The 144179-nt window shown below is 40.0% G+C and overlaps 1 protein-coding gene, 1 non-coding gene and 1 pseudogene across 3 annotated transcripts; 2 read left to right on the top strand and 1 right to left on the bottom strand.

Moving 5' to 3' along the window:
- Positions 1-7348: 7348 nt before the first annotated feature.
- LOC129025416 (SNRPN upstream reading frame protein-like) lies at positions 7349-7562 on the bottom strand (annotated as a pseudogene).
- A 23908-nt stretch (positions 7563-31470) lies between these two features.
- Positions 31471-31577, top strand: LOC129025477 (U6 spliceosomal RNA). Its single transcript, XR_008497233.1, has one exon. It is a non-coding gene; the product is annotated as a U6 spliceosomal RNA (small nuclear RNA).
- A 41720-nt stretch (positions 31578-73297) lies between these two features.
- On the top strand, positions 73298-139109 carry ZNF280C (zinc finger protein 280C). Of its 2 annotated transcripts, XM_054472314.2 has the most exons (18): positions 73298-73472; positions 81736-81782; positions 94921-95067; positions 98092-98157; positions 98258-98394; positions 102251-102362; positions 105271-105441; positions 105586-105692; positions 111212-111429; positions 112805-112962; positions 114142-114242; positions 115019-115165; positions 121375-121506; positions 125764-126074; positions 126535-126675; positions 132147-132209; positions 136460-136578; positions 136877-139109. In XM_054472314.2, the coding sequence occupies exons 2-18, from the start codon at positions 81752-81754 to the stop codon at positions 136885-136887; spliced, it is 2172 nt and encodes a 723-aa protein (XP_054328289.1). In that variant the 5' UTR covers positions 73298-73472; positions 81736-81751; the 3' UTR covers positions 136888-139109. The 2 variants fall into 2 exon arrangements, with proteins under 2 accessions (XP_054328289.1, XP_054328288.1); XM_054472313.2 differs by having other exon boundaries at positions 136460-139109.
- The last annotated feature ends 5070 nt before the right edge of the window (positions 139110-144179 follow it).

Raw genomic sequence — 144179 nt, 5'->3', positions numbered from 1 at the left:
ACCAGCATGGCACATGTATACATATGTAACTAACCTGCACATTGTGCACATGTACCCTAAAACTTAAAGTATAATAATAATTAAAAAAAAAGATTAAAAAAAAAAGACAGGTACTATTATTTTCCCCCTTTGACAGTTGAGAACACTGAGGCCATAAAAGGTTAGGAGAGTAATTCAGAAAATGGCAGAGCTAGGATTGCTCTTAACCACTATGCTATGTTGCTCTCATCTATACTATAGTTGGGAAGCTGAGGTAGGAACATCGCTTGAGCCCAGGAGGTTGAGACCAGCCTGGGCAATATAAGGAAACACCCGCCTCTACCAAAAATTTAAAAATTAGCCACGACTGTAGTCCCAGTTACTCCGGAGGCTGAAGTGGGAGAATCACTTGAGACCAGGAGGTCAAGGCTGCAGTGAGCCGTGATCGCGCCACTGTGCTCCAGCCTCAAATTTTTTTTTTGGCTGGGCACAATGGTTCACGCCTGTAATCCCAGCACTTTGGGAGGCCGAGATGGGTGGATCACCTGAGGTCATGAGTTCGAGATCAGCCTGGCCAACATGGTGAAACCCCGTCTCTACTAAATACACAAAAATTAACCAGGCGTGGTGGTGCACGCCTGTGATCGCAGCTACTCGGAAAGCGGAGGCAGGAGAATCGCTTGAACCTGGGAGGCGGAGGTTGCACTGAGCCAAGATTGCGCCACTGCACTCCAGCCTGGGTGACAAGAGTGAGACTCCATCCCCCCCACCCCCCAGAAAAAAGAAGTCACCATTAAGAAGAGTGAAAATGCAAGCCCCACAATGGTAGATTTTTAATCCATGTATCCTACAAAATTTCATATCCAGTATATATAAAGAACTCCTAAAACAGTAATAAAATGATAGGCTACTCAAATTTTTAATGGGAAAAATGCTTGCAGGGCAGTTCATAAGAGAGTATATCCAATAACCAATAAGCATATTAAAAAGTGTTCAACATTATTATTCATCAGGAAAATTAAAATTAAAATCACAATACACACCCACCAGCTTGGCCAAAGTTAAAAGGACTGAGAATTGGCAAGGATGTAAAGTATCTCAAATTCTCACATACTGTTAGTAGGAGTGTGTGTTAATTTCTATTGCTGCATTAAAAATTTGCCACAAATTCAGCAGCTTAGAACAACACACATGTACTGTCTCACAGTTTCTGTAGATCAAGAGTCCAGGCATGACTTCACTGGGTCCTGTGCTCTGGGATCTCACAAGGCTGCAATCAAGGTGTCGGCCAGACTTGTATTTTTATCTTAAGAGTTGACTGAGTGAAAATCCACTTCCACGCTCACCCAGATTGTTGCAGAATTTATTTCCTTGCACCTGTAGCACTAAGGGCTTCAGTTTATTTCTGGCTGTTGGCCAGAGGCCACTCTCAGCTGCTGAGGCTGCCCCCATTTTCCTGCAACGTGCCCCTTTCCACAGATAGTTCACAATATGACCCCTGCTTCTTCCGGGCCAGTAGGAGAATGAGAACCTAAGATGTGATTTTATCAGTGCAGTGTACATTGGGGCTATTAATTTCTTTGGTGAAGACTATATATAGTTTTCAAAATTACAATAGCTTTACTATTTTTTCTGATTATAAAAAATACATAGTTATTATAAAACACTAAACTATACACAAAAGTGGAAGGAAGGTAGCAATTACCTGAAATCCAAACATCCACTGCTACTCTCGATAGTCAAAAGCCTCCTCCTAGTCCTCACCACGCATATACACATGCTTATCCTATAATTCCTATAATTCTTGAGATAGGTGTGTTCATGTCATGTACTTATGTCCTTGTGTGCTGGAGTCAGTGGGCTGGCTATCCCTAACTTATGGTCCTCCTACATCAGGAAGCAGATTTTCTGCTTTTGTTTTCATAATAAGTAATACTCCCCCGCCCAGCCTCAATTTTAAAGTGATGCATCTTCATGGAGGGGAAAGGAAAACACAAAAGAAAAATTTTAAACACACACAAATAAAGATAAAAGCACAAAAGAGGTTGGGCGCAGTGGCTCACACCTTTAATCCTAGCACTTTGGGAAGCCGAGGCGGGCCTGAGGTCAGGAGTTCCAGACCAGCCTGGCCAACATGGCGAAACCCCGTCTCTACTAAAAATACAAAAAATAGGCCGGGCGCGGTGGCTCACGCCTGTAATCCCAGCACTTTGGGAGGCCGAGGCAGGCGGATCACGAGTCAGGAGATCGAGACCATCCTGGCTAACACGGTGAAACCCCGTCTCTACTAAAAATACAAAAAATTAGCCAGGCGCGGTGGCGGGCGCCTGTAGTCCCAGCTACTCGGGAGGCTGAGGCAGGAGAATGGTGTGAACCCGGTAGGCGGAGCTTGCAGTGAGCTGAGATGGCACCATTGCACTCTAGCCTGGGTGACAGAGCGAGACCCCGTCTCAAAAAAAAAAAAAAAAAAAAAAATACAAAAAATAGCCGGGCATGGTGGCACATGCCTGTGATCCCAGCTACTCGGGAGGCTGAGGCAGGAAAACCTCTTGAACCCAGGAGACAGCAGTTGCAGTGAGCCAAGATCGAACCACTGCACTCCAGTCTGGGCAACAGAGTGAGACTCCGTCTCAAAAAAACAAACAATATAACACACACGCGCGCGCGCGCGCGCACACACACACACGAAAGTAAGAGTAAAATGTAAGCGTCATCCCCACTACCCAGATACCAGCATTAACATTTTTCCATCTTTTATATATTTATGTAAATATTGCATAAACCTAGTCTTACCTATGCCTCCTTGCAGACCTCACCCACTCCTCCTTGCTGCTCCTGGAGAGCCACCTTCCCTCTCCATTTATCTTTCCTATAAGCTTCATATTCTTCCCAGGTTACCACAAAAAGAAAATCCTCTAACCTTGTGTCACCCTCTAGATTCTGCTTGATCTCCTTCCATTAATAGCCATTTGAACATTGTTTTTTTTTTTGTTTTTTTTTTTTTTTTGAGACAGGGTCTATCTCTGTCACCCAGGCTGGAGAGCAGTGGCACTATCATGGCTCACTGCAGCATCAATCTCCTGGGTCCAAGTAAGTCTCTACCTCAGCTCCTGAGTGGCTGAGACCATAGCCATGCACCACCATACTCGACTAGGCTTTTATTTTTTATTTTGTAGAAACAGTGTCTCCCTATGTTGCCCAGGCTGGTCTCAAACTTCTGGGCTCAAGCGATTCCAATATTAATATTCTTTGGCTCATGCCTGTAATCCCAGAACTTTGGGAGGCCAAGGCAGGCAGATCACTTGAGTTAGTTGTTCAAGACTAGCCTGGCCAACATTGTGAAAACCCATCTCTACTAAAAATTAAAAAAAAAAATTAGCCAGGTGTTGGTGGTGGGTGCCTGTAATCCCAGCTACTCAGGAGGCTGAGGCAGGAGAATCGCTTGAACCCGGGAGGCAGAGGTTGCAGTGAGCCAAGATCATGCCACTGAACTCCAGCCCAGGCGACAGAGCAAGACTCCCCCTCAAAAATAATATATATATATATATTCTGAATATTGTGTTTAGCCCAATACATCCAAAAATATCATTTCAGCATGTAATCAATATAAAAATTACTAAGTAAATGTTTTAGTCTATTTCCATACTGCATTTTTGTGTATTTTACATTCACAGCACATCTCAATTTGGACTAGCCACATTTCAAATGCTCAATAACCATATGTGGTGAGTGGCTCCCGCAGTAGGCCGCAGAGATCTATCTCATTGCTCCATCTGATGAATTATCACATAGCTTCTCCAGCATCCCCCTAAGGAATCATCTAGCCTCCTGCTACTCAAGTGCGCTCAACTGGCAACATCGATAGCACCTGGAGCTTGCTAAAAATGTAGACTCTCAGGCCTCAGCCAGACTATTTAAATAAGAATCTCCATTTTAACACTATGTCCAGATGATTTGTTTGCATATGAAACTTTAAGAAGTCTGTTCTGCCCCCTGTTAAATGCTTCCAGTAGCAGGGAGCTCACTATTCCACCCCCAAAGAAGCTCATTCTATAGTTAAATGGTTCTACATTATTAGAAAAACATTTATCTTTCCTTTACTGAGTATTCCCTGTGATCCTGGCACTGTGCTAAGCACTTCATGCAAATTATCTCATTTAAGCCCAGCAGTCTATGAGATAGAGGCTAATTTTGACTCCTTTTGTTATCGTTGTTTTTTGTTTTTTGTTTAATTTTTCATTTTTTTGAGACAGAGTCTCACTCCACCGCCCAGGCTGGAGCCCAGTGGCGCTATCTCAGCTCACTGTAACTTCCGCCTCCTAGGTTCAAGCGATTCTCCTGCCTCAGCCTCCTGAGTAGCTGAGATTACAAGCATGTGCCACCATGCCAGGCTAATTTTTGTATTTTTAGTAGAGACAGGGTTTCACAATGTTGGCCAGGCTGGTCTCGAACTCCTGACCTCAGGTGATCCATCTGCCTTGGCCTCCTAAAGTGCTAGAATTACAGGCATGAGCCACCACGCCTGGCCCGTTGTTGTTTTACTGTAGAAAAATGTACATTACAGCCAGGAGCAGTGGCTCATACCTGTAATCCCAGCACTTTGGGAGGCCGAGGCAAGTGGATCACTTAAGGTCAGGAGTTCAAGACCAGCCTGACCAACATGGTGAAACCCCGTCTTTACTAAAAATACAAAATTAGCCAGGCGTGGTGGTGCACGTCTGTAGTTCCAGCTACTCGGAAGGCTGAGGCAGGAGAATCACTTGAACCTGGGAGGCGGAGGTTGCAGTGATCCGAGATCGTGCCACTGCACTCCAGTCTGGGCAACAGAGTGAGACCCTGTCTCAAAAAAAAAAAGGACATTACATAAAATTTACCATTTTAACCATTTTTAAGCATACAATTCTATGGCATTAAGTACATTCCCAATGTTGTGCAACCATCACCACTATCTATTTCCAGAAATGTTTCATTTTCCCAAACAGAAGCCTATTAATCACTTCCCCTCTCCCCTCTCCCAGCCCCTGGTCACTACTATTCTACTTTCTCTATGAATTTGCCTATTCTTGGTACCTCATATAAGTGAAATCATACAACATTTGTCCATTCGTGTCTGGCCTATTTCGATTAACATAATGTTTTCAAGGTTCATCTACGTTGTGCTCTGTATCAGAATTTCCTTATTAAGGCTGAATCATATTCCATTGTATGTACAGAGCACGTTTTGTTTATCTACTCTTTTATAGATAATATTTGGGTTGTTTCCACATTTTGGCTACTATACATGTTATGAACACTGGTGTACAAGAATCTGTTTGGGTCCTTGCTTTCAATTTTTAGGGGTATATACCTAGGACAGCAATTGCTGGATCATATGGTAATTCTAGGTTCAACTTTTTAAAGAACTGCCAAACTGTTTTCCAGAGTGGCAGCATTGTTTCATCACAGGCTTTTAAAAATACAGCAGTTATTGTGGCTACTTTTCTGATCAGAAAAAATGTTTAAACATTCTGTTTTATGAAAACTGAAATATAGACAATTTTTTTCCTTTATTGGAAATATTTATTTAACCAAAAAAAACAGAATACAAAGAATGGTCCTAACAAACTAATGGTCTATTAATTTTTAGTGGCAATCCATATTTCTAGTGATGCTTTTAGAAAACAATGTAACAAAACATTTAAAAGTCATGCTAATATTACTAATATTTACACCTTGCATCTCAATTGGGTAAGTATCCAATTTGATGCACATCCTAGTAAATTTTTAGGTACCAAACAAAAATTGAACTGATATTCATAACAAAATGGTTTATTTATCTATTTTTCCTGGCTATCATGTGCCTTATATTTTTATAATGAAAAAGGGTACCAATTGTTTAAATGTCTTTAAAAACTACCCATCTACCTATATAGCAAGTTTTAACATGATTCTTTGAGTCATCCCTTACCCAAGAAATTCATCTGATTCTCTACCCTGTAATATATACTTCATATAGACATCTATAATCCTTTATTCATCACCTTCTATAACGTTATCAGTAGCCTCACTTGCCTCACTTTGGTGTTTTCTTCTTTAAATCTGCTACTCTAAAACAAAGTTCAGCCATTTTTTTCTTTTAAATGGCAAGATATTAAATATTTTAGGCTGTACCTGTCATTCGATCAGTCACAACTACTCAAAGTTGCCACTGTAGCACCAATGCAACCACAGATCACATGTAATAAGTGAACATGGTTGTGTTCCAATAAAATTTCGGGCCAGATATGTTACCAACCCCTGCTCTAAAGAAATCCTAAACTAGTATTGTTTAGGTAGAACTAGCAGTTGAGACTAGAATAAAATAGGATATAATTAAATATCAGAAAATTAAATGGTCCTACTTGCAGACCATAATGTATGATTTAAATATTATACTTAGAAATTTACAAGAATGTGTGAACTGAACTGATAAGCTAAAAAATTTCTAGGTTAAAAAAAAATCAAATGTGCCCACCTATTCAATGAAAAATTGTCTTACTCTTGGGGAAGAGCTTGGGACAATGATCAGATTCCACCATCTGCTTGCAACCAAGCCCATGCAATTACTAGAAAATGTTGGATACTGGCCAGGTGCAGTGGATCACGCCTGTAATCCCAGCACTTTGGGAGGCCAAGGCAGGCAGATCATCTGAGGTCAGGAGTTCAATACCAGCCTCCGCAACATGACAAAACCCCATATCTACTAAAAGTACAAAAATTAGCTGGGCATGGTGGCATGCACCTGTAATCCCAGCTACTCGGGAGGCTGAGGCAGGAGAATCGCTTGAACCCAGGAGGCGGAGGCTGCGGTGAGTCGAGATCAAGCCACTGTACTCCAGCCTGGGTGACTGAGTGAGACCCTGTCTCAAAAAAAAAAAAAAAAAAAAAAAAAAACTGAAAATGTTGGGTATAAATGATTCAACAAAGGAGAATTTCTCAGAAATTTTCTGTTTGTCTCCTTGGATTTAAACTCAAAATGGTGGCATAAATAGGCCTAATTAATTCAAATTGAGGGGTAATATTGCAAAAAGACATAAAGAAAAGCTAGAAGAGAATTTATCAATAAACCCCCTTCCTCTCTGCTCTTATTTTATAAAAAGTAAATAATAAACCCTCAGAAATAAGAGCATTCTAATCTTAAAATCGAAAAAAAGAAAAATCCCAAAGGGAAAAAAAAAAGGTAATAAATCAAAATCAACCTTGTAATAGCCTTTTCCTAAAAAATGAAAGCAGCAAACATAAAAAGACAGACTAAATGAATCTACATCACATTGAAAAATTACAGATTATGTCTTTATTACATTGACTGGTTTTTCCTTGGAATCAGATTCCCTGCTGTTCCAATACGGCTTTAACCACTTCTTGGTGTCTCAGTTAAGAATGCTTGTCTCAGTTCAGCCTGGAAATTCACCACAGGTGCTTGCTGCTGCTGAGAAGGCCTCGGGTATAACTGACATTCTTGGTTCTCAGGAGGTGGTCCTTTTGCGTTTAACTTGGACTTCCAGCTCTGGCACGTGCTGTTCTGTAGTCCGTCTCAGGTGTTAGTGATCCCTCGCTCTCTCCATCGTGCCACTGACAGCTCCTCGGGTATCAGAGACCTCTAGCGGCCAGCCGCTCTGCTAACAACGTTTTAAACACACACAACATACACACACACACACACACACACACACACACACACACAATCCCATTGCCCAGTGAAACACACGTTAATGCAATCTTTCTGGGATTTCTTTTTATGACAATTGTTTCTTCAAATAAAATTTTGTTTGTTCCCATGGAATTCTAAACATGCTTTTAAAGGAATATTTTAGAAATGTACTTACCTTGAAATATACAATTTTCCAAATAATATGCGGCCTTCAAAAATTATGTTTATGGGAGCTATGTAATAATAATTAATAAAACCTACCATCTATAGACTGCCTACTATATTCCAGAGACTTTTTACATACAACAACTCTAATCCTTACAACAACCCTATGTAGCCTTTAGCATTTGATAGACCAGGTTTCGCTAGCTGTGTGGTCTTGCATAAGTACCCAACCACCCTGTCTTCAAGTTCCCTCACCTGTGAGAACAAGGATCTACAAGACCTATCTCTGGACTTACTGAACATTCAAATGAGCTGATTCACATAAGGCACCTGGAACAGAGCCTGACACATCGTAAGCACTCAATATATGTCTATTATCACCAAAAAGGGGCGTGCCTTAAAATTTAAACATGACAGAATAAAATCAAACCATGACAAGTACCAGAAGAAGATGTAGGTGAACAGTATTATTATAACCCTGGGGTGAGCAAGACCTTTCTAAGCACACTACAAAAGGTAGAGACAGTAAAAGCAAAGGATTAATAAAACTGACCACTCAATGAAAAATCACTTCTGAACAGCAGAAAACACTACCAAGTTAGAAGAAAAGCAATAAATTGGAGGGAAAAAAAAGGCAGGGCACAGTGGCTCACGCCTGTAATCCTAGCACTTTGGGAGGCTGAGGCAGGCAGATCAACTGAGGTCAGGAGTTCGAGACCAGTCTGGCCAAAGTGGCAAAACCCCATCTCTACTAAAACTACAAAAATTAGCTGGGCGTGGTGGCACACACCTGTAATCCCAGCTACTCGGAAGGAAGGGAAGGAGAATCACTTGAACCCGGGAGGCGGAGGTTCCAGTGAGCTGAGATCACACCACTGCACTTCAGCCTGGGCGACAGAGCAAGACTCTGTCTCAAAAAAAAAAAAAAAGATAACATATTTGATGGACAAAAGGCTATTGTCTTTAATATACAGTGAGCTTTACAAGTTAAAAGAAACTTGTAAATTTTTTTAAAAAGAAACTTGTAAAGCTCACAGTACATTAAAGGGGAGGGGAGGGCAGTGAGAGATGAGATCAGGGAGGTACCAGGGGTGGGGAGATCAGATGGGGCTCTATGTATCATGCTAAGGACTTTGGATTCTAAGTGTACAAACACTCAAAGGTATTTTCCTTTAAAAATAGGCAAAGAACATAAACAGCAGAGCAGGACCGTTTGATGTGGCCATTTTATCCACAGAGACATTTTGATAAGCCCTGCTGACACAACTATCCCCAACCTCCAGTCCAGTAGACTTTTCACTTTCTACTTTATTCCTTTCTGCATCATTTAAATTTTCTTCTATAGATGTGTGACTTGTCATCAGGGAAAAAGAAAGAAAGAAAAAACTTATTTGACAAGGTTAACCTCTAAGAGGAAACCAAATCTTTATAAAATAAATTTTGTGGTATTAAATATAACATTTGAAACTTAAGTCCTGAGAGAAAAGTTAAGAATTTAGTTGAGCATTTCCTCTACAGCCTAGAGCTGAAAATAAAATATCTTACTGTGTTCCAAATACCCTCCTTCTTCCCCTCCACCTACTGTCTATCTATATCTAATTCATTCATTCATTAGGCTCTTACTGAGCCCCAATTTTGTGCCAGGCATGGTGTTAGACCTCAGGACCTCCCAGCGAACCAGAAACAGTCCCTGTCTCCATGGTGCAGACAGTCTCATTGGGAGTTGGAGGAGGAGCAGGTAAAAAGTCATTAAATATTCAGGTTAACGATATATTGTCAGGTATGAGGAAAGGGTGCAGAGAATGGCAGGGGCAGCTGTTTTAGCTACAGTGGCCAGGAGGCCTCCAATGAGGTGACCTTTGAGCAGAGGCAGGCAGGAGATGAGGGGACAGTAATGAGGATTTCTAAGAACACTCCAGGCAAAGACCTGAAGCAGGCGGGGGCCTGGTGTGTGTTCGCCAGCATGGTTGGAGCAGAGCCATGAAGCAGGAGGGCAGTGGGAGATGAAGGCAGGGAGTTCCCGGGGGGTGGGGAGATCAGGTGGGGCTCTGTGTATCATGCTAAGGACTTTGGATTCTGTTCCAAGAGCTGGAAAGGTTGACGTGATCGGGGAAAAGCAAGCCCACACAAAGCAGAGGTGTCTAGTCTTTATATTTTTAAATGAAAAAAAGAGTAACTTCCATTAAAACAAGTGACTCCTGGTTTTGTGTAATAGTAGACCAAATGGTGCCCAATCCCTAACCATCCCTTACTCCCACATCTAACTTGTACCTCAGAGTGGCAGTGGTTAGCAATAGAGAATTCTTCTGTTTGGTTGTTGTGAAGAAGGAGTTAACACAGTATGTTTGGTGGCTTACTCCTTGCATGTCTCCAAGCCACCCCCTGGGAATGTAGCCTTCAGCATGTTCTTTAGGTCACTGATGGATTGACTATTTTGTTCTGTACACCTGGAGTAATGCACCATGCCATAGCACCTTGTTAGGGTTGCTTTGCCCAAACATCAAGATTGATGTATGTGAACCTGGTTTTGTTGTTGGGGTCCTGACCACAATCAGTGGCACAATCTCAGCTCACTGCAACCTCTGCCTCCTGGGCTCAAGTGATTCTCCTGCCTCAGCCTCCCGAGCATCTGGGATTACAGGGACATGCCAACACGCCTGGCTAATTTTTGTATTTTTAGCAGAGACAGGGTTTCACCATGTTGGCCGGGCTGGTCTCGAACCCCTGACTTCAAGTGATCTGCCAGCCTTGGCCTCCCAAAGTGCTGGGATTACAGGCATGAGCCACCGCACCCAGCCTCCTGAGTTTCAATTGCCATGGCCAGTTGGGCATATATGACTAAGCATTCCATCAGAGCCTCAGACCCTGAGACTTGAAACAGCCTTCACTGGGCACAGATATTCCACACATGTCCCTGAAGTTCACTGCTACAAGAAATTGAAAGGGGAACTATAAAGTATTGTAAACTAAAAGAAAAATGAAAACGCAACATAATTAAAGCTGTGGGATGCAGCTCAAGCAGTACTCAGAAGAGTATTCAAATCACTAAATCCCTATATTAGAAAAGCTGAAAGCCCTCAAATCAATGACCTCAGCTTTGCTCTTAAGAAACAAACACGTATGTTTATTGCGGCATTATTCACAATAGCAAAGAGTTGGAACCAACCCAAATGTCCAACAATGATAGACTGGATTAAGAAAATGTGGCACATATACACCATGGAATACTATGCAGCCATAAAAAATGATGAGTTCATGTCCTTTGTAGGGATATGGATGAAATTGGAAATCATCATTCTCAGTAAACTATCGCAAGAACAAAAAACCAAACACCGCATATTCTCACCCATAGGTGGGAATTGAACAATGAGAACACATGGACACAGGAAGGGGAACATCACACTTCGGGGACTGTTGTGGGGTGGGGGGAGGGGGGAGGGATAGCATTGGGAGATATACCTAATGCTAGATGACGAGTTAGTGGGTGCAGCGCACCAGCATGGCACATGTATACATATGTAATTTACCTGCACATTGCGCACATGTACCATAAAACCTAAAGTATAATAATAATAATAACTTTAAAAAATATATGAAATAGATACAAAAAAAGAAACAAATAAAAAATAAAAATAAAAAATAAAAAATTTAACTCAAAGTAAGCAGAAAAAGGAAATAATAATGGTAAGGGGAAAAAATCAATAAAATAGGAAATAGGAAAAAACAGAGATAAATCAATTAAATCAAAAGTTGGTTCTTTGAAAAGACCAATAAAATGTAAAAATCTGTATCCAGACTGATCAGGAGAAAGAAAGAAGATGCAAATTACCAATATCAGAAATAAGAAAGCAGATATCACCATAGATCCTCCAGACATCAAAAGGATAATAAGGGAATATTATAAACAATAAATAAAAAAGAAAAAATAGATAAACTTTATCAATTTTTTTAAATGGACCTCAAAGCACACTACCAAGAAAGTGAAAAAACAACTCACAGAATGGGAGGGAATATTTGCAAATTATATATTTGGTAATGGTTTAGTATCTTGAATACATAAAGAACTCTTAAAGGACCCACCTCTCGATACTGCCAAATTGGGGATTAAATTTCAACATCAGTTTTGGGGAGGACAAATATTCAAATCATAGAAACAACTGTATGTCAATAAAATTTGACGATATTGGTGAAACTGACAAATGTACATATTTCTTAAAATACAAAAAGTGCCAAAGTTCATTCAAGAATAAATCAATAATCACAATAGTCAAATATTAATTTGTAGTTTAAAAACCTTCTCACAAAGAAAACTTTGGTCCCAGACTTCACTGGCAAATTTTCCCAAACATTTAATGAAGAAATAATTACAATTCTATATGAAATCTTCCAGAAAATAGAAGAGAATAGAATACTTCCCAAATTGAGATGAGGAGCACCTCTGCCCGGCCGCCCCGTCTGGGAGGTGAGGAGCGCCTCTGCCCGGCCGCCACCCCGTCTGGGAGGAAGTGAGGAGCGCCTCTGCCCGGCCGCCCCGTCTGGGAAGTGAGGAGCGCCTCTGCCTGGCCTCCACCCCGTCTGGGAGGAAGTGAGGAGCGCCTCTGCCCGGTTGCCCCATCTGGGAAGTGAGGAGCGCCTCTGCCTGGCCGCCACCCCGTCTGGGAAGTGAGGAGCGCCTCTGCCCGGCTGCCACCCCATGTGGGAAGTGAGGAGCGCCTCTGCCCAGCCACCCCTTCTGGGAGGTGAGGAGCGCCTCTGCCCGGCCGCCCCGCCTGGGAGGTGAGGAGCGCCTCTGCCTGGCCACCACCCCGTCTGGGAGGAAGTGAGGAGCACCTCTGCCCAGCTGCCCCATCTGGGAAGTGAGGAGCCCCTCTGCCCGGCTGCCACCCCCTATGGGAAGTGATGAGCGCCTCTGCCCGGCCGCCCACTCTGGGAAGTGAGGAGCGCCTCTGCCCGGCCGCCCACTCTGGGAGGTGAGGAGTGCCTCTGCCCGGCCGCCCCGTCAGGGAGGTGAGGAGCGCCTCTGCCTGGCCGCCACCCCATCTGGGAGGAAGTGAGGAGCATCTCTGCCCAGCTGCCCCATCTGGGAAGTGAGGAGCGCCTCTGCCCGGCTGCCATCCCCTATGGGAAGTGAGGAGCGCCTCTGCCCGGCCGCCCACTCTGGGAGGTGAGGAGTGCCTCTGCCCGGCCGCCCCGTCTGGGAGGTGAGGAGCGCCTCTGCCTGGCCGCCACCCCGTCTGGGAGGAAGTGAGGAGCGCCTCTGCCCGGCCGCCCACTCTGGGAAGTGAGGAGCGCCTCTGCCCGGCCGCCCACTCTGGGAAGTGAGGAGCGCCTCTGCCCGGCCGCCCACTCTGGGAGGTGAGGAGCGCCTCTGCCTGGCCACTCCGTCTGGGAAGGGAGGAGCGCCTCTGCCTGGCCGCCCCGTCTGGGAGGTGAGGAGCACCTCTGCCCGGCCGCCACCCCGTCTGGGAGGAAGTGAGGAGCACCTCTGCCCGGCCGCCCCGTCTGGGAAGTGAGGAGCGCCTCTGCCTGGCCGCCACCCCGTCTGGGAGGAAGTGAGGAGCGCCTCTGCCCGGCTGCCCCATCTGGGAAGTGAGGAGCGCCTCTGCCCGGCCGCCACCCCATATGGGAAGTGAGGAGCGCCTCTGCCTGACCACTCCGTCTGGGAGGTGAGGAGCGCCTCTGCCCGGCCGCCCCGTCTGGGAGGTGAGGAGTGCCTCTGCCCGGCCGTCACCCCGTCTGGGAGGAAGTGTGGAGCACCTCTGCCCGGCTGCCCCGTCTGGGAGATGAGGAGCACCTCTGCCCGGCCGCCCCGTCTGGGAGATGAGGAGCACCTCTGCCCGGCCGCCCCGTCTGGGAGATGAGGAACACCTCTGCCCGGCTGCCCCGTCTGGGAGGTGAGGAGTGCCTCTGCCCGGCTGCCACCCCGTCTGGGAGGAAGTGAGGAGCACCTCTGCCCGGCCGCCCCCTCTGGGAAGTGAGGAGCGCCTCTGCCTGGCCGCCACCCCGTCTGGGAGGAAGTGGGGAGCGCCTCTGCCTGGCTGCCCCATCTGGGAAGGGAGGAGCGCCTCTGCCCAGCCGCCACACCGTCTGGGAAGTGAGGAGCGCCTCTGCCCGGCCGCCCCCTCTGGGAGGTGAGGAGCGCCTCTGCCCGGCCGCCCCGTCTGGGAGGTGAGGAGCACCTCTGCCCGGCTGCCACCCGGTCTGGGAGGAAGTGAGGAGCGCCTCTGCCCGGGCGGCCCCGTCTGGGAAGTGAGGAGCACCTCTGCCCGGGCAGCCCCGTCTGGGAAGCGAGGAGCGCCTCTGCCCGGGCGGCCCCTTCTGGGAAGCGAGGAGCGCCTCTGCCCGGCCGCCCCGTCTGGGATGTGAGGAGCGCCTCTACCCGGCTGCCCATCGTCTGGGATGTGAGGAGAGCCTCTGCCCGGCCGCCCCGTCTGGGAGGAGAGGAGCGCCTCTGCCCGGGCGGCCCCGTCTGGGAAGCGAGGAGCGCCTCTGCCCGGCCGCCCTGTCTGGGACGTGAGGAGCGCCTCTGCCTGGCTGCCCTGTCTGGGAGGTGTACCCAACAGCTCCAAAGAGACAGCGACCATCGGGAGCGGGCCATGAGGACGATGGCGGTTTTGTTGAAGAGAAGGGGAGGAAGTGTGGGGAAAGGAAGGAGAGATCAGATTGTTGCTGTGTCTGTGTAGAATGGGGTGGGCATAGGAGACTCCATTTTGTTCTGACTAGGAGAAATTCTTCTGCCTTGGGGTGCTGTTGATCTATGGCCTTTCCCCCAGCCCCATGCTCTCTGAAACATATGCTGTGTCAACTTAGGGTTAAATGGATTAAGGGCGGTGCAAGATGTGCTTTGTTAAACAGATGCTTGAAGGCAGCATGCCCTTTAAGAGTCATCACCACTCCCTAATCTCAAGTACCCAGGGGCACAAACACTGCAGAAGGCCGCAGGGACCTCTGCCTAGGAAAACCAGAGACCTTTGTTCATGTGTTTATCTCCTGACCTTCTCTCCACTATTATCCTATGACCCTCCCATATCCCCCTCTCCGAGAAACACCCAAGAACGATCAATAAATACTTCATAAATTAAAAAAAAAAAAAAAAAAAAAATAGAAAGAGATAATCACAATCTAGTACTAGCTAGGCCCAGTATAAGCTTCTATTCAATATTTGATACACTGCTATGCATATTTATTAATAAAAGCAATTATTAGATTAAAAAAAAAAAAAAAAAAAAAAGAATACTTCCCAAATCATTCTACAAGGTCAGAATACCCTGACACCAAAATCAGATAAAGACATTACAAGAAAGAAAACTAAAGACTAATACTGTTCAAAAAGCCTCAAAAATTCTTAAAATTTTAGCAAATTGAATCTAACACTATATAAAAAGGATGATTTATCATAACTACATGGGGGTTTATCTGAAGAATATAAAGTAGATTTAGCAATCAAAAATAAATCACTGTAATTCACTATATGAATAAAAGAATAAATAAAAAACATATAATCATTTTTATAAACACAGAGAAAATATTTCACAAAAATGCATCATTCATTCCTGATTAAATCGCTAAGCAAACTAAGAATAGAATACCCTAAAGAAAGGTAACTGCAGAAGACCTATAGCTAACATCACACTTTCTGATGAGAGACTGAATGCTTTTCTCCTAACATCAGTAATAAGGCAAGGCTATCCATTCATCCCGCTTCTATTCAGTATGATACTGAATAGAAGAAATTCTAGTCAGTGAAATAAGGCATTCAGATTGGAAAGGGAAAACAATAAACTCTCATTATTCATGGATAACATGTTGTCCAAACAGAAAATCTTCTAGAATGTTGTATAAATAATCTACAACTAATAAGTGGGCTTAGTAGGGTCACAGAATATAAAGTCAACACACAAGAATCAATTGTACTTTTATATATTAGCCGTGAATAACTGGACATTTTAAATTTTAAAAATATTTAAAACAGCATCAGACATATAGAATATTTAGGGATAAATGTGATGCAAAATGTGCAAGATCTGCACATTGAAAACTATAAAAGATTACTAAGAGAAATTAAAGAAAACTTAAATAGGAAGATATACTATACTCACGGTTTGGAAGACTAAGTAGTATGAAAATGTCAATTCTCCTCAAACTGATCAATAGATTCAACACAATACCAACCAAAATCCCAGGAAACTTCCCTATAAAACTCACAAGCGGATTCTAAAATTCTTAATTGATATGCAAAGGATCTGAAATACACAAAAAAATTTTGAAAAAGAATGACAAAGTTAAAAGAATTACACTACTTGATTCAAGATTTATTATAAAGGTAATCAAGACAGAGTAGCATTGACAGAAGGAGAAATACATAGATCAATGGAGTAGGATAAAGGGTCCAGAAACTGACCCACAAATATGGTCAACTTATTTTCAACTGAGATGACAAGGCAATTCAATGAGAGAAAAAACATTTTCAACAAATAATGCTGTCGAAATTCAGTAACCTTATCAGGCACGTTGACATACACCTGTAGTCCCAGCTACATGGGAGGCTGAGGTGGGAGGATTGCTCAGGAATTTGAGGCCAGCCTGGGTAACATAGAGGGACCCTTATCTCTAAAAAAATAAATAAATACAAAAAATTTTGAATAATCTCATGCAAAAAAAACACAACTTAGACCCGTATTTTATGCCATATAAAAAATAAAATCTCAGTGAATCATAGACCTAAAGGTTAAGAGTTTAAAAACTATTTCTTGAGACTGTTATGTAGCAAACTAAATTCCTAACTGATATAGAAGAATTCCATGGTGTAAAAAATATATGAAGAAGTATATTCCTTTTGTAAATGTTGATAATTTGCAATAACCTATTAAAACTCAGAAATCCAACAACAAATAAATTTAATTTTGTTTAACCCAGTAATACACAAGTATATTTGTCCACGAAGCTCTTTATTTGCACGTTAGTAATAGTCTATGAAACACAATTTGAAAACCATGATCTCGTTCAAGACTTTTGCTCTAAATATGAGAAATCTAATGCCTAGAGAGAGTAATTCACTTGAGAGAAATGGGAAATGTCTCCAACCATAGATCCTCTGCTTTTTGTATTACACAATAGATGATCATTTTCAGTGGCATGGAATATCCCTTGAAGGTTTCATAAGCAAGTGTTGCTTCTACTTCTGTGCCTCTACTATCTCTTGGGCCATCCCTATTATAGCACTAATCATCCTATAGTACAATAATCTGTCTTTTTCATGAGACTGAGTACTCCTTCTGCCCAGGGAATGATAATGGATCATTTTTCTTTTGCCCAGTTAGTGCCAGTGACTAGAATATAGTGGAATTTCAGTAAATGTTTCACAAATAAAATATAAAGGTGGAGAGGATTTCCATGCGAACAGCTGACATGGTTTGGCTGTGTCTCCACCCAAATTTCATCTTGAATTGTAGTTCCCATAATCCCCATGTGTCATGGGAGGGACCTGGTGGGAGGTAATTGAATCATGGGGGCAGTTACCCCCATGCTGCTGTTATCATGATAGTGAGTGAGTTCTCACAAGAGCTAATGGTTTTACAAGGGGCTTTCCCCGCTTTTGCTCAGCACTTCTCTTTGCTGCCGCCATGTGAAGAAGAACGTGTTTCCTTCCCCTTCTGTCATGGTTGTAAGTTTCCTGAGGCTTCCCCAGCCATGCTAAATTGTGAATAAATTAAACCTCTTTCCTTTATAATTTACCCAGTCTCAGGTATGTCTTTATTAGCAGCGTGAGACCGTTATTAGCAGCATGAGAGCGGACTAATACAACAGCCCAAGAACAAAAGTATAGACATCCAAAAGTTAGAGTACAAGACTCCAAGTTAGGAAGAGACGAAACATTATTAAGGGAGGAAGTCATGGTTGGTGGGAAATTAAAAATAACATATGCACGACAAGGAAACAGGAAAGTAAACACAATGAGATGTAGTATTATCATCAGTGCAGAAAGATTTTTGGTTCAAGACAACTGGTATATAATTCCATAATCACTAAATAATTGCCTATACTACACACCAAGAATATGCTGTGTTTCTTCAAAAAAAAAATCAGCACATTATTACATACTAACCACTTTAAAATCATTATTGCAGTTAGACAGCACTGGATATATATAGGTTTAAGTATCAGTTCAATATGTTGAGAGAAATAATTTCAAGCTTGCTATTCCCAAAATAAAAATGTTAGAATATATGAAAACAAAAGTACATTACAAAAGAAGCTAACTTTTTAAAATTTATTTATTTTTTCTATAGTAGGTTCAAGTTCAAGAAGAAGCTAACCATTATATATCACGCTAAACTCTTGACTTATTTAGGTCTCATAACTACCCTGTCAGGTAGATTTCTCCTCAACCTCCCACCTTTTAAACAGATTTCAGGAAATGAAACATCCTCTCTCTAACAATCTGCATTCAGTCACAAGAATCTAGGTTGCCCCAATTTTCCCCTAATAATTTCCAAATCTCAAGATTTTTTAATGCAGTGAACTTTTCCAATGACTCCAATTTTACAAATAGAGTTTAATTTTCCTGATGTACAGAACCTCTTGTTGAACATAAAAATGATAACACGGAGGCTAAGGCAATAACAGGAATTGCATGAGCCCAGGAGTTCAAGGCTACAATGAGCTATGATTGTGACACTGCACTCCAGCCTGGGCAACAGAGCAAGACCTCATCTATAAAAAATGACAACAGGTCCATCATCTTGTTCAGGAAAGACACACTCTAGAAATTCAAAACAGGTGCCCCTCCAAGGGAAAACCTAAGACTTGTAAGAGTTCCCAGCATGGTTTTGAATCAAAATTGATTTGTAACTTTTCACAGAACTGTAACCGAGTCCAAACTCATTTTGTTCACCACACAACAGCTCATACGCCAAGAGACAAGAAGTTAGAGCAAGAACAGTGACTTTATTTTGAAGACCCAGCAAACGGAGAAGATGGCAGACCAATGTTCTTGTTCTTGTTCTTTTCTTTTTTTTTTTTTTTTTTTTTGAGACAGAGTCTCACTCTGTTGCCCAGGCTGGAGTGCAGTGGCGTGATCTCGGCTCACCGCAACCTCCACCTCTCGGGCTCAAGCGATTATCCTGCCTCAGCCTCCCAAGTAGCTGGGATTACAGGGGTGGACCATCACACCCGACTAATTTTTGTATTTTTAGTAGAGATGGGGTTTCACCACGTTGGCCAGGCTGCTCTTGAACTCCTGACCTCAAGTGATTCACCAGCCCCAGCCTCCCAAAGTGCTAGGTTTACAGGTGTGAGCCACCGCACCCGGCCTGGACTACCATTCTTAATAACTTAGAACCATCTTAACTCAGTACAAATTTCAGGCTCTTTTTATGTTAAGGGCAGGGGAAAGAGGAAGGGGTTGGAATCAAGAAGCGAGCAATGGCTGCAGATATCTGGGCACCAGTGAGGGTCCGAGGAGGTTGGGAGCTGTTTTTTCCTTGGTCAGGTCACAATACTCCTATAAATCTTTAACAAAACATAGTTTGTTGTTTATATACTTCCCCTTTAATGCCAGAGTTAGTTTTAAAAACTATATGATTGCCATTTTTGCATTTTATCTCAGTGCTCTAGAATTATCCTAGCTACATGCAGGAATAGGTAAAGGCCCCTTAAACAGAAATGGAGTTAGTTATGTTAGTTCTTCTGCTATTTTACTGTTACATAACCAGAAGTAAAAAGAGAATGAACATGTATAGAGCATGTAATAAATTATACAGATATTATGCTAAACACTTTTTAAAGTGTCCTCCATTTAATTCTCGCATCTTCCTTATGAGATAAAATGGACCTTGCTTCTGGAATGTTTACTAAACATTATGAGTTTTTACATTTTCAACAAAGGTGCCAAGAACATACATTGGGGAAAGGACAATCTCTTCAATAAGTGATACTGGGGAAAACTGGATATTCATCTGCAAAACAATGAAACTAGACCCCTATCTCTCACCATATACAAAAATAACTCAAAAATAACTCAAAAGTAAAGACTTAACTGTAGACCTGAAACTGAAACTGCTTTAAGAGAACATTGGAGAAATGCTTCAGGACACCGGTCTGAGCAAAGATTTGGGGTAAGACTACAAAAGCACAAGCAATAAAAACAAAAATAAACAAATGGAATTACATCAAGCTAAAAAATTTCTGCACAGCAAAGGAAACAATCAACAGAGTGAAGAGACAACCTACAGAATGGGAGAAAATATTTGCAAACTATCCATCTGAGAAAGGATTAATAACCACAATACATAAAGAACTCAACAGCAAAAAAAAAAAAAAAAAACCACCCAAATAATCCCATTTTTAAATGGGCAAATGATTTGAGTAGATATTTTCAAAAGAAGACATACAAATGGCCAACAGGTATATAAAAACATGTTCAACATCATTAATCAGCAGAAAAATGCAAATCAAAGCCACAACGAGGTCATCTCACCCAGGTTAAAATGGCTATTATCAAAAAAATAAGAAATAACAGATGATGTTGAGGGTACAGAGGAGGAGGAACTCTCATACACTGTCAGTGGGAGTGAAAATTAGCACAGCCATTATGGAAAACAGAATGGAGGTTCCTCAAAAACTAAAAATAGAACAATCATATGATCCAGCAATTCCACTAGTGGGTATATCTCCAAAAGAAAGAAAATCAGTATATTGAAAAGATATCTGCACTCCCATGTTGATTGCAGCATTATTCTCAATAGATAAGATGTGTAACCAACCTAAGTGCCCATCAACAGATGAATAGATAATGAAAATGTGGTATATATTATATACACAATGGAATGTTATTCAGCCATTTAAAAAAAAAGAATGAAATCCTGTCATTTGAAGCAATATGAATGAATCTGGAACTGAATCTGGACCTTCACTCTAAGACTTGTAAGAGTTCCCAGCATGGTTTTGAATCAAAATTGATTTGTAACTTTTCACAGAACTGTAACCAAGTCCAAACTCATTTTGTTCACTGCACGACAGCTAATATGCCAACAGACAAGAAGTTAGAGCAAGAACAGTGATGACCCAGCAAACAGAGAAGATGGCAGACTAGTGTGAAATAAGCCAGGAACAGAAAGACAAATATTGCATGTTCTCATGCATATGTGGGAGTTAAATAAATTAATCTCATGGTGGTAGAAGGTAGAATGGTGATTATCAGAGTCTGAGAATGGGAGAAGGGAAGGGGGATGAAGAGAGGTTGGTTAATGGATACAAAAATGCAGTTAGAAGGAACAAGTCCAAATGTTCGATAGCACAGTAGAGTGACGACAGTTACCAATAATTTATTGTATATTTCAAAATGTCTAAAAAAGACTTGGAATAAATGTTCTCAACATAAGGAAATGATAAATATTTGAGGTGATGGATATATGTACAATAAATATGTGCAATTATTATGTATCAGTTTAAAAATTCTAGCAAGTACTCTAGGAAATAAAAGAAAAAATTGTGAGTTTTTAAAAGCTAGAAAAACAAAAGTACAAAAATAGGATAAATGTTTAACAATGGAGTAGATTAGTTATAAATAAACAGAAAGTGTATTAGTCCATTTTCATGCTGCTGATAAAGACATAACCCAAGACTGGGAAGAAAAAGAGGTTTAATGGACTTACAGTTCCACGTGGCTGAGGAGTCCTCACAATCATGGTGGAAAGGAGGAGCAAAGTCACATCTTACATGGATGGCAGTAGGCAAAAAGAGAACTTGTGCAGGGAAACTCCCCCTTATATAAACATGAGATCTCATGAGACTTATTCACTTTCACAAGAAGAGCATGGGAAAGACCTGCCCCATGATTCAATTACCTCTCACCAGGTCCCTCCTACAACACGTGGGAGTTCAAGATGAGATTTGGGTGGGGACACAGCCAAACCATATCATTCCACCCCTGGCCCCTCCAAATCTCAAATGTCCTCACATTTCAAAACCAATCATGCCTTCCTAACAGTCTCCCAAAGTCTTAACTCATTTCAGTATTAACTCAAAAGTCCACAGTCCAAAGTCTCACCTGAGACAAGGCAAATCCCTTCTACCTACGAGCCTGCAAAATAAAAAGCAAGTTAGTTACTTCATAGATATAATGGGGGTATAGGCATTGGGTAAATACAGCTATTCCAAATGGGAGAAATTAGCCAAAACAAAGGGGCTACAGGGCCCACGCAGGTCCAAAATTCAGCAGGGCAGTCAAATCTTAAAGCTCCAAAATGATCTCCTTTGACTCCATGTCTCACATCCAGGTCACGCTGATGCAAGAGGTAAGTTCCCATGGTCTTGGGCAGTTCTGCCCCTGTAGCTTTGCAGGGTACAGACTCCCTCCCAGCTGCTTTCATGGGCTGGCATTGAGTGTCTGTGGCTTTTCCAGGCATACAGTGCAAGCTGTCAGTGGATCTACCATTCTGGGGTCTGAAGGACGGTGGCCCTCTTCTCACAGCTCCACTAGGCAGTGCCACAGTAGCAACTCTGTGTGGGGCCTCCAACCCCACATTTCCCTTCTGCACTGCCCTAGCAGAGGTTCTCCATGAGGGCCCTACCCCTGCAGCAAACTTCTGCCTGGGCATCCAGATGTTTCCATACATCCTCTGAAATCTAGGCAGAGGTTCCCAAACTCCAGTTCTTGACTTCTGTGCACTTGCAGGCTCCACACCACATGGAAGCTGCCAAAGCTTGGGGCTTGCACCCTCTGAAGCCTCTCAAGTGCAATAGAGAAGACAAGACAATTAAATTTCGGTTCTGTTCAATTCGGGGATGGAAGTAAGGGTTTCTCCAGTGACAGCCAGTCAGTTTTGGGGTCACTGGATGCCGTAAACATCTATAAGGCTCAGGCAGAAGAGACACTGCTAAGAAAGAAGGCAAGGCACATCCAAAGTAATAAATTGAAGGAAGTAGCCACCATCTGAGGGCAATAGCATGTCAAGAAGAGCTATTGGAACTCAGAGTTGGATTCCATGGAAAATATGGAAATATTTTTTTACCAACAGAGTTGTCCAGCAGGGGAAGGCAATTGTATCTTGAGGGTGGGAGTTTCCATGATGTTGTCAATGGCTAAGCCAAGACCCTGTGGTAGCCACCCCAATATTCCCCTCTCTTTTCTTGGTGGCTGCCCCATGTCCTTTAGTGTCACATCCCTGCACTGGCTCGCCCCAGGAACTATAATTCTAAAATAAGCAAATTAGCATAATTCCTATTTAAATCAATCAGCATAGTCCCATTCCCTGCCATTGGTTGATTTTGTCAGGGCTTTGGGAATAGTTTTTCTTTCATATTTGGGAGGAATTTCAAAGGCAACCCTCTCTTCATGCGCTCAAAGAAACAAGGAGACTTGGAGCTGTGGGCAGCCATATCTCAGCCACAAGGACAGCCAAGTTAAAATAAAGCAGACATCAAGAAAACATAGGCAGAAAGATATCTAACTTTGGTGCCATTTTTGAGCCTCTGAAACAAATAGGTTCTAAACCCAGGTCTACTTTTATTGGTTAGGCCAGAGGGATTTGACTTTTCTCTTACTTGTAATTTAGTATTTCTAACTGATACAAGCCCATTGGTCATTTTTGGTAACAAAGACCCAAGTATGAAATGAACAGAAGGATCAAATAACTTGAGACAGAGTTTCAGAAAACTGGAGTTCACCCAGGCTGGAGTGAAGTGGTGCTATCTCAGCTAACTGCAACCTCTGCCCCCGCCAGGTTCAAGCAATTCTCCTGCCTTAGCCTCCTGAGTAGCTGGGACTGCAGGTACATGCCACCATGCTCAGCTAAATTTATTTTATTCTATTTTATTTTTGTATTTTTAGTAGAAACGGGGTTTCGCCATGTTGGCCAGGCTGGTCTCGAACCCCAGACCTCAGGCGGTCCACCCATCTCGGCCTCCCAAAGTGCTATGATTACAGGCATGAGCCACTGCGCCTGGCCAGGATTAGATAACTTTTAAGGCCTCATCCCAGTGATAAGATTCCACAGCTCAGTGGCAGAGCTATAGGGAAATCCTGAGAAAAGGAGGAGACATGTAATCTAATCTGATTCATGCCTATTTTTAAGAATAATGGAGAGCCAGCTTCTTACCCTTCCCAAACATACTGACTTAGAGGAAGAAATAGCCATCTGCCCAAATCCTCAGTCATGACAGCTCCTGTAGTGGGACTGACTGGTGAAAAAAAATTATTTTTTTTTGAGACAGGGACTCACTCTGTTCCCCAAGCTGCAGTGCAGTGGCACAGTCACAGCTCACTGCAGCCTCGACCTTGTGGGCTAAAGAGGTCCTCCCTACTCAGCTTCCTGAGTAGCTGGGACTGAAGGTGCATGCCACCATGCTCAGCTAAATTTTTATACCTTTTGTAGAGACAGGGTCTCCCTACGTTGCCAAGGCTGGTCTTGAACTCCTGGCCTCAAGCGATTCTCTTCCCTCAGCCTCCCAAAGTGCTGGGATTACATGCGTGAGCTACTGCGCCTAGCTGTGAAATTTTTCATGTCTATTATTGCCCAGAATATTTTATACTTCCTTCTTTCTCATTATACTGTGAATTCCTTGAAGATTGGGGCTGCCAGGCATCTTTCTACAGTATTCAGCTAATAAGTTAGACACTCAAAAAATGGGAGCTGGAATGAAATTTATCAATCATTTGACATTATAACAGGGTATTTTTTTTCATGCTCTAATGGGATCTTTGCATGAGCTCTTCTTCTTTTTTTTTTTTTTTTTTTAACAGAGTTTCACTCTTGTCACCCGGGCTGGAGTGCAATGGCGTGATCTCGGCTCACTGCAACCTCCACCTCCCAGGTTCAAGCAATCCTCCTGCCTCAGCCTCCCAAGTAGCTGGGATTACATGCGCCCGCCACCACGCCCAGCAAATTTTTGTATTTTTAGTAGAGAGAGAGTTTCATCATGTTCGCCAGCCTGGTCTCAAACTCCTGACCTCAGGTGATCCACCCGCCTTGGCCTCCCAAAGTTCTGAGATAACAGGCATGAGCCACCGCACCTGGCCACATATGCCCTTTTCAGTGAGAAAATATTATTCCTACCAGTGTATTTCCTACAATATCTCTGTCCACTTGGGACTAGAAGGAACAATATGATGGAAAAATTAGTTTAATAACAATCAAACCCTTCAGGTAATCACACACCAATCACAGTTGAACTCTCATTATTCTCCTCTAACAGCTTGAAAGAATTTCCCACTTCTGGTGTTTCCTGGCAGAAAATTTGTTTACATTTACTCTTTTAACATTGGTAGATACAAGGATTTCCCTAAACCTTGCTGGTATTCTTGTTTATTTTTATTAAGGTGAAATTCACCTAACATACAATTCACCATTTACAAGGGTTCAATTCAGCGGCATCTACTACTTTCACAATGCTGTGCAACCACCACCTCAAATCCTTTCATCATCAAAGAATAACACTATGTACCCAGTAAGTAATAAGAAAATGAGGAGACAACTCACAGAATGGGAGAAAATATTTGAAAATGATATATCTCATGTGGTTCTAGTATTCAGAATATAGAAATAATGTCCCCAACTCAACAACAAAAAGATAAAAAGCCTAGTTTAAAAATGGACAAAAGATTTGAACAGATACTACTGCAAAAAGCATATCAAATTTCCTGTAAACATATGAAAAGATGCTCAACATCATTCTAATGCAAATCAAAACCACATGAAATGCCACTTCACAGCTACTATTATGGCTATTCAGAAAAAAAGGAGAAAATAACAAGTGTTGGGGAGAATATAAAGAAATTGGAACCCTTGTGCATTACTGGTGGGGAAGTAAAATAGTGTAGCTGCTGTGGAAAACAGCTTGGCAGTTTCTCAAGTCAAATGTATAATTACCACGTGATCTACCAATTTCATTTCTGGATATTTACCCAAAAGTATTGGTAGCAGGGACTCAAACAGGTATTTTTATACCCATAGTTATAACAGTGGTTATTCACAATAACCAAAAGGTGGAAGCAACCTAAATACCCATTGATACATTAATGGATCAACAAAATGTGGCACAATGAAATACTACTTGGCTTTAAAAAGGAATGGAACAGGCCGGGTGTGGTGGCTCACGCCTGTAATCCCAGCAGTTTGGGAGGCTGAGGTGGGCAGATCACCTGAGGTCAGGATGTCGAGACCAGCCTGGCCAACATAGTGAAACCCCGTCTCTACTAAAAATAAAAAAAATTAGCCAGGCAGGGTAGTGGGCACCTGTAATCCCAGCTACTCGGGGAGTTGAGGCAGGAGAATCACTTGAATCCAGGAGAAGGAGGTTGCAGTGAGCCAAGATCGCGCCATTGCACTCCAGCCTGAGCGACAAGAGCAAAACTCCATCAAAAAAAAAAAAAAATGAAATACTGATACATACTATAGCATAGATGAACCTTGAAAACATTATGCTAAGTGAAATAAGCCAGACACAAAAAGGCAAATATTGTATGATTCCACTTATATGAGGTATCCTTTATAAACAAATGAATATATAGGGGAAGTATAATAGAGATTACTAGGTGCTGGAGGACAAGGGTGATGGGGAGCTCAATAGTTACACTTTCTGTTTGGGGAGATGAAAAAGTTATGAAATCGATAGTGGTGATGGTTATACTACAACGGGAATGCATTTAATGCCACTCAATTGTAACCTTAAAATTGTTAAGATGCAAAATTTGCAATTTTTATATTACACATATTTCGCCACAAGTTTTTTTTTTAAAATAATGTAATATACAAAAACCATTGCACTGTACTCTTTAAATGAATGATTTGTATTGTTTGTGAATTATAGTTCAATAAGGCTGTTTAAAAATCCATTACCACCCCAAAAAAAGTAGCATCAAAAAGGATAAAAATATTAGAGAACGTATTTAACCAAGAAAATGAAAGACTCATACACTGGAAAATACAAGCTATTCTTGAACAAAATTTTAGAAGACCTAAATAAGTGGAAAACCAATCTAGTTTCATGAACTAGAAAGCTAATATTTTTGAGATGGCAATTCTCCCCAAATTGATCTGCAATTTGAATGCATGACCTACCAAAATACCTTTTTGGCAGAAATAGACAAGTCTGCCTTTTTTGCAGAAATAGACAAGTCTATCCTAAAATTCACATGTAATTCCAAAAATCCTCGAATAGGTAAAACAATTTTGGAAAAGAACAATGGGAAAGAACCCACACTACTGAATTAAACAACTTACTACAAAGCTGCAGAAATCAAAACAGTGTAGATCTGTCATAAAAAAGAAATATACAGCAATGGAATAGAATAGGAGTCTAGAGATAAACCTATAAATTTAAGGTCAATTGATTTTCAGCAAAGGTGCTACACTGATTCAATGGGAAACAATAGTGTTTTCAACAAATAGTTCTGTGACAACTGGATATTCATGTGAAAAATAATGTATTTGGTCTCTATCCCATACCACAGACAAAAAAAAAAAAAAGAAAAAAAACACTCAAAATGGACCAAAGACCTAAATACAGCCTAAAGCTATGAAACTGTGGAAGAAAACACATACTAAATCTTTATGACCTTGAATTAGGCAATGGTTTCTTAATTATGATACCAAAAGTACAAGTATGAAAATAAAAAGTAGATGAATTGGGCTTCATTAAAATTAACAATGTTTGTACCTCGAAGGACACTATCAAGAAAGTTGACCAGACAATCCACAGAAAGGGAGAAAAGATTTGCAAATAATATAACTCATAAGAAGGTGGTATCCAGAATATATAAAGGATTCTCTCCCAACAGCCCACTTTAAAAATAGACAAAGAACTTGAACAAACATTTTTCCAAAGATACACAAAATAAATATGCAAATTAAAAGATAGGCAATTCATTAGTCATTATAGAAATGCTCATCAAAATCATAATGAGATATTACTTCACATCCACTGGAAAGCTACAGTTTTTTTAAAGTTAAAAAACAAGTATTAGGAAAAATGCAGACAAATGGAAACCATCATACATAGTGGATGGGAATCTAAAATGGATCAGTCCCTGGGGAAAACAGTTCTGCAGTTCCTCACAAAGCTAAACATGGAGTTACCATATGACCAAACAATCCACTTCTAGATGTATACCCAAAAGAATTGAAAACATGCTTACACAATACTTGTCCACAAATTTTCGTGAATGTTCAGCATTATTAATAATAGCCAAAAGTAGAAAAACCCAAATATCCATCAATTGATGAATTCTAAACAAAATGAGATATATCCATACAATAGAATACTGTATAGCCTAAAAAAGGAATGAAGAATTGACATATACTATCACATAGACAAACACTGGAAACATTATGCTAGGTAAAGAAGTCACACACGGCCGGGCACGGTGGCTCACGCCCGTAATCCCAGCACTTTGGGAGGCTGAGGCGGGCAGATCATTTGAGGTTGGGAGTTTGAGACCAGCCTGACCAACATGGAGAAACCTCATCTCTACTAAAAATACAAAATTAGCAGGGCATGGTGGCCGGGCGTGGTGGCGCATGCCTGTAATCCCAGCTACTCGGGAGGCTAAGGCAGGAGAATCGCTTGAATCCAGGAGGCAGAGGTTGTGGTAAGCCGAGATCGTGCCATTGCACTCTAGCCTGGGCAACAAGAGCGAAACTCTGTCTCAAAAAAAAAAAAAAAAAAAAAAAAGCAAAAGTCACACACAAAGACAACTTATTTTATGAGTCCATTTATATGCAGAAAATGCAAATTTAACAGAGAGCAAGTAGACTAGTGGGTGATTATGATTAAAGGTTATGTAGGATAGAAAAATGATGACTAAAGACTACAGGATTTCTGACTGAGGCAATGAAAATATGTCATAATCAACTGTGGTGATGGTGCACATATCTGTGAATATACTAAAAACCATTGAATTGCACAGTTTAAACGGGTGACTTTTCAAACAAAGCTATTTGAAAAACAGTTGTATTCCTATATACTAGCATAAAATAACCAAAAGCAAAACTAAGAAAAGAATTTCATTTCAAACAGAATCAAAGCTAATAAAACACTTAGGAATAAATTTCACCAAGGAATTGTGAAACTTGTACACTAAAAACTACAATATGTTGAAATAAATTAAAGAAGATATAAATAAATGGTGCGCCATCCCAATTTCATGGGCTAGAGAATGTAATGTTATTAAGATGGCAAACTCCCCAAATTGATTTACAGATAGAATACAAGACCTTTCAAATCTGCCTTTTCTCCCCAACATAGATGAACTGATCCTAAATTTCATATGAAACTGAAGAGTACCCTAAAGAGCAAAAACAGTGTTGAGAAAGAACAATGTAAAAGAACACAGCCTTCTTTCAAAATAAATTTCAAAATTTATTACAGGCTGGGCATGGTAGCTCACGCCTGTAATCCCAGCACTTTGGGAGGCCAAGGTGGGCGGATCACTTGAGGCCAGGAGTTCAAGACCAGCCTGGCCAATATGGCAAAACCACGCCTCTACTCAAAAAAAAAAAAAAAAAAAGACAAAAAAACAAACAAACAAAAATTAGCCAGACGTGGTGGCGCACGCCTGTGATTGCAGCTACTCAGGAAGCTGAGGCATGAGAATTGCTTGAACCCAGAAGGCGGAGGTTGCAGTGAGCTGAGATTGCATCACTATACTCCAGCCTGGGTGACAGAGCAAGACTCCATCTAAAAAAAAAAAAAAAACACTGGGCGCAGTGGCTCACACCTGTAATCCCAGCACTTTGGGAGGCCGAGACGGGTGGATCACGAGGACAGGCATTCAAGACCAGCCTGGCCAAGATGGCGAAACCCCGTCTCTTCTAAAACTACAAAAAATTAGCTAGGCGTGGTGGCAGGTGCCTGTAATCCCAGCTACTCAGGAGGCTAAGGCAGAAGAATCGCTTGAACTTGGACGGCGGAGGCTGCAGTGAGCTGAGATTGCACCACTGCACTCCAGCCTGGGCGACAGAGTGAGACTCCGTCTCGAAAAAAGGAAAAAAAACTTATTACAAAGCATAGGATAGAAACATAGAGAAGTGGAATACAATGAGAGTCCAGATATAAACCCACACATCTATGGTCAATTGATTTTTTTTTTTTGAGATGGAGTCTTGCTCTCTTGCCCAGGCTGGAGTGCAGTGGTGCAATTTCAGCTCACTGCAACCTCCACCTCCCTGGTTCATGCGATTCTCCTGCCTCAGCCCCCTGGGTAGCTGGGATTACAGGCATGTACCACCACGTCCAGCTAATTTCTGTATTTTCAGTAGAGACGGGTTTCACTGAGTTGCCCAGGCTGGTCTTGAATTCCTTACCTCAAGTGATTTGCCTACTTCAGCCTCCCAAAGTGCTGGGATTACAGGTGTGAGCCACCACACCCAGCCTATGGTCAATTGATTTTTGATGAGGGTGTCATAACCACTCAGTGAGGGAAAAAAGTCTTTTCAACAAATGGCTCTGGTATTCAAAAGCAAAAGAATTTTGTCCCCTACCTCATACCATAATCAAAAATTAACATAAAGAGGATTCAATATCTAACTATAAGACTTAAAACTCTAGAAATCTTAAAAGGAAATATAGACGTAAATCATCGTGACCTTGGATAAGGCAATGGTTTGGCGCGATCTTGGCTCACTGGAACCTCTGCTTCCTGCCTCAGCCTCCCGAGTAGCTGGGATTACAGGCATCTGCCATCATGCCCGGCTAATTTTTGTATTTTTAGTAGAGATGGGGTTTCACCATGTTGACCAGGCTGGTTTTGAACTCCTGGCCTCAAGTGATCCACCCGCCACCTTGGCCTCCCAAAGTGCTGGGATTACAGGCATGAGCTACCAAAATTTAACCAAGTGTGATGGCAAGTGCCTGTAGTCTCAGCTACTTAGGAGGCTGAGGTGGAAGGATGGCTTGAGCCCAGGAGGTGGAGGTTGCATTGAGCCAAGATTACTCCACTGCATTGCAGCCTGGACAGCAGAGCCAGACCCTGTCTCAAATAATAATAATAATTTAAAAATGGATAAAAATACTTCGGAATAAATTTAACCATGAAAGTGCAAGACTAGTACTTTGAAAACTAACAAATACTATCTAAAGCAATTAAAGGAGACCTATATAAGTGGAAAACCATACCAGTTTCATGAACAACAATACTTTACATTGTTAGGATAGCAATAGTCCTCATTGATCTACAGTTGAAATGCAAGGCGTATAAAAATACAAGATGCTGTTTTTGTCAGAAATGAACTAACTGATCCTAAAATTCATGTGGAATTGCAATGGACCCTGAATGTCCGGAAAAAAAAAAAAAAGTCTGGGAAAAGAATAAAGTAGAAGAACTCACAGTTTCTGATTTCAAAACTTACAACACAACACCTCTACAAAACTACAGTAATCACAACCTTATAGTCCTGCCATAAGCATAGAAATATACAGTGGTAGGACAGAACAAGGGTCCAGAAATCAGCCCATACATCAATGGAAATCTGATTTTTATGAGGATGCCACAATCATACAATAGGGAAAAAGTCTTTTCAACCAATGGTTCTGGAACAACTGAATATCCACATGTGAAGAATGCATTTGGCCCTTATCTCATACTACATAGAAAAATTAACTCAAAATGGATCAAAGAACTAAATGTGGGATCTACAACCAGAAAATTATTTAAAAGAGTGCTCACTTCGGGAGCACATATATTAAAATTGGAACGATACAGAGAAGATTAGCATGGTCCTTGAGCAAGGATGACACGATAATTTGTGAAGCATTCCATATTTTGCGGATTTTTGGAGCAGGGACAGGGAAAAAGAGCTTGCTCTGTTTTTACTACTATTATTATTTTTTAAATAATAAAAGTTTTAAACAGAAAATTCTTAAAAAGGAGCAAAAATGTAAATAATTATGATTGTGGATTAGGCAACAATTTCTCAAGTGTGATACCCAATGCTGAAGCAACAAAAGAAAAAACACATGAATTGGACTTAATTAAAAGTAAAAATATTTGTGCCTCAAAAAATATTATCAACAAAGTGAAAATACAACCCATATAGAGGGAGAAAATGTTTGCAAATTCTAAGTCTCATAAGAATCTACTATGAGAATATATAAAGAAATCTCTCAACTCAAACACAAAAAGAAAAACAGCCCTTTATAAAATGGGTGGAGGGGCCGGGCACAGTGTCTTATGCCTGTAATCCCAGCACTTTGGGAGGCCAAAGCGGGTGGATCACCTGAGTTCAGGAGTTCAAGACCAGCCTGACCAACATGGAGAAACCCTGTCTCTACTAAAAATACAAAGTTAGTCAGGTGTGGTGGCGCACACATGTAATCCCAGCTACTTGAGAGGCTGAGGCAGAAGAATAGCTTGAACCCAGGAGGCAGAGAGGTTGCAGTGAGCCAAGATCGTGCCATTGCACTCTGGCCTGGGCAACAAGAGTGAAACTCCATCTCAAAAAAAAAAAAAAAAAAAAGGGTGGAGGACCCAATTAGACACTATTCCAAAGAAGACATACAAATGGCAAATAGATACATGAAAATATAATCAACATCATTAGTCAATAGGGAAATGTGAATAGAAACTGCAGTGAGATGCCACTTCACACCCACTAGGATAGCTATAATTTAAAAGGGAATAAAACAAGTGTTAGCTAAGATGTGGAAAGTTTTGAGCCATCCTACAATCCTGTGAGGAATATAAAATGGTACAAGTGATGTGGAAAACGTGGCAATTCCTCACAAAGTTAAACATAGATTTACCATGTGACCCAGAAATTCCACTCTTAGGTATATACCCAAGAGAATTAAAAACACGTTTACACAATAACTTATATACTGATGTTCATAGAAGCATTATTTTTTTTTTTGAGACAGAGTTTTGCTCTGTTGCCTAGGCTGAAGTGCAGTGGTATTGTACAGTCACAGCTCTCTGCAGCCTCAAACTCCTAGGCTCAAGTGATACTCCCACCTCAGCCTCCGGAGTAGCTGGGACTACAGACACATGCCATTACAGCTGGCTAGCTTTTTTTCTTTCTGTCTTTCTTTCTTTTTTTTTCTGTTGTAGAGACAAGGTCTCACTATGTTGCCCAGGCTGGTCTCAAACTCCTAGACTCAAATGATCCTCCCACCTCGGCCTCTCAAACTGCTGAGATTAGAGGTGTGAGCCACCAGCATTATTCTCAATACAGAAAAAGTGGCAACAACCCAAATGTTCATCAATTGATGAATGAATGAACAAAATGAGATATACTCATATAATAGAATATTATACAGCTATAAAAAGGAATGAAGGACTGCTAATGCTACCAACAAGGGTAAACCCTGAAAACAATATGTTAAGTGAAGGAAGCCAAGTACAAAAACCTATGCATTTTATGATGTCATTTATAAGGAATGTCTGGAATAAACAAGTCTATAGAGACAAGAAATAGATTTGTGATTCATTAGAGCTGTGGAATGGAAGAAGAGGGCAATGATACCTAAAATATATGGGGTTTCTTTTGAAGCAATGGAATGGTGCCATAAAAAAACTGTGGTTATGGTAGTATATTTGGAACTAAACAAAAGCAATTAAATTTTACAGCTTAAATGTGTCAAATGTGTGTATTTGATTTATAAGCCAATAAAGCTGTCTTTAAGCCAGTAGCATTTCTATATACTGGCATTGAACAACCTGAAACAAAAATTAAGAAAATAATTTCATTTAACTAAAAATGGAATAGGTCCTGGGCATGGTGGCTCATGCCTGTAATCCCAGCACTTCAGGAGGCTGAGGTGGGCAGATCACCTGAGGTCAAGAGCTCGAGATCAGCCTGGTCAACATGGTGAAACCCCATCTCTACCAAATATACAAAAATTAGCCGGGTGTGGTGGCGGGTGTCTGTAATTCCAGCTACTCAGGAGGCTGAGGCAGGGAGAACTCCTTGAACTTGGGAAGCGGAGGTTGCAGTGAGCTGAGATTGCGTCACTGCACTGCAGCCTAGGTGACAGAGCAACACTCCATCTAAAAAAAAGTACCTAAATGGATACCATTAACCAAGGAAGTACAAGGCTTGTACATAGAGAGGTGCAAATTTTTTTTAAAGTAAAGAAGACCAAAGTCAGAAAACAACAGGTGCTGGAGAGGATGTGGAGAAATAGGAACACTTTTACACTGTTGGCGGGACTGTAAACTAGTTCAACCATTGTGGAAGTCAGTGTGGCGATTCCTCAGGGATCTAGAACTAGAAATACCATTTGACCCAGCCATCCCATTACTGGGTATATACCCAGAGGACTATAAATCATGCTGCTATAAAGACATATGCACACGTATGTTTATTGTGGCACTATTCACAATAGCAAAGACTTGGAACCAACCCAAATGTCCAACAATGATAGACTGGATTAAGAAAATGTGGCACATATACACCATGGAATACTATGCAGCCATAAAAAATGATGAGTTCATGTCCTTTGTAGGGACATGGATGAAATTGGAAATCATCATTCTCAGTAAACTATCGCAAGGACAAAAAACCAAACAATGCATGTTCTCACTCATAGATGGGAATTGAACAATGAGAACACATGGACACAGGAAGGGGAACATCACACTCTGGGGACTGTTGTGGGGTGGGAGGAGGGAGGAGGGATAGCATTAGGAGATATACCTAATGCTAAATGGTGAGTTAATGGGTGCAGCACACCAGCATGGCACATGTATACATATGTAACTAACCTGCACATTGTGCACATGTACCCTAAAACTTAAAGTATAATAATAATAATAAAAAAAAAGAAGACCCACATAAGGAGAAACACATTGTGGTTTCTTCTTGGGACTAGAAGAATTAATATTAAGATGGCAATATTCCAAAATATGTCTACATATTGAATGCAAGGTCTATAAAAATATCACCAGCCTTTTTGCAGAAATGGGTGAGCTGATCCTAAAATTTGCGTGGAGTTGTGAAGATCGCTGAACAGCCAAAAATCTCGAAAAAGAGAAACAATGTACAAGGATACACTTTCTAATTTTAAAGTGTACCTGAAAGCTGCAATAATCAAAACACTGTGGTCCTGACATAAGGATAAAAAATAAACAGACTGGTGGGATACAATGATTGTCCAAGAATAAACCCATACATACATAGTCAAATACTTTTTGATGGATGAGGTTTCCATGAAAATTTAATCTGGGCCGGGCACAGGAGCTCACGCCTGTAATCCCAGCACTTTGTGGGTCTGAGGTGGGTGGATCACCTGGGGTCAGGGGTTCGAGACCAGCCTGACCAACATGGTGAAACCCCGTCTCTACTACATACAAAAAATTAGCCGGGTGTGATGGCGCATGCCTGTAATCCCAGTTACTCAGGAGGCTGAGGCAGGAGAATCATTTGAACCCGGGAGGCAGAGGTTGCAGTGAGCCAAGTTTGCACCATTGTATTCCAGCCTGGGCAAAGAGTGAAACTCCATCTTAGAAAAGAGAAAAGAAAATTTAATCTGGAAAATATAGTCTCCTCAACAAATGGTGCTAAGACAACTGGATAAATACATGCAAAAGAATGACATGGTCCCTACCTCAGACTACGTACAGAAATTAACTCAAAATAGATCAAAGAGTTAAATGTAAGGCCTGAAAATATGGAAATCTTCGAAGGAAACATGGTGTAAATCTTCATGATCTTGGATTAGGCAACAGTTTCTTCAATATAACAAAATCACAAGGAACAAAAGAAAAACTAGATGATTAGCATTCTTCAAAAGAAAAAACTCTAGGCCTCAAAGACAATATCAAGGAAGGGAAATACCAAAAGTAGGAAAGGAGAAGGTGGAGAGGCAGCCTCCCTGGCCAGGATTGGCTGGGAGCCAGGAGTGACTACACAATGCAGGGAAGGGGTGAGTAAGAGTCTACCAGTGACCCACATCCCCAACATGGAACCATGCAATCCTGGCCACAGAAATCCTTGTTCCTCCCAAACTCTGAAACTAACATAGGAAGCTGCTGGGAGACTGTGGGTCAGAATTGTTCCAGGGAGGGAGATCACACTGGGTCCCATACCCTTGCTGAGACCTAAGCAGCTACAGTCAGGCACCGTTTTGAAAACTAGTCTCTGGCAACTGCATGTGGTTATGGTAGTATATCTGCAACTAGGCAAAAACAATTAAATTTTATAGTTTAAATCCGTCAAATGTGTGTATATTTGATTTAGATGCCAATACAACTGTGTTTTTTTTCTTTTTTTTTTAATTATACTTTAAGTTCTAGGGAACATGTGCACAACGTGCAGGTTTGTTACATAGGTATACATGTGCCATGTTGGTTTGCTGCACCCATTAACTCGTTATTTACATTAGGTATTTCTCCTAATGCTATCCCTCCCCCTGCCTTTGACAAAACTGACAAAAACAAGAAATGGGGAAAGGATTCCCTATTTAATAAATGGTGCTGGGAAAACTGGCTAGCCATATGTAGAAAGCTGAAACTGGATCCCTTCCTTACACCTTATATAAAAATTAATTCAAGATGGATTAAAGACTTAAATTTAGACCTAAAACCATAAAAACCCTAGGAGAAAACCTAGGCAATACCTTTTTTTTTTTTTTTGACAGAGTTTCGCTCTTGTTGTCCAGCCTGGAATGCAATGGCACAACCTCAGCTCACTGCAACCTCCACCTCCCGGGTTCAAGCGATTCTCCTGCCTCAGCCTCCTGAGGAGCTGGGATTACAGGCGCCCGCCACCATGCCTGGCCATTTTCTTGTATTTTTAGTAGAGACCATGTTGGCCGGACTGGTCTTGAACTCCTGGCCTCAGGTGATCCGCCCGCGTCAGCCCCACAAAGTTGCTGGGATTATAGGCATGAGCCACCGCACCCAGCCCAAAGCTGTTTTTTTTTAAGACAGTAGTATTTCTATATACTGGCATTGAACAACCTGAAACAAAAATTAAGAAAATAATAAGTCCTGGAAACACCGGGACTGAGGTGTTATGGAAACTTGGGCTATCACTGCTGAGATGTGGGAGTGAGCTGGAAACGCTACTGCAGCCAGGGTTAGGAAGTGACCAATACCTGGGCAGCAGCAGCTGGTGCTGGAATCTAAGACAGGGACATAAGCAGGACATGAGTTGCTGCTGGGACTTGATCACAAGCTGACAGTGGGCTCCTACAGCCAGGGATAGGGGAATAGCGGGGGTTAAGCCCCACAGGGACTCGGGTGTGAAGGAAATACACATTCCCTATTCCTCAGCCCAGGCTATGACCACTAAGGGAGGCCCCATCCTCTCCAGTAGCAGAGCCTCTGCATAGCTGCTACCACCCCTCACTCAAGCACTACAGATGGGGCCTGAGGAACTTCCTGCCCCTGCCCTCCATGGCTGATGCCTACTCTCACCACTGGGGGACCTGAGCACAACCTTCTTAGCCCAGGTTCTCCCTCAATCCCCACAAGACAGAGGACATAGCCTGGGGTCCCAGGAATTGCCAAACTCAATCCAATACCTTGGACACCTGAGCACTCCTCCTGGGTGCCTGACATTGGGTTTAAACTCCCAGCTGCTACCACCTCAGCTGGCACCTACCTGTAGGCACTACCACCTGCGGGCCTGGAGACTGTCCTACCAAGCCAATTGCAGCCACCACCAATATCAGTCTACACACTTTGTGACCCAGAGAATCATTTCACCGTTGCTATTCTTATTGCCTAAGCCGCACCAGCTGCCCAGAAACCTGAGAACTCGCCAAGCTGCCCAGTCCACTGCTTCCAGTACTGGCATCTGATCAAGCCATCCTAAGGCAAAAGAATAGACCTGCCAGTAACTGCCAACAAAGGTTCCAGTGCACTCTGCCCTGCAGCACAAAGATAAGTTCACTCAGCCCGCTACCGCCACCACTGGGCCCTGAAGACTGGCCCACCTGCCATCTCAGTCCCCAGCACAACTTCACCACAGCCTCCACTAATAATCACACTCTTACCCACCAAGAAAATCACAGGTACTACCAACACTGTTTACAGCCAAAGAAATCATACAAAGACTACACTACTGCATGTACCCAGAATCGAAGCTGAAGTACCCTACCGAAACAACATCATACATACATCTTCAGGAAAAAGTCCTCCCCTATGAAAGTAAACTTGAAAATAGGAAGAAGTGAGAATAGTTTCGAGGGTCCTCAGAAAAACTAAAAATAGAGGTATGATACAATCCCACAATCCCACTGCTGGGTATATACCAAAAGAAAGTAAATCAGTATATTAAAGAGATATCTGCACTCCCATGTTTATTGCAGCACTGTTGACAATAGCTAAGATTTGGAAGCAACCTAAGTGCCCATCAACAGATGAATAGATAAAGAAAATGTAGTACATACACACAATGGAGTACAATTCAGCCATAAAAAGGGTTGAGATCCAGTCATTTGCAACAACATGGATGGAACTGGAGGTCATTATTTTAAGTGAAATAAGCCAGGCACAGAAAGACAAACATCACATGTTCTCACTTATTTGTGGGCTCTAAAAATCAAAACCATTGAACTCCTGGAGATAGAGAAGGATGGTTACCAGAGGCTGGGAAGGGTAGTGGGAGTGGGTGGGAGGTAAGAATAGTTAATGGGTACAAAAACATAGTTAGAAAGAATGAGTAAGACCTAGTATTTGATAGCACAACAAAGGAACTATAGTCAATAATAATTTAATTGCACATTTTAGAGTAAGTAGAAGAGTGTAATTGGATTATTTGTAACACAAAGGATAAATGCTTGAGGTGATGACACCCAATTTTCCATGATATTATCACTATGTATTGCATGCCCGTACCAAAATATCTCATGTACCCCGTAAATATATACATCTACTGTGTACCCACAAAATTAAAAATAAATTTTTAAAAAATATATTTAAAAAGCATTAAAAATAAATTAGTTTCTAAAAAGGTACACTGCTTAGGAATCATTTTAACCAAGGGAGTACAAGACTTGTACACTGAAAACTACAAAATATTGTTGAAAGAAATTCAAGAAGGCATAATTAACTGAAAAGACATCTATTTTTATGGACTAGAAGGCTTACTATTGTTAAAATGCCAATATTTCCCAAATTTATTTACAGTTTGAATTCAAGGTTTATCAAAATATGATCTGGCTTTTATGCAGAAATAGATGACCTGATCTTAAAATGTGTATGTAATTGAAAAGCATCCTGAAGAATAAAAACAATCTTGAGAAAGAATAACACAGTAGAACTTATTGTTCTCAATTCCAAAATATTATCAACCTGCAGTAATCAAAACACTGTGGTCATGCCATAGGATTAAAAAGAAAAACAAAGCAGTGACATATAGTGAGAGTCCAGGAAAAAGCCCATGCATTTATGGTACATTGATTTTAAATTTTGTTACCATGACAATTCAATAAAGAAAATATAACCTTTTCAAAAAAATGATTCTGGGAAAATTGGATATCCATGTGCAAAAGAATGTATTTGGCCTCTACCTCATACTGTGTTCAAAAATTAACTCAAAATGGATCAAAGATCTCAAATGTAAGACCTAAACACTCTAAAATTCTTAGAAAGTAACACAGGTGTGAATCCCTGTGAACTTGTATTAGGCAATGATTTCTTTAATATAATATTGAAATCACAAACGACAAAAGAAAAAATAGATAATTGGATTTCATCAAATTGTAAAAGTTTTGTGCCTCTAGGAAACTATCAAGAAGGTAACAAGACAACTTAGTGGATGGACAAAATATATGCAAGACACATATCTCATAAAGTTGTAGTATCCAGAATGCATAAAAACACTTGTAGCTTAATAAAAAGATGGGCAACTTCAGAAAAAAATGGGCAAAGGACTTGAATAGACATTTTTTTTTTCAAGTTCAGATTCCTTTATTTATTTATTTATTTATTTATTTATTTATTTATTATTTTTTATTTTACTTTAAGTTCTGGGATACATGTGCAGAACATGCAGGTTTGTTACATAGGTGTATATGTGCCATGGTGGTTTGCCACACCTATCAACCTGTCATCTAGGTTTTAAGCCCCACATGCATTAGGTATTTGTCCTAATGCTCTCCCTCCCCTTGACCCCCACCCGCCGACAGGCCCCAGTGTGTGATGTTCCCCTCCCTGTGTCCATGTGTTCTCATTGTTCAAAAAAGATAAACCAATGGCCAATAAGCACATGAAGGGGTCCTCAACATCATTAGTCATTAGGGATATACACATCAAAACCATAATGAGATACCACTTCACATCCACTATGGTAGTTATTATTAAAATTTTTTAACAACACTAGTATTTGCAAGGATGTAGAGTATTGGAGCCCTAATACGAGGGTAGTGAGAACATTCTGTAGTACAGCTGATGTGGAAAACAATTTTTTACAGTTTTTTACAAAGTTTAGCATAGAGTTACTATGTGACTCATCAGTTCACCTCCTAGGTATACACCCAAGAGAATTAAAAAAATATTTTCAAACAATAATGCATCCACAAATGTTCATAACAGCATTATTCTTTTTTTTAGTTTTTATTTTAAGTTCATGGGTATATGTGCAGGATGTGCAGGTTTGTTGCATAGGTAAACATGTGTCATGGGAGTTTGCTGTACAGATTATTTCATCACCCAGATATTAAGCCTAATATCCATTAATTATTTTTCCTGATCCTCTCCCTCCTCCCATCTTCCATCCTCCAAAAGGCCCTGGTGTGTTTTGTTCCCCTCTATGTGTCCATGTGTTCTCATCATTTAGCTCCCACTTATAAGTGAGAACATGTAGTATTTGGTTTTCTGTTCCTGCATTAACTTGCTAAGGATAATTGCCTCCAGCTCTATCCATGTCCCTGCAAAAGACATGATCTCATTCTTTTTTATGGCTGCATAGTATTCCATGGTGAATATGTATCACATTTTTTTAAACCAGTTTATCATTGGCGGATATTTGAGTTGATTCCATGTCTTTGCTAAGCAGTATTACTCTTAATAGACAAAAAGTAAAAACAACCTAAATGATCATCTGATAAATGGATGAACAAAATTAGATATAGCCATAAAATGGAATATTATACAGCCATAAAAAGTAGTGAAGTATGGCTACATGCTAGAACATGAAAAAAAAAAACCTTGAAAACATTATGCTTAGTGAAAAAAGCCAGACACAAAACTTGCATATTCTTTAATTCCACTTATATGAAATGTACAGAATAAGCAAATCTAGGGAGACAGCAAGTTGATTAGTGGTAGATTACATTTTGGGATAATGGAGAGACACTGAATCACACATAAAGTGCACAGCTTCTATTTGAGGTGATGAAAATGTGCTATAATTGGCTGTGGTGATGTTTGCACGTATCTGTGACTATACAAAAAACATAGAATTATAGACTTTGTGTGGGTAAATTCTATGGTATGTGAATTATATCTTAATAAAATACATACATATCTAAAAATGGTTGCTGTTTTATATATTATCATTGAATAACCCAAAACCAAAGTTAAGGAAACAATTGCACTGAAACTTGTCTCATAAAGGATAAGGTACTTAGGAATAAATATAACCAAGGAAGTACAAGATTAATACGCTGAAAACTACAAAATCTTACAGAGAAGAATTAAAGAAGATTTAAGTACAAAGATATCTGGTTCCATGAATTAGAAGACTTAATATTGTTAAGATGGCAATACTCACAAGATTTATCAAAATGCCAATGCCCCCCCTTTTTTTGCAGAAAACCTTGAAAATATGATGGTGTGTAAAATAAGCCAATGACAAGAAACTACATATTGTACCACTCCATTTATATAAAATGTACAGAATAGGCAAATCTATAGAAATATCAAGAATGGAGGTTGCTTATAGCTGGGGAAGAAAAGGAGGTTAGTAATTTACTACTTAATGGGTATAGGTTTCCTCTTCAGGGTGGTTAAAATGTTCTGGCATTAGATTGATGACAGTTGCACAATATTTTGAATATACTAAAAACGACTGAACTGTATACTTTAAAATGATTACTTTTATGGTATGTGAATTTTATATATCAATTAAAAATGTTTTCCATAATGAGAAATATAGAAACCAATAAAAACTTATGTTTTACTTCTAATCCCACCAAACAGCCAGTAAGGACTTTTTGGTATATTTTCTTTTCCTTCTAATGTGTGTGTGTGTGTGTGTGTGTGTGTGTGTGTGTGTGTGTGTGTGTGTGTGTGTACACATATAGCATATATTTCGAAACTGAAAATGAGATCTTATTTTAAGTACGAGTTTATAACATAATTATATTATATGAAAAAATTTATACCCTTGTCATGTGGATACAGCAGTATAATTAACCTCCGTGTACCTACCATTTAGATCAACAAATATTCAACTCACAGCCAATTTTGCCTTCTCCTTACTTCTTGATTAATTTGAAGCAAATCCCAGATATCAATTCATATTGATGGTATCGGCTGCAGCAGGGAGGCGTGGCTGGGGCTGCCCCCTCCATGGAGCAGGCAGGAGCCCCACCCTCCTGGGTATGGCTGCAGCTGCCCAAACTGTAGCTGTATATCTGAACCTCCCTGTGCTCTTGGTGGGTGCCAGGAGCAGGCAGGATCTCTGCCTTCTCAAATACAGCTGCAGCTGCCTGACCTGTGGTTGTAGACCCGGGCGTCTCTCTCCACTCCACAGACAGTAGCTGGGGACAAGCGGAAGGCCCGCCCCTTCTGAATTGGCTGGACTGGAGCTCCCCGGATGCAGCTGCAGCCATGCTCCCAGGTGCAGGACCCTGGCAGCTCTGCAACCTGTACCCTCGGGGGTCTGGAAGGACCCTAGCCCCCTGTGTCCCCACAGGCTCGTGCGTGTTTTCTGCTGCTGCCTGGCTTCTCTCTGCTCCCAGTACTCCCTCTGATCTTGGAGCAGGGTTGGGGCTGAGCTCCTGCACTTTCCCGCCCTGAACTGGTGTGCACAGGTTAGGTGCAGTGTTGACACGCAGGCCCCCTGCCGTCTGGGACCCTCCAGACTTTAGGCACTAATGAGCACAAGAGGGAGGCCAAGATGGGGCTGGGGGCAGCTCAGCAGTGGCCTGCAGGTGCCCCTTGGCTCTAGCGGTCTGGGCGCCATAGGCAGCAGCAGGAAGCAGACAGGCTCCTGGGCAGAAAGTGATGGGTCCCGGGTAAGGCCCCACCTTCAGGCCAGGGAGAACCTGAAGGCTGGAGGGCAGCCTGCCAGACCTGCTGACCAGAGTGGGGTCTTGTGGTGCCTCTTCCAGGCTGCCCATGGCCACCCATGGACCAATCAGTATGAACTTCCTCCCCTCTGAGTTCCATAAAAGCCCCAGGCTCAGCCAGAGCAGGGCAGAGGACAGAGAGATGATAGAATGACCAGCGGCAGAGAGGAGCTACCCTCTCTGCTGAGAGCTTCAGAGACCCGCAGAGACCTCTGAATGAACTGCCAGCAGAGAGGAGCCAGCCTCTCCAGGGCCTCTTCTCTGTTGAGAGCTGAACACTCCACAGGAAGACCTGCCTACAGAGAGGAGCTACCCACTGCGGGTCTCCTCTGAGTTGTTCTAACACTAAATAAAGCTCCTCTTCATCTCATTCACCCTTCACTTGTCTGCATACCTCATTCTTCCTGGACACAGGTCAAGAATTTGGGCAAAGGTGCCACCAGTCACAGAGGTTTCTGGGAAGAAAATTAGTACCCTAAAGATCTGGTAACAATTTTATCCATAAATATTTCACATACATATCTGAAAGATAAGGACACCTCTAAAAAATAACAATAATACCATTAATATACCTATAATTTTTATAATTTTTAATAACATCAACAGTCAGTGTTCAGATTTCCCCCAACTGTATCATGAATAATTTTGTTACAGTTGATGTGTTCAAATTGAGATCCAAATAAGTACCACATGCTATGTTTGTTTGATATGTGTTAAGCATCTTTGAATCTAGAATGCCTCCCTCCTTCTCTTTCAATTTATGTGTTGAGGCAATACTAGAATGTCTGTCCTATAGAATTTTCCATAGTCTAGGTTTAAAAAAATTATCATCTAATGTGTTATTTATCCTCTGTATTTTCTGTAAATTATTATGTACATTTAAAGGCTTGATCAGAGTTTAGTTTGAATTTTTGCAAGAATACTTCATATGTGGTGTTGTATATGTGCCGTCAGGGCAATAATACCTGCTTGTCTGTTGTTGTGAAGTTAACCACCATTGCAGATTCTTTCCATCCACACTGTTTCATTGGGGATAATAATTTCTATTGTTTCTTCTTCCCGTATTATTTGGAATACTTCTGTGAAGAGAAATGTCCTTTTAATAACTATGATTAATCTGAGGTACATCATGCACATGAAAGGTGGAATAATTACTTGTTTCATTCTCTTTTATTTTGTAGTCTTCAAAATAATAAGTTGATTCCCTAGCATTGTTTTAGAATATCAATCTGAACAAATGCATTGAAATAGATTTGATATGTTCTAATTCATTATAGTTATTGTACTAATTAATATTCAAGTAGTTCTCTCTTTGAATCTTCAAGTTGGCCCTTGAGTCCTTTTTGACATGATTCAGTGGTCTTTGGTACTTAATTTCTGGTATGACAGGATGTTCCAGGAGTATCTTGTAATATCTTACCTCAATTCTATTTAATGTTTAACGAAAGCCTGGTCAATTGGCTCATTTATGGCCTGGCACATAAAATAAACTAGGGTATATCATTTGCCTATTAGAGACATCTGCCTCTAAAATGGGGCTTACAAACAATGAATTAAAAGGTGGTAACAGACATGAAATAAAACCTCTTTGTGGTGAGGGAGGATATGTATATATTTGATCCCTGATACTCATTAGCCCCTAAGGATATTCTGCTTCCTGAAACTATAATCCCTCTGACAACTCCTGGACATTTCATCATCAGTCAAGAGGATAAGACTTTATGGGAATATGATTACTGAAAGATTTTTGTTGGTAGGCTTCATTGAAGGTGGCTTATTTCTTGTTCACCTGTGCAAGAAGTTGCTATCTAGAAAATGACTCCCTTACTCTTAAGAATTGTAAACAGAAAGTCATTCTCTCCCAACCACTCAAAACTACCTATTTTGTTGCTTTGGTTAGCGATATTTGTATTAGCTAAAATATTAGGGTGAATTGAGCCACCTTATGAATAAAGGCAATTGGTAGATATTTTGGAGTACTGAAAGTTTTCTTTAATTTTTGCACGTAATACTTCTAATTCTAATTGATACATCATGCAATCTGCCTCTTTCCTAGATAGAATATTTGAAAGCTATTTTTCTAAGACTCCTGGACATGGATGACAACTCTTTTCTTTGGGAAAAACTGAAGCACTCTCCAGAGGGAAGCCAGCACATATTTTTTCATATTTTATTTACACATACTCTCTGTATTTATTTTAAGATTCAGTTTATTCCTGTTTTGAAGGAACGAAACTAAAGTCTGTGGGATAAAAGTACTTTTGGTCAAAATTCATTAAATAAAAGTAATTGCAATTAATAGGTATATTTTTAAAAAACAGAAACTACCTTAACCTATGGAAGAGTTAATAGAGGAAGTGACTCACCCTTCAAATTATAGGGACCTCAGGCATGGAATGCTTATGCAGAACTCAGTGTGCTTGAAACTGTGTAGAGTGTACATGTTCTGCTGACATGCTGTTTATAATCTCCTATGCCAAAATAGAAAACTGGTGTGCATGCATTCCTGTAGGCTGTTTTGTCCATTTCTGTTTCTTTTTGTTCGTTTTGTTAATCATGGGGGGAGGGGTATGTGGATAAGTAGGGTTGCCAGATAAAATACAGAACATACTTATACCAAAAAAATGATTTGCTGGTTATTTTGAAAATCAAATTTAACTGGGAGTCTTGTATTTTTATTTGGTAACTCTAGCAACCCTATGGATGAGTAGAGAGTAGTGGTGACTGATCTTTGAAAATTAAAAAGGACTACATATTGTATAAAGTAGAGCAGCACTTCTAAACTTTTGTGTACATGCAGATTATATGAGGTGCATGTTAAAAAGCATATTCTGATTCTGAAAATCTAGAGCGGGACCAGAGTTTCTGCATTTCTGACAAGTTTCCCGTTGATGCCAAACCTGCTGATCTGTGGACTACTACAGTTTGAGCAAGGTTGCAATGGAAACGTGTGTGTGTGTGTGTGTGTGTGTGTGTGTGTATTTACAGTCCAATATCGGAACTCACTCTCTGCATCTAGGGAATTAACCAATATATGAGTCTTGAGGAAAAGTTCAGCCTGGTTCACACTATGGAAGCTGATAGAAGGTATCAAATACTCACTTTACCAGCCTCCCACACAGCCTGGATTTAGTTGTGTGGCCTACACCCCACCAATCAAAAAACCTGCATAGGAATTTGAGTAAGGAGCTAGTCGCATAAAAGCTAGGATAGCAGTGAGTTCTCTCTCTTGCAACAGCCACAGTCGTGGGCAAATTGATCTCCCAGAGCAGTAGTGGTGGTAGAGGAAGGGGCAGAGTCCAGGACACTCAGTAGCATTAGTTAAAGCAGTCTTCTCACTGGAATGAATCTACAGCGTGGTTTTGGGCATCGTTCCTGGCTACAGAGCTTTGAGTTTGGTTCTCAACCTTCACAAGATTCTGTGAGCTGTCCAATTTCTTTCCCACCTCAATCACTCAGAATTGGTATTTGTTGCTTGAAACTAAGAACGCTGATCAAGCCAAAGCGTCTGCCAGAGGCTAACTGGCTTGTATAGCTAGCAGTATGTGTGTGGAATCACCACTCGGGGTAATCTCTGCGTCACTAGGTGAGGACCATTCTGAAAGAGGAATAACCTTCACTTGTAGGAAGGATATCTATTTCCTGGCATATACCTCTATGTCTCTTATTATTGCCTCAGCTGATGACTAATCTTGGCACAATAGGACTAGATTCATATGCTAACCCTATAATAACTAGTCCTCTGTTTCCTTGGCAGTTAGAGGGGGCTAAGACAACTATATCGTTTTACTGTTGCATTTATTTGTATTATATCCTTATTATTTGTTTTTCCAGCTTCATCGATGTACAAACTACACATCATAAAATTCACCCATTTCAAGTGTACAATTCAATCACTCTTAGTAAACTTACCAAAATGTGCAACCATCACCATAATCAAGTTTTAAAATATTTTCTTCTCTTTAATAAAATCCCTCAGGCTCCATTTACAGTTAATGCCCATATCCACCTCCAACTCCGGATAACCACCAATCTACTTTCTGTGTCTATAGATTTTCTTTTTCTGGCCATTTCAAGTAAATAAGATCATACAATTATAATTATTTGTTACACGAGTTTTTGCTGTTAGATGGTGAGTTCCCAAAAGACCTGTGTCTAAGAGCAGAAATAAATGAAATTTAAAACAGAAAAACAATAAAGAAAAATCAATAAAACAAAGAGCTAGATCTTTGAAAGGATCAATAAAATTGAGAAACCTCTAGCAAGTGTGACAAAGAAAAAAAGGTACAAATTACCAATGTGAAAAATGAAACAGGGAATATCACTGCAGATGCTGAAGACACCAGAAGGTTAGTAAGATAATAATACAAACAATTCTACACAAATATATTTTAGAATTTAGATGAAGTTGACCAATTGGTTGAAAATCACAAACTAGGCTGGGCACGGTGGCTCACTCCTGTAACCCCAGCACTTTGGGAGGCCAAGATGGGCGGATCACAAGGTCAGGAGATCAAGACCATCCTGGCTAACACGGTGAAACTCCATCTCTACTAAAAATACAAAAAATTAGCCAGACGTGGTGGCACACGACTGTAGTCCCAGCTACTCGGGAGGCTGAGGCAGGAGAATGGTTTGAACCTGGGAGGCGGAGGTTGCAGTCAGCTGAGGTCGCACCACTGCACTCCAGCCTGGGCGACAGAGCGAGACTCCGTCTCAAAAAAAAAAGAAAAAGAAAAAAAAGAAAAGAAAAGAAAAAGAAAATCACAAACTAACAAAATGCACCAAAGACAAATACTCCTATAACTATTAAAGAACGTGAATTCATAATTTAAAACCTCAAAAGAAATCTGCAGGCTCAGATGGTTTTATTTGTTTCTACCAAACACCTAACAGAAATAACACCAATTCTCACAATCTCCTCCAGAACACAGAATAGGAGATAATACTTCTCAACTTATTTTATGAGGTCATTATTACCCTGATGCCAAAACCAGACAGTCAGTACAAAAAAAAAAAAGAAAGAAAACTACAGATTATAGACTAGGATCTAATAGGAACTTAGATGCAAAATTCTCAACAAAATACTAACAAACTGAATCTAACAATGTATAAAAAAATTACATAGTATGACTAAGTGGGATTTATGTCACATATGAAAGGCTGGGTCAACATTTAAAGGTCATTCAACATTTCCAACCATGTCAACAGACTTAAAAAGAAAAATCCTATGGTTATATAAAAGCACTCAGTAAACTAGGAATAAAGGGGAACTTCCCCAACTTGATAAAGAATATCTACCAAAACCTGCAACTAACATTGTGCTTCACGATAAAAGAGTATCATACATAATGGTAGAATACTATTTTCCTAGGTGAGTGAAATACTCCTGTCTGGCCCCAAGAGAAGAGCTAGGGTCAAGTCCACTTGCATCTCTCTGCCCCCAGGCTCTAGGTGGCACCCACAGCCCCAGAGAAGGGACAGTGGTCCAGCACAGCATGAAGTCCAGGGCATCAGCACCTTTGTCTGCAAGGATGAGTGGCAGGACTTTAGCCTAGGGCTAGTTCACAATCGCCTCACCCAAATAGCCTCAACTCCCACGCGTGTTCCCTTTTCATCCTGCTTTCTCTCTTCCCCCGCGTTCTCCTTTGGACCTTCTCCAGGTTTGGGTCTTGTCTTCTGAACACCTTGCTATTGCTTTCTAAAGTTAAAATAAATTAGGAAAAATGCCAGTGTTGGTTAGAATTAGCAATTAGCTAATTCTTTAGCTAATTAGCATTTTTTGCAAATAGCAATTAGCATTTTTGTCAAAGTTTATACTACATCTTAGCATTTTTGCCAAAGTTTATACTAAATCTTCCACCATCTTCAGGCTTTCTTAAAAGACTGCGTGTAGAGTGATGCCCTAGAGGTGCCTCGATAAGGAGGAACAAAATGAATATCCATCTTGATTTTTTTTAGAGACTGGTGGAGAACTCTTTCCACATTCTTGAGTGTTCTCTATTAAGAGGATATCAAGCTGGTGGGTTTCTCACTTGATTTTCAGCTGTGGTCCATTCAGAGCACTTATATATTTTTCTTTTTATATCTGGAAGGGGAATAAAACCAGCACCACTCTCCTGCACAAGTTTTCAAACTTATAAGGCCACAATTAATATGCACATCAGAAGGAGGGAAATACTGTATTGTGCCTTATTTTCTCACTTGAATTACATCCTCCTGAGACCGTGGTTGACCCTTAGGCCCATGGTGTTCCTGAATATAATTGGCATGCATAATTAGCAGCCTAGTAAGAGGGAAAGAAGAAAGTGCTATCAAAACCACTACACATGGACATCAGAACAATGGCTCGAGAGATTTAGTGGGCCATCCCAGCTCTGCCACAGACACCCTCTGGTACTTATGCTAAGTCAGATCATCTCTTTGTCTTTCTTTCTTCCTAGTAAATTAAATAAACTATTCTCGACACTCCCTATGTCACAAGTATGTTGTAAAAAGAAACTTAAACAACTGAGGTGAAAATACTAAAGATTTTGTTTTGGGAGTTAAAGGGATAGAAGATGAAATGCACTCTCTGAATGGAAGATTCAGTAAAAGGAAGCCATTTGACCTTCATTCCAGAAACCAATCATTTCAACTAAACTCAGTATACATTTGTTGAGAACTAACTCTGTATATGCTGTGTTCTGTGCTGTGTGCTACGTGGCTTTTATGGGAGTTATAGTCTACTGGAGTCATGCACACTGCAGCATAATCTGACCTTCTCCCATGCCTTGTTGTGGGAAATCAGGGACCCCCGAACAGAGGGACTGGCTGAAGCCATGGCAGAAGAACATAAATTGTGAAGATTTCATGGACATTTATTAGTTCCCAAAATTAATACTTTTATAATTTCTTACACCTGTCTTTAGTGCAATCTCCGAACATAAATTGTGAAGATTTCATGGACATTTATCACTTCCGCGATCAATACTCTTATAACTTCCTATGCCTGTCTTTACTTTAATCTCTTAATCCCGTCATCTTTGTAAACTGAGGATGTATGTCGCCTCAGGACCCTGTGATGATTGTGTTAACTGTACAAATTGTTTGTAAAACATGTGTGTTTGAACAATATGAAATCTGATTGTAAAACATGGGTGTTTGAACAACATGAAATCAGGGCACCCTGAAAAAGAACAGAGTAACAGTGATTTTTAGGGAACAAGGAAAGATAACCATAAGGTCTGACTGCCTGCAGGGTTGGGCAGAATAGAGCCATATTTTTGTTCTTGCAGGGAGCCTATAAACGGATGTGTGAGTAGGAGAAATATCGCTGAATTCTTTTCCTACCAAGGAATATTAATAATTGATAACCCTGGGGAAGGAATGCATTCCCATGGGTAGGTCTATGAATGGCCGCTCTGGGAGTGTCTGTCTTATGCGGTTGACATAAGGGATGAAATACGCCCTGGTCTCCTGCAGTGCCCTCAGGCTTACCAGGATTGGGAAATTCCGGCCTGGTGAATTTTAGTCAGACTGGTTGTCTGCTCTCGAACCCTGTTTCCTGTTAAGATGTTTATCAAGACAATGCATGCCCAGTGGGACAGAGACCCTCATCAGTAATTCTAATTTCACCCTTGCCTTGTGATCTTTTATTGCCCTTTGAAGCATGTGATCTCTGTGACCCACTCCCTATTCGTACACCCCTCCCCTTTTTAAATCCCTGATAAAAACTTGCTGGTTTTGTGGCTCAGGGTCGCCGTCATCGTCCTACCAATATGTGATGGCACCCCTGGAGGCCAAGCTGTAAAATTTCTCTCTTTGTACTCTTTATCTTTATTTCTCAGACCAGCCGACACTTAGGGAAAATAGAAAAGAACCTACATTGAAATACTGGGGGCTGGTTTCCCTGATATCTGGTGCCCATTGAAATCAGGTCCCAATAATGCCTGAAGCAGTTTCCAATGCTGAGTCTGAGCCATTTTTATTATTTCTGTATTCATGCTCAAAGGCAGCAGAGTATTGCTAGATACAGGCACAAAATAGCACTGTAGTTGGGGTTTCCCACTTGATCCTAAGCTACAGCTTAGAGTTTAGACATGTCTGAGAGGCAATATCCCAGAAGTCTGTTTACTCCAGTGGTTGCAGAGCCTCCTGGGAGAGAATGTCTTCAAGGAAGAAGGAGCTAAACACAATGAGCTTGAACCAAAAACGAAGATTAGGTCATCAGAAGAGAGAGATTCTCTGAGTCCAGTCCTGTGTCTCCTGGCCCTCATCTGAGTCTTACGGGAGATGGGGTGGGGATGGGGTTGGGGAAGAAAGAGGAAGATGGGGCTATAGCTGAAAACTGATGCAAACTGAAATATCTGTTTCCAACTTTTCAAATCCCACACTTCATATTTATAATACATGCTCTTGCTTCCTACCTTACTAGAAAAGATGGAGGCATCAACACAAGTGCAAGATGCAACAGAAGACCTAACCAGAGATGACTTATTTTTTAAATAAGTATTCATTTTAAAAATAATTATTTATTATCTTATAAAATAAGTTTGGGGAAAGATGGTTCCGTGGTAGGTCAATCGAGTAAACCAAGGATGTCATCAAGGACCCAAGTGAATTTTCTTTCTGCTCTGCCACCTATAGTGTGTGGGTAATATTCCTCTTACCTCCTGTCAGCGCTGTAACATGGCTTCAGCATTGCTTGGTGTCAGATACAAATGGGAGCACCTAGCAAAGAAAAGGGATACTACCTTCTATACCTACAATTCATTCTCTCTCTCTCTCTCTCTGCCTCTCTTATCTATCTCTATTTCTATCTCTATCTCTATCTCTCAACAAAGGAAGGAAAGTCCTTTCCAGAGACCTCTAGCAGAATTTTCCATGAGTCCCATTAGGCAAAATTGTGTCACACATCTATCCTAAACTAATTCCTAGTAAGGAGAATGAAACTAATCAAATCCACACCTCATCACTTTCCCGGAGCATGTGGTAGGGTAGGCTCCAAACAACACCAAATTTTGCCAGAAATAAATAAGGAAAAATGGCTGTGGCTTAGAACCTAACAAATTTTTTCACCCTCTCTCTCCTCCTCTTAAACCATAATTGTACATACTCCCCCAGCTGCAAAATGTTTCTGTACCTACCCCTCTTTATCACCTTTAAATTGGTCTATCTTCACCCGGATTCTTTAGTATCCCAAGAGGAGTGGTAATCCCCCTTTCATTTCAAGACCTAGCGCTCTATCTCTCTGCCTCATAGATCCTTGACCCTGTTCTTGTCCTAACCCCTCACACTGGTCCCTGAACCACACCTGCATCCTGTTCTACTTGTCACTCCATTAGTGATAATCAGAGAAGATCTAATGCTCTTTCCTTTTTTCCAGGAGAATCCAGATTTAAAGATGCAAGAACACTTTCGAATCCTATTAGGTGAGGCAGGAGTAGGGGTGGGAAGGCAAGGACCAGAAGCTTTCTTTATTGTTTACTTCCAGGATTCTGTACACAAGGATTCTCTGTCCCACTCTAGGATGTAAAAGTATCATGTGGTATCCTCAGCCCCTTGTCTGGGGTCTGCTTCCATCCCCTCTCCCCTACTCCCTGACAGTCCCAATCCCCTGGAGATTGGATTCCACTCTAATTTTCTGTGCCCCATCCTGGAGGAACTCTAAAAATGACTTGGCTGGAATCTGAAACTTGTTCCATTTCTTTTGTATACTCCCATTCATTTATTTATTCATTCAACAAATATTAAACTCTATTCCAGCCACTATGTCTTTGGTAGATATTGGTAAATGAGCCATGGTTCCATGCCTTCATGGAACTTGCATTCTGTTGGGGTAACTTTGTCTCTCCCACAAGATGTGGCTTGAAATTTATGGCTCTCTCACAAGGACCAGAATGGAAACAAACTTAACAACAATGCTGGCGAGGCACAGTGGCTCACGCCTGTAATCCCAACACTTTGGGAGGCCGAGGTGGGTGGATCACCTGAGGTCAGGAGTTCGAGACGAGCCTGGCCAACATGGCAAAACCCCAATTCTACTACAAATACAAAAAATAGCTGGGCATGGTGGCGGACACCTGTAATCCCAGCTACTTGGGAGGCTGAAGCAGGAGAATCAATTGAACCCAGGAGGCAGAGACTGCAGTGAGCCAAAATGGCACCACTGCACTCCAGCCTGGGCAACAGAGTGAGACTCCATGTCAAAATAAACAAACAAAAAAACCCAACGCTGAGTTATTAACTCTATACAGCATCACTCATGTCTTAATCCTTCAAAAACAACTACTACTATAAGTTTAAATTATTTTAATCTTTATGCAACTAATAACATATCACATTTTTTCACTGAGGCCATTGTTTTAGACAATTACAGTTTCTACAAAGATAAGCAGAGCACAGAGCAATGTACTCGTAGTACAGTATGCTTTATTAATAATAGGGCTTGTCATCTGAACAGGTTATTGATGGATGATTACAACAAAAATTGGGCCTATATCTGATCTGAGTTTATGTATTATCAGAGTTGTTAACCTTTCTTTTCTCACAGTTAGTAATCTGTCAGATTCTTCAGCAGAATGGTTTATAGATACATTGTTAGGAGATAAAATATTTACTGTTACCTACCCCTCCTCCTTTGGCTATACTTGCTTGAGGATATATAGTAAAATAGATTTATAATTTCTTTTTTACATTTCAAAATTCACCCGTTTAATATTCCCATTTTTGCTCTTAGAAAAAAAAAGAAAGACTCTCAAAAAAAAGTGCTACACTATATGGAAATACAAAACTGCTTTTGTGCAGGCGTGGTGGCTCACGCCTGTAATCCCAGTTCTTTGGGAGGCTGAGGCAGGCAGATCACCTGAGGTCAGGAGTTGGAGACCAGCCTGGCCAACATGGTCAAACCCCATCTCTACTAAAATACAAAAATTAGCCGGGTGTGGCGGCACACACCTGTAGTCCCAGCTATTTGGGAGGCTGAGGCAGGAGAATCATTTGAACCCGGGAGGCAGAGGTTGCAGTGAACCAAGATCACGCAATTGCACTCCAGCCTGGGCGACAGAGCATGACTCCATCTCAAAAAAAATGAAACAAAACAAAAAACTGCTTTTCTATGTTCTACCAATTAAGATTCTTCTTCAGATATTATCATGGACCTTTGGTGTCTAATTTATCCTGAAAGAAACCAATTCATAATGCAGGTCCTGAAATATGAGTCCAAGAAGGTAGATGTAGCAGAAGTGAAATCAGAGCATTTAAATGAAATATGACTCAGTCCAGGCTGAGGCAGGAGGCCACTTGTAGCTTACTTTTATCGTAGTACTTATATGTTTGTTAACCTCTTTTCACCACTTGAATGTAAACAATTTGAAGGCAGAGACTGTGTCCCATTTATCTCAGTATTCCCAACACGTGACATGGTGCTCAATAAACATTTGCTGCATGGATGATTATGTACATGAATAAATGAATAAGTATTTAAACTCATTTCCCATAACACTTGTGTTACCAGTGGAAGGTCTTGACTGCAAGTTGTCCAGGTTCTTGTCATTTTGAACAGAGAATTGGACAAAACGCACAGCAAAGGAAGGAAAGAATGAAGCAATGAAAGAATGAAAGCAGAGATTTATTGAAAATTAAAGTATACTCCACAGTGTGGGAGCGGATCGAGCATCGGCTCAAGGGCCCCAGATACAGAATCTTCTCAGGTCCAAATACCCTCTAGAGGTTTCCCATTGGCTACTTGGTGCTCACCTCGTAAATGAAGTGGTGGCCCGCAATCAGAGGCTGAAGTGAAGTTACAAAGGTCGCACTCCTGTGCAAACATCTGATTGGTTCCAGAAAGTGCTTTCAATTTTCCATCTGCTGAGCAGAAAAGGTAGGGGTTTGCAAAGGGAGTAGCCTCTGGTCCTTTCGTTACTTAGGCATGGAAAGTTAGAGTTTTCCTTTCAATTTATTACTAGGAAGTCAGTGGGAAATGGCCTCAGGTTCCCTGCCTCCAGAACCTATTCTGCCTCATCTTCCCCCGAAAGATATGATCCCCATAAATCTCTAGAGGAGGTAGAGGGCCCGACGGTCTTTCTTCTGTAACTGCTTCCTGCTGACTTGGGGCATAGTCTCTACCTGTTGGAGATCACGGAAATTTGCCCTACTCTGTCTAGTGGAGACCGGGTGGCTTCTTGATGGCTGGGGGTGGTGTCTTCACCTGGAACTGTCTGGAAACCTTGTTGCACGAGCATCTGAAGCTTGATGGCCTCTATGTGAGAGGAAATGTATTCGGTTAAAAGATTTAATGGGAACTTTGGGGGTGGATACCTATGCTGTCAGGAATGTTTGTTACAGAATTGTATTAAAAACATTCTGCATAATTACTACAAAGGTAGTGATTCCATCCATTTGGAAGAAGGCAATTAAACTGCAATAATTAAAAATTAATGGCTACTATTATCCAGCCTACAGCAACTATGCAACAAAGACACCAAGGGAAGTTGGTAGGCATTTTGGCTGTCTTCTAAACAGGTACTTCAGATCTTCCACAGGTTCACAGGTGTAGTGGCTGATGGGAACTTCAGGTTCCTGGTCCGGGGCCTCTGGTTTTGCTGGTTTGGTCCTTGAAAGATATATCTAACTATCTAATCCTAGTACTTTGACCACAGAAGGCATGGCCAGTGTTACCGAAAATGGTCCCTTCCATTTGGGTGGTAATTGTTGAGCAGGTGATCCTTCCTTCCATGTTTTAACAAGTACCTTATCTCCTGGCCTGATTTGGGGTTACTGATTAGTTCCCAGTGTGGAAAGCTTTTGAATTCCAAGCTTTTGTAAAACCTGCTGAAATTGTCCTAGGTTGACTAGGTATTTTACTAAACTGGCTGTTTCTGGATCAGTAATTAAATCATTAGTTAAGAATGGCCTTCTGTATAACATTTCGTATGGGCTTATATTAATTTTTGCTCTAGGGGTATTATGGATCCTTAAGAGGGCTATGGGCAGTAAGCAGACCCAAGTTTCTGATGTTTCCTGACATAGCTTAGCTTACACTCATTTTAGAGTTTGGTTAGCCCTTTCTACTTTCTTGGAGGATTAAGGCCTCCATGCTGAATGTAAATAGTATTTGATTCCAAGAGCCTTAGCAACCCCTTGAGTTATTTGGGAGATAAAGGATGAGCCATTATCACTTTGGAGGCTCTGAGGTAACCCAAACCAGGGGATTATTTCTTTTAAGAGAAACTTTATGGCCTCATTAGCCTTCTCTGTTATGGTAGGATAAGCTTCAACCCAACCAGTAAAGGTATCCATTAGCACTAACAAAAACTTGTATCTTCTTCAAGCTGGCATATGGGTGAAGTCTAATTGCCAGTCTTCCCCTGGATAAGTTCCTGTCTTCTGGACTGGTTCTATTGGAGGAGGCATTTTGTTTCCTGGGTTGTTAAGTGCACACAGTGAGCAGGCTTGGCAGACCTGCTTAGCCACTGAAGCCAAGTTAGACCCAGTAAAGAGCTTATTTACCATGGCCAGAGTTGCATCTCTCCCCACATGGAAAGAGACACGCAGGGCTTTTATAACTTTCCACTGAGCTGTCTGAGGGAGATATATTTTTGACCCCAATACCACCAGGATCCTTGTTTTTGTCTCCCTTCTTCCTTTATTAACTGTTCTTCCTGTAGTGTGTTCTCCGGTTATATTGGGGAATCATAGAAAGGAAGTAGTGCTAGGATCTGTTGGGATTGCACCCTGAGGGCTGTAGCTTTGGCTTCTCTATCAGCCTTTCTGTTCCCTTGTGCTATAGGGGTTAAGTCCCTTTGATGTCCCCTATAATGGATTATAGCTATGGCCTTTGACAGGTGTATTGCTTCCAGGAGCTGAAGAATTTCAGGCCCATGCTTTATGGGGGAGTGTTTGCTAGTTAGTAATCCCCTTTCTTTCCAGATTGTAGCATAAGCATGAACCACAAAGAATGCATATTTAAAATCTGTATAGACGTTAAGCTTTTTCCCTTGTCCCAACATTAATGCTCGAGTAAGAGCAATGATTTCAGTCTTTTGTGCTGATGTGCCTGGGGGCAGTGGCTGGGCTTCAGTAATTGTGTTATGATTCACTACTGCATATCCAGCTCAGCACTCCCCATTTGACACAAAACTACTGCCATCTGTGAATCGGTCATCCTCAGAATCTGGGAGAGGCTGATCTTTCAAAGCAGGACAGCTAACATACGTGCAATGACCTGCTCATAGGAATGATCAGTTGTTGGGCCTATGGGCAGCAATGAAGCTAGATTCAGTGTTAAAGGTTTTAAGGATTACATCTGATTGTCTAGGAGCATAGCCTGGTTATTTGGTTATCCTTTCCCCTGTCATCCAGATGTGTCCCTTTATCTCTAAAACTAACTTTACCTGATGAGGGGCTAGAACTTCCAGTGGTTGGCCCAGGGGAATTTTAGTGGCTTCCTCCACTAACATAGCAGTGGCTGTTACTGCCTGCAGGCAACTTGGCCACTCCAAGGCCACTCTGTTCAACTTCTTTGAAAAGTTAGGTGGTTGGTCTGTGTTCTGATCCAAATTTCTGCACTAGCACTCCCACAGCTATGTCCCTCTTCTCTGCTACACACAAAAAGAAGGGCTTAGTTAGCTCTGGGATGCCAAGAGCGGGAGCCTGGGCGAGAGCCTGTTTTAACTTGGCAAAGGCCCCTCTCATTTCCGGGGTCCATTGCATTAGCTGATTTTCAGGCCCCCTTGTTGCTTCATACAGGGGCTTTGCTCTGAGTCCTAAATTTGGTACCCATGTTCTGCAAAACCTGGCCATTCCCCAAAAAGAACAAAGCTGTTGCCTGGTGTGGGGGACCCCCAAACCACATATGGCTTGCACTCATTCTGGGACTATTTGTCAGGCTCCAAGTGTTAAGACATACCCTAAATATTGGACCTATTAAAGGGTAATCTGTGCCTTCTTTTTGGACACTTTATATCTCCTGTCTGCCAGGAAAATCAAAGTTTTTATAGTATTTTGGTCAGAAACTCCTGAGTTGGGCTACATACAAGAAGTTCATTCACACACTGAAGTATACTCCCATTCTCTAATTGCAGATACCTCAGACCCCTCTCTAAAGCCCAGGCAAAGAAATGGGGGCTATTCCAAAAGCTCTGAGGGAGCACTGTCCAAGTGTATTGTTGTTTTTCCCTGGTATTAGGATTTTCCCGTTAGAAGGCAAAAAGATATTGGGAATTTGGGGCCAGGGGAATGGAGAAGAAAGCACCTTTTAGGTCTAGGACTGAGAACCATTTTGCATCCCCTGGCACCTAAGCCAGGAGAGTATATGGAAATAACAGCTTCATTAATTATTCTGAGGTCCTGTACCAATCAGTATTCCCTTGAAGGTTTTAGAATGGGTAAGGTGGGGGTATTGCAGGGAGAATTACAGGGTTTTTCATTTTTTTTTGGACAGAGTTTTGCTCTTGTTGCCCAGGCTGGAGTGCAATGGCGTGATCTCGGCTCACCACAACCTCTGCCTCCCAGGTTCAAGCAATTCTCCTGCCTCAGCCTCCTGAGTAGCTGGGATTACAGGCATGTGCCACCATGCCCAGCTAATTTTGTATTTTTAGTAGAGACAGGGTTTCTCCATGTTGGTCAGGCTGGTCTCAAACTCCTGACCTCAGGTGATCTGCCCACCTCGGCCTCCCAAAGTGCTGGGATTACAGGTGTGAGCCACCATGCCCAATGAATTACAGGGTCTTAAGAGCCCATGGGTAAGTAATACTTTAACTATTGGTGTTAGGCTTTTTCTTGTTTCCTGCTTAATTGGGTATTGTTTTCAATTGGAAAAAAATAGCTGGGATTTTTAGGCTGTATTTTGACTGCCACTGCCATTTTAGCCTTCTCTGGTTTTCCAGTATACCATACCAGTGGGTTAACCTGCTTATTAAGGTGGTCTGGGACATTGTCTGTAATTTTGACTATTAGCAATTTCACTGGGTGATGCTTAAATTATTATAGTGCCCTTGTTTTAACCACAATATCTCTTCCCAACAGGGGGATTGGGCAGCTTGGTACTACTAGGAATTCCTGCTGGAAGATTTGTCTCTCAAATTGAAAAATCAAAGGAGGAATAAAAAATCTTGTCTGTGGCTTCTCTTTCATTCCCATAACACGCATGGACTGGGAGAAAAGTTTTCCTGCATAAGCAGTAAGAACAGAGTAATTTGCCCCTGTATCAAAAAGAAACTGAATTTGGTTGTCTGTTATATCCAGAGTTACCTGAGGCTCCTCAATAGTAATTAAAATGTTCCTGGGCAGGGGCAGTGAGGAAGAATCCAGGCCCCTTCAGTCTTCACCTAATTCCTCCTTTCGCAAAACTAGAGTTTTGCCTAACTCAGCCCCTTGGTGGGAGAAGGGACAGTCAATTCTCCAGTGCCAGGGGCTACGACTGGTGACTTCGCATTGACAGTAGGGGCCCAGCAGGGGCTTACTACATTCCTTTGCCCAATGCCCATTCTTCTTGCATTTGAAGCAAGAGCCTTTGCTGGCATTATCCTTATTGCCCTTTGGATTTCCCTTAGACGCTCTTTGAGCATTCAAGGCATCGCCAATGATGGCTGCCACAATTCTGGCTTGCCGTTTTTCTTCATTCTGTTCCCTTTTTTCCTTCCTCCAGGTCACAATTGTTATACACCATAAAGGTGGTATCAGGAAGCTGATTTTGATTAGTTTGTGGCCCCATTTGTAGCTTTTGGAGCTTATGTCTAATGTCTGGGGCAGATTGGCTAATGAAATGCTGTGCCATTAATATTTTGCCTTTGGAAAAGGAAGGGTCCAGATTAGTGTACTTTTTAAAGGTTTCCTCCAGCCTGCCATAAAACATGGCTGGGTTTTCCTCCCTGCCTTACATAATCTCTCTTACTTTATCATAATTTACTGTCTTAGTTATTCCCTTTCTCATTCCTCAAAGGAAAGCCTCAAGAAATTTAACCCGGTTGTTCATTCCCACAGGGGTGTTATATTCCCAGTTAGGATCAGTAGTGGAAACTGTGTCTGGGCCTGAGCAATTGCCCTGAGGGTTTTGGGCAAATAATTCGTCTGCTTCCTGGTGGGTGGCCTCAATGACTCGATCCTTTTCTGAAGGAGTGCAACAGGTTGCTAGAATGAATTGAACATCTCTCCATGAGAGATCAAAGGCTAAGGTCAAAGTTTGGAACTCATCTGCAAATTTCCTAGGATTCTTGGAATAGCTTCCCAGCTTTTCCTTATATTATTGTATATCAATTATAGAGAAGGGGGCCTGCACTAGGACTGACCCCTTGGCTCCTGCTAATTCCCTAAAAGGTAGCAGGGTTGAGAGTTAAATACGGTGTTCCCCTCTGAGTGTGAGGGGGACTTAGTAGGGTCTCCGGTGTTTGCTCCTGGGTTTTAGCCTCAGGAGCACTTGGCAAGGGGCCATATGGGGGTGGTCGCTGTTCACCCTGACAGACAGGTAGCCCTTGTAAAAGGGGGTCATCTATAATATCTAGTTCTGCCTTAGAACTTTCTTTATGGGAGTGGGTTCTGGGAGTTTCACAGATGGTTAGGTTTGGAATAGGGTCATGAAAGCCTTTACATATGGGATTTCTGACCATTTGCCCTACCCCTTGCAAAACAGGTCTAATTGCAGGATGATGTCATAATTATGCTACCATTGACTGCCCATTGTTCCGGGCTGGGCTGCTCATAATGGGGCTAGACAGTATTGCAGAAAAAATTATACATTTTCTCTTTAGATTGTCAGAGTCAAATTGATTCTGATGGTGGATGATGTAACCAAGCAGGGAATCAGGTGGAATAGGTGGAGAGTTGCCCACAGTGGAATCAGGTGGAATAGACTGACAGTTGCCCTTAGTGGTCTGGAAAAGAGGACTTTGAAAAGTGGAGGGCTCACTAGGTGACCCAAATTTTGCCCAGGTGTCCCCTTGGAAAAATTCTGGGCCCAGGCTGGGTTCCCTGAGGGCGTCCCTCCTTAAAGGCCCTGACTTAGTCTGTCAGATATCTGACCTTAGATGTGTGGCAGCACCACTTTGGAATGTTTCCCTCTACCACTGAGGACCTACTGTGAACTTTCCTTAAGGTTTTTCTATCCCACTGAAAGCAACCCTTTAACTCTCAATTGAGGCAATAATAAATTCCCTTTCATGAATTCCCCTCCCCACCCCCCACAGACCACCTAGGACAATCCCAGACCCTCTGACTAGTATAACACTTTTTTTTTTTTTTTTTTTGGCATAGCTAGGTGGGTTTTCTGTCCTTAGCCAGTCGAGTGGCGGAAGGGAAGAATTTAGCATAAGAAAAGGAGGTTTAAGTCACCTGAAACATGTGTGAGTTCACCCTGGATGAACTGCCATTGCCAACTGCTTCACACATAGGGATCAGGGACTACCACTGAAAAGGATAGAAAAGAGTCTTTCCCCCTTCTGGGAAGGGCAGCCATCCCTGCTTTCTCCTTGGCCTTCAGACAACAGCGGAGAGTGGACCCAACCAGTTCCCCTCAATTACCAAGGAGCTACTAGGAAACGGCCACTGAAAGACTGAAAAATGAAAAAAGAAAACTCAGAAAAAGGAAAAAAGGAATAGGACTCAGAAAAGTGAAAACAAGGAAAAGGACTCAGGTCCCTTACCCAAACTGGGCAGTGGTGGTCAGGCACTTCCACATGGAAGCCTTTCAGTTTCACCAGAGAGTGGACCTGGCCAGAAAGTTGCAGTTGTCTGCATGCTTAGGTGCTGCCTACTGAGGGTCCTGAGTTAGAAAGGAAAAGAGAGAGACAGAAAGATTTCCCTGTATGTAAAAGGGGAAAGGAGAAAAATAAATCCCAAACTTTGGACCTGCTTTCTCCCGGCCAGCTTGCCAAAATATGTTACCAGTAGAGGGTCTTGACTGCAGGTTGTCCAGGGTTCTTGGCGTTTTGAACAAAGAATTAGACAAAATGCACAGCAAAGGAAGGAAAGAATGAAGCAACCACAGAACAAAAGCAGAGATTTATTGAAAATGAAAGTACACTCCACAGTGTGGGAGCGGGCCTGAGCAGTGGCTCCAGGGCCCCAGATACAGAATCTTCTCAGGTCCAAATACCCGCTAGAGGTTTCCCATTGGCCACTTCATACCTCATAAATGAGTGGTGGCCCACAATCAGGCTGAAGTGAAATTACAAAGATCACACTCCTGTGCAAACGTCTGATTGGTTACAGAAAGTGTCATGTGTGTCTGTGTGAAAAGACCACCAACAGGCTTTGTGCGGGCAATAAAGCTTTTTAATCACCTGGGTGCAGGCAGGCTGAGTCCAAAAAGACAGTCAGCAAAGGGAGTTAGGGGTGGCGCCGTTTTATAGGATTTGGGTAGGTAGTGGAAAATTACAGTCAAAGGGGGTTGTTCTCTGGCAGGCAGGGGTGGGGGTCATAAGGTGCTCAGTGGGGGTGCTTCTGCGCCAGGAGAAGGAATTTCACAAGGTAATGTCATCAGTTAAGGCAGGAACTGGCCATTTTCGCTTATTTTGTGATTCTTCAGTTACTTCAGGCCATCTGGATGTATATGTGCAGGCTTGGGCTCAGAGGCCTGACATTCCTGTCTTCTTATATTAATAAGAAAAATAAAAAGAAATAGTGGTAAAGTGTTGGGGCAGCGAAAATTTTTGGGGGTGGTATGGAGAGATAATGGGCAATGTTTCTCAGGGCTTCTTCAAGCAAGATTAGGGGCAGCGTGGGAACCTAGAGTGGAAGAGATTAAGCTGAAGGAAGATTTTGTGGTAAGGGGTGATATTGTGAGGTTGTTAGAAGAAACATTTGTCATATAGAATGATTGGTGATGGCCTGGATACAGTTTTGTATGAATTGAGAAACTAAACAGAAGACACAAGGTCCGAATAAGAGAAGGAGAAGGACAGGTATTAAAGGACTAAGAATTGGGAGGACCCAGGACATCCAATTAGAGAGTGCCAAAGGGGGTTCAGCGTAATTACTTGCTTGGTTGGTGAGTTGGACAGTCCGATTTCCAGTGGGGTCCCACACAGATGGGACATGGCTTAGGAGGAATCCTGGGCTGTGGGCATTCCTTGGCCCAGTGGCCAGATTTCTGGCACTTGAAGCAAGATCCTGATGGAGGAGGTCCTGGAGGAACGCCTGGTCACTGTTGCTTAGGCGTTCTGAAGTTCTTGTGTGCTGGAGATGTGGCTGGGTTTTGTCTCACAGCAGAGGCAAGTAATTGTAACTCTTTTCTATTATTGTACACCTTGAAGGCAAGGTTAATTAAGTCCTGTTTGTGGGGTTTGAGGGCCAGAATCTAATTTTTGGAGCTTTTTCTAATGTCGAGAGTGGATTGGGTAATAAAACGCATATTGAGAATAAGACGGCCTTCTGACCTTTCAGGGTCTAGGGCTGTAAAGCGTCTCAGGGTTGCTGCCAAACTAGCCATGAACTGGGCTGGGTTTTTATATTTGATGAAAAAGCCTAAATGCTAACTGATTTGGGAGAAGTCAGATAAAGAAAAAGGAGCATTAACCTTGACTATGCCTTTAGCTCCAGCCACCTCTTTAAGAGGAAATTGTTGGGCAGGTCGGGGAGGGCTAGTTGCAGAATGAAACTGTAAGCCAGACCAGGTGTGAGGAGGGGAGGTGATAGAGGATTATAGGATGGAGGAGCGGAGGCTGAGGAAGAATTGGGACCTGGCTCGGCCTGGTGAGGAGCAGCCTGGGGAGGAGGGGAGAGGTCAGATGGGTCAGTAGAAAAGGAAGATTGAAAAGACTCAGCGATGCTTGGGGTTGGGACTGAGGGAACAGGCGGGAGGGAAAGAAGAAAGATTTGGGATGAATTGCATTGGAAACAAAGACTAGGGAGGAGCTGATGTGTAAAAGAATGCCTGGACGTCAGGCACCTTAGACCATTTGCCCATTTTACGACAAGAATTACCTAGATCTTGTAGGATGGAGAAATCAAAAGTGCTGTTTTCTGTGTATTTGGAACCATTGTCGAGTTTGTATTGGGGTCAAGTGGCATTGCAGAAGACAATAAGGCATTTAGGTTTTAGGTCAGGTGTGAGTTGAAGAAGTTTTAAGTTCTTGAGAACACAGGCTAAGGGAGAAGAAGGAGGAATGGAGGGTGGAAGGTTGCCTATAGTGAAGGAGACGAGCCCAGAGAAAAGAGAAGGTAGAGACATGGAGAGAAGGGGTGGGGGGGTACTTGCCCCCTAGGAAAGTGGTACTTGCCACTAAGGTGAAGGATCAAGGCAGGTGTCCCCACGGTAATCAGACACCTCTGAAACATGGGTGAATAATCAGGCAGGCATCCCCGCAGTGATTAAACACCAAGGGAAGACTGTCTTCCCGAGTCTGTGGCTGGTGCCGGAGTTTTGGGTTCACAGATAAAATGCATCTCTTCTGTCTCTACCAGAAAAGGAAAGGAACTGAAATTAAGAGAAGGGAGAGATTGAAGGGTGGTGCCAAGATTGAAAGGAGAAAGAGGTAGAGGGATAGTAAGAGAGGTTGGAGAAGAGAGTAAAAAGAGGCCGCTTACCCAATTTAAAATTGGTGAGATGTTCTTTGGGCTGGTTGGTCTGAGGACCCAAGGTCGTAGGCAGATCTTTGTCATGGAGCAAAGAGCAGGAGGACAGGGGATTGATCTTCCAAGGGAGGTCCCCCAATCCAAGTCATGGCACCAAATGTCATGCGCATCCATGGGAAGAGACCACCAACAGGCTTTGTGTGAGCAATAAAGCTTTTTAATCACCTGGGTGCAGGCAGGCTGAGTCTGAAAAGAGAGTCAGTAAAAGGGAGTTAGGGGTGGGGCAGTTTTATAGGATTTGGATAGGTAGCGGAAAATTACAGTCAAAGGAGGTTGTTCTCTAGCAGGCAGGGGCGGGGGTCACAAGGTGCTCAGTGGGGGAGCTTCTGAGCCAGGAGAAGGAATTTCACAAGGTAATATCATCAGTTAAGGCAGGAACTGGCCATTTTCACTTCTTTTGTGATTCTTCAGTTACTTCAGGCCATCTGGATGTACACATGCAGGCTTGAGCTCAGAGGCCTGAGAAAAAGCAACCAATCAGAGGTGCTTTCAATGTTCCATCTGCTGCACAGAAAAGGTTTGCAAAGGGAGTATCCTCTGGTCCTCTTGTTACTTAGGTGTGGAAAGTTAGGGTTTTCCTTTCAATTTAGTTCTAGGAAGTCAGCAGGAAATGGCCTTAGGTTCCCTGCCTCCAGACCCTATTCTGCTGCCTTGCTCATACACAACATTTCCTCTAATCAGACTAATGAGACCATTATTGTCTCACAGAAGCATTCTTTTCAATTCTGTCTCCTTACCTTTTCTCCTGTCACTATTCTTACCCGAAATGCCTCTTCTTTGCCTTACTAAATTGTATTCAACCTTCAAGATCCTGCTTAGTCTAAACTCAAGCTTAAGAGCAAGCCTTCCATGTCTACTTCCATCTGCTGTAATTTTCCATTTCTCTGAATTTTTTCTGTACTTGACAGTCTGAACCACACAAAGTTAATAGTTGATTATACATGTTTTTGCATTGCTCACTCATCATTTCTGGGGTTTTGGGCCTACCCTGCCAACAGATGTTAATGCCATAAGAGAAGCGTCTATGTTGCATACTTACTTGTGCCTTTCCTCTGACATATAGCATAATGCAAAGTCCTGATTACATATATTTAAACCTTTCACTTTGAAAGGCTAAGCCAATCTATGTATACAGTTACCAGAGGAGTGTGAAAACTCTCTTTTCCTAGAAATTATATAAGTGGCCTGATCATCCTTGGGACTAGCTCAAGAGTCCCCTACCACTAAGTGGCTTAATCAGAAATGTGAGAGGCATAGAAAGGCATTAATTGAAATCTTAGAGACCCAGGTGATTAAGCATATCTCTTCCACCAAACCTTTGATAGGAGTGACTTTTTCTTCCTGGGAGATACATTCTACTGGCTACTTACTCTATTTCACTTATATTTGGTTCTACATGAAGACAGCATGGTGTGATATTCCCTCTGTTATTTAAAACATACCCCAAAACCTCCAATCTTGGTGTTTCATGCTATTTATATGCTTATTCATTCATTCACTATCTTTATTTATTGATCACCTAAAGAGACAGGATTGTATAATTATATATATATTTTTTCATCAGCTATATATTTATATTTATTTGATCACCTAAACAGACATATATTTATTGATCACCTAAAGAGACAAGATAGTATAATGGCTAAGATGCCAGATTCTAGAACCAGAATGCCTGGGTTAAAATCCTAGTTTTACCACTTTCCAGTTTTGTGACAACAATTTATTTGATATCTCTGTGCCATCTGTAAAGTGGGATGGTAATAAGAGTACTTTACTGATAGAGTTATTATATGAAATAATTCATATTTATAAAGTACTGAGAACAGTGCTTTGCACACAATAAGTGCTGTATAATTTTTATCCACAATTTTTGTCATTTGTGTATATCCAGTATCTCTACTCCTGCCTATTTTCTTTCCTTCCATTCACTAAAGTGAACACCTTACATTCACTAAAGTGTTCTGAGGGGGTATTTTCTCTAGAAGGCCCCACTCATAATAAACATACGTTCCTGGGAACATTTATTATTTTATTAGACAGACTACTTGACAAACCCATTTTTGATGGGATGAGAAACAGAACAGGAAACATTTTAATGCAGTATTATTAAGTACAAATGGGAAGAGCATTGGACTGGGATTAAGGAAACCTAGGTCCTAGTACTTGCCCTGCCTTTTTTCTCTTGTCCCTTGTGTGATGTTGGATAACTATTTTAACCTTTCTAGGTTTCCATGAACACATCTTCAAAATTGGTGGCTTGGCCTAGAACAATAGCTTTCAAATGTTTATCATTTATTTCATATCAGTGGAAACTTTTCTTCAAAAAAATATTAGGTAGAAGCTCAAAATGTAAACATGGAATTGCTGCTTTGGTTTAAAAGAATATGAGGAGCTTTCTGAGCACCTTTACTTAAGCATTAGGCCATAGAGACTGAAGCCATAGAATTCAACCAGGGGTTTATGCTGGTAATCCAGCTCTAATTAGTAGTGTTTGTTGATTTCCTGTGGTGTTAATACTTTCACCATGGCAAGTTGCAACCCACCAACGTGACATAACTGAACAAGTCAAGAAGAGATATCTATAGTCAGCTCTTCTAACGTGAGTAGGGGGCAACTCCAGCACTTTTAGACTTTTGGATTCCGACCAATGCGAGTTTAGGGGACTTGGAGTTTATGTGGATAGGCAGAATGTGGGGAAGCGATATGTGCTCTTGGATGCCAGATGGGAAGGGATATTTATTTATTTATTTATTTGAGATGGAGTCTCGCTCTGTCGCCCAGGCTGGAATGCAGTGGTGCCATCTCGGCTCACTGCAACCTCCACCTCCCAGTTCAAGCAATTCTCCTGCCTCAGCCTCCCAAGTAGCTGGGATTACAGGCACCTACCACCATGCCCAGCTAATTTTTGTATTTTTAATAGGGACAGGGTTTCACCATGTTGGCCAGGCTGGTCTCAAAACTCCTGACTTCAGGGTCCTCCCACCTTGCCCTCCCAAAGTGCTGGGATTACAGGCATGAGCCACCACGCCTGACCAAGACATTTAAAAGAAAGATAACAAGAGTTAGTTTTAACATTTTGCCAATGTCACGTTTGAGGGCATATGACTAGGGGTTCAGCACTTCGTGTATTTGCTTCCAAACTGTCTCCATATTCAGAAGGAGAATGAGCTGACCAAAAGCCACTGAGGATCCATACTCATACTGAGAAAAAAGAAAACAAAACAACAATCTTATGGACTTTTTAATAATAATATGTAGAGTAAATTGAAAATACAAATAATCTGTCAGCCCACTTCATGATGTTGCCTGGGAAGCCCAATAAATATTCCTATGTGACCTGCTTCAAACTTCTCTGTGCTTGGTAACATTACAGCTGCTAGATGTACACAAAACACCTGCCTTGGGCATCAGGCTCGGCCCAAATTCAGGCCAGGAAAGAAACTGGAAATGTAACTAGAGGAAGGGGTTCAACTTTTTCAGGTCATGGATAATTCTCCCTTCCTCTCCATCCTTTCTTATCTCTTCTCCTTCCTTCTATCCCTTCTCATCCTCATCCCCCATCCTCTCCTCCGTCCTCTCCACCCCCTCTCTTCCTTTACCTCCTCCAACTCCTCACCCATGCCATCTTGCTCTAGAAAGAGGCTGTTTATTGGGCTTCTGTGTACCATCCTAAAGCACAGTGATATCAAAATAAAAATGAGAATGCCTCAGGCTCAGGCAGATGGCAGATCTGAGGTTTAGTTTCCCTGACCTGTTCCCAGTTCCTGTGTAACACGGATGTTGAATGGAGAACAAGTGGGCCTACCACAGCAGATCAAAGGGTAAAACCCGGGACCAGTGGACTGACTGTAGGAAGTGGCAGAAATTCTGAGATCACAAGCCAGCAGAAACCATGGTGCTACTTTACACTCATTAGGATGGCTATAACCAAAACAAGAAAAACAAAAATGGAAAATAGCAAGTGTTGGTGAGTTTGTGGAGAAATTGGAATCATAATAAATCCTAGTGGGAATGAAAAATGGTGCAGCCATGGTGAAAAAGTTTAACAGTCCATCAAAAAGTTAATTATAGTTATCATATTGCTCAGCATTTACACTCCTAGTTATATAACAAAGAGAATTGAAAATATATTTTCACCCAAATATTTGCACAGGAATATTCATAATAGCCCAAAAGTGGAAACAACACAAATGTTCATCAACTGACAAATGAATAAACAAAATATACTATAGCCATGCAATGGAATATTATTCAGCCATAAAAAGGAAATAAGCACATGCTACAACATGAGTGAACCTTGAAAACATTATGCTAAAGGAAAGAAGCCAGTCACAAAAGACAGCATATTATATACTTCCATTTATATGAAATATAAAGAACATGGAAATCTGCACAGACAAAAGGTAGACTAGTAGTTGTGTAGGGCAGGAGGGTAGCTGAAAAGAGGGGTAGGGTGAGTAAGGATGTCGTGACGAATGTGCATAGAATTTCTTTTTTGTTTTGTTTTGTTTTGAGATGGAGTCTTGCTCTGTCGCCCAGGCTGGAGTGCCGTGGCGTGATCTCGGCTCACGGCAAGCTCCACCTCCCAGGTTCACACCATTCTCCTGCCTCAGCCTCCTGAGTAGTTGGGACTACAGGCGCCCACCACCAAACCTGGCTAATTTTTTGTATTTTTAGTAGAGACAGGGTTTCACCGTGTTAGCCAGGATGGTCTCGATCTCCTGACCTTGTGATCTGCCCACATCGGCCTCCCAAAGTGCTGGGATTACAGATGTGAGCCACCGCGCCTGGCCAGAATTTCTTTTTAGGGTGATGAAAGTGTTCTAAAATTGACTGTGGTGATGGTTGCATATACCTGTGAATATACTAAAAACCACTGAATTGCACACTTAAGTGCATAAATTGTACCTTATGTGAACTTTATCTTCATAAAGCTTTTTAAAAAATCTTGTACACCAGCTGGGCATGGTGGCTCATGCCTGTAATCCCTGCACTTTGGGAGGCCGAGGCAGGTGGATCACCTGAGGTCAGGAGTTCGAGACCAGCCTGGCCAACATGTTGAAAACCCGTCTCTACTAAAAATACAAAAAATTAGCCAAGCGTGGTGGTGGGTGCCTACAATCCCAGCTACTCAGGAGGCTGAGGCAGGAGAATCGCTTGAACCCAGGAGGCAGAGGTTGCAGTGAGCCAAGATCATGCCACTGCACTTCAGCCTAGGCAACAAGAGTGAAACTCCGTCTCAAAAAAAAAAAAAAATTCTTGTACACCAATTGATACGGTTAGACTTCATGTCCCCACCCAAATCTCATCTTGAATTGTAATCCCCAGGTTTTGAGGGAGAGACCTGGTGGGAGGTGATTAGCTCATAGGGGCAGTTTCTCCCATGCTGTTCTCATGATAATGAGTGAGTTCTCACAAGATCTGATGGTTTTATAAGTGTTTGACATTTCCTCCTACACACACTCTTTCTCTCTCCTGCCACCTTGTAAAGAGGGTGCCTACTTCCTCTTCCTTCATGGTATAAGTTTCATGAGGCTTTCCCAGCCATGCGGAACTGTGAGTCAATTAAACCTCCTTTGTGTATAAATCACCCAATCTCAGCTAATATCTTAAGAGCAGTGTGAGAACAGACTAATACACCAATATTCATGGCTACATTATTTATAACAGCCCAAAAGCGGAAACAACCCAAATGTCCATCAACTGAAGAATGGATAAACAGAAAGTGATATGTTTGTACAATGAAATATCATGCAATAATAGAAAGAAATAAAGTGGCCCGGGTGCAGTGGCTCACGCCTGTAATCCCAAAATTTTGGAAGGTTGAGGCGGGTGGATCACTTGAGATCAGGAGTTCAAGACCAGCCTGGCCAACATGGTGAAGCCCCATCTCTACTCAAAATACAAAAATTAGCTTGGCGTGGTTGCAGGACCCTGTAATCTCAGCAACTCAGGAGGCTGAGGCAGGAGAATTGCTTGAACCTGGGAGGCAGAGGTTGCCGTGAGTGGAAATCGCCCCACTGCACTCCAGCCTGAGAGCCAGAGCCAGAGGCCATCTGAAAAGGAAGGAAGGAAGGAAGGAAGGAAGGAAGGAAGGAAGGAAGGAAGGAAGGAAGGAAGGAAGGAAAGGAGGGAGGGAGGGAGAAAGAGAGAAAAGAATGAATTGATATGTGCTACAACATGGATGCACCTACTTCAGAAACATTATAGTGAATGAAAGAAGCTAGACATGAAAAACTACATACTGTATGATTGCATTTATATGTGATATCCAGAACAGGCAAATCCATAGATACAAAAAGTTAATTAATGATTGGTGAGAGGATACAAATAGGAGGAAATTAGGAGTGGCTACTAATAGGTTTGCAGGTTTTTTGGTGGGAGGTAATGAAAATGTTCTGGAATTAGATAGCAGTGATGGTTGCACAATACTGTAAATATATATAAGAAATCACTCTATTGTACATTTCAAAATGGTAGATTTTTTTCATGTAAATTTGTCTCAATTTTTAAAATTGTCAGAAAAACCTATACAGGAGTAAGCCCTCATTTACTGGAAGTGCTGAAAAATAAAAAAGAGCATATGGCCAGCTAGTCAAGAGAACCAATATAGAGTGGTTTTCTAGAAGCCTGGGGAAGAGTTTTAAGAACAGTTAAAAATCACCCAAACAATTTCCCATGTGTTAATTCCATTCTCACCAGACATCCTTTTAATTATTGTTATTATTTAGTTTCTCAAATTTTCATCTTGATAGAAAATTTGCTGACCGGAGTCTGCAAACAGTCAACTGACCAGAGCCCGCTGGTCTTCTTGGCTGTATTTTTCATGAAAAAAAGAATAAGTTAGATTGAAATTTGGGTGTATAAGTGCTTTGTGGGCATCCTGTTGAGGCAGTTTGACCATTCCTCCTCCTAATTTTAGGTTGGATGTGGACACTCGTGACACTAGATATGCCAAGAGAATTTGAGAGAAATTTTATTACCCTGGGGACTAGTGGGGGCAACTGAGGGAGGGGTGGGTGCTGCAAACAGGTCTGGGCTGGTTTGAAACAGGCAGAGGAAGTTGGATGGGCCTTTATAGCATCTAGGAAGTCGGGCTGGTGAAAATGCCACACAGGCTGTAGATTTGCAAGTTTTAAATTTCTCAACTGCACCAATTTTTGTTGCCAGTTTTAAATTTCCCACCAATGCCTCAAAGAAGCAGGCAGGCTGGAGAATTACAAGTTTTAAATTTCCCACTACAGCCAAAAACAGAGTCATGCGGGCTGTAGATTTGCTAGTTTTAAATTTCCTGCTGGCATCAAAGGAAAAGGTGCCCGGACTTTCTTATCACCCTGACCGGAAGCAGGGACCAACTATGCATGCTCCAAGATTTTGGGACTTTTCACTTTTTTGTTTATTTTGATTATTCTCTGTCTTTTCCTGTAAAGCTTATTTTCAGGGTCAGAAGCAAATAGCTGTATAGATAAGAAAGAAAAAACTAGCTCAAATAAAAAAAAATGGTAGGATTCAGTGACTGGATTTATGTGTGTGTTATGTGAGCCACACGGTATTTTCAGTCTGGGCAACTCTTGAGAGATGAATTGGGCCAGGCGTGGTGGCTCACGCTTGTAATCCCAGCACTTTGGGAGGCCAAGGCAGGCAGATCACCTGAGGTGGGGAGTTTGAGACCAGCCTGACCAACATGGAGAAACCCCGTCTCTACTAAAAATACAAAATTAGCTGGGTGTGGTGGCGCATGCCTGTAATCCCAGCTACTCGGGAGGCTGAGGCAGGAGAATCACTTGAACCCGGGAAGCGGAGGTTGCGGTGAGCTGAGATCGTGCCATTGGACTCCCGCCTGGGCAACAAGAGCGAAACTCCGTCTCAGAAAAGAAAAAGAGAGATGAACCAGTACTGCTATAAACCTTGCGGAGAAAGTTGGGAGAAGAAACTTTTACAGTTCAAAGCACAATGTCTAGAAAATGTTTCTGTAAGCAGTATTTTGGCAAGTGTTTTTCTTGTAAATGTATTTACAAGTTCCAGTGATTCTCCTGCCTCAGCCTCCCAAGTAGCTGGGATTACAGGCATGCGCCACCACACCCAGCTAATTTTGTATTTTTAGTAAAGATGGGGTTTCACTATGTTGGTCAGGCTGACTGGGCCTGACTGGAGTTCAGAGAAGGAGGAGGAGAAAGGCGAGGAGGAAAGAGAAGTGGTCTCAAACTCCTCACCCCAGGTGATCCACCCACCTCAACCTCCCAAAGTGCTGGAATTACAGGTGTGAGCCACCGTGGCCAGCCGTAAATGTACTTTTCCTTAGCATCTTTTGTTAACTACTATTGGCATCCATATGGCAATTAGAAGTAACAGAGAGACAAGCAAAACCATGTTTAAAACAAAAGGTAAAAATAACTAGTATTTTGAGACGTATTTCAAGTACAGTATTTCCAGAAAACTATATATATATATATATATATTTTTTTTTTTTTTTAACTCGTGTCTTTAGCCCTCACACACAAGGAAGACCCGGAATTCATGTTTCTCTGTAGTCAGGTACAATGTATTTTTTGGGATGACAACTCCAGGTTAAATCGAGCGTTTGCTTAGAAAAGCTGCTTGCACGCTAGTCAATTACACTTCCTCCGCTGCCTTCGACGGTAAGTAAAGTAGCTGCACATGTGCACATGTAAGTACCAGCCGTCCGTCAGTGGGCGGTTAAAAGGCCCCGGATGTTCAGGGGGTGGAGTCGGCGTCTACCCATGAGGCAGTGCGCGCAGTTATATACTCCTGCCCGAGGCTGAGGCGCCGGTTCCGCGCTGGAAGTCTCCGGGGGAGTCGCTGTTGCTGAGGCTGTTGCCCGAGGTTTTCGCGCTCCTCCCTTTCCTCCTCCTCTTTCTCCTCCTCCTTATCCGAACCCCAGTCAGACCGATCTGCTCTGCTCTCGGTAAGCGGCCCCCGCCCCCGCCTGTGCCGCGCGGAAGCAGGCAGCAGCTCTCCCGCGCGGCCGAGGCAGCCTTCCCCAGAGGGCGGTTCTGAGGGCGGCTGGCTGAGGGTCTCTATGCCGGTGCGGATCGACAGGGGTGCGGGGGAGGGGACAGGCTTGGCGGCGTGGTAGCTGGTGGGCCACCATCTTGCGCCGGGCCCTGAAGGGGGAGGGTTTTCTGGAGGTAGAGCCTGGCGGCCCGCGGCGGACAGTGGTTTCGCGGGCCGCGGCAGCTGCGGCAGCCTTCTCACCTCCTGAGTCCTGTCGGTCTGTTTCCAACCCGGTTTGGGCTTTTCATTCTGGAGGCAACTCCCTTTCGTCTTTTGTACGGTTGATACTGATGTTTGACGGAGACCCGCCCACCCTCAAGTCTCTTCAGTCAAACGAAAAGAGACTTGAGGGGATTCCGAACTTCCAGGCATCAGAGGATCCTGTGACCCCTTCTTTCTGCCCAGGTTCCCCCCACACAGGACCGGTCATTCCATGCCCACAACCTTGTTCTGGCCAAAGGGACTTCCCTTCTCTGTCACAGAAATCGTGCTCTATGCCGTTATTGTCCAGAGGATAAGAGCCCTGAGAAGAAACGTGGAGTTAAATACACTATATTCTAACTAGGAGGTTTGCAGGTTTTACTTAGAGATGGAAAAAATTATGCTGAGGTATACTCATGCTCTAGAGATGGAGGGAGTTCCTCTCAACTTCTCTCAGATTTTAATGCTTTTTTAAGGAGAAATTCGAGAGAAAATTGTCAAGTGAACCAGCTTCTGCAAGCACGGGAGACCTTCATCCAGGGGATTCTCTTTGTTTGGAAAGATTTGTTAGTTTTGTGGAGTTTTTTAAATCTGCGACCTTAAGTGTTTTTTTACTGTTGTTTCCAGGTTTGCACTATGAGTTGTAATGTCTTTTAGTGCCCCTAAACATAAAATTGAAACCTAGAAGTAGAATTTTAAACTGCAAAAGTCTCCTCTTAGTATTTGTGAGGTATCCTGGTTTGGGGGTTACTGTGCAAACTTAATCTCCTTACGCAGAAACTTCACTGAGCCTACAAAGGCACTGATTTGCTTGTAAAATTAGGGCTTTGTACCTTTGATGTTTCTACAGCAGTACAAATTCCATTATAATCGTATCTTGCATTTGTATATTTCATTGGTAGCACCCCTTTTGAAATGGGCTGTAAGGTGTTGATAGAACTGTTTGAAGATGAGGAAACAGCCTCAAGGACAGAACTTTACCGAGGTCATGTGCCTAGGAAGTGATGGAACCAATTCTTAAACCTAGGTTTTCTGACCCTCATCCAATGTTCAGTTTGCTATATATTATGTCTCACTTTTTGTGAGAGTGAGGTGGTCACGGAGAATAAGCAAGGAGGCTCACTTAAAAATTTTAAGAAGTATTATTCAATTCCTTTTTCCTTTGTATTTTTATTTTTAAGGCTTCATTTTTTTCCGACTTTTTCATACTTTAATATTATTTCTAAGCATGTTGAAGAGTTGAAGAATATCCTATTGAAAAAGTTCTTAGGTTGAATGACTCCAAATCTCAGCTACTTGGTTTTCAGTGAGTTTGTCTTAAGTAGTGATTCAAAAAGATTTTATTTCCTCAGTAATTTTTTTTTTTTTTTTTTTTTGAGACGGAGTCCCGCACTGTCTCCCGGGCTGGAGTGCAGTGGCGCGATCTCAGCTCACTGCAACCTCTGCCTCCCGGATTCAACCAATTCTCCTACCTCAACCTCCTGAGTAGCTGGGACTACAGGCACCCGCCACCACGCCCAGCTAATTTTTTGTATTTTTAGTAGAGATGGGGTTTCACTATGTTGGCCAGGCTGGTCTGCAACGCCTGACCTCGTGATCCACCCACCTCGGCCTCCCAAAGTGCTGGGATTACAGGAGTAAGCCTCCATGCCCAGCCTTCCTCAGTAATTTGAATCAAATATGTATGTCTAGACTTTTTTTCCCGGTGCTCTGCACATTCAGAGAAACATCACTAGTAATGAACTGTAGAAATGACCCCTGAAAGTATTCATCTAGACTTTATTCATTTGCTGCAAAGTAGTTTTCTTTTAAGGAGTATTTTTTTTTCACTTTTTTGTTTCCTTTTTAACTTTTTATTGGCAATTGATAATTGTGCGTATTTATGGGGTACAATGTGATGTTTTGATATGTATACATTATTGAAAGAGGCTAACATAGCCATCACCTTACCAATTTATCATTTTGTTATGAGAATGTTAGAAATTATTTTAGCAATTTTGAAATATACAATACATTATTAGTATTAGCTGTGGTCACCTTGTAGTGCAACAGATAACTAAAACTTATTCCTCCAGTCTAATTAAACTTTCTACTCTTGGATCAACATCTTTTCCCCATCTGTCCCACCCCTGAACTCCCAAGTCTCTGGTAACCATCTTTCTACTCTCTGTTTCTATGAGATAAAGTTGTTTAGATTCCACATGTGAGATCATACATTATTTTTCCCCAGAGACTAAGAGAATCCAGCTGCTTTTTATTAAGATAAATATTAAAGACATTTGCAAAAATGTAAATCAATATTACTTTTCTCATTAGATTTGTTTTTTAAAAGTTATTCTCATTAAAAGTATTTTTATTAACTTGTAATGGGCTTATAAATATTTTAAATAAAAACATTTGAAATCTCTCTCAGTTTCAATTTCTAATATGGGAAATATCAACACATATTGTCCATATAAACATAAAGCTCATTGGGGTTCTCATTAAGTTTTAAGTGAAAAGAAATCCTGGGATAAAAGAGTTTGAGAACTACTGATGTGATGCAGTTTATTTATGATATCATTTTAATTGAGCTCTTCATGTGAACTAGATTTGTTTAAGTGCTTGTATTCATCAGCTTATGGTATGACTTCAGGTAAGGAAGGAGAAGTTGAGAAAAATAGTGCAAAGTACTGTTCAGGAATATTTCACGTGCTTTATTTAGTGTTCACAGTAGTGCTGCAAGGAAGATATTACTGTTTTCGTTTTACAGATAGAAAAACTAAGGCTTACAGAGGTTGATTATACTTACAGATTTGGCAGCCAGGAAGTGGTAGACCAGAAATTCCCACTCAGGTTTTCAGCCCCTATGTCCAGTGTTCCCATCAATGCACTTACTTACATTTTCCCTGGTGGATAAGTTTTACTCCTATAAAAAGCAAATTGATTAATAATACATACTTCTTGAGGTTACTTTAGGAATTAGTGATTATAGAATATCTTATGAAACTTACATAAAATATTCACTATACAGATTGGCTTCGAAAGGCCAGTAATTGTACATTAGTCTTTTCCCCATATTATACCTTTTACATATGAATTATAATAAAAGTGTATGCCTATAAAGTCTACACCCTGAGTATAATGTAAAACTTCTTTGTAGAAGTATATTTTATTATAGTGCCCTATCCCAAAGCTGACATAAAATGTTTTAAAATATAGGCAAACTTTGCAAAGTATTATGCTAGTGAGTTTTAAATCTTAGTGTAAACCAGCTATTTTCTACAAATAGATGAAGTATGAAAATTAACAGAGACAAAAGTTGAAAACGAATAAATTAGGATAAAATAATAAAGTTACTAAATGTCTTCTCAAAATGTACCTGGACTTCATGTGTTCAGGCTTTCAGAAAAAAAGATAATTTGCATAGTATAAAAGCTTGGACAAAGAAAATATGAAGAGCCTCTATTTTCTTTCTGAATTGTATGTAATTTGTTCCCAAAACCTACTTTGAAAGTTTGAATCATTGAGATGCCGGTGAAATTGTCTAAGGAACCAAGATATAATCCAGTTTTCTTGGATTTGAGTACTATACCAATTCTTGTTATAAAAAAAACATTTCACAGACACCCCTGAACTTAAAATGTTTGAAACATTCTCAGAGTTCTTACAGAACCATAAAGCAGTCAAGTGAAACTACAAAACCATTGCCATTTGAATCAGCTTTCATATATTGAATGAGTATTTTGCTGAGTCACTGCCTACTTCTATTGAGTTTTTCATACCTACTTATATATACTATATGTGTAATATATTCCCTACTTATATATAAATAATAGCAAGGTTTTTTATTTGAACCCTTTCAGTACCTCCATTTCTATAGCTGACCATATTGTCATTGCCCTTCATTTAGTGCAAATGCGTCATTTAGGTATATAAGGTGGTCACCCAGGGAATCCCCAGAGCAGGCTTATGTTAATTTTTTTAGATAGCAAAAGTTAGATAGCAAAACAGAGAATTATATTGTTATAGAGCTCTCTTGCACAACCTGGAATGCATCTGTTTTCCTGAGAGGTCTGTTGATCCTGGTTTGAAAAATGGGGTAATCCAATTGATGAGTTTATTAGTAGTTTTAAACACAGTTGCCAGAAACCTAGCTCAAAGTAGATTAAACAAAAAATGAATAATTATTTTCTCTCTTAACTGAAAAGCTGTTGTGGATAATTTGCTTCAGGCATGGTTAGCTTCAGGTATTTAAATGGTATCATCAGGACTTGAATGTTTACCTACTCTCCCTTTCTCTACTCCAGAATCTTACAGCTTTACTATCTTTGTTAGGTTCTTTCTTTGGTACTTTTTCTCCACATCACTCCCAAGCTTAAATCCTACCAGCTGATTATTTTCTTTCTTTTTTTTTTTTTTTTTTTTTTGGGATGGTGTCTCACTCTGTCTCCCAGGCTGGAGTGCAGTGGTGCGATCTCGGCTCACTGCAGCCTCCACCTCCCGGGTTCAAGCTATTCTCCTGCCTCAGCCTCCTGAAGCTGAGATTACAAGCACACGCCACCACGCCCAGCTAATTTTTATATTTTTAGTAGAGACGGGGTTTCACCATGTTGGTCAGGCTGGTCTCGAACTCCTGACTTTGCAATCCACCTGTCTCTGCCTCCCAGAGTGCTGGGATTACAGGCGTAAGCCACTGCACCTGGCCTTATTATTTTCTTAATAGCGTTATTGAGATACAATTCATATAGCATACAATTTACTCATTTGAAGTGTGCAATTCAGTGGTTTTAGTATATTCACAGTTGTGCAGCTAGCACCACAGTTAATTTTAGAACATTTTCATCACGCCGGTAAGAAACCCTGTACCCATTAACAGTCACTCCCCATTTCCCACCAACCCTCCCAACCATATGCAGCCACTACTCTTTCTGTCTATGGATTTGCCATTTCTAGACATTTGGTATGAATGAAATCATGCAATATGTGGTCTTTTTGACTGTCTTCCTCCACTTAGTATAATGTTCTCAAGGCCCATTCGTATTGTAACATGTATCAGTGCTTCATTCCTTTTTATTACCAAATAGTGTTCAATTGTATGGATATATCACATTTTGTTTGTCCATTCCTGAGTTGATGGGTATTTGAGTTGTTTCCACTTTTTAGCTATTGTGAATAATGCCACTGTGAACATTTGTGTGCAAATTTTTGTGTGGACATATGTTTTCAGTTGTCTGTCTCTAGGAGTGTAATTGCTAGGTCATGTGATAACTCTGTTTAACTTTGTGAGGAACTGCCAAAGTGTTTTCCACAGTGGCTGTACCATTTCACATTCCCACCAGCAGTGTATGAGGGTTCCAGTTTCTCTACATCCTTGTCAACACTTGTGATTATCTGTCTTTTAATTCTAGCCATCCTAGTGGGTGTAAAGTGACATCCATTAACTATTAAAATGTTTTTTTATTTTGGCAAAATACATATACTATTTACCATTTTAACTATGTTAATCTATTTTTAACTTTTTGTAGAATAAATTCTCGTAAAACATAGTTGAATTTTAGATACATAAAAGCTGAAACCAAAAAATAACTAAATAGGAATTATAGTTATTTATACAGGCAGTCTTCAAAAAAATGAATGGGTTGTGTTCAGTAGGTGTTTCCTGAGTCAGTTACTCAGAATTCATTTTTTTCCTCCAGAAGAACAGTGTATTAAACGTGGGTATAGTATCTCCGTCTGAATCAGTAGCTGAAATATGGAGTGTTCTTTTCTGTTGTGCCTATTTTGATGCCAACTCTGAGTTGCAGAACCTAGAGATCCTCTGGAGTTGCTATTATAGGAGCTCTAAGATGCCCACTGCATATCTTTGCTGGATATTCCATTTCTCTGACAGCTGACTTAATCCCCCATACAATTCCTTCCCTTGCCACCAAAATTCTGATGTGGTGGCTTTAGGGGTTTTTGTGATAGTTTTAGAAGGCTGCAATCCTTCCCCAAAGGAATCCATGAAGTTGTATGTATTTGTTTATTTTAAAAACTGGAACTAAGTATGGTAGTATTCTTTTGACGTGTTGTCCCATAGGAATTCCATAGCTGCGTCATCCACTACAGTAGCCGCTAACCACTTGTGGCTTTTGAGCACTTGAAATATGGCTAGAGTGAGGAGCTGGATTTTTATTTTTTAATTAAGTTGAAGTAGCCACATGTGGCTAGTGGTTACCTCATTGGATAGCACAGCTTTGGACTGAAGTTATGGCTCTAATGGCATCTAAAGATTTCTGACTTTTTAGAGCGTTTATGAGCGTACCAGTTGAGACACTTTGGTGGCTGCATTGGGCCTCAAAAGCTATCTGTATAGCCATAGGCAGTAAATATGACTTGTTTATATAGACTACTTGTACATTTAGCAATCATTTTAGGATGGTTATGCCAATAAATATTTTATATGATCATTTAATTAAAGTGTTAAGCCAGGCACAGTGATGTTCGCCTGTAGTCCCAGTTACTTGGGAGGATCACTTGAGCCCAAGAGTTCAAGGCTGTGGTATGCGATGATCAGTCGTGCTTGTGAATAGCCACGGCACTCCAGCCTGGGCAACATAGCGAGACCTTGTCTCTAGAAAATAAAAATTTTAAAAAAAGTGTTATATGAGTCTCATAGGCTGTGCAATTGTGACTTCAAAAAATTCTGTGCTCTTGGTAGCAATAGATCCTTAATGTTGAGCAAGAATTGTCATGTATTTATCTGCGTGACATATGTATTACCTTAATTCTAATTTAGGAACAAGCACTAACTATCCAAGTAGTTGAGTTTAAAGAGATTTGAATAGTCAAACCTCAAAACTAGGGACATTTACTGAATTACAGAATTCACTAGAGACTCTTGTAGTAGAAATCCAAACATTTATACAAGTAAGTTCTTCTGGAGTTAAAGTAATATTTTCCCCTTTGCTCTAATTCCGTCCAAATAATTTGGAATTAGGGAATTTGCTTTTGCCAGTTGGAAGATAAAGACAAATGTGGAGACTGAATTAGCTCTGTATATCCTGCTTTCGATTTCTGATGTCTGATTTTTGCCTTTTTTGTTTTATAACAAATAGTATTTTAAAAGTGTTTATTCTGTATGTAGAATATATGGTATGTGCAGTGCACGAGAACTCAGGATACAAATTCCTGTTTTAGAAAGCAGTTCAAATTTTTTTTGATAACGTTTAATGTAACAGCTTTTTGAAAAGCCCCAAGAACCGTAGACAGATTGTAAACTTCTGAAGGCAAGGACTATGGCTTATTCATCTTTGTATTTTCCCTAGAACCTGGCACAGTACCCTGAGCACAAAAGGCAATGAACAGTTACTTTATAATGAATTGTTCTATTATGCAATTTATCCAATTACTTTTCTGTTACTTTCCAGTTCAGAGTTGATTCAAAAAACTAAAAATATCTAAATGTATGTGTTTTCTTATAGTAATAATATTTCTGAAATGTGAAGAATAGGAATCAGTTAAAGATTAATGTCACTTAGCATTTCAGAATTCAGATTTACTAAAACATATTACAGGATAATTACTCATTTTTGCATAAAGATCCCTTTCGAAGTTTATTTATAATCTGATAACTCCGATTTCTTCAAGTAGTAAATGTTTAATACATTTAACTATATGTTAAATGTATTCATTTGGGAATGAACCAATTATGGAAAATGAATTACCTGTGTGTATTAAACATATCAAACTCAAAAGGTGGGCTTTTGTAGGAGAAAAAGACTAAATTTGTGTGCATTTAATTTAACAAAATCCACACTAGTAGTAGACATCTTTATTTTAGAGGGTGGAAAACTGAGACCTAGCTTACTGTCTTGTCTGGAGTCATATGGTGAGTGTGCTGGAGATCAAAATTAGACCCAAAGATTTTGGATCTCAGGTTTCATGTTTCAATACTTGGTGTTACTTAAAGTGACTCATAACATTGATTGATGTCATGTGTTCGTACTTAGGTGACCTTGCAACTTCATGGATGACGACAAACCTTTTCAACCAAAAAGTAAGTATTTCCACTGTAGTTGATACTAATAGGCATGGTTTTTGTACTGTAAACCTTTCAAAAGAAAAGATTAGAGACAGAAGTGAGCACATTTTCTTAAAAACAAATATTATTTATTTATTTTTATTTTTTTGAGACAGAGTCTCACTGTGTCGCCCAGGCTGGAGTGCAGTGGCATGATCTCGGCTCACTGCAAGCTCCACCTCCCGGGTTCACGCCATTCTCCTGCCTCAGCCTCCTGAGTAGCTGGGACTACAGGCGCCCACCACCATGCCCAGCTAATTTTTTGTATTTTTAGTAGAGACGGGGTTTTACTGTGTTAGCCAGGATGGTCTCGATCTCCTGACCTTGTGATCCACCCGCCTCAGCCTCCCAAAGTGCTGGGATTACAGGCGTGAGCCACTGCATCTGGCCTGTTTATTTATTTTTAAGACAGATTCTTATTCTGTCACCCAGGCTGAAGTGCAGTGGCATGATCTCAGTTCACAGCAAGCTCCGCTGCCCAGGTTCAAGCAATTCTCATGCCCCAGCCTCCCAAGTAGCTTGGATTACAGGCACCCGCCACCACGCCTGGCTAATTTTTGTATTTTTAGTAGAGATGAAGTTTCACCATGTTGGCCAGAGTGGTCTCGAACTGACCTCAAGTGATCCACCCACGTCGGTCTCCCAAAGTGCTGGGATTACAGGCGTGAGCCACTGTGCCTGGCCAAAACAAATATTTATTAAAGTAATACATATTCCTAGTTTAAAAAAAAATACAGTGAACATGTCAGTAATAGATATGAAATGTTTCCTTCTCATCCCCAGAGATAACTACTGTTGTAGGTTTAGTATACATAATCACAAACTTTTTTCTATGCATAGACAAAAAATAATTTCTAAATAAGATCATACTGTATATGCTATTATGTGCCTTTTAAAAATTTTTGCTCAGTAGTATATCTTGAAGTTAACAATGACAGTACTCAGTTTAAAAGAATGGGGAAGACCTATTTATTTGTTCCCATAATATCACGATGGTATCAACATGAATGTAAATTATTTTTTCAATCATCAGTATATATGAATCTCCCTTGTTTCTTTAAATCTGGCATTGCCTGGCTTTACCTAGTTTCTTACCCCATAGATAATCATGTGTTAGGTACCTACTACATATCCAATACACTACTGTGTGTAGGAGGAAATACAAAGAAAGAAAATATGTTCTTCACTCTCAAGGAGCTTACTTTGGAGTTGAACATGTATAATTAAGACACACTAAGAAATAGTAGGCAGTTTGAGATCATATATATTAAATCTTGAATTGCATAGCATAGACTGTCAGTGCAGTAAGAGGTTAAAGAAAAATCTAATGGTTTGCTGAGGAAGTTATAATTGAACTAAGAGTTGGAAAGGGGCAAGGAATCAATTTGGGGGGATATCTGCTTGAAGTTAGTTACTTATTAATATGCCTTTTTCGTGAATCTCTGTTACCACTTCTATTAGGTAGATATTGTGCTCATGTTAGAGGTGAGAAAATAGGTTCAAGTAATTTCTCCAGAGTCACATAATTAAAAATGGTGCAATGAGGATTTGAACTATTCAATTTGATGTCAAGTGCATGCTCTTTCCACTATACTCGAATGATGTGGACAGTATAAGGTAAGGAGAAAGGGTATTCCAGGTGGAAGAAGCAGTACGAATGAGGACTTCAAGGGACACAATGAGTGCGGTATTTTCAAGTATTCAGAATATACAAATACTGAAATATGAATTAATACTTTTAATTGTCTGACTTACAACATTCTATGTAATGTTTTTTGAGGTATTTGGAAAGAAAGGTCAGTTCATAATATCGGTTACATTTGGGAGAATGTGAAGATTTTTTGTTTTGGGGGTTTCTTTGTTTGGTAGGCAGACTACTGAACATCAAACAATGTTATGCCAAGCCATGATATCTGGCATATCTGTATAGAAGAGGAAATCAAAATGTTTTAAAAGAATGGAACCAGTTTGTTAAGAGGTTTTGTTTGTGTCCTATCCTCAAATCATTGTTTTCAAGTTTTACATGTTAAGGCCATGCTAAAGGATCGTCTTAATTTTGAGTCAAAAGTAGAAATGGCATTATTTTAATATAGTAAAATTACTGTTAGGAATGACTGCATCTGAAAAACAAAGATATCATTGTCTAAGCCAGAACCCTGAAGAAGTTTTATTTTGTTTTTATTTATTCTTAAAGTTGTCCCCCACAATCCACATGTCACTCCACCACTTATATACATTCCCATTTGTATTATTTATTTTTTATTTTTTTGAGACAGAGTCTAGCACTGTGGCCCAGACTGGAGAGCAGTGGTGCCATCTCTGCTCACTGCAACCTCTGCCACTCAGGATCAAGTGATTCTCCTGCCTCAGCCTCCCAAGTAGCTGGGATTGCAGGTGTGCCCCACCACTCCTGGCTAATTTTTGTAATTTTAGTAGAGACGAGGTTTCACCATGTTGGCCAGGCTGGTCTTAAACTCCTGGCCTCATCTCAGTCTACCAAAGTGCTGGGATTAAAGGCGTGAGCCACCGTGCCCAGACCCCATTGCTGTTACGTTAGTTTACATCTCCTTCACTATTTTTTAACCTAAACAATACACATATCTTTTTTTAAAGTCAAACAACTTGAAAAGGCTTTAAGTTACTTAAGCTCAGTCTCTTGAAGGGAGGGAGTGAAGGAGAGAGAGAGGTAGAAATAGGTGTGTATGTGTGAGCGCATGCAGGTACCTATATACTCCCTGTTTTTTCAAGCTAAAAAACTGAAAGCATGTACTTTCAGTTGTATAGCTGTTTTTCTAATAATTACTTCCACGTTTCTCAATTTTTAAAACTCATATGTACATATAGTTGTCTCTTGAATCATCAAGGTTTGCTATTACCTAGTGATTTTCTATCAAGGAAGATGAGGATTTTAGTTTTCTTAAAGTTTTTTCTTCCTTTAAGCATCTCTCAATATAGTTATATCTGAATTTTTCAGTAAATCATATTCGATGATTTTATGATGACCATAATACTGTTCACAGGTGAGCATGATACTGTATTAATGTATTATGATGGATACATTTCCTTTTCTTTTTCTATGTATTGTTCAATTAAAATTTTCATTTTATAAGTTAGCAAAGTTTATTAAAACCTATAGCCACTCACACCCTTCCAGAGCCTTTTTTTTTTTTTTTTTTTTTTTTTGAGAGACGGAGTCTCGCTCTTGCCCAGGCTGGAGTGCAGTGGCGCGATCTCGGCTCACTGCAAGCTCCACTTCCCGGGTTCACACCATTCTCCTGCCTCAGCCTCCCGAGTAGCTGGGACTACAGGCACCTGCTACCATGCCTGGCTAATTTTTTTGTGTTTTTAGTAGAGACGGGGTTTCACCGTGTTAGCCAGGATGGTCTCGATCTCCTGACCTCGTGATCTGCCCACCTCAGCCTCCCAAAGTGCTGGGATTACAGGTGTGAGCCACCGCACCCGGCCCTCTTTCTTTTATTTTATTTTCTGAGACAGTCTCACGCTGTTAACCAGGCTGGAGTGCAGTGGCGTGATCTCAACTCACTGCACCTCTACCTCCCGGGTTCCAGCAATTCTCCTGCCTCAGCCTCCCGCCTAGCTGGGATTAAAGGCGTGCGCCACCATGCACTGCAAATTTTTGTATTTTTGTTTTCAGTAGAGACAGGATTTTGCCATATGGACCACACTGGTCTCACACTCCTGACCTCAAGTGATCTGCCCACCTCAGCCTCCCAAAGTGCTGGGATTAAGGTCGTGAGCTACTGCGCCCCCCCCACTTCCTTGTCGCCTTTTTTTCTTGAGATGAAGTCTCCCAGTCACCCAGACTGGAGTGCAGTGGTGCAGTCTTGGCTCACTGCACCTCCCACTCCCGGGTTCCAGCAATTCTCATGCCTCCGCCTCCCGTGTAGCTGGGAATACAGACGTGCACCACCACCGCGCCCGGCCTCATGGCCTCTTAATTCACTTTTCCTACACTGAAACTTGTCAGGTAATCTAAGAATTTAATGTTTAATATTTTAATAATATTTAGGGGGATTGGCAGCTTCCTGGGAGTGGTATTCTCCTGCACTACTCTGGCTTGTTTTTCTGTAGGCCTACTGCACAGCTCTTGTCCTGGGACTTTCTTTTGTTTTTGTATTGTGCTGAATGTCAGATTTTCTGCATCCTGTGTCATTCTCCTTAAGTCTTGTTTTGGTGGATTCCTACTAAGAAAGGGGGAATGAGAGGGAAATGTTGTATAATATTGCTGGTCTTTATTCTTATTCTTTTTTTTTTTTTTGGAGATAAGCCCTTACTCTGTTGCCTAGATTGGAGTGCAGTGGCACCTTCATGGCTCACTGCAGCCCCCAACTCCTGGGGCTCAGGTGATTCTCCCACCTCAGCTTTCTGAGTAACTAGGACTGGAGTGTGCACCACCATGCCTGACTAAGCTGTTCTTTATTCTTGTTTGTTTGTTTGAGTGAGACTCTCCATCACCCAGGCTAGATTGCAGTGGCAGGGCCCGATCTCGGCTCACTGCAACCACCGGCTCCCGGGTTGAGGCGATTCTTGTGCCTCTGCCTCCCAAGCAGCTAGAATTACAGGTGCGCACCACCATGCCCAGCTAATCTTTGTATTTTTAGTAGGGACAGGGTCTCACCATGTTGTCCAGGCTGGTTTCGAACTCCTGGCCTCAAGTGATCCACCAGCCTTGGCCTCCAAAAGTGCTGGGATTACAGGCCTGGGCCACCACACTCAGCCACCTGGCAATTTCCGATATTCTGAAATTTCATATGTCCCGCTAGTGTAGTTTTTATTCTTGATCATTGTGCTGGCTGCTAGTGGGCCCTTTCATTCTGTAGATTTATATCCATGAGAACTAGGATTTTTTCTTGTATTTTCCTTTGATTACTTCTCCTCTCCTTTTTCTCTTTTTTTTTTTTTTTTCTGGAGCTTTTGTTAGGTGCATTTTATACCTTTGAAATTGATTTTTCTACCAATCTTTTTTTCTGTGTTTAATATATGTGTTTTTTGTCTTTTGGTTTCACATTTACTCAACTTTGACATTTGACTTTTTTTTTTTTAACTGAATTTTGGCTGTCTTTATATAATATCGTTGTCTTATCTGTCTAAAGATGTTTATTATATCCTATTATTGTCTCTTGCTCTCTGTATTATCTGTGTCTTCTTTTTTTAACTTTTATTTTAAGTTCAGGGATACATGTGCAGGTTTGTTATGGGTACAGTCATGTCTTGGGGGTTTGTTGTATAGGTTATTTCATCACTCCAGGTATTAAGCCTAGTACGCATGAGTTATTTTTCCTGATCCTCTCCCTCCTCCCACCCTCCACCCTCAAGTAGGCCCTCAGCGTCTGTTGTTCACCTCTATATGTCCATGTGTTCTCATCATTTAGCTCCCACTTATAAGTGAGAACATGTGGTATTAGGTTTTCTGTTCCTGCATTAGTTTGCTAAGGATAATGGTCTCCATCTCCATCCATGTTCCTGCAAAGGACATGACCTTGCTCTTTTTTATGGCTGCAAAGTTCTCCATGGTGTATATGTACCACATTTTCTTCATCCAGTCTACCATTGATGGGCATTTGGGTCGATTCCATGTCTTTGCTCCTGTGAATAGTGCTGCAGTGAACATATGTATACATGTGTCTTTATGATAGAAGAGTTTACATTCCTTTGGGTATATACCTAGTAATAGAATTGCTGGGTCTAATGGTAGTTCTGTTTTTAGCTCTTTGAGGAATCACCACACTGTCTTCCACAGTGGTTGAACTAATTTACACTCCCACCAACAGTGTATAAATGTTCTTTTTCTCTGCAACCTCCCCAGCATCTGTTATTTTTTTGACTTTTGAATAGCCATTCTGACAGGTGAGCGATTATATTTTAGTGTGGTTTTGATTTGCATTTCTCTAATGATCAGTGATGTGCTTTTTTTCATATGCTTGTTGGCTGCATGTATGTCTTCTGATAAGCATCTGTTCACATCCACTGCCAACTTTTCAATGGGGTTGTTTGCTTTTTTCTTGTAAATTTGTTTAAGTTCCTTATATATGCTGGATATCAGCCCTTTGTCAGATGCATGATTTGCAAAATTTTTCTCCTGTCTGTAGGTTGTCTGTTTACTCTGTCTCTAGTTTCTTTTGCTCTGTCTATAGTTTCATTTAATTAGAGCCCATTTGTCAATTTTGGCTTTTGTTGTAATTGCCTTTGGCGTCTTTGTCATGAAGTCTTTGGCCATTCCTATGTCCAGAATGGTATTGCCTAGGTTGTCTTCCAGGGTTTTTATAGTTTTGGGTTTTACATTGAAGTCTTTGATCCATCTTGAGTTGAATTTTGTGTATGGTGTGAGGAAGGGGTCCAGTTTCAGTCTCTTGCATATGGCTAGCCAGTTATCCTGGCAGCATTTATTGAATAGGGATTCCTTTCCCCATTGTGTGTTTTTGTCAGCTTTGTTGAACGTCAGATGGTTGTAGGTGTGTGGCCTTATTTCTGGGCTCTCTATTCTGTTCTATTGGTTTATATATGTGTTTTTGTACCAGGACCATGTTGTTTTGGTTATTGTAGCCCTGTACCATTTGAAGGCAGGTAGCATGATGCCTTCATCTTTGTTCTTTGTGCTTAGGTTTGCCTTGGCTATCCAGGCCTTTTTTGGTTCCATATGAATTTGAAAATAGCTTTTTCTTGTTCTGTGAAGAATGTCATTGGTAGTTTGATAGGCATATCATTGAATTTATAAATTGCTTTGGGCAGTATGCCATTTTAACGATATTGATTCTTCCAATTCATGAGCATAGAATGTTTTTCCATGTGTTTGTGTCATCTCTGATTTCTTTCAGCAGTGTTTTGTAATTCACATTGAAGAGATCTTTAACCTCCCTGGTTAGCTCTATTCCTAGGTATTTTATTCTTTTTGTAGCTGTTGTGACTGGGATTTTTGTTCTTGATTTGGCACTTGGCTTGACTGTTGTTGGTGTATAGGAGTGCCGGTGATTTTTGTATGTTGATTTGTATCCTGAGACTTTGCTGAAGTTGTTTATCAGCTTAAGGCACTTTTGGGCTGAGACTATGGGGTTTTCTAGATATTGGCTCATGCTGTCTGCAAACAGATAGTTTGACTTCCTGTCTTCCTATTTGGATGCTGTCTGTTTCTTTCCCTTGCCTGATTGCTCTAGTCAGGACTTCCAATATTGTGTTGAATAGGAATGGTGAGAGAGAGCATCCTTGTCTTGTGCTGGTTTTCCAGGGGAATGCTTCCAGCTTGTGCCCATTCCGTATGATGTTGCCTGTGGGTTTGTCATAGATGGCCCTTATTGTTTTGAGGTATGTCCCTTCAATACCTAGTTTATTGAGAATTTTTTTTTTTTTTTTTTTTTTTTGAGACGGAGTCTCACTCTGTCACCAGGCTGGAGTGCAGTGGCACGATCTTGGCTCACTGCAACCTCCGCCTCCTGGGTTCAAGCCATTCTCCTGCCTCAGCCTCCCAAGTAGCTGGGACTGCAGGTGCACGCCACCACACCCAGTTAATTTTTGTATTTTTAGTAGAGACGGGGTTTCACCATATTGGCCAGGATGGTCTTGATCTCTTGACCTCATGATCCGCCCACCTCGGCCTCCCAAAATGCTGGGATTACAGGCCTGAGCCGCCATACCTGACCGTTTATTGAGTATTTTTAACATGAAGGGTTGTTGAATTTTATTGATAGCCTTTACTGCGTCTATTGAGATAATCAGATAGTTTTTGTCCTTAGTTCTGTTTATGTGATGAATCACATTTATTGATTTGTATGTGTTGAATGAACCCTGCATCCCAGGGATAAAGCCTACAAGATAGTAGTAGATAAGCTTTTTGATGTGCTGCTGTATTCGGTTTGCCAATATTTTTTTGAGGATTTTTGCATCCATGTTCATCAAAGATGTTGGCATGAAAGCTTTTTGGTTTTTTGATTATTGGTTTTTTCATTTTTTGTTTTTCATTTTTTTCTGAGATAGCGTCTCATTCTGCCACCCAGGCTGTAGTGCAGTGGCACAATCTCAGCTCACTGCACCCTCCACCTCCTGGGTTCAAGCGATTCCCCTGCCCCAGCCTCCCAAATAGTTGGGCTTACAGGTGTGCGCCATCATGCCTGGCTAATTTTTGTGTTTTTAGTAGAGACAGGGTTTCGCCGTGTTGGCCAGGCTGGTCTTGAACTCCTGACATCAAGTGATCTGCCCACCCCAGCCTCCCAGAGTGCTGGAATTAAGGTCGTGAGCCCCTGCGCCAGGCTCCTTCTGTCACCTCTGTTTTTGTTTTTGTTTTTTCAGACGAAGTCTAGCGCTGCCTCCCAGGCTGGAGTGCAGTGTTTCGATCTCGGTTCACTGCGCTTCCCCTTCCGGGTTCCAGAGATTCTCGTTCTCTTCCTGGGTTCCAGAGATTCTCATTCTTTAGCCTCCTGGGTAGCTGGAACTACAGGCATGCACCACTACTGCGCCCGGCCCCATGGCCTCTTAATTCACTTTTCTTACACTGTGAAACTTGTCAGGTTATCTAACAATTTAATGCTTAATATTTTGGAAGATTGGCCAGTCTCCTGGAAGTGGTATTCTCCTGCGCTACTCTGGCTGTTTGCTCTGTAGGCCTGCTGCACAGCTGTTGTCCTGGGATTTTCTTTTGTTTTTGTATTGTGCCGAATGTCAGATTTTCTGCATCCTGCATTGTCCTCCTTCTTAAGTCTCGTTTTGGTGGATTCTTCCTGAGAAAGAAAGGGTGAATGAGAGGGAAATGTTGTATAATATTGCTGGTCTTTTTTTTTTTTTTTTTTGAGACAGGTCGTTACTCTGTTTGCCTAGACTGGAGTACAGTGGTGCCATCATGGCTCACTGCATCCCCAGTCTCCTGGGGCTCAGGTGATTCTCCCACCTCGGCGTTTTGAGTAGCTGGGAAAGAAGTACTTGCCATCATGCCTGGCTAAGCTGTTCTTTATTATTATTATTATTATTATTATTATTATTATTTTTTTTTTTTTTTTTTTTTTTTTTTTTTTGAGACTCAGTGTTACTCTGTCGCACAGGCTGGAGTACAGTGGTGCGATCTCACCTTATTGCAACCTCTGCCTCTTGGGTTCAAGTGAATCTTCTGCCTCTGACTCCCAAGTAGCTGAGATTACAGGCTTTCACCATCACCCTGGCTAATTTTGTATTTTAGTAGAGATGGGGGTTTCACCATGTTATCCAGGCTGGTCTCGAACTCCTGGCCTCAAGTTAACCGCCCACCTCCGCCTTCCAAAATGTTGGAATTACTGGTGTGAGCCACTGCATCCAGCCAAATTTTATTTTTTTGTTGTATCTCTTCCAGGTTTTGTTATCAGGACAATGCTGGCCTCATAGAATGAGTTAGGAAGGACTTTCGGTAGGAATAGTACCAGCTCTTCTTTGTACATCTTGTAGAATTCAAGTGTGAATCCATCTGGTCCTCACCTTTTTTTGATTGGTAGGCTCTTTTTACTGGTTCAATTTCAGAGCTCATTATTATTCTGTTCGGGGCTTCAGTTTATTTCTGGTTCAGTCTGGGGAGAGTGAATGTGTCCCAAAATTTATTCATTTTTTCTGGATTTTCTAGTTGGTATGCATAGAGGTGTTCATAATATTGTCTGATGTTTATTTGTATTTTTCTGGGTTCAGTTGTTGTATCTCCTTTGTTGTTTCTTATTGTGTTTATTTGGATCTTCTCTATTCTGTATTAGTCTAGCTAGTGGCCTATTTTTTTTAATTTTTTCAAAAAAACAACTCCCTGATTCACTAATCTTTTGAATGGTTTTTCTTGTCTCAGTCTCCTTCAGTTCAGCTCTGATTTTGGACATTTCTTGTCTTCTCTCTTAGCTTTGGGATTGGTTTGCTCTTGGTTCTCTAGTTCTTTTTGTTGTCATGGTAGGATGTTAAATTGAGATGTCTTTTCGATGTGGGTGTTTAGTGGTCTCTTTACATAATCCCATATTTCTCAGAAGTCTTGTTTGTTCCTTTTCATTCTTTTTTCTCTATATTTTTTTGGCTATCTTAGAAAACTAGTCTTCAAGCTCTGAGATTCTTTTCTCCGCTTGTTCTATTCTGCTATTAATACTTGTGATTGCATTTTGAAATTCTTGTATGTTTTTTAGCTCTATCGGGTCAGTTACGTTCTTTTCTATACTGGCTATTTTGTCTGTAAGCTCCTGTATTGTTTTACTGTGATTCTTAGCTTCCTTGGATTAGGTTTCAGTGTACTCCTGCATCTCGGTGACCTTTATTCCTGTTCATATTCTGAATTCTTTTTTCTGTTCTTTCAGCCATCTCAGCGCCCTTCAGAACCCTTGCTGGAGAGCTAATGCAGTTGTTTGGAGGAAAGAAGGCACTGTGGCTTTTTGAGTTGTCAGAGTTCTTTTGCTGGTTCTTTCTCTTCTTTGTGGGCTGATGTTCCTTCAGTCTTTGAAGTTGCTGTCCTTTGGATTTTTTTTTCTTCTATCCTACCTGATGACCTTAAGGGTTTGATTGTGGTATAAGGTAGATTCAGTCAACTGGCTTCATTTCTAGAAGATTTTAGGGGGCCAAGGCTCAGCTTACAACTCCTGGAGTGCATGCTCTAATTTTGTGGGACTGATATTGGGCCTCTGCTTTTTTCTCTGGCTTCTCAAGGTTAGGAACTCACTGTGCTAGGGGGACTGAGGTGCTTGTGGACCTCTTGTCCCAGCACGCCAATGGGTGGTGCCAGCCAAACTGTTTTGTAGGGCAGTGACAGCAGGGCCCATTCTTGTTCACACATGCCAATGGCAGCAGCAGCACAGCAGAGTGCACACTCATCAGCTGCTGCAGGGTGCTAGTGGCTTCTGCGTGGGCTTTCGCAGAAGCAGCAGAGGCAGCGTGGCTCAGGAGTGCAGGGGCCCCAGCTGGCAACTGTGTGTATGGTCATGCTGGTGGTGGCATTAGCATGGGGATGGGGCACTGGCCGTTGCAGGACTGTATGCACTCTTTGTACATGTTGATACAGGCAGAGATGGCTGCTCAGGGTGGGGGAGGGTCCACTGTTCTCTGTGCGTAGTTACATTCTAGTGGCAGTGGTGGCTCAGGGGCAGGGTGCTGGTGGGCACAGGTCTTGCGGGCTCTGTGCTCACCAAGGCTCCGACTACAATGGTAGTATGGCAGAGGAGGGTGGGCAGAGTGCACTCCCACTGGCAGCAGGCAGGGCAGGGTGCACATACACATGTGTGCTTACGGGGCAGGGAAGGCAAGATCCACCTGCGCACATACGCACTGACTGGCAAAGTGATGTGGAGGGTGGCCATGGACCCAGGGTAAGCTGGAGTGGGGAGAATGAGCAGGTGGGCCAGTGCATGGCCACAGGGGCAACCCTGCTGGAGCTCTCCGCTGGTCAAGCTGGTCGGCCAGCTCAGGAGCTATGATGCGGGCCATCAGGGCACCCTAGGCTGTACTGCAAGAGGGAATGGGCAGGCTGGGGCTCCAGGAGAGGACAGCAGACCAAAAAGTGCTCAGGTCAGATGGGCAAGACCACCCTGCAGAGTTCAGGTCTGACAGTTCCCCTAGTGCTACAGTCTCCTATGGAAACAAGCAGAGCCTAGGGGGATGGGCATCCCAGGCTGTGCTCGAATACAGATGCTCCTGCAACAAACCCTCTGGGCTCCACACCGGCTCGCGTGCTGCCTCTACCACTTCTCTAAGCAGCTCTCCCTGCCAACTAAAGTGTCCGTGGTGATCAAAGGGTCTTCTCCTGCCAGGATTCCCAGAGATCCATGGCAAGAGTGAGTTGCTCCTTGCCAGTTCAACTCACCCATTCCCCCGGAGTCATTGGAGGCCAGGAACCAGTCCCGGTGCACAGTAGCCCCATACAGGCTTCCCGGTTTCCTCCGGCTTCATTCCAGCTTCTGTGTCTTCCCTCAGGCCACTCAGCGCCTCCCCTTTGAAGATCTGTTAGGAGTGCAGCAGTTGTCCCAGTCCCTCGGTGGCAGGTGTTCCACCTGGCTGTATCTAGTCTGCCATCCTGCCTAGCTGTCGATTTTCTTTAAAATCCTTTAATCTGTTTTATTGCTTTGGTGTTTCACATTGAAGGTTTTCCTCAATTTTCTGGTACACATTGGTTGTCCACCCATATTTAAGAGTGAGGCACTAAAATGCTTCCCAGGAGATCTGATTTTGGTCAGAACTTGTAGGCTGGTGATATTCACAGTATATTTTTTACTTAGTTTCTTCAAATGAGAAATGTCTAATCTGTCCTGGAATGGAATTAAGTTTCACTTAATTTCCGTATTTTCAGTCTAGTACCTCATCCCTGCTTTGCTCTGTGCCTGATATACCTGAATCTGGTTCCGTTTTTCTAGTATATCTCCTATGTATTTTCTCTTATTCTTAGTTTATCTCCCTTGTTTATACAAGTGGATTTTTTTTTCAGATAATAGCTACAATCTTTTTTTGTAGATATAATCATCCTAGTCCTATAACTAAAACTCACTTTGGATTTGATCCTAAAATATATTGGCCACTGTAAATGACTACTATCCTTCATTATCTATCTGTCTAGCCAAGTTTAACTGGTTTAGATCTTAGAGATTTAGTTCTGAGCTCATTTCTTTTGCTACCATGTACTGATTACAAGGCAGAGATGGCCGCTCAGGGTGGGGGAGGGTCCACCGTAGACCATGCCTGTAGTCCCAGCTACTCAGGAGGCTGAGGCACGAGAATCAAGTCAGTAGGCTGGGCATGGTGGCTCACGCCTGTAATCCCAGCACTTTGGGAGGCCGAAGCAGGCGGATCACTTGAGGTCAGGAGTTGGAGACCAGCCTGGTCAACATGGTGAAACCCACCTCTACGAAAAATACAAAAATTAACTGGGCGTAGCAGTGGGCGCCTGTAATCCCAGCTACTTGGGAGGCTGAGGCAGGAGAATCGTTTGAACTCGGGAGGTGGAGGTTGCAGTGAGCCGGGATCACGCCTGGGCAACAAGAGCAAAACTCTGTCTCAAAAACAAACAAGTATCAAGTCAGTAATTGCTATTAGGATTATTAAAGTGCGTCTTAAATATCATACTGTGTATTGCACAAAAAATATTTTTCTCTTTGAAAATAAAGTTAGCTTCTCTCCTTTTGAAAATTAGACATTTCAAAAATGGCAGAACTCTTTATGGAATGTGAAGAAGAAGAGCTAGAACCATGGCAGAAGAAAGTAGAAGAAACTCAGGATGAGGATGACGATGAACTGATCTTTGTTGGAGAGATATCAAGTTCAAAACCAGCCATTTCAAGTAAGCATTTACTTTCAGTGAAGTAACGTTTCATAAGATGGTTGTTTCTAATGGAAAATATATGAGATATCTTACCTGTCTTTGATACTGTTGTTCTTCTGTAAGGAGTTAGAGGTAAGAGGGAGGGAGAGTAAAGGTCCGTAAGAACTTGTGAGAATCAAAGCGGGAATGTAGTTGGGGACTGGAGTAAGGAGGTGAGAGGTTAAAATATCAGATGTGAGCAAAAGGAAATAACTAAGTTAATTGAGGGTTAAGATGACCTGAACAGCATTGTAAGCCTTCTGAGATAGGAAATCATAATTTTTAATGGAACCAAGTAGCGTATCTATTTATTTGTTAATTTTTTTTCTCCCTTAAACTCAGATGTACAGTAAAGGAAGTGTTTGGAATACTTTTCTTAAAATATCCTGATATGCTAAATAAGTTTGTGTTAGTGTCTGATGGGGGTTCTAATGTCTAAGCAACTGCCTCATCAAAGTATCATCTTGATATATGACTATAAAATGCATAGGTGCTGCATGATTATAGAATCTCTGGTCTGTCTACCAGCATGTGCTGTAGCCTCTGGCTACACCCATCTTCCGCAACTACTGTTTATATTCACGAAGGAGGGAGGGTCTGGTTTTCCAACACTATACTTGGACAATGCAGGCCGTCAGCACACGTAAATCTTTATGGCTTTCTAGCAAAACATGTCCAGTACCTTTGTGGATTGTTAGATTTCTGTTAGAGTAATTAGACTTGGCATTATTACAATGTTAAAGTGAAGATACTGGTGATGCTTATTAAAATAAAATATCTCCTCCCTGTAATCCTAGCAGTTTGGGAGGCCGAAGTGGGTACATCACTTGAGGCCAGGAGTTTGAGACCAGCCTGGCCAACATGGTGAAACCCCCTCTCTACTATAAAGATAAAAAAATTAGCCAGTCATGGTGGCGCGTGCCTGTAGTCCCAGCTACTCAGGAGGCTGAGGCATGAGAATCGCCTGAACCTGGAGGCAGAGGTTGCAGTGAGCCAAGATCACATCACTGCACTCCAGCCTAGGTAACAGAGCAAGACTATATCTCAAAAAAAGAAAAAAAAAGTCCTCAAATGTGTCTAAAGTGCAAGGGACAACATAACTGAATTTCAGGAGAGAAAGAGGAAAACAGATCCTTTTTCATTTTATTTACTTTTTTTAGGCCTGGATAAGTCAAGGAATGTAGCCAGCATACCAGTCTTCTTTCTTACCATGGCAATGAGTAATAGTGTGGTTAAGAGATGAGTTTTAAATTTTCTGAAAGCCTAGTTCTTACTTCTCTTGGCTCTAAACTTGGAATAGCATTTCTACTCAGTTTTATCAGAGGCAGAATAATTTAGCCAATTGAATTCTCAGTATCATTTCCTGTGGCAAATTGGGAGGTTCTAAGTGGAGAGCCACTTAAATTATTAAATGAGCTAGATATATTTGGCATATTTATTGTTGATAGTAGAATAGAATATTCTCTTATTTCTAGTCACTGTGACAATTTTTATGCTGAAATATTACCATATTTCAAAATTATTACTCAAATCATCATATTGAAGCATGACAATTAAGATTCAAGTTGGATTTATATTGATTGTAGATGACTTAGCAGTACTCAACCAAAACAATGTGTATTCGTTTTAAGGGATTCTATCAAAAAGGGTATTGGGCCCACTAGAATTTCTTTTCTATATTGATAACTCAGAATTTAAGTGATTTTATTGATGTTTTATTTGTGAGCTATAAAATATTTTAGCATATGGGATCTCATCTAAATGTTTATATAGAACAACAATGAAGGTAGGGGAAGGAGAGGAAAAAACTTGTGATTGGTAGACTATAACCACCAAAAAGTAAAAATAGCTCTTAGTGGATTGAATAATACTTATCTTGAATTTCTGAATGAAAACATTATCAAGTTGTTTGAGGAGATTTTTCTTTTAGAAGACTTCTGTAATGTTTACTCATAGAGTACTGCATTTCTATGATCAGAAAGCAACCCTACTTTGGTGTGACCCTTCACTTAATAGAATTGTTTCATGAGATCTGATTCTTTTCTCTTTTCTTTCTTTTCTTTTTTTTTTTTTTTTTTTTTTTTTTTTTTTAAGATGGAGTCTCGCTCTGTCGCCCAGGCTGGAGTGCAGTGGCACGGTCTCGGCTCACTGCAAGCTCCACCTCCCGGGTTCACGCCATTCTCCTGCCTCAGCCTCCCAAGTAGCTGGGACTACAGGTGCCTGCCACCACGCCCAGCTAATTTTTTTGTATTTTTAGTAGAGACAGGGTTTCACCATGTTAGCCAGGATGGTCTCGATCTCCTGACCTCATGATCCGCCTGCCTCGGCCTCCCAAAGTGCTGGGATTACAGGTGGGAGCCACCGCGCCTGGCCGGGATCTGGTTCTTTTCTACTAGGAGAGAAAAAAGGAAAATTTTTGAGGTTTTATGGGATTTGTTAATGCTTTGTACCTTTTCCTGATAAGCAATTTCAAGCAAATCACTATTCTTCCAAATTTCAATTTGACCCCTCACTAACCTAGAAGTTACGGAGTTCATATGGGTACAAGGGTGTGCAATCTTAAACCGATCCAGAGGGTTTTGTGAGGCTCAAACTGACTTCTAGCGTAGTAAGAGATTTGAAACCCCTTACATTAATCAGATACTCTGGAACTCCAGGTTTAATTTAGTCTAATCAGATACTCTGGAACTCCAGGTTTAATTTAGTCTGTAGTCTCTGATAATTTCCTATGCAGAACTCAAGAGTAATGGTACAGAAAGTTAATCCAATCAGCCCTCCCATCATGAAACTTCCAGATTTTTAGAGGTGTGAATGTGGCACAGGATTGGGGAAGGGTTTGATTTCAAGTCACGGGAATCTGAATCTGTACACAACCCTGTCACCATTAAAGGAAAGAAATATACTTGAATTATTGGTTATGCAAAGATATATTTTTGGAGGAATTTTTCTATTAGTATATATTTCATTCACATAACAAATTTTAAAATAAATATAATTTTATAGATATTTTGAACAGAGGCCACTCCAGCTCATCTTCAAAAGGAATAAAGAGTGAGCCACACAGTCCAGGTACAGTATTACTGTAGTATTTCAATTTTAAAGTTAAATATTTTGATATAATTGGTTGTATAGAAATATATTCAATATGTTGTGTAATTTTAAAATACAGGTATTCCTGAAATATTCAGGACTGCAAGTCAACGCTGCAGAGACCCACCATCAAATCCAGTGGCTGCCTCGCCTAGATTTCATCCTGTATCTAAATCTTCACAAAGCTCTGTTACTGTTGAGAATGTGTCTAAACCTGTAAGTGTTTATAAAATTACACAATTAATTCAGGGACACATTGGCTATTATAATACTGAGTTAAAATTGTGATCTGTCAGCCGGGCACAGTGGCTCACGCCTGTAATCTTTGGTACTTTGGGAGGCCAAGGCAGGCAGATCGCTTGAGCCCAGGAGTTCGAGACCAGCCTGGCCAACATGGCAAGACCACATCTCTACAAAAATACAAAAAATTAGCTGGGCATAGTGGTGCACCACCTGTAGTCCCAGCTACTCGGGAGGCTGAGATGGGAGTATCGCTTGAGCCCTGGAGGTCAAGGCTGCAGTGAGCCAAGATCATACCACTGCATTCCAGCCTGGGTGAGAGGGTGAGATCCTGATTCAAGAAAAAAACAAAAGCCAACACAAACAAACCCAAAAAATTGTGAACTATCATAGCTAGTTACCATTTCAGTAGAAAAATAATCCCCATCTTTATGATATAACTCAACCAGAACCCAAAATAATAACTGCAGGAATTATCCAACATATTAATAAATCAGCTAATATGCTTAAATACAGTATTGAAAACTATACTGTCTAAATATGAGTGAAAAAGTGTGATCAGGTTGGGCATAGTGGCTTACACCTGTAATCCTAGCACTTTGGGAGGCTGAGGGAGGTGGACTGCTTGAGCTCAGTAGTTCGAGACCAGCCTGAGCAACATGGTGAAACCCTGTCTCTCTTTAATAAAAAAAGTAAAGGCTGGGCACAATGGCTCATGCCTGTAATCCCAGCACTTTGGGAGGCCGAGGTGGGTGGATCACCAGTCTGGCAAACATGGTGAAACCCTGTCTCTACTAAAAATACAAAAAAATTAGCCAGGCATGTTGGCGCATGCCTGTAGTCCCAGCTATTTGGGAGTCTGAGGCAGGAGAATCGCTTAAACCTGGGAGGCGGAGGTTGCAGTGAGCCGAGATCGCAGTGAGCCGAGATCGCACCACTGCACTCCAACCCAGGCAACAGAGTGAGACTCCATCTCAAAAAGACAAAAAACAACAAAATAAAAAATTAAAATGTATCACAACATGAATAATGCATAATGGCAACATTTTTAAGTAAATAAACTGAAACAAGTGTTCTTAAATTGGAAAGTGTTCTGAAGTCATTATTGCTGCTTATTCTGAAATCATACTTTCATAGTTTAGCTTTAAAAACTTTTAGTAAAAGTAATAGATAATGATAATACTTAACATTTACTGGCCTGTTAATATGTACAAGTCTTTGTTTTAATCTCATTTAATTCTTATGGCATCTTTATGAGGTAGGCACAATTTTTATTTATTTTTTTTTTTTTTTTTTGAGACGATGTCTTGCTCTGTCTCCCAGATGGGAGTGCAGTCACGCGATCTCAGCTCTCTGCAACCTCTGCCTCCCAAGTTCAAGAGATTCTCCTACCTCAGCCTCCCGAGTAGCTGGGATTACAGGCACGCACCACCACACCCAGTTAATTTTTGTATTTTTAGTAGAGACAGGGTTTCGCCATGGTGGCCAGGCTAGTCTCAAACTCCTGACCTCAGGTGATCTGCCCCCGCTTGGCTTCCCAAAGTGTGGAATTACAGACGTGAGCCACCACGCCCAGCTGAGATGGGCACTATTATTATTCCCATTTTATAGTTGAGGAAACTCAGGCTCAAGAGGATAAATGATTCACTCAAGGACACACAGCTGGTAAATGATGGATCTGGTATTTCAATCCAGGTTAACCCAGAATTTTAAAAATATGTGTATACACACATCCATTTATACATTTAAGCGTATACTTTATTTAGAGACAGGGTCTTGCTCTGTCACCCACTCTGGAATGCAGTAGCATGATCATAGCTCACTGCAGCCTCCAACTCCTGGGCTCAAGCAATCTTTCCACTTAGCCTCCTGAGTAGTTGGGACTACAGGCATGCACCACCATGCCCAGCTAATTTGGCTTTTAATTTTTTTTAGAGATGGGTGGGGGGTCTCACTGTGTTGCCCAGGCTGGTCTTGAACTCCTGGCCTCAAGCTATCCTCCATCTCAGCCTCCCAAAGTGTTGGGATTACAGGCATGAGCCACTGCACTCAGCCCCATTAAGTATGTACTTTTTAAATGGAAGCACTGCCTTAGAGCAGTGGTGTACCCTTATGGTTCCCTAAGTCTCTTTCAAGGGGTCTGTGAGGTTAAAACTATTGTAGACATTTGTGCTCTTCACTGTGTTGACATTGTAAAACTCTCCAAGTGATTGTAATGTGCAGCCAGAGTTGAGAATGACAGATATTCTCAAATGAATTGAGAATCCTACATAAGGAAATTTTATTTAAAAATTTAAATCTATTTCATTATCTGTATCTCAGTTCTTTCAGGCAGGGAAGGAGAATATTATTATTATCTCTTTTAAAGTGAGTATTATTATTATCTCTTTTAAAGATACAGCTTAAGGACACAGGCTTTGTAATCAGGCGGACCTTAGTTCTGATTCCAGCTCCTTCATCTGTAACAGGCTGGGTTGTACTGGGAACCTTAACTACAAGAAATTTTAGTTTACCTATTTATAAAATGTGAGATAATGTTAGGTCTTTATTAGTACTGTTATGACAACTATTAATATAATACATGTACTGTGAAAGAGGCAAGTACATTTTAAATACATAATTATTAGTGGCTCTTATTTCAGTTGGAAAGGTAAATAACTTGAAGCTCAGAAGTGGCTTGCCCAAGGTAACATAGTTAAATAAATGGACAGGTCTTCTGAATCTCAGCCTATTGCCTAGTCTGCCTTACTGTTAATATTTGTTATCTTTCTGAAATATTTTATGAGACATAAGAAATTCCCAATTGGAGAATTATTTAACAGGCTATTTGTTGAATAATGTGTCTGCTTTCTGAAATTGTGGTACTTAATTTATCAGAGATGTCACCTCAGAAAAGGTTGAAAGTGTTACCTTTATTCAGAGGAACTTCTGTTAACTATTTTTGGAAATTGCAAATGGATATTTTCCACTTTTAAACTTTTAAATAAAAAATATTTAGAGAAAATATTTACTTTGTGGTAAGATTGCACTTGGTTACAATTAAGTCATCGTCTAAAACCTAATCATCTCTCAAAGTGTAAGCACAAAACAAGCAAGCAAAATCTTTATATCCTCATTATAAAAGTAACGTGTAAGGAGGGATAGGTTAGAAAAGAGACAGGAAGGAATACATACTGTATTTTGATTTTCGTTTTCTGTAGATGGTTAGGGTGACATTAGAGTATGTCAGTCAGGGGACCATATTAATACATATTTGATATCTATTCCTCATTTTTCACTGAACATTGTACTGGGAACATTGTTCTTTGTCATTGGGTATTTCCCAAAAACATGATGTTATGTGATAGTATCATTTAATTTATTTAGTCATTTGTTTATTGTTAGACATACAGGTTTTCAATTTTTGCTATTATAAATCATTCTTCATTAAACATTTTCATTTCTTTAGCATAGATTCTTAGAAATGGAGTAATTGGAATAATTAGACCAAAGAATATGAACTTTTTTTAAAAAGCCCTTGATATAGATACTGCTAAAATTTCCTTGCAGAAAAGTTGTTCCAAAATATAACCTCTACTTTGCCAGTATTATTATTTTTAAATTTTAACATTTTATTTCAAACTAATTTTAGATTTACAGAAAAATTACAAAAATAATGCAGAGTTCCCATATACTCCTCACCCAGTAGATGCTAATTTTGGCAGAGACTAATTACTTTTGTGTTTTATACCATATTAGTAATTGAGTTATTAAGATTCTTTATAGTATTGACATACAGCTAAATTTATCTCTATAAAAGTTTATGAAACAAAATAATTGTAAATTTTTACAGGATTTTACAAAGAATTCACAAGTTGGATCGGATAATTCTTCAATTTTACTGTTTGACTCGACCCAGGAATCACTACCACCATCCCAAGACATACCAGCAATTTTTAGAGAAGGTTTGGTTTAGCGCTCTTTCACAAAAATTATAAAAAGAGACTTGTTGAATATACATATGGAATTGAATTTCTGTTTTGAAGCCCATACCTTCATGTTAAGTTTTTCATATATTATAACATGGAATAGAGCTAATCATCACTGAACGCCTTTCTTGGGTGATATATAAAATTGTATTTAGTGATAGAATGTTTTATTTATTTCTATTAAGTTGGCTAGCACATATTCTTTGCACTTTTTCACTTGGAACCGGCCATGGACTGAACAATCTTAATATAATTTCTGTGAGTCAAGGAAGTCCCCTGATGCCTTAAATACTCTGCGAAAACAAGTAGTAATTATTTGGAAGACACTTAATATGAGAAAAGGTGCATGGTTATAGTTGATTTCTCAATATGCTAATGTCTTTCTATTCAAATAAATGATGTGGATATGATAGTTAAATATGATTATAGAGTAGTATTGTAAAATGAAAGAACTAAAGAAACAGTGATTTCCACATGGTAAGTACTCAGTAAATATACTTTGATGTAATAATGGAAATTTTCCAATTGAAGTGTTACAGTTCTTTGATGTCCACCATAACAAAGTTCTTCATTAACCTAAAATAAATTAGTATGCCAATAGAAGAATTTTGTCTCATTGAAAAATTCCCTATAATCAAAGCAATTACTGTTCTCTATATTACCTAGTTTGATATGTTTCACTAAATGGAAAGAGGAACACAATTTTTTTGCATATGTAATTACTTACTCATAAATTAGTATATAACCTTTACCAAACCAAAACAAAAAAATTATAGTCATATGAGTGCCAAAAATATTTTCCCATTTTGATATTACTTGGTTTGACATTCACCTATCTAGGTGTCACTTATCTAGATAGTAAAATAGCCAAGAACCGAAACAAACAGAGAGATAAAATAGTTGTTTTAACTCGGGTTTTGCAAAGCACATGATCTTTATTCATAGAAAAACTGAATTCTTGAAGCTTCCAAAGGGTAAAGACAGTGACTCCTACTCTCTCTCTAAGATTAATACAGCAGAGAGTGGAACTTTGTCCTGAATAGTAAATAGGATTATAGTTGATTGGGAAGGTACAGGTTTAAGCCTTTATTCTAAAGATTTCTGTTTATCAAGTCATCTAACCTCTTTATACCACAGTTTTCTCACATTATTTTTCTCAAATAAAGCATTTATTCTCCAGACCTGAAATGAGCCATTTGAATATTAAATTTTAATTCTTGCTCTGTTTATCCCAGGGCTTCTTTGAGTCCCAAATAAAATATGTGGAAAGTGAAAAATGCATGATCAGTTTTAAAGGATTTGACAATAAACAGTTGTTAGAATGATAATCATGCATGATAATATGTGCTGTATGTTCAGAAGCATGATTAATGGACTCCTGTCTAAGAAGATCATGGAGAGTTCTTAGAGAAAGTTGGATTTGAGCTTGATTTTGAAGAATGAGGATAGGATTTTTATTAGCACAGATAAGAAGAGTTGAGGTAGGGAACACCGCAAGCCAAACACAACACAAATAAGTAAGCTAAAGGGTCAGGATTTAAAACTATTGAGCTCAGGTTGATTTTATTTAACTTAGATTTATCATGCTTAAAATAAGCATATATTAAAACAGTCTATTATCCAGCTGGTTATATAATCAGTTGCCTAGTCCAAAGTACTAGCACTCATTGGTTGTTCAAGTAACCTAAGCATCTCAGAAAAATGTTAGTAATTACACAAAAATTCGTCTTAGGTGCCTTCAATATAGCTGGCAGTAATTATGTGCTTTGAGGATGGAAAAAATCATTTCTGTTTAAGGAAAAAATCATTTTTATCTCAAAGAATGAAACACAGATTTAACAGAGGAACCCACTAATGTAATACTTATTTTCCTGGCATATATCTACTCTACTGCTTCTCCTATTAATGTACAGTTGTGAGCTTTTAAAACATGACATGCAGTTTTAGAACCCTTATCACAAAGTACAATCGTATATTATTTTCAAAAATCACTTTTGCTGGGTCTGGTTATAGCCTAAATAGCCCCACTTGTCTTGGGAATGCCCTGAATTATATAATCCTTTGGTCTTTAAGGTGGTGGCTCTCAAACTCAGAACTATCTTTAGCAATGAAATTCTTACTCAGATAAAATTTATGCAGAAATTAATAAAACGTAAAAGCAGAGTTTCTTTATCTGACATACCCATTATATTTTCTAAGATAGACCCATTGGATTAAGGGGAACATACTTTGAAAGTCATTATACTAACTCTAAACCTTTTCATATGAATGAGGTATTATCATTCAAGATTAGTTGTTTCTACTTTGTATATAGGGAGTAAACAAGGTAATTTAAACCACCTGTTAGGTTGTTAGGTGGAAAAAGAACCAACTTGAATTTTACATTACACATCTTAAGTTTTTTAAAAAACATTTAAAAGTGTTTCTCTAAACGTTTGGAATAAATTTTTTAAATATTTTACAAACTCAAATGCATTTAAGCATCTAAATATAAGTTGATGTGTACAAAGAGTATTCCCTGTGCTATAACTTTTATTTATTTTATTTAGCTTGGAATTTTTTGGTCTAACTTTTTTCATGATCCCTGTTTGTTTTCTTTATTTGAAAGCATTTTTAGAATTTGGGTATATAAAGTTTATTTTGTGAAGTAAAGATATGTAGTTCATAGTAGTAACTGTGCAATTTCTGCTTGCTCATATAAATTTTAATCATTCTTTATTGTCATTTGTATGATATGCTTATTAAATTATATTACCTTTAACTTAGTTCCAAACTGTTTTTGCTCAATTTTAAATGTACAGCCATTTTGGTAGCAGTTCTACATAAGCAATATTCCATACTGAAATATTTACAAATATCTTTCTCACTATTTAAATCTTTGTAGGTATGAAAAATACTTCATATGTATTAAAACATCCTTCTACTTCTAAAGTAAACAGTGTTACTCCAAAAAAACCAAAGACCAGTGAAGATGTTCCTCAGATAAATCCCTCCACTTCATTGCCTTTGATTGGCTCTCCTCCAATGACATCCTCCCAAGTTATGCTGTCAAAAGGTAAACATGAAATCTGACATGTAAAAAAAAATAGTATTATATATACATTTTAGAAATTGTGATGAATTTTAAAACCATTATTAGTGGTCATTTAAGGTTTTAAAAAGATGAATTTGAGTCTTAAAAGTCCTTAATTTATTGTAGGTACAAATACCTCATCTCCATATGATGCTGGAGCAGATTACCTAAGAGCTTGTCCAAAGTGCAATGTTCAGTTCAATCTTTTGGATCCTTTGAAATACCACATGAAGGTAAAATTTTTTTCAAAGTTCAGTTGTTAAAAATGTTTATAGATCCTTGAAAATATTAAAAATTGATATACAGTAATTGCTGGTTTATCTAGATATTTAGATAAGAAACCTCATATTGGCATTTCCATGTAACTTAAGTTAAAATTGATATTCACAGTGATTATATAAGATTTTAAAATCCTTTCCAATGATGAAATTTTTAAAATAAAGTTATGGATAGAACTGGAGGCCATTATGTTAAGTGAAATAAGCCAAGCATAGAAAGACAAATGGACGTTGTCACTCATACGTGAGAGCTAAAAAAGTTGATCTCATAGAGGTAGAGAGTAGAACAATAGTTGCCAGAGGCTAGGAAGGGTATGTGTGGAGGGGTAGGAGAAGAGGAAGAGAGATTGGTTATTATGCACAAATACACAGTTAGATAGAAGGAATAAGTTGTAATGTTTGGTGCAAAGTAGAGTGAAAAATAGGAGAGAGCACTTAGAATATTGCCAACGCAGAGACATGGTAGATACTCGAGGTAATGGATACCTCAGACATCCTGATTTGATCATTACATATTCTGTGCACTTAATATCACATGTACCCCAAAATAATTTATAAACGTATCAATTTAAATTTTTTAATTAAGTTCATATGCAGTACAGTGTATGCATATTGTATTTTATTTTTATTTATTTATTTATTTGAGACAGAGTCTTGCTCTGTCACCCAGGCTGGAGTGCAGTGGCACAATCTTGGCTCCGTGCAACCTTTGCCTCTCCAGTTCAAGCGATTCTCCTGCCTCAGCCTCCCGAGTAGCTGGGATTACACATAGCACCACCATGCCTGGCTAATTTTTGTATTTTTAGTAGAGACGGGGTTTTGCCATGTTGGCCAGACTGGTCTCGAACTCCTGGCATCAAGTGGATCCACTGGCCCCAGCCTCACAAAGGCTGGGATTACAGGTGTGAGCCACTGTGCCTGGCCTGCATTTTAATTTTAAATGAAAATAATGTACAAATTGGAATATTTTATTGACTAAATTATGCCATTCTCCAAACTTCCTGTAAAGCAGGTGTTTTATTAGGTGCTTAATCTTTTGTGTAAAGTGAAAGCTCCTTTAGTTTACCTTATTTTTTGCCTGTGGTGACATATCCATGTCGCATTACCCTGTGAAAACCTTATTTTTGCCCATGGTGACTTATGCATGTCACATTACCCTGTCACATTACCCTATGAAAACCTTAGTCATACATTTTAATTTTCAGCACTCAGAAATAAACTTCTAATGATGGAGCATTTCATATGAAATGATAGTTTTAACTCAATCCATAATATAGTTTATATAGTTATAAATGAATTCTAGCTTTCTATTAATATAGGAAGCTCTTGAAATTAGGTTTTAGGTAATTTTCACAGTACTAATGGAGTATGGGATTAAGGTAACACACCACTTAAAATATTTTAGTAGATATTACAGTATTCTGTTATGTGTGTATAAAGATAGTCTATATTCTCTTTGCATGCCCAATGTAAATGACAGGAAGGGGCAAAGGAGGCAAGAAAAAAGTCAGTGTTGATTATATGTGGGAAAGAAGTGATGAGAAGAGTACAAAGCAAAGAAGCAACTTAGAAAAAGGAATTGTTCACTATTTCAAAGATTGGCAAATTTTTATTAAAATTCGGCATTTTACAAAAAAGGAATTCTAAAATTGCAAATACAAATGTCTTTACTCTGATGCAAAACTATATTGAGTCTTTTGCTGTTTTCACCTCCGAGTGTGTTTGGGAAAGGGGAATCCAAGTCTCACATTACCACTATTTCCCTTGATATCTTCCAATTCTGTTTCATGGTGTTGCTCTTTAGGACATAGATGTATCCATCTCTTATGATTCATTGTGGGTGCACCCTTTAGCATTTTTGTAGTGTCCTTTTTGTCTGTTTAGTGCTTTTTGTTTGATATCAGGCTCACAACCCTTGCTTGCTTATTGTTTCCACCTGCCTGTTATATTCTTTGCTTATCCTTTTACTTTCAACCCTCCCAAATCACTTTGTTTTTGTTCTTTCTTGCTTTCACCAGAGTTTTTTCTTTTGTGATCCTATATGAAAACTTCTTTTCTTTTAGAAGTTGAGTTAAACCCATGTATATTCATTGGTAGGAGAAATTTAACTGGTCTTGATAGGTTTAATTGGTCTTAGTTTTTCACAATGCTTTGTTATGCTTTCTTTGTCCTTTTTTTTTTTTTTTTAAGTCTTTCACTTTGTGATTTTAGGAAAGTTTTTCTTTTGTTTTCCACCCTTGTTTTAGTGTGTAGTCTTGTCTTTATTTAACACTTTATTTAGTATTTATTTAGTATGTAGTCTTGTCTTTATTTAACACTTTATTGAGGTATGACTGACCTATAAAAATCTGTATTTAATGTATACAGCTCGGTGAGTTTGGAGCTAAGTATACATCCATGAAAACATTACAATTTGTGTCATAAACATAACCATCACCTTCAAAAGTTTCCTCCTACCCTCTTTATTATTATTACCTTTTTGTGATATGAACACAATAGAAAATTTATGCTTTTAGCAAATCTTTTTTTTTTTTTTTTTTTTTTTGAGACGGAGTTTCACTCTTGTTGCCCAGGCTAGAGTGCAATGGTGCAATCTCAGCTGACTACAACCACAACCTCCACCTCCAGGGTTCAAGCAATTCTCCTGCCTCAGCTTCCTGAGTAACTGGGATTACAGGCATGCACCACCACACCCAGCTAATTTCGTATTTTTAGTAGAGATGGGGTTTCTCCATGTTGGTCAGGCTGGTCTCGAACTCCCAACCTCAGGTGATCCGCCCACCTTGGCCTTCCAAAGTGCTGGGATTACAGGCATGAGCCACTGCACCTGGCCAAATTTTTTAAGTATGTAATACAGTATTGTTAACTATATGCACTATTCTATATAGTAGATCTCTAGGACTTACTCATCTTGAATAACTGAACCCACGTACCTTTTGACTAATACCTTCCCATTTTCCCCTCCCTCTAGCCCCTGGCAATCACAATTCTACTCTCTGCATCTATGAGTTTGACTATTTTAGATTCCTCATATAACAGAAATCGTGTAATATTTGTCTGTCTGTGACTGTCTTATTTTCTTTAGCATGTTTTCCAAATCCATACATGTTGGTGCAAATGAAAAGATTTCTTTCTGTTTTTATGGCTGAATAATATTCCATTTGTGTGTGTGTGTGTGTGAGTGTATATATATATATATATATATATATATATATATATATATATATATATATACCCCATCCTCCTCATCCATTTGTATATTAATAGACATTTAGATTGCTTTCATGTCTTGGCTATTATGAATAACCCTGCAATGAAGTCTACCTACATGGGAGTACAGATGTCTCATTGGGATTCCAATTTCAATTCCTTTGGGCATATATACAGAAGTAGGATTACTGGATCATATGGTAGTTCTATTTTTAACTTTTTGAGAACCCTCCCATGTCTTCCATAGTGACTGCACCAATAACATTCCCATCAACAGTGTAAAATGGTTCCCGTTTTTCCACATTCTTATCAGCACTTATCTTTTGTCTTTTTGATACAGCTGTTCTAATAGGTGTGAGGTGATAGCTCATTGTAGTTTTGGTTTGCATTTTCCTGATGATTAGCGATGTTGAGCACCTTTGCACATACGTGTTGGCTACTCATGAGTCTTTTGTCTATTCAATTCCTGTGCCCATTTTTAAATTAGTGTATTTGGTTTTTTGCTATTGAGTTGTAGGAATTTCTCATATATTTTGGATTTTAACCCTTTCTCAGATAGTTTCTCCTATTTTTTTCTCCAGTTATTCTTAGAGAATTCTAGAGAAATTCTACAACTGTAAAATATACACAATAAATAAATTAGTTTTATCTCATTGGATAAAAAAGGCTTACGTATGAAAGTATTCCACATTAGGATCAGTTTATATGATGTCTTGATTTTATTCATGAGGTAGATTTCCCCTTCAGATATTTAGGCATTCTAGATAGAATATGTTGAGATATTCAAAATGTAACTGATGCTTCTTTCTTTGTGTCCCACACATTTTCTAGCATGGTAAGTCTGGAGAATGGCAGGTTAGCTGTGCTCAAAGTCTAGTTCCAACCAGGCTTCACTTAAATATTACTGTGTTATTTGATAATCAAGCTTATACATAATGGCATGTAAAACTACCTTTTAAGCTTTTTTTTTTTTTGAGACGGAGTCTTGCTCTGTCACATGGGCTGGAGTGCAGTGGCGCGACCTCAGCTCACTTCAACCTCCGCCTTCCGGGTTCAAGCAATTCTTCTGCCTCAGCCTCCTGAGTAGCTGGGACTACAGACACGTGCCACCACGCCCGGCTAATTTTTTTGTATTTTTAATAGAGACGGGGTTTCACCATATTGGCCAGGCTGGTCTCGAACTCCTGACCTCGTGATCCGCCTGCCTCAGCCTCCCAAAGTGCTGGGATTATAGGCATGAGCCACCACACCCAGCCTAAGCTATTTTTTTTTTAATTATTGTAGATTCAGGGGTATATGCGCAAGTTTGTTAACAAGGGTATATTGCATGATGCTGAGGTTTGGACTTCTACTGATCCTGTCACCCAAATAGTGAACAATAGTACCCAATAGGAAGTTTTTCAGCCCCTGCCTTCCTCCCTCCCGACTTTTGGAGACCTCAGTGTAGTTTCCATCTTCATGTCTGTGTATACCCAATGTTTAGCTTCCACTTAGAAGCTTCCACTTATAAGTGAGAACATAAGATATTTAGTTTTTTGTTTTTGTGTTAATTCATTTAGGATAATAGCCTCCAGCTGCATCCATGTTGCTGCAAAGGACGTTATTTCATTCTTTTTTATGGCTGTGTAGCATTCCATAGTGTATGTGTACCACATTTTCTTTATCCAGTCCACTGTTGATGGGCACCTAGGTTGATTCCATGTCTTCACTATTATGAATAGTGCTGCAGTGAACATACAACTGTAGGTGTCTTTTTGGTAGAACGATTAATTTTCCAGTGAGTATATACCCAGTGATGAGATTGCTGGGTCAAATGGTAGTTCCATTTTTAGTTCTTTGAGAATCTCCAAACTGTTTCTACAGGGGCTCAACTAATTTACATTCCTACCAGTGGTGTATAAGCATGTAAGCTGTATCTTGACACAGATATGAAATGGGTGATTTTGGGCCAAGAAAAAAATTGTTATTAAATATTTACATCTAAAAAGAAAAATTGCAAGGAAAAAATATTAGATATATAAACATCCCTGATCTTAAGGTTTTCAATTTGTTATTGAAGTTATTCCTTTATTAAGATAGTGGGTGTTTATTGTTTGAATTTTTTTAGAATATGTGAAAATGGAAGCCACAATTTTGGTATCTTTCTAGATACATTGCCAAGCGTAGTTTTATATCATCTGACCTTAGATGTAAACACAATCATTTTTTGGTATCTAATCTTTAAAAGAGCTATAGACGAGGCTCATATTTTTTTCCTCTTTCAGCATTGTTGTCCAGACATGATAACTAAATTTTTGGGAGTAATTGTTAAATCAGAACGTCCATGTGATGAAGACAAGACTAATTCAGAGACAGGAAAGTTGATCATGTTAGTCAATGAGTTTTATTATGGAAGGCATGAAGGAGTCACTGAGAAAGAGCCAAAGACTTACACAACTTTTAAATGCTTCAGTTGCTCGAAAGTTCTTAAAAATAATATTAGGTATGTAAATATTTATTTTTATTTCTGTTTGAAAGTTGGGATATGACAGATAAGAATATAGTATCTTTACTTTGCTCTGCCATCCTCGGTAAGTAATTCTAATATTTTCTACTAAGAACAGAGGCAGATTATCATGTTGAAAAGCTTTTGTTCCTTCTTGTATTTTAAGAGTTTGACTCCAGGATCCACCTAGTTGTATTGTTTTCAGATAGCTTAAGAAAAGACAAAATGTATTTTAATTTAGGGGAAAATTACTTCTTTTCCCTACATTTATTACTGAACTAGGCAGTTTCATGAGAAACTTGTATTTTCTAGCTGACTTTGAATCTTACTTTTCTTCATGTCACAAGAAGAACCCTATGCAGCATGACCTCCTCCATACTAACCTTATTTAAAGCTCAAATTTTTCAATTTTAAAATAAATTTCAGGCGTTTACCAAAACCAAAGAGAAGTGTTTTGGAGGTGTGAAAAAAGACAAAAACCCAAACCTTCACAATGATTGCTATGTAGGTTGATGACATTATCACTTTGTTTCAAGATTATTTTCTTTAGTGATTCATAATAATTGTAAGTAGTTGACCCAGTCTTAAAACTGTTGTTTACATTGAATAACTTTACTTTGAAATTCAGCAAAAAGTTTTAGTAAGCCCTTTGAAAATGGTATGTCCATTTATATTGTACTCTCTTCCATTGAACATCATAGTTCCTTCTCTTCAGAAGCCTTTTAGAGAAGCTGAAATAGCAGAAGGTAAAACTGAAAAATAGATGGTGCTACAAAGGGCACAGCCTGCTAAGAAAAATGAATAGTTTGTGCTAACAGTAAGCCAGTATAATTAGATAAAACAAAAGGTTCTTGTAATTATAGTCATTAAAATTGCTGTTGCATGCATTTAGAAACCAAGACACAAATAAAAATATACCAGCAGTTTGTCTTTTGAGCAGCTGAAATCTTCAAAGCTTTCAAAGATTTGTCTCTTCACTGTAGCTGCTTTTGGTGGTAGGGTTTCCGTCCTTTCAGTATTTTATTTTAAAATGTGAATAGTATTTCATGTATGGAAAAGAAGCCTGCTATTTCTCTTTGCTAAAAAAAATTTTAAATCTAAAATAATGATAAAGTGTTACAGCAAATTAGTGATGTTTCATACTACTACATTAATGGATTATTTTAAGAACAAAGATAAAAAAACCTTACTGAACCACTTAATGAAAGTAAATTATTTAAAGTAGACACTTTCTAGAGGGCTTTCAGGCCTTGGAGATGTTATTTTGAGTCATAGAATTACATTTTAAAAATTTAGGTTCAGAGACTTATTTGTGAGGTTTTTCTTTGGTTATAAGTCTGAATTTTTGCTCTTATTGGCAAATTGTTTGTAGGTTTATGAACCACATGAAACATCACTTGGAACTTGAGAAGCAGAACAATGAAAGCTGGGAAAACCACACCACCTGCCAGCACTGTTACCGGCAATATCCCACACCCTTCCAACTGCAGTGCCACATTGAGAGTACACACACTCCCCATGAGTTTTCTAGTAAGTGAAAGTTTCTTTGGAATCCTGAATATTATTGACTTTGATCATCCGAACTGTGAGGAAACCTTAAAAATTCTGACAGAAAAAAATAAGAAGTAGACTTTGTAATATGAGGGCAAAATTGAAAAAAAAATCATAACTTTTATAAACTTAGATGAAATGTGTTCTAAAGCCAGGTGTGATGGTGCATGCCTATACGCCCAGCTACTGAGGAGGCTGAGGCAGGAGGATCACTTGAGCCCATGAGTTCAGTACTATAGAATGCTACGATCAATTGCACTTGTGAATAGCCCACTGCCTGGGCAACATAGTAAGACCCTGCCTCTACAAAAAAAAAAAAAAAGTAGAAGAAAAAAAATTGTTAAAATTGAAGTCCCTTGGTTGGGGGCAGTGGCTCATTCCTGTAATCCCAGCACTCTGGGAGGCCGAGGTGGGTTGATCACCTGAGGTCAGGAGTTAGAGACCAGCCTGACTAACATGGAGAAACCCCATCTGTACTAAAAATACAAAATTAGCCGGGCAAGGTGGCGCATGCCTGTAATCCCAGCTACTCAGGAGACTGAGGCAGGAGAATCACTTGAACCCAGGAGGCAGAGGTTGCGGTGAGCCGAGATGGCACCATTGCACTCCAGCCTGGGCAACAAGAGTGAGACTCCATCTCAAAAAAATAAAATAAAATAAAATAATTGAAATCTTTCTTATAAACAGTTCATTAGTGGAAACTTCCTTGGCACATGCATTGTGTGTAGGGGACTAAATTAGAACACCCAGATTCCATGGTTTTCAAATTTGAAATCAATTGTCTTGATTTACACTTTAGACAAAAGTTAACTACAATGTTAAGATTTAGAGTCTGAGAAGTGGACAAATTTGGTTCAGATTCCAACTTTGCCTCTTACTACAGCTGTGAGATCTCAAGCAAGTTACTTAATTTTTCTGTGCTTCTGGTTCCTCATCTGAAAAATAGGAATAAAAATAACAGAACCTTCCTCAGTGATGTTACGAGAATTAAAAAGCTAATATATCCTTGGAACAGCATTACAGAGTCAACAGCTATAGAATTGTTAGAACCACATCACTATTACTTCTACTATTATTATTACTTGTTGTGGATGTACAAAATGAATCTTTTTTTATATACATCCTTAAATGGTATAATGTGTTTTTTTCCACTTTCAGCTATTTGCAAAATCTGTGAATTATCATTTGAAACAGAGCATATTCTTTTACAACATATGAAGGACACCCATAAACCTGGTGAAATGCCATATGTTTGCCAGGTACACACACATTTTATTGTGTAGTTAAGTGTTTGTTTAATTTTCATGTGCCATGAAATAGTATTGTTCTTTTGATTTTTTAAAGCCATATAAATAAAATTAGTTACTATGCTAAAATTGAAGACCCTCTTCATTAGTGGAAACCCCCTTGGGTTTAACTCATGCATTATAAGTAAAGGGGTGGAGTAGATTTTGCCTGTGGGTTGTGGTTTGCTGACCTCTGTGCTAGATGAGGAAATGCCCTACTAGAGAAAGACAAATATGTGGGTTATCATATAGGGAAAATTATAGATATGCTAGAGAAATAGGAAAATCTCTTAGTTATAGAAAACCAAATTAAATGCTTTGGGATCAGTGTTCCAGAATTTGAAGTGACTTCCAGTAACGAGGAAGTGAGATGAAGATAAATTGACACTGGCATAGCATGGATGCTATTTAAAATCTAAAGAAGAGAATACTCTGTTTTATATAGCAGGAAAAACTTTTTAGAACAAGATTTGGCAGAGCTTGAAAATTCACATCAAGATAGGGGGTGGTAGATTTGAAAAGAAGAAGAGAGTCTTACTGTGTTTTGGAATATATGCCTAAACTTTGAAAGATATCTTTCAAAGGTTATCTTTATTACTTGCAGTAATATGATTCTTGGTTGTATAGGCAGCAGAGCTGGACTAGTAGTACGTGTTCTTCCAAACAGATGACCCGTTATTGCTACTTTGATTGTAATTGCAAGAAGTTATAAAATTTCAAGTTAAACTAAGCCTTCTTTATATTTCTAGGTTTGCCAGTTTAGATCATCAACATTTTCTGATGTAGAAGCTCATTTTAGAGCAGCCCATGAAAACACTAAGAACTTGCTATGTCCATTTTGCCTCAAAGTTAGTAAAATGGCAACCCCCTACATGAATCATTACATGAAGCATCAGGTGAGATTAAGCAGTTCTTATTTGTTCATGTTGTCTTAGTGAAAAGATATAGATCTATATGTATAGATCTATAGCTACATCTATATCTATCTATAACTTAGAACATTGGTTAGATTTGTTCTGGACAGAAAGCAAAGTTCTGAATGACACAATTAATTTATAATTTATGCTGAATAACTTGTGAAACTTTCACTTACTTTCCTTGCTTGCTTTCTGGTGACACTGAGAATCATAAATAGTCAAAGTTCTGAAAGATAGCTAGAAATAGGAACCCCAAAGTGGAGGAAAAAACAGAAGATTCATGAAATATTTAGGTTAGATATTTCAGGACCTAAGGGTGGTGGGACTGGGAATGATTTTGAAGGTGCTTATCAAGAGCAGGAAAAAGAATAAGTTTGAATGGAGGAACATAAGATTAAGGACTCATAACCTTGTATTTTCCTCTTTCTCTTGAAATCTTATTTCTACTTTCTAGCCCACTTTTTATTATGAGACATGTGGTTGTCATCAGTGACCCAGAATTGACTTTTGTAGCAGCCAGTAACAAAGGAAACAGCAAGAACACTTATGACCAGATATGTGAACTATACTAGAGAACTATATTTAGGTTATAACTTACTTTGTGACTTTTGCCAGTTCTGCTGTATAATTTCTGGGATACCAGTATTGATGCCTTGCATCTTTCCCTTGAATTCTGATTTTATGCTTACTGATTCTTTTCCTCAATTAGAGCATCCTGTGGGCTGAAAACTTTGATGAAACAGTGGACCTATTCTTGAGTGTTTGAAACATCAATAGTGCCTTTGGCAAAATCAGAAGTCAACGGATTTACTAAGTCTGGTCATGTAATCAAGTTTTGCCTCCTCACTGATCAGCTCATTACATTTTCGTAGTATTGATTACATTGTCTCGGCAAGTTCATTCAGTACTGGCACTAACGTGGCCCTTGATTGTAGTCACTGGATGATCATGAAATCAACTTGTAGTTGTTAATTGGAAAAAAAAGTCATAAAAATAGAATTTCCAAACACATTCAGATTACCTGTGTTATGACTTGGATGGTATCAGTGTCTGTTTTTTGTTTGTTTGTTTGTTTGTTTGTTTTAATCCTGGTAGGCCATCTCACTCTTAAAAATCTTTGGCAAAATCTTTCTAGGGTTTCCACCAACAGTGTTCACTCAGATGTTAATAAGTGTTCCCCTCTTAACTTGTTCCTGGTGAAAGAAATTTAGTGAATGGCTGGATTTACGAAATTCATAGGGGTGTTTTTTGTTTATTTTTAACAACAAGACTTTTCAGAGCTTTTAATATGCTAATACTGTAAATCTCTAAGCAAGGGACATAGTATGTAATAGTCCTCAAACATTTTAACCTTTGAGCCCTTTATTTGCACAATACCTATTAACATTTCTTGAGGTATAGAGTTTGGGAAACACTATTCTTGGTGGTCTGTATTTCATTTTTTGGCCTTCAATTTTGAAAAGAAGAATGGAACATAAGCAGTATCTCTGACTAATTATGGGTTTTTTAACATAATTCTTTCCCTTGTGCTTTACTAAGCTCCAGAGTGACATAGATGTAGGTTTGAAGGGAGTGATAACATACTTAGACAGGTAAGAAAGACATAGTGAACCTACTTTGTGAGCTGTGTCTTATAAGTGGTTTATCTGATCTGTAGTCATTCTTCATACCCTAAGTTGTATGCCTTAACTTGCTGTATGTTTTGGAAAGAGTTACCCAACAGGTCTGAGTTGCTCAAATATTGCACAATTTCAGAAGTGCCTGCTTGTATAACTGGCCCTTGGCTAAATCTTGGAAATTGAGCTCCTAAAATGTTCTCTATGTTATTAACTGATAAGAGTGTTTTACATGCCTGGAACCTTGAGCCATGTTGTACCAGTTAGTCAAGAAAATTCGCACAAAAAAATACGGTTATGGTGACCACCTGCTTTTCTTGCAGTGGGAGGAGTCGTCTGAAAATTTGGTGGCTTACCTCCATAAAAAACCTAAGCTCTTAGACTCAAGAGAGCTTTCCCATCAAGCAACATTTTATACGTGTTGCTGCAGTTCATTGCTGAGGGATTAAGTGTGTCCTATGTGACTCCATTGGAATAGAGCTCTTAGAAATTGGCGCCTGGTAATCCTCTAGAAGCTATCCAGTATACCGTTTTCCTTTATTAAGCCTGCTCTGTACCCTTACACTGTAATAAAACATAGCTGTGAGTATAACACTAAGTCCTATCGATCCTTCTGCTGAATCATCACATCTGGGAGTAGTCTGAGGGACCACCGAGGTGCCACAGGTGCTGTCTTAGTCTGTTTGAGCTACTATAACATGCTATTATACCATTGACTGGGAAACTTAAACAACAAGCACTTATTTCTCTCTGTTATAGAGGCTGTAAAGTCCAAGATCAGGGCACTAGCGGTTCAGTGTCTGGTGAGGACCTGCTTCCTTGTTCATAGGTGGCCATATTCTCACTGTGTCTTCACATGGGGGAAGGGGTGGAGAGGGCTCTCTAGGGTCCCTTTTATAAGGACACTAATCCCATTTATGACAGCGCCACCATCATAATCTAATTAGTTTCTGAAGGCTCCACCTCCCAATATTATTACATTGAAAATTAGGATTTCGCCATATGAATTGGGGGGCGGAGGGGACACAAGCATTCAGTCCATTTCAGGTGCTGAATTTTTTTGTTAAGTTTGGAGTACCTGAAGAGTAAACAGTCAGCAGCGAAGAGGTAAGATTCTATTGATGAGAAGGATCATCAGACTTCTCTGAAGGTATTTGCAGTTTGCATAATTATTCACAAAAGACTCAAAAACCTGAGCTGACCAGTATTATAAGCTTATAACTGAGATGGCATTAGTGCAATTTTATATAATAAGAATTATTGACTCTGGTTTATTTTATTCTTTTTGAAAACTTTGATTGCAACTTTTTCCTAAAAATAATATGTTACTATGTCTTGAGTGATTTTGGAGTTAGCAATGCAGTTTATACATTTTTTAACAAAGGACGAAAGACTGCACATGTGTTAAATGTCTTCATTAGCTCTTTAATAATAACAATAAGCAGTTAACATACAATAATCACTTACCATTTGACAGCCACTGGTGCTTTTACATGCATTATCTTGTTTAATCTTCACAGCCACCCTATGAGGCAGGTATATGATTGTTTTCATTTTATAGATGAGGAAACAAAGCTTTATAGAAAGTAATTTGCCCAGTGTCACATTCCCTAATAAATGGTGGAGCCCAAAATTGATTTATAGCCCAAGCTTCCACCGCAGACTCATATTCCACATTTACATTAGGTCTAAAGGCAGAAATTACAGATAGTTACCCTTGAAAATCCCTCAAATTGGCCAGATGCAGTGGCTCATACCTGTAATCCCAGCACTTTGGGAGGCCAAGGCAGGCGGATCACCTGAGGCCAGGAGTTTGAGACTAGCCTGGCCAACACGGTGAAACCCTGTGTCTACTAAAAATAAAAAATTAGCTGGGTGTGGTGGTGCATGCCTGTAATCCCAGCTACTCGGGAGGCTGAGGGGGGAGAATCGCATGAACCCGGGAGGCAGAGGTTGCAGTGAGCCAAGATCATGCCACTGCACTCCAGCCTGGGAGACAGAGTGAGACTCCATCTCAAAAAAAAATTCCTCATATCACCCAAAAACCATATAGTATGCATGTCAAGAAGTTCAACACTTAACTTTTTCTCTACCCTTGGAACAAGTTACTGTTTCTTTGGTTAAACATTATTTTAAAAATGTATTAGTTGGACACAGTGGCTCACGCCTGTAATCCCAGCTCTTTGGGAGGCCGAGGAGGGTGGATCACTTGAGGTCAGGAGTTCGAGAACAGCCCGGCCCCATCTCTAAAAATACAAAATTAGCCAGGTGTGGTGGCAGGTGCCTGTAATCCCAGCTAGTTGGGAGGCTGAGGCAGGAGAACTGCTTGAACCCAGGAGACGGAGGTTGCAGTGAGCCGAGGTCGCGCCATTGCACTCCAGCCTGGGCAACAAAAGCAAAACTGTATCTCAAAAAACAAACAAAAAAAAGTATCATCCGTGATCATTAGCACAATGCAAGCATACATACATAAGAGGGATATGCAGGACTTGAGTCCAACTAAGGGAATAGTAGATTAATGTCTCCCATCTTGGGGCTCTGGACAAATAAATACTCACTGAATGAAATGGCAGACACTTTGAACTAGTTAAATTGTGCCTGCTGCTCATTTGTACTCTTGTCAGTCTCTTGCCTCACTTTATTTCTTTATTTAACAAATATTTGAGTGCCTAATATATGCCAAGGACTGTTTTAGGTACTGAGGATACAGAAGTAAGCAAAGCAAGGTTTGTACTCACTGAAATAATGCATCATGGTAGAGAAGGGTGTGTGTGTGTGTGGTGTCTGAATGCATATGTATGCCAGCTGATGGTAAGTACCATGGGAAGAAAATAAAGGTAGATAGGGAGTGCCAAGGCTCAGGTGAAGGAGTGGTTTCTGTTTTTTAAATGGTGTGGTCAAAGAGGGCTTCTCCAAAGGGAATAAGAGAGTAAGTCATGTGGCTTACTCATCTGGGAGAGAATGTTCCAAGTAGAGGGAACAATAGGTAGGCAGTGAGGTGAACATATACCTAGGATATTCAAGGAAGAGCAAGGAGGCCAGTGTGGCTGGGGCACAGTAAATAAGTGAGAGGAAAAGTAGTAGGAGATGAAGTTGTAGCAATAGAATGTAAGCCAGATCATTTGAGGACTTGTAAGCCAGAGTCAGGATTCTGGAGTGTTATGGAAAGCCATTTGGAGGGTTTAACCATGTGAAAGATCTGTAACATTTTAAGATCACTCTGACAGCTATGGGAAGAACAGACTGTAGAAGGAGAAAGGATGGAAATAGGGAGAAGATAGGAGGCTTTTGCAAGAGTCCTCGTAAGTGGCTCAGACAAGTATAGTAGCAATGATTGGAGGTGATGAGAAATTGAAAGATTATAAATGTTTTTTTTAAGGTATCACTGACAGATTTTATTAATTTGTTGAATGTGGGATGTAAGAGAAAGAGAAGAGTTGAGAGTGACCAAGTATTTTTTGTCCTGAGCAGCTGCAAGAATTTAGATCCCATATACTGAGATATTGGGAAGAGTAGGGAAGGAACAGATTTTGTGCCCTTCCCCACTCAGGATGAATGAGAGGGAATCTAGAGTTCAACTTTTTGTCCATGTTGATTTGAAATACCTATTAGACATCAAGAGATGTCAAGTAGGTGGTGGGTGAATGCTATTTAAAGCCATGAAACTGGATGAGGTATAGGTATAGGTAGAGAAAAAATTTGTGGGAACTGTACTCTGCAGAAACATTCTATCCATCATCTTAATTTGCTGTCTATTACTTGGCTGAGATTTTCTTCTTTCCCCTTCTCTCTTGAGCACCTACAGGTATATCTGTTTGTGTTTACTGTACCTATGGTATGATCCAGTACACCACACTTCTAAAATAGTCTGAAGATCAAACTAAAATAGTAATGCAAACACCTTATGTTTATATATTGCTTTGAACTTTGTAAAGTGCTTTTATTTAGCAAATGCCTTTTATGCACCAATACTAGATACTTTCATACATGCTACCTCGTTTGGTTTTCCTAAAAGATTGTTTGTGTTTTATATGCAAATTATGAGCTGGTGGAGATACATCTTTAAAGAAAGCTTTCTTTTGTATTTGTATGTTGTTCTAAATTTATAATAAATATTAAATACATTTTAATTAATGAGAACATATGCATAAAGATTGCAGTTGTATAGTAGAAAGAACACTAACCAGCTATGGGCAAGTGCAAATTTCTCTTGGGTCCCATTTCCCATTGGTAAAATAGTAATGGGACTAGGTTTGAGGAGGGATTTAGTCAAGGGTTTCTCAAACAGTAGATTGGGATCCATTCTTATTTATGCCTCTACAATCAGTATAGAACTTTTCCAATTAAAATCTAATTATATACTTTTTATGTTTGATCCTTATATGGTAACTAATGCTTTTGAAACTCAAATACTAACACGAGTACTTTTAAATAATAGATCATTTTGAATTGTCTGTGGTGGGAGATGGTAAAATTCTGGTTGTAAATTTATTTAGATTTTAGAATTAAGAGCAATTTCAGCTCCTAGGATTTGTGGTGGTGGAAGTTATATCTAATATTTTCTGTAAACAGAAAAAAGGAGTTCATCGTTGCCCAAAATGCAGACTACAATTTTTGACCAGCAAGGAGAAAGCTGAACATAAGGCACAGCATCGTACATTTATAAAGCCTAAAGAACTAGAAGGATTGCCTCCTGGAACAAAAGTGAGTTTGTGAGGAGGTTTTTGGTGGTTTTTTTGCACATTCTATTAATTTTTTTATGTTTTTTTTTTTATTATGGATAGAAGGAATAAGATCTAGTGTTAGAAAGCTCACTAGGGCAACTGTAGTTAACAATAATTTATTGTATATTTCAAAATAACTAAAAGAGTGGAATTGGAATGTCCCTAACACAAATAAATGATAAATACTTGAGGTGATGGATACCCCAGTTACCCTGATTTGATCATTATGTATTGTATGCTTGTATTAAAATATCACATGCACCCCAAAAGTGAGTTTTAAATATGCTGTATTTTTAACATTTTGTATGATAATAGAAACTACTGCCTGGTTTTATCTGTTGAGTATAATATTAAAATTGACCTCTGATTGTTATTAAGACTTTAGGTTTTATCATTCTTATGCTTGTAAAGAAAAACTTCTAACCATTGTTTTTTTTAGTTGATTGACGTGGTTTGTTGGAGGGGTATTTCTAGTGCAACTAGATTGTAGACTAAGTTGGCAGGTCGTTTCAGTGTTCTGTAGGCTGTTTTTGAGCTATTCCATTTGTCAATGTGTATGTCTTTTTCAGTTGCTAGACTATAAGATATTTAAGATCAGGAATTATATTTAATTTATCTTTGTGTCCCCAGCATCTGTCATAGTGCCTTGAATGCCATAGGTTTGTTGAAGTTAGTATTACTAATCTGCTCTCAGAGAAGCAAGTTTTGCTCCCGGATAGCATAGCATTGCTATTTTTCATGAGCAAGCACACATCAGACTACAAATTTCTTTCTCCTTGTTTGCCTTATATACATACGTTTTCTCTGACTTTTTTTTTTTTTTTTTTTTTTGAGACAGAGTCTCACTCTATCCCTCAGGCTGGAGTGCAGTGGCGTGATCTCAGCTCACTGCAGCCTCCGCCTCCCGGGTTCAAGTGATTCTCGTGCCTCAGTCTCCCAAGTAGTTGGGATTACAAGCATGCAGCATGATGTCCAGCTAATTGTTTGTATTTTTAATAGAGACCGGGTTTCGCCAACATGGCCAGGCTGGTCTCAAACTCCTGGCCTCAAGTGATCTGTATGCCTCGGCCTCCCAGAGTGTGGGGTTACAGGCATGAGCCACCACGCCTGGCCCTCTGACTTCTTTACATAAAGTTAGCTCTTGAGTATTTTCTCCAGTGAAGAGATAGATAATCCAAGGTGAGATAATCCCTAAACATTTGTATTTCACTTTGAGTACATACTTTTGAATGTGAGTATGTCTGCTATTTAAATTAACAAAAATAATATAAAACAATTATCTGAGTATCTAGCGTAAGATAAACCATCTGGCATCCTTCCGTGCAATCCATTTGTTCCATGTTGGTATTAGACATGCAGAATATTAATGTAGGCAGTACAATCCTCTCTCACATCTTCCTTTATTAATAAGATGCCAATAGTAATGATAATATTGATAATAATGATACTGTATGTCTTATAGCACTTTAGAATTAAGTGTTCAGTGTGCCTTTCCATACATTTTATTATTTAACCTATGTGGTGATCCAGTGAGATAGACAAGACAGGTATTATCCCCATATTAGAGATGAAGAGGCTCAGAGAGGCTAAATTCCTTACTCAAGGTCATGTAGCTAGGAAGAGGTAGTACTAAGATTGTTAAACTCAGGTCTTTTGACTTCTACTCTAGTGCTTTCAAAACATGTATTTTCTTTTTGCAAGCTAACAAGTTCTGCTTCAGTGCTTTTCTATACCACATATATTTCATAGGACTTCATAGAAGCTGTTCTTCAAGTACATGGGGGGAGTGTAATCAAATGATTAAAGAGAATGTTAGTGGGTGACTTTTCTATTATTAACCAATAGATACAAACATTTTCTTTTTCCAAATAGTAAATGATAAATTTTATATGTTACCATTAAGGAAATTCTGAGCATTATTATAACCACCATGCTGTGTGATGAATTGATATAAGCTCCACCATAACCTTGGAGGCAGAAATCATGCCCCCTGATCCCCCAGGAAGAGGTCACATTTACTGAAAATCTGTTTTATAGTTACCAGAGGGTAATGCAGGCCTTTCCAGAGTTATTATTTCGGGCTTCTATATTACATTTTGAGCTCTCTATTTGTGAAAGCCTTTTAGTTAGTTGGGTTTTTTTGTTTGTTTGTTTTTGAGACGGGGGTCTCACTCTGTCACCCAGGTTGGAGTGTAGTGGTGCCATCTTAGCTCACTGCAACCTCTGCCTCCCAGGCGCAAGCAATCCTCCCACCTCAGCCTCCCAAGTAGCTGGGACCACAGGCGGATGTCACCATGCCCAGCTAATTTTGTTGCATTTTTGGTAGAGATGGGTTGCCCAGGCTGGTCTCAAGCCCCTGAGCTCAGGCAGTGCACCCACCTTGGCCTCCCAAAGTGCTGGGATTACAGGCATGAGCCACCACACCCAGCCCTTTTTAATTCTGTCGAAGCATAAAATAGCTATGGAATGTGCTCTTTTGATATTCATCTAATTTGTACTATCTCTTAATTATTCATTAATATCTGTTAACATACAACTGTTATCAATATAAAACTAATATTACAACAGTAAGTAAATATCAAGATAAATTTCATTTAATCGGTATGACCATTTAGAATAAGTAGAAGGCTTATCTGATTGTAGTTTATACTTGCCATTTTCAAAATAATGATTTTAACTTTTTGTATTGCAGTGGTTTTTTGGTAACAGTGTTACTGAGATATAATTCATATATCACACAGTTCACCCATTTACAGTGTACACAGTTCAATGGTTTTTAGTATATTCAGATTTGGGCAAACATCACTACAATAAATTCTAAAACATTTTTATCACCCTCAAAAGAAACCTCATAACCTTTTAGCATTCACTATTTCCCCTCCACTAGACCTGTGCAAACTTTAGTCTGCTTTTAGTGTCTATGGATTTTCCTGTTCTGGACATTTCGTATAAATTGAATCATACAATATGTCATCTTTAGGGACTGGTTTCTTTCGCTTAGCATAATGTTTTGTAGGTTCATTGATATTGTACCATGTTTCAGTACTTCATTCTTTTTTGTGGCTGAGTAATACTCCACTGCATAGATATTCTACATTTTATCCTTTCATCTATTGGTGGGCATATGGGTTGTTTCCTCTTTTTGGCTATAATGCTGCTGTAAAAATTCACGTACAGGTTTTTGTGTGAACGTATGTTTTCATTTCTCGTGGGTATATACCTCTGAGTAGAATGGCTGAGTCAAATGGTAACTCTTACCTTTAATATTTTGAGAAACTGCCGAACTGTTTTTCTTTTTTTGTTGTTTTGTTTTGTTTTGTTTTGTTTTTGAGATGGAGTCTTGCTGTGTTGCCCAGGCTGGAGTGCAGTGGTGCAATCTTGGCACACTGCAACCTCTACCTCCTGGGTTCAAGCAATTTTCCTGCCTCAGCCTCCCGAGTAGCTGGGATTACAGGTACCTGCCACCATGCCTGGCTAATTTTTTGTATTTTTAAAAGAAATGGGGTTTCACCATGTTGGCCAGGCTGGTCTCAAACTCCTTACCTCAAGTGATCTGCCCACCTCGGCCTCCCAAAGTTCAGGGAGTACAGGCCTAAGCCACCACACCCAGCCTGCCAAACTGTTTTTCATTGTAACTACACTGTTGTGCATTCCCACCAGCAATGTATGAGGGTTCTCATTTCTCTACGTCCTAGCCAATACTTGTTATTGTCTGTTTATTATAGCCATTCTGGTTGGTGTGAAGGGACATCTTATTTGGGATTTCATTTGCATTTCCCTGGTGACTAATGATGTGGACCATCTCTTTGTGTGCTTATTGGCCGTTTGTATATCTTCTTTGAAGAAATGCCTATTCATCTATTTTCTCTTTGGTTGCTTGTGCTTTTGGTGTCATATATAAGAAACCATTGCCTAACTCATGCTCACAAGAATTTACTACTGTATTTTCTTCTAAGAGTTTTATAGTTTTAACCTTTTAGAATTTGGTCTTTAATACATTTTGAGATAATTTTTGTATATAATATGAGGTAGGGGTTCAAATTCATTCTTTTGCACATGGATATCAGTTTTTCTAGCAGCATTCATCAAGACTGTTTTTTGCCCCATTGGAAATGTTTTGGGACCCTTGTCAAAAACCAGTTTACCGTAAATGTGATATTTACGGCTTACAATGATATTTTTAGTACTAATGCGATGGATACTTTTCTAAAAATATGTATTGGCTTTGTTTTTATAGGTTACTATTCGAGCTTCACTTGGACCTCTCCAGTCAAAATTACCAACTGCACCTTCCAGTTGTGCTCCAGGCACTTCTTTTCTTCAGGTCACACCTCCGACATCTCAAAATACGACTGCTAAAAATCCTAGAAAATCTAATGCCAGTAGATCTAAGACAAGTAAGCCTCATGCAACTACATCCACTGCAAGTAAAGCTAATACAAGTAAGCCAAGGGGACGTATAGCTAAGTCCAAAGCAAAACCCTCTTACAAGCAAAAGCGACAGCGCAACAGAAAAAATAAAATGAGCCTTGCTTTGAAGAACATAAGGTAATAATATCTTTTATTCCTGATATACAATACAAATTTAATCTTAACGTATATAGTTTACCATATCACAGAATTCTCTTATACATTTACATGATAATCACTTATCTGGCATAAAGACCAAGCAAATGAGAAAAAGGTACTTTTTACAACTGCTGAGCAGAACTTGAGTCATTGTGTTTATTCTCTAATTTTCATCTTTTACACTAATCTTATATTTTGTGCTTTTATCTTATGATAGATTAATTGCTTTATTTGATCCCTTTTATTCCAGGGAAATGTTAACTGGTGTTAAATTTTTTACACTTACTCTAGCTTGTTTCAAAGCAAATTTTCAAATTATGAGTCTACTTAAATATACCAATTTAAACATTTTGGCTTCAGTTAATAAAATGTTAATAAGATTTTCCCCTATTATTTTTGTTTTATAATCTGTTTTTATCTTTTTTTCCATCTCCATAAGGTGTCGTCGCGGAATTCACAAGTGCATTGAATGTCATTCCAAAATAAAAGATTTTGCAAACCACTTTTCTATATACATCCACTGCAGTTTTTGCAAGTACAATACTAACTGTAACAAAGCCTTTGTAAATCATATGATGAGGTAAGTTAAACATGTAAACTGCCAATCAGAATTTCCATTTGGGTCATTTGTTTTTTGAAAACAGAGTTATCCTATTGAAAGCAAGTTTGTCTCATCAAGGAACTAAAAGGATCTAGCAATAGGGAACTTCTAAGGTGTTCCTTGTACTATTTTCCAGCATAGTAACTCATAAAATTACTGGGACAAAAACTCTGAGAACAATTAGACTAATGAAATTAAAATGAGTTTGTTAGGGAAATTTTTCTGTGGGACTTTTTCTTTTATGTCTTTCAAAAAGTGGTTATTTTTTAACATAAAATGTTAAGTGTTTTCAATATATTTATCAAATAAATATGATTAGCTCTTGCATTCCACATCTGTGGATTCAACCAACTGTAGATAAAAGTGTTTTTAAAAAATTACGTCTGTACTGAACATGTACAAACCTTCTTCCCATCATTATTCTCTAAACAATACAGTATAAAACTATGTAATAGCAGTTACATTGTATTAGGTATCATAGGTTCAAAAATCTAGAGATGATTTAAAGTATACAGCAGGATATGTATAGTTTATGTGCAAGTACTATGCCATTTTATATCAGAGACTTGAGTCTGCAGATTTGGATACCTGCAGGAGGTCCTAGAACCAATCCCCCATGGATACAGGGACCCCTGTATATGTAATTTCATAAGTGTTATCCTCTTCAAAGCGATCACTTTGAGAGGCTCCAGGCTTTTTAATGATGCTAAGAACATTATCCTGTCTTTCTCTCCCGCATCTGTCTGTCCATTTGTCTTTATGATCATCCATCTTTGCATTCATTCAATGAAACATAAGAGACTGTAGGAATATTCCAGTCATGATGCTACCGTTAGAATTCCTTTTCATGCATTGATTCAACCTAATTTGAGCACCTATGATCTACTCTACACAAGGGAAAGACTTCAGAGCCCCCCCTTACTTTCATTTGAACCTCATTCATAGGGGCTTGCTTTATTCCTTCAGAATGGATTTTATTTTAAATAACCAAAAAGTGTCCAGATAGAAATATAAGTTCATTATTCTAATTAAGATCGTTCCATTTATTTTCAGTTAGAAATAAGATATAACTAACCAGGCACAATGGCTCATGCCTGTAATCCCAACACTTTAAGAGACCAAGGAGGGAGGATTGCTTGAGCCTAGGAGTTCAAGACCAGCCTGGGCAACATAGCAAGACCTCATTTCTATTTTTAAAAAAAGAAATAGGTATAACCAATAAAAGTTGTTTTCTTGCAGATTATAACAAGACCTCTATATTATTTTCTGCTCATAATCAGCTACCACTTTGAAGGATTCACCCACATTTTTTGATGGCTTCAGCACCTGGCTTGCAGGGTTTTTTTTCCCTTTGGTGGTCAGCCTGACCTTATGATACCTTTACTTCTTTAGTGCTAGCACTTTACATCCCTTTCTGCTTTGTTGTATCCCCTTTCTTAACACCATCCCATTTTACCTCATTGTAGACAATACTTATTTTGAATTCTCATTACCCCATGACTTTCAGAGTCTTGACCTCTTTTTCTAGTCCGGTAGTATCAATTCAATTTTGTAGCCAACCATGCCCTCAAGGTCTTCTGTTTTGAATGCTGCTTTGTTTCTGTCCTAAAATCCTTTATATCTTCAGGCATGCTTAGTCTTGCTGTCTTTGCATCTTTTATCCTTTTTGATGTATCCCTATGCTCAGTTCTAGACTACCACACCATGCTTGATTCAATCAGCTCTGAATTCATGATCTTTAATTTGGTCCTGTCCTTTTAAAAATACTGCTTTGTTTTTGTTTTGTTTTGTTTTGTTTCGTTTTGTTTTGTTTTGAGATGGAGTCTTGCTCTGTCACCCAGGCTGGAGTGCAGTGGCATGATCTTGGCTCGGTGCAAGCTCCACCTCCCGGGTTCATGCCATTCTGCTGCCTCAACCTCCCCAGCAGCTGGGACTACAGGCACACGCTGCCACGCCTGGCTAATTTTTTTTTTTTTTTTTTTTTTGTATCTGTAGTAGAGATGGGGTTTCACCGTGTTAGCCAGGATGGTCTCGATCTCCTGACCTCATGATCCGCCCGCCTCGGCCTCCCAAAGTTCTGGGATTACAGGCATGAGCCACCACGCCCGGCCAAAAATACCGCTTTGTTTTTATCTACAACATCTGTCAGATTTTATTCTAGTCCCTCAGTTGTTAACCTTGCCTAATAATTACTCAGAGGTCATACTTTTCGTTTTTCTCAAGATTAACTTTTTCCTGTCTCAAGGTTTTTTTTCCTTCAGACATTAATCTCAAAAAACAGACATGTCCCGCTTTTTTTAAGTTAACCGTCTTCGTCATCTCTTGCATTTCCTCCACACCCTTATTTCATTATTTTGGACCTTCAGTTCATCTCTTTCTCTCTACCACATTCATTGTGTCTGTAGATATTTTCAGGCATATTTTTAGGATGAGGAAGATCTGCCTTTACTTTGCATGTTTTCTTGTTCCTCCATTTGCCATCAACATTTATAAAGAGTATTCTTTACTAGCCTGTTTGTCATTTTTTGACTCTTTGTGATTTGAGTGTCACCCCCCCCCACCCCCCACCTACATACAGCTAAAGCTTCTCCTTTAAAGGTTATCAGTCATATCCTAACCACTGGATGTACTCATTATTTTTCATTCTTACTCCTCTATGACTTCTTCAGAGTATTTGACATTTTTGATCACTTACTTTTGGAACTCTTCTCAACTTCTGTTAAACTGTTACCACCATTTTTCTTCTTTCCTTTTGGCTACTCCTCTTTTCTCCTTTCAACTATTCTTGTCCCCTTATAATCCCTTTCTTGGTACCTTTAACCATTCTTAAAGTTTTATCTTTTACCTTTCAACTGTAAATCCTCTGATTTCAAAGCTGAGTTTCCCTGAGACCCAACTGTTTGTTTCTAACTAGGATTCAAACCACTTTTACTTCAATACCCTTTAAGCTCAGTCTGTTTCAGGGCATCATTTGCATAAACATGAAGCACCAGCTAGAAATAATTTACTATCCCAAGTTTCTGAAGCCCATGGAGTTCTCTTGATCTGCCACTATACATCCTAGCTTCCGGAGAGTCCACCTTTTGCAATTTACCAGTCTGCCTCTTCCACTACTACAGTGGTTCTGCACCTGTACCCCAGTTTCTCTAAAGCAGACCCTAGCCACCCCTTCCCCCAGTACACTGCTGTGAGTAATGTTGTTCTCTTATTCTGTGCTAAACACTTGGCTGCCCTAGTGAGGCTTTAATTCTGCCACTAATTTATAGAGGATTAAATTGGAAAATATTTTTGGCATTACTTAAACCCATGTGTCATTCCGTCCTCTCCTCTCCCATTTTCCATAGGCTCACCAACTGTCTTGTAGAACCTTCAGCCCCATTCTATCCCCAAACATTCCCAATTGACCTAAAGTTACCTTCATAATATTTTCCTAATTTCTGGTGAGCCCCTGCACTGTCGTCACACACATTGAGCTCTTACTCATCATTAACCTCATCTGGAACTGAAAGCTTCCGCTTCTACTCTTCTAAGGGCCTCATAGGTCCCTTTGCTTTTCCCCTACTTCAAGGGTACACTGTTTCCCTCATTGCTTCAGGTACCTCCCTTTGAATGGTGCACCCTCACTCCTACTCGGTGTGGACTTTTGTCATAGGTTTGAGTTCTGTATGTTCAGAGGCTTCATTTTCTCAGAGGTTGAGTACCACCTTTATTCCCAGGCTATGCCAACTCTATTGTGAGAAGACAGACCCTCAAAATTGATCTATCTTCTCCAATGTATAGGCTCTTCATATTCAGTATCTAAAGTAGTTTTTTCTTATTCTTGATTATTCTCTGGAATGCCCCTCTCCTTCCTCTCATTTCACCCTCTGTGAAGTATCTGATCAGCACAGCCAGTCTTGGGAATCATTCCTTTCTTTGAGTTCCGTAACATTGTGCTCTTCTGCCTCACATGTGTCTCTATTATCTCTTTGAGAGAGAAGCTCTTTGTATTCACCATAGTGCCTATTCTGAGGATATTTTCTTGGAATTACAGCTAGCCAGAATCTTTATTTTCCCATGCATATATAGTAAGCTGGTGATGGTTACCTTGTGTCTGAGGGTAACTGTTGACCTGCTGTGTTGGGTCTGTCAGTGCAAGATAGGGCTAGTGCTTCTCAAACTAGCTTGCATAAGAATCAGCTGGAAAACTTGGGAAAACAGATTTCTGGGCCCCACTGCCAGAGATTAGTTCACTATGTTTGCAGTAAGGCCTGAAACTTTGTATTTCTAACAAGTTTCTAGGTGATGCCGATGATGCTGGTCCATGGACCACACTTTGAGTAATACTGTGCTAGGCTAATCTTGACTGATCTTGCCTGGTTGTCTAACACAGGAAAGCTTTCCTCATCATTTTAAAGGGAGGCATAAAAGCTATTACCATTGGCTGTGAAGCTTGATTAGTGGTTTTCTGATCTGTGTGTAGGAGGAGCATTGTTTTAATTCATGAGCTCTGCTTTCCTTAATTTGCTCTCTTTGAAAGTTCTCCTGGTAATTGCAAAGACTCTTTAAATGTTTCATGTTTATTGAATTAAGCAATGGCTTTTATCTCAAGTAGTGTTTACTTCCAGGATCATTCAGATTATCCCCCTCCCCAAACATATTAACATTAAAATGTAATAAATAATTACTATTCTCCAACCTGGGTGACAGAGCAAGACTCTGAAACAAAAAATAATTATTATTATAACAGTTTCTATCGTAGCAAAATACATTATCAAATATCTTTTAAATTGTTCTTACTCTTAATAGTTAAAAAACTTTAATTTGACACTGCATTTTTAACTCAAGCATTGTTTTTAGTAATGGTGAGGTACTGATCATCTAAGAAAATTCTCAGGGAAATATGTCATTAGAAAATATACAGGTAAAGTGGAATGTAAGTTAAAATTCTTGAATTAAACAGAGATGACTGTCTTCGTCCATTCAGGCTGCTATAACAAAATACCATAGACTGGGTAGCTTATAAACAACAGAAATTTATTTCTCACAGTTCTGGAGGCTGGAAAGTCCACGATCAAGGTGCCGGCAGATTCGGTGTCTGGGTGAGGGCCCATTCCTCATAGACAGCACCTTCTCACTGCGTCCTCACATGGTGGAAGGGGCACACTGGCTCTCTAGGATCTCTTTTATAAGTGCACTAATCTCATAAGGGCTGTGCCCTCATGACCTAATCACCTCCCAAAGGCCCCACCTCTTAATACCATCACTTTGGGGTTAAGATTTTAACATATGAATTTTGGGGTGACACAGAAATTCAGATTATAGCTATAACCAACAGAATTTTATTATTTAGATCATGATCTTTTATTCAAAACTAAGAAATTAAGCGTTGGCTTGAAATGTGGTCCTAAAATTAATATGGTGTTGTATAATAAAATTAATAAAATCTTGTTTGTCTCGTGTTTCTCCAGCTCTCATAGCAACCATCCAGGTAAACGGTTTTGTATTTTCAAGAAGCATTCAGGAACTCTCAGGTAGGTAATCATTGATCTTCTTTTTTTCTTTCAATTGAAATATTGCAGTAACTTTTTTAAACTTGATGTTGGAGTGCCTACTTTGGAAATGATAGAGTTCTGTTTATTATGTCTTTGGACCAAAGTTGGAGGGATAGCCTATCATTTCTGACTAAACTGTGTAGTGCCAAGCATTAAGATGAAACCTTCATGCATTTGCGTTTGTAAAATAACAAAAATAAGGTTCTCCAACCATATCTGAATAGAAGTAAGTTTATGAAAATACCATAATACTTGAAATCAATATATAGCCTTCATAATTGTTAATGTTTTTAGAATTAAAGTATATAACTTGTTTACTGTACAGAAAAAAAATTGATAAATATTTCCAAAGGCATTGATAATTACCATTGGTTACACCACACACATTTAGCTCAGAATCAACTAAACATCTGTTTTTTTACATTATTTTGATATCTTTTGACTCCATCTTCCTTTGTTAATTATTTTGCTAATGTTGACAGATGTTTGCCAGGCACATAGTACCTGGCACATAGTAGGCACTTGGTAAATATTTGTTGAATAAGTTAATGTATATGTTGAAAATGAATTATGTGGATAATGTTGGACCAACAGCTCATAGAGGAAATTTTTATTGTATTTTTAAAACATACTCATGTTAGGCCAGGTGCAGTGGCTCACACCCGTAATCCTAGCATTTTGAGAGGCTGAGGCGGGTAGATCACCTGAGGTTAGGAGTTCAAGATCAGCCTGGCCAACATGGCGAAACCCTGTCTCTACTAAAAATACCAAAATTAGCCAGGCATGGTGGCAGGCACCTGTAATCCCAGCTACTTGGGAGGCTGAGGCAGGAGAATCGCTTGAACCCGGAGGGCAGAGGTTGCAGTGAGCCGAGATTGCACCACTTAACTCCAGCCTGTGCAAAAGAGCAAAACTCCATCTAAAAAAAAAAAAATTATGCTATTTTTAAAGCATTGAATTCGAGGAATTAGAAAAGAGTAAAATATATTAAGTATTACCTTTACTGAAAAATGCTTATAAGAATGAAAAGAGATTTAATTCTAAAGATGAGACTTCGATTTGATTTTTACCACATTATGATCAAGCTCAATTGTATGCTTGATTTTTAAATTAACTGTATGATTTGAAAGATCTGAGGTGCTTTTTTTTTCAACTTGAGTGGATCTCACATCTAAATAGAAAACTGGTCAAATTCTGTGTATGGGTCGGGTGCAGTGGCTCACACCTGTAATCCCAGCACTTTGGGAGGCCAAGGTGGGTGGATCACTTGAGGCCAGGAGTTCAGGACCAGCCTGGCCAACATGGTGAAACCCTGTCTCTACTAAAAATACAAAAGTCGCCGGGCGTGGTGGTGCATGCCTGTCATCCCAGCTACTCGGGAGGCTGAGGCACGAGAATTGCTTGAACCTGGAAGGCGGAGGTTGCAGTGAGCCAAGATTGCGCCACTATACCCCAGCGTGGGCCACAGTGAGACTCAGTCTCAAACAATTAAAAAAAAAAAAATCTGTGTATGGACATAGCATTTTGTATTTCTATAAACAATTTTTTCATAATTACTATTTTGTTAAAATGAAATATTCTTTAGCTATTTATTGTGCACCTATTGTGTATAACACAACGTAGGAAGTCCTATACAGATGACCGTGATGAAGAAGGCTTGTACCAATCTTCAAGGAATGTACAGTTTATTAAAGGGATATGGATATAAGGTGTGAACATAAATAACTACAGTAATTCAAAGAGGTTTCTAGTAAGTGCAGTGAGAGATACAGATTTCAAAGGGGAGAGAGGTTTCTACTTACAAGAAGAGGCACAAGGGCATTCTAGTTGGAAGAAATAACATGAATAAAAGTTCAGAAAGGAAAATGCAGAAACTATACACATTCTCCGGAATCACAATGAATAACTAGGAGTAAAATTTGGATGAAGCACAAAGTTCATATAGCATAGTATTATATTAAGATCAAAGTTGGCCGGGTGCGGTGACTCACGCTTGTAATCCCAGCACTTTGGGCGGCTGAGGTGGGTGGATCACCTGAGGTCAGGAGTTTAAGACCAACCTGGCCAACATGGCAAAACCCCATCTCTACTAAAAATGCAAAAAACATTAGCTGGGCATGATGGTGTGCGCCTGTAATCGCAGCTACTCAGAGGCTGAGGCAAGAGAATCACTTGAACCCGGGAGGTGGAGGTTACAGTGAGCCGAGATCGCGCCACTGCACTCCAGCCTGGGTGACAGAGTGGGACTCCATTCCAAAAATAAAAAAAAGATCAGTCTGGGGAGATAGTTTTGAACTTAGATGCAGATTGTTGAATCCTTGAAAACAAGGCTAGGGAGTTTGGGCTTAATTTTCATTTGGAAGAAAGACATTGGGGAAGCCATTGATGTTTTGAGTAGAATCAAGGGTGCTGAAGGAAGATCACTTTGGAGGAGTATGCAGGATGAGTTGTAGCTGCATGAGACACATAGGCTGGTTAAGGCTATTGTAGTGGTTAAGACTTACTTAATAATGCCCTGGGCTAAGGTGGTGGGGTGGTATCACATCATGTTTAAGAGCATGGGCTTCAGAATCAAAGGGCTCCATTTCCAACCTGATCCTGGCCTCAGTAGATTACTGAAACTAATTCTGTCCTCTGTAAAAAGGTAATAATTATAGCACCTATCTCTTTGGGTTGCCGTAAGATTTAGATCAGACAATAATGTCTAAAACCCTCAGACTGGCATAGAGTAAGTACTCAATAAATCGTTAACATCATAAAACGTTTGAAATATTGAATGTTTTACGTAAGAAGAAAGTCAGAGATAACTACAGATTTGAGCCTCAGTATTAGGGAAATGGCATCATAAAAGAGACTTTCCCCCTAAATTTCATGGGGAAAGCACATGATTCCAGTTTTATGAAGATAATTTTTGATGTGCAGGAGTTCTGGCTAGGTGTAAATCCACAACAGGTTGTTAAAACTAGAGAAATAGCCGGGCACAGTGGCTCACGCCTATAATCCCAGCACTTTGGGAGGCCGAGGCGGGTGGATCACGAGGTCAGGAGATCGAGACCATCCTGGCTAACACGGTGAAACCCCGTCTCTACTAAAAAATACAAAAAAATTAGCCAGGCGTGGTGGCAGGCGCCTGTAGTCCCAGCTACTTGGGAGGCTGAGGCAGGAGAATGGCATGAACCCGGGAGGCAGAGCTTGCAGTGAGCCAAGATTGTGCCACTGCACTCCAGCCTGGGCGACAGAGCAAGACTCTGTCTCAAAAAAAGAAAAAAAAAAAAAAAAAAACTAGAGAAGTCAATCCAAGGTATGCACTGGTTTCCTATAGAGGTGAAATATTTAAGTTTAAAGTATCTGATGAACTTCAAAAGTATACGTATGCTTTGTTAATAAACTGATAATGGTAATTACAGGATTTTAAAACCTTCACATTTCTTTTCTAATTTTATCCTCATTTGACTAAGATACTAGATTGCAGAATCCACAGACTGTACCTTTTTTGTTTACTGTTATATCTACAATACCCAGTAGTACAGTGTGGGTGAAGAAGGTTCTCAGCAAATGTATATTTATATATTTCAGTGAATGAATATTACATCCTTGCTTTGTAAGTAATAACTTGCACACATTACTTAAGTTGTTAAGGGAGACTTGGCTTTGAGTCTCTTGATGCCTAGCTTTCAGCAACAAGTTGAGAGGTGACAATTTATAAAGCACTAAATGTTAGCATAATTTGAATATGGCGGTGCCATTTTCTTTTCCTTTTTTTTTTTTTTTAACAGTCTCGCAGCTGGAGTGCAGTGGCACAATCTTGGCTCACTGCAACCTCTGCCTCCTGGGTTCAAGCAATTCTCCTGTCTCAGCCTCCCGAGTAGCTGAGAGTAGCTGGGGCTACAGACTCAAGCCATGATGCCTGGCTAATTTTTGTATTTTTAGTAGAGACGAGGTTTCACCATATTGGTCAGGCTGGTCTCGAACTCCTGACCTCAGGTGATGCATCCACCTCTGCCTCCCAAAGTGCTGGGATTACAGGCGTGAGCCACCACGCCCGGCCAGCGATGCCATTTTCTAGAGAACCATTTTAAATATATCAAGTTTATACAACAAAATTGGAAAATGACGGTAGTGGAGACTAAAATGCAAATGAAGTTAGTACATGGAAAAATAATTATTGAGCTCATATGGATTTTCATAAATGATAAGAATATTTCTTACTATCTTCTATTTTTTCATAGGGGCATTACTCTAGTGTGCCTTAAATGTGATTTCCTAGCTGATTCTTCCGGCTTAGATCGTATGGCTAAACACTTAAGTCAACGTAAAACTCATACTTGCCAAGTTATAATAGAGAATGGTACGTATATATAATTGTGTTTCTTTGATTTTCTGATACTTATTTCAGTATTTTTGATCGGACACCATATGGACCCATGTATTAAATTGATAGTCTCACTCTTCATATAGGCTATTGTAAATGTAAAACTCTTTTGATTTGTTTCTGAAAGTACCTCAACTTCTGAACCCACTTCTGGGTAAGTTTAATTTTCCTTCAGTGCATTTTGCTTTGATGGACTTTAGCACTGTTGTATTTTTTAATGTATCATTAATATTAATATAAATGAAAAATATTAAAGTTTTTTTTTTTTTTTAAGCTGCTCATTGAAATAGCTTCCTGCTCCATGGAGTTCGTGCATCCTGGTGCAAGACAAGTTGGAAGTTCCTAAGTTCAAAGTTCTGAAGTATTTTCTCACACAAAGGGCAGTTAAACAGCCAAGTTTATGACACTAGCTCTCATTATTCAGCTCTTTTCAGCTTTCAGATGCCACTACATTGTTATTCCACCTTATCTTTGTGTCAGGTTAACATATCTTAACATATTTTTTTCTCCAGTTGGCTCTCTCCAAAAATACCTTTTGTTTTTCTCTGCTATACTTGACTTGCCTTCAGAATATTACATTCCAGATAATATGACTGTTCATCTTTTTCTGTCTGTTTTGTCTGCTTTCTTAATTTCTTATAAGTCTTACATGTTTAGGTCAGATAACCATTTTTTCTTCATTCCTTGTTCATTACTGTTCTATTTTTCATATTTTTCAAATGAAGAAGCAACACATAAGTTTCAAAAAATATCCAGGGCACTCCTGGACAGTGTCCTCTTTTGATGGACACAACTGATACCTGTTCTTTCTTTCCAAGAAATGTGAATTATTTGACTGTGAGACCTCCTCTAGTTTGTGGCCTTCAGAAATCAGATCTTGGGGAGAGTCCCTTCCTACCTGACTGACCTCCCATAAGGCTGATGCTGATTTGGCCAGAGATGACCTCAAGGCCCACCAAATAGAGCACAACTTCCCATTGGGGGCTTTGGCTTTTGATCTTAAGCTTATGGGTCGATTCTAACCAAGAAAAGTCCATGAAATCAGTGCTTCAACATCCAGGTTGATGTTTAACCATTTTGGCTGCTGCTCATTAATTTTCCTCTAGCAGGCATGCAGTCCAAGGAATATCAAAATTCTGATTGTATGGGAACCAAGGTTACTTTCTTGTTCTTGGATAAAGAAAATTTCTACAATTACAGTTCCCAAAGACACAGTTGGTCATGTTATTTAAAGTTTTATCCAGTATTCTAGGAATTTTCAGCAATACTAATATTCTCATTTTTTACATTTTATTTTGCTTTATTTTGGTAGCTTGGTTTTATATTGTTTTTAGATCAGTGCTTCAACATCCAGGTTGACGTTTAACCATTTTGGCTGCTGTTCTTTAATCTTCCTCTAGCAGGCATGCAGTCCAAGGAATATCAAAATTCTGGTTGTATTGGGAACCAAGGTTACTTTCTTGTTTTTGGAAAAACAAAATTTCTACAATTACAGTTCCCAAAGTCAGTTATTCATGTTTTCATTTAAAGTTTTATCCAATATTCTAGGAATTTTCAGCAATACTGATATTCACTTTATTTTTTTTCTTTTTTTAAGACAGAGTCTTGCTCTGTCACCCAAGCTGGAGTGCAGTGGCGCGATCTTGGCTCACTGCAAGCTCCGCCTCCTGGGTTCACACCATTCTCCTGCCTCGGTCTCCCGAGTACCGGGGATGACAGGCCCCTGCCACCACGCCTGGCTAATTTTTAATTTTTTGTATTTTTAGTAGAGACAGGGTTTCACCGTGTTAGCCAGGATGGTCTCGATCTCCTGACATCGTGATCAGCCCACCTCGGCCTCCCAAAGTGCTGGGATTACAGGTGTGAGCCACTGCACCCAGCCAATATTCACATTTTTAAACATTTTTTAAATTTTATTTTGGTAGCTTGGTTTTATATTGTTCTTAAATTTATTTTACTCTGTTTTATTTTTCTGTCACTTCTTTGTCCCAGATTCATGAAATTTGCTGATGTCCATTTTATGTCTAGTTTTGAACTCTTCTCTTTGTGTTTGTTTTGTTCTTATTACAAACTCCAAGACATTTCTTAGAATTGTCTACAGATTTCGTGTAGCTACTTATTGGTAGCTTCTTAATTTCATACTTGTCCAGACCATTAGACATTATTACATGCTCTATCTTGGGCCTATCATTAACATTAGCTTAGGGATTCTGATTTCAAAGACATAAAGAATTGGCAAAACTCTTCTTACAGAACTTAAAACAAGTTTTAAAGTTACATTTCTATACATCTAATACATAATACCTTCTTAGCCATTAATGTAATTCCTCTGGATAAAGATAATATATTCAAAAAATATTGGGACCAAAAAATGCACTTGTTTCTTGCTCATATATATATAGATGTATATTTTTTTTAATTTGTTGTTTGTTTATTTTGGTTACATTGAATACAGATTTGCTGAACAGTTTTGATGTTATTTTTTTAATAAAATTTGTATTGTTAAAGTGCCTTGGAAATTTCTAATAAATAACTTCATATAAAAGCTATCATATAACTATAGGAGCATTGCTTTGCTCCTAGTTCCTTGGAGCCTGATTGCTTGACCTGCAGACTGAAAGCTTTATCTGCTGAGCACATCTTGTACTTTTTCCTCCAGCACAGTTAAAAGCAAACTATTTACACTTTACTAATTTCTTGAGCAGCTAGCAAAAGCCCCCTTTGTGATCTTAATAATCATGAAGGTGGGCAGGCTCTGAAGTCGTTTGACTCCATATGGGTGTTTTTTAACTCCAAAATTAGAACTGGACCAGGTACAGTGGCTCATGCCAGTAATCCCCAATACTTTGAGAGGCCGAGGTGGGAGCCAGGAGGTTAAGAGCAGCCTGGGCAACATAGCAACACTCTGTCTCTACCACAAAAAAAAAAAAAAAAGCCGGGTGTGGTGGCATATGCCTGTAGTCCTAGCTACTCAGGAGGCTGAGGCAGGAGGACCACTTGAGCCCAGAAGTTCGAGGCTGCAGTGAACTATGATCATGCCACTGCATTCCAGCCTAAGCCACAAAGCAAGACCCTGTCTTTAAAAAAAAAAAGAAAATCAAAACTGCTTTGATATACTTTGAAACACTGAAAGCCAGTGTCACTGGCCACTGCTATGTAGTATACTCCTTGCAATTCATAATCAGGAGTTGAATCCATTAATTTTAATTTTCCAAACAGATTTCTGCTCTAAATGATTTTCCCAAATCTCCAAAAGGGGCTTATGTCATAGTCGTGGACTTGGTAATCTTTGTTTTTTCTTTCCATACCTTTCTCTAGGATGTTTTATCAAACACCATTTTTCTACCCATTTTTTTTTACTTTTTTTATTGTGGTAAAATATATGTAGTATGAAATTTGCCATTTAAAATCATTTTCATTCAGCAGCATTAATGACACCCAGCTTTAAGTTTTAAGCTTTTTCCCAGAAATAGCAACTTATTTGCATTTTTAGCATTGGTCTTCTTTTTATTTACAGATATTTTCTCTGTCTCTATCACAGTTCAAAAATACAGAAAACCACATTCTTGCTATAACAGTATTTTAGGTAGAGGTACAGTTTTGTGTTCTTCCATAGGATTCTGTTTCTTATACTATGTATCAAGTTATTTTAAAGTTTAATGCTCTGGAAGTTATGTGTCCCATAGCATCACTTTTTTTAAACTTTGTTTAAATAAAACTACTTATGCAGTCAGTACTAAGCTTACTTGTTATAAGCAGTTGAGTTTTAATAGGTGTTAGTGAGTTTTAGCTTGACAATCTGATCCCTCTTCACCTTCAGACTGTTAAGTTATTTCACCTGATTCAGAAATAGCCATGTCATGCATGTGTCCTTTTTTGTTTTCAACTGAATAAAAGGTATGATTGGCTCAGTTTCAGTCCATCACTATTATTATTTAAAAAAAAAAAAAAAACACTAAATGACAACGACTTAGATTCTTGCCCTTCTTTTTGTCACATTTTGGCAAAACACCTCTTTCAGTCTTTTTTTTTTTCTGTTTTTTTTTTTTTTGAGATGGAGTCTCGCTCTGTCACCTAGGCTGGAGTGCAGTGGGGCGATCTCAGCTCACTGCAAGCTCTGCCTCCTGGGTTCACACCATTCAGCCTCAGCCTCCCGAGTAGCTGGGACTACAGGCGCCCGCCACCACGCCCAGCTGATTTTTTGTATTTTTAGTAGAGACGGGGTTTCACCATGTTAGCCAGGATGATCTCGATCTCCTGACCTTGAGATCCGCCTGCGTCGGTCTCCCAAAGTGCTGGGATTACAGGCTTGAGTCACCGCGCCCAGCCACTCAGTCTCATTTATTCGGTAAATATTACCTACTATGTGCCTGGCACTGTTGCAGTTGTTGGAAATACAAACTGAAATCTCTGCCTTCATGGGACTTACATTTCTGTGATGGGAGACAGACAATAGAAAATAAAAACGTATGTTAATGGCGATGAAGGCTATGGAGAAAAATAAGGGAGATAGCAACATACAGGTTGGTGGTTGGGAGGTTGCCGTTTTAAATTTGATGGTCAAGTTGGGCCTCCTTGAGAAGATGGCATTTGAGTAAAGACCTGAAGGAGGTGAGGAAGTGAGCCACCTGGGTATCTCTCAGAAGAGCTTTCTAGAGAGGGGAAACAAGTGCAAAAGCCCTGAAGCAGAAATTGGAACCCTCATGTATTGCTGGTGGCAGTGTAAAATGGTCCAGCCACTATGAAAAAGTTTGGCAGTTCCTCAAAAAGGTTAAGTGTAGAATTACCATATGACCCAGCAATTTCACTCCAAAGAATCCAAAGCAGAGACTCAGATACTTGCATATGCATGTTCATAGCAGCACTATTCACAATAGCCAAAAGATAGAAATTGCCTAAATGTCACCCACAGATAAAGTGATAAATTATGGTGTGTTGCCGGGCGCGGTGGCTCATGCCTGTAATTCCAGCACTTTGGGAGGCTGAGGCAGGTGGATCACCTGAGGTCAGGAGTTTGAGACCAGCCCGGGCAACATGGCAAAATGCCGTCACTACTAAAAATACAAAAATTAGCTGGGTGTGGTGGTGGGTGCCTGAAGTCCCAGCTACTGGGGAGGCTGAGGCACAAGAATCACTTGAACCTGGGATGCAGAGGTTGCAGTGAGCTGAGATCACACCACTGCACTCCAGCCTGGGTGCCAAAGCAAGACTCTGTCTCAAAAATTATGATGTGTACATATAATGGAATATTTTTCAGCCACAAAAAAGAACGAAGTGCTGATACTTGCTACAGTGTGTATGGACCTCTTAAACATTATGTTAAGTGAAAGAAAACAGTCACAAAAGGTCATATGTTGTGTGATTCCGTTTATATGAAATATCCACGCAGGAACAGAAAACCAAATACCACATGTTCTCAGAGCTAAAAATGAGAACTCATGAACACAAGGGAACAACAACACTGTTAAGGGTGTGCATGAACCACTTGTAAGGTGGAACATGTAACTGGAGGCTAGCAATAATCATTTTCATGTCAGGCGCAGCAGGCTCATGCCTGTAATTCCAGCACTTTGGGAGGCCGCGGCAGGTGGATCGTGAGGCCAGGAGTTTGAGACCAGCCTGGCCAACATGGCGAAAACCTGTCTCTACTAAAAAATACAAAAATTAGCCTGGTATGGTGGCGCACGCTTGTAATCCCAGCTACTCGGGAGGCTAAGGCAGGAGAATCACTTGAACCCGGGAGGCGGAGGTTGCAGTGAGCCAAGGTCGCACCACTGCACTCCAGCCTAGGTGACAGAGTGAGACTCCATCAAAAAAAAAAAAAAAAAAACACTTGGCACAAAGCTAAAGTAATCAAAACAGTGTGGTCCTGCCACAGGATAGAAACAGAGAAGTGGAATAGAATGAGAGTCCAGAAATAAACCCACACACTGCACTCAAGGGTGACAGAGCAAGACTCAAAAAATCATTTTCATATTTTTAGAAATTATATCAGGAAAAATAGTATGGTCATTGTGTTCATAAAATCTAAGGAATACATAACTGGGACAGTCACTTTACACGATTTCAAACTCGAGAAGTTTCAGACTTAATCGTATCTAGCTTCTCTCTATAACTCATGCTTGGCTTATTAATCTACCTACTTTTCTTGGAACTATTACTATTTTCAGCCTGTTATTATCCATTAACGAGTTTCTTACTCTGTAAAGTCTTACTTCCTGTTTAAACAGCTTGAAGTGAGTGTCTTAATACTAGGATTACAAGGTCCGAGATTCAATACCTGACTCTGCAGTAAACCCTCTCTGCACCCTTACAGGTGCAGTGCAGTGGAGTGGTTAGAGCCCAGGCTCTGCAGCAGCAGACTGCCTAGGTTTGGATTCCTGCCCTACAGTGATTAGATTTGTGTGTGTGACTTTAGGCTCTGCGTCTCATTTTCCTCATTTGTAAATTGCATGTAACAGCATCTACTCAGAATTGAGGGAATTAATTGAGTTAATACAGTATATGTATATCCCACTTAGAACAGTGATTGGCACACAGAAATGCAATCCAACATTGTTACGATTATTGCTACATTGTGACTACCTTTCCTGATTTTGTCTTAATTTTATTCAGATAGAAATAGTTCGAATCTTCACCCAGTTTTTCATTCCAGCCTCTTCACACCACCTTCACAATCAATGACTATTAACTCTCTTTTCCTAACCCAGTGGCTTTCTTGAGGGTCACTGTTGAAGCACATAGTACTAAAGATAAGCATACCATTATATTTCTTGGTTTCTCAAGCTCACCAGACTAATATTTTTAAGGAATGTCTATCAATGCTCCTGGGTTCGCTTTAGTCGTAATTGTCATTTATAAATATTAGGTTAGTGCCAAAGTAATCACGGTTTTTCCCATTACTTTCAATGGCAAAAACCGCAATTACTTTTGCACCAATCTAATAGTATTAGGATATTTCCCCTAAATTATACTACCCTATACTTGGCCACACCATGGTTCACCTCATGCTCATACTCATTTACCTCTCTTCTCTGATTTTGAAACCCTTCTGCAGTCTGAATCTTGTCAGTTTGGTATTTGACCACCTGAAAAAGGTTAATATCATCAACAAACTTGGAGAGGCTGCTGTGCATGACTTCTACTGTTTCTAATCCTCCACACTGAAAAATATCTGTTTATCCATACCACTGTGATATACGGTGGCTGGGGGGCTGCTGAAGAGAGTGTAACCTTGAAATAACACAGTCCTAGGTTTCAGTCCTGGTTTTGCATCTAAACAGCTGTGTAGCCTTGAGTAAATTACCTGAACTTGTTCAGTCTCAGCTTCCTCATCAGTGAGAGGCATGTAATGGTGATATTCTTGCAAAGTTCTTGTAAGGAATACATATACACAAACGCTCCTCAACTTACAATGGGGTTGCATTATGACATACCCATCCTAAATTGAAAATATCATAAATTGAAAATGCATTTAACACACCTAACTTACCTAACATCGTAGCTTAGCCTAGCCTACCTGGAATGTGCTCAGAACACTTACATTAGCCTACAGTTGGGCAAACTCAACTGGCAAC

This window comes from Pongo pygmaeus, chromosome X (assembly GCF_028885625.2).
Source record: "Pongo pygmaeus isolate AG05252 chromosome X, NHGRI_mPonPyg2-v2.0_pri, whole genome shotgun sequence".
NCBI lineage: Eukaryota > Metazoa > Chordata > Mammalia > Primates > Hominidae > Pongo > Pongo pygmaeus.
Note: the sequence above shows the minus strand (reverse complement) of the source record. Positions and strands in the feature narration are given on the sequence as shown.

Bases quoted from the DNA above. Each gene is read 5' to 3' on its own strand.
- ZNF280C (XM_054472313.2), top strand. From the start codon at position 81,752: ATGGATGACGACAAACCTTTTCAACCAAAAA. The intron at 98,158-98,257 runs GTACAGTATTAC...TTTAAAATACAG, and splicing joins GAGTGAGCCACACAGTCCAG to GTATTCCTGAAATATTCAGG. The intron at 105,693-111,211 runs GTAAAATTTTTT...TTCCTCTTTCAG, and splicing joins CTTTGAAATACCACATGAAG to CATTGTTGTCCAGACATGAT.